General features: G+C 46.9%; 1 protein-coding gene across 17 annotated transcripts; it reads right to left on the bottom strand.

The window, feature by feature from the left end:
* Positions 1-2,404: 2,404 nt before the first annotated feature.
* On the bottom strand, positions 2,405-105,674 carry DYNC2I1 (dynein 2 intermediate chain 1). Of its 17 annotated transcripts, XR_010159094.1 has the most exons (28): positions 105,461-105,656; positions 90,495-90,548; positions 88,849-89,269; positions 83,720-83,802; positions 80,965-81,270; positions 75,676-75,731; positions 73,212-73,266; positions 68,924-68,992; positions 58,216-58,293; positions 57,437-57,656; positions 56,441-56,518; positions 53,981-54,083; positions 47,085-47,214; positions 44,967-45,078; positions 43,744-43,832; positions 38,572-38,701; positions 31,466-31,638; positions 30,281-30,443; positions 27,719-27,832; positions 27,559-27,620; positions 26,979-27,030; positions 23,559-23,619; positions 19,960-20,059; positions 19,638-19,769; positions 10,949-11,172; positions 7,262-7,516; positions 3,526-6,652; positions 2,405-2,637 (listed from the first exon to the last, which is right to left on the bottom strand). XR_010159094.1 is itself a non-coding variant. In XM_054655440.2 (27 exons), the coding sequence occupies exons 1-27, from the start codon at positions 105,473-105,475 to the stop codon at positions 7,318-7,320; spliced, it is 3,384 nt and encodes a 1,127-aa protein (XP_054511415.2). In that variant the 5' UTR covers positions 105,476-105,674; the 3' UTR covers positions 6,908-7,317. The 17 variants fall into 17 exon arrangements, 13 of the variants coding, with proteins under 13 accessions (XP_054511415.2, XP_054511416.2, XP_024213928.3 ...); XR_010159095.1 differs by lacking the exon at positions 56,441-56,518 and having other exon boundaries at positions 5,734-6,652; XM_054655440.2 differs by lacking the exons at positions 2,405-2,637; positions 3,526-6,652 and adding an exon at positions 104,547-104,651 and having other exon boundaries at positions 6,908-7,516; positions 105,461-105,674.
* Positions 105,675-121,896: the final 16,222 nt, after the last annotated feature.

Genomic DNA, 121,896 nt, shown 5'->3' with positions numbered 1-121,896 from the left:
TGTAGAGATAGGGTCTTGCCATGTTGCCCAGACTGGTCTCAAACTCTGGGCTCAAGCAACCCTCTGTCTTGGCCTCCCAAACTGCTGGGATTATGATAGGTTATATTTGTATCAAAGTACCATGTGAGCAGGAACCTTGTACTATGATCTCACTTTATAGTTTTTAAATAATACCATCATATTTAAGAGAATTACTTTATTCTAACCTGCATAAGTAAAATAAGCCAAGTGACTTTAGACTTTAGAATTCAGTGTCACTCAATTCAGGAGAGGAGGGCGAGGAGGGTAGGAGCAGCCACATGTGGGTCAGCTCAGTGTCACTTCAGGAGAGGAGGGTGAGGAGGGTAGGAGCAGCCACATGTGGGTCAGCTCAGTGTCACTCAATTTAGGAGAGGAGGGCGAGGAGGGTAGGAGCAGCCACATGTGGGTCAGCTCAGTGTCACTCACTTCAGGAGAGGAGGGCGAGGAGGGTAGGAACAGCTACAGGTGCTGAGAATTCCCACCAGGGTCTGTCTGGCCACAGGGCGCCCTGTCCTGTTAGCCCATGGGTGCGGATGCCACCTGGGCTGGCATTGCACAGGTGGGAAGGATGGGGGAGCATGATGCTGGCAGAGGTTGGGCAGGAGCCCGAGGCAGTGGGCTCTGGACTCGCCACCGTGCACAGCAGGTGCTGAGGCTCACGGAGTTTCAAGGGGGCGCAGCCTGGGAGGTGGAAGGTGCGGTGGGTCCTGAAGGGTGCTGAGGAGAGTCCCCTCAGGCTGAGCCCACGCTGTGCAACATGAAGGTACGGATTCTGTCTTACGATGCGGCTGGGGGTTCACCCTCCTTTTCTCCCTGTCCACACAATATGAAGGTGCGGATTCTGTCTTATGATGCGGCTGGGGGTTCATCCTCCTTTTCTCCCTGTCCACAGTTCAAGGCTCCTTCTTATTCCCTTAGGATATTTTTTTTAAGTATCTAGTTTACTTTTCTGCTTTTACTGTCAGGCTGTAAAGAGCCCACCAAAACCACCTCCTTAAAGAGCAAAAAATCCAACTGGCATTGGAGACCCCATCTCAGCCACGGAAGAGGCCTTCTCTAACCCAGACCTAGGAAGCTTCTTGCACCCCCTTAGCCATGGAGAAGAAAAGCTAAAAATACCAATTCAGGTAGGCGGGATGTCCACTTTTTCCCTGGAACCCTTAGCTTGCGTGGGACACACTGGGATGGGAGCTGCTCCTCCCGTGCTCACTGGGGAACCTCCTCAGAAACTGCTCTGGACAGAAGGTGGGAGGAACCTGCCCACTTTGAGGATTCCCATCCCCCACAACATGTGACTCTAGTGCATCCCACAGGTGCCAGCGTGCGTGTTTACCGCGCCCTCCTCGGAAGCCCCTCTGGGCTCTTCTTCTGCTGGTGGATTCTTCTGCTCCTCTTCCCACGTGGATTTCCACCGCGACCTTGCCACGTACCATGGCTTCGGGCCCCATGAGTTTCACACTCACCATGGGTGATGCACGCCCGTGAGGTTTGGTGGTGGTGAGAGCTTTGCAGCAGGAAAGGCAGGTCTGGAGGATGCCTCAACCCAGGGCGATTCTATTCCCAGGGGGTGTCAACACGGAGGCTCCAGAACACATCCCTCTAAAACTCCCTGGAAGCCCTCACGTCCCCCGAGGCACAGCACCCAGGGCAAAGGCCAGGCCTTGGATGCAGGGAGGTAGGAGGAGCTTCCCATGGACACACTGGAGAATAACATGCTCCTTCAGCTCCTCAGAACCGGTGCCAGCTCAGCCTCAGGCAGCCCCAATGTCAGGTGAGCCCCAGAGGGAGTTAGAGGGGTGAAGACTCAGAGGAGCCTGGGAAGAACCACCAGTTCACTTCTCTGCTCCCTGCCCTCTCACTTGACACCTCTCAGTACCCAAGCACTCCCCAAACTGTGTACCTCCCACACAGGTGCCAGGACAGAGGCCAGCATGCCCTGGGGCTCCAGCACCTTCCTGTGGCTGGTAGGAACACGCCCAGTCTCTCCTTGTGGCCCTGGGCCTCCAGCTCACGCTCCCGGCACCTGCACCTCCAGGCCTGGCTGGGGACCCCGTCTCCCTGTGCCTCTCGCAGACTCCCTGCCCGTCTTTGCTTCACTCCCACTTGTCCTTTGAGACCTGGCTTGGTGCCATCGCCCAGGGACCTGCCAGGATCCCAGCTGTGCCTGATGATGGGGGCAGGGTCCCTGCCAAGTAGAAGGAAAGGCACAGCCACATCCAGGCCAAAAAATAAAAGACAATGATTTACCTCCCTCTCTACTGTCCATAAAACAGGTCCAGCATTCAACCAAAATGCTTAAGTAACATAGAAAAAAGCAAGAATAAAACCACATTCCCAAGAGACAAAACAACCATCAGAACAAGACACAGATATGACTCAGATGTTGGAACTATTTGAAAGGGGATTTTAAATAACTATGACTGACACATTAAAGGCTGTGATGGAAAACGTGGACAACATGCAAGATCAGATGGGCTGGGCCAGATTCAGTAGCTCACAACTGGAATCATATATAGGCCGGGCACGCTGCTCACACCTGGAATCCTAGAGAGGCCTGGGCATGGTGGCTCACACCTGGAATCATATAGAGGCTGGTCCCCGTGCAGTATATCACACCTGGAATCATATAGAACACCTGGAATCATATAGAGGCTGGTCCCGGTGCAGTGTATCACACCTGGAATCATATAGAGGCTGGGTGTGGTGCTCACACCTGGAATCTTAGGCCAGGCACAGTGGCTCATACCTGGAATCCCAGCACTTCGGGAGGCCAAGGTGGGTGGATCACTTGAGGTCAGGAGTTCAAGAACCAGCCTGCCCAACATGGCAAAACCCCATCTCTATTAAAAATACAAAAATCAGCCAAGTGTGGTGGTGCACACCTGTCATCCCAGGTACTTGGGAGGCTGGAGCACGAGAATCACTTGAACCTGGGAGGCAGAGGCTGCAGTGAGCCAAGATCACACCAGAGTGAGACTCTGTCTCAAAAATAAATAAAATTTTAAAAACGCTCGACTTGGCTGGGCATGGTGGCTCATGCCTGTAATCCCAGCACTTTGGGAGGCCGAGGCAGGCAGATCACCTGAGGTTGGGAGTTCGAGACCAGCCTGATCAACATGGAGAAACCCCATCTCTACTAAAAATACAAAATTAGCCAGGTGTGGTGGCACATGCCTGTAATCCCAGATACTTGGGAGGCTGAGGCAGAAGAATCGCTTGAACCTGGGAGGCAGAGGTTGCGGTGAGGCGAGATTGCGTCATTGCACTCCAGCCTAGACAAGGAGAGCAAAATTCCGTCTCAAAAAAAAAAAAAAGGAAAAATGAAAGGCATTTCCTTGATTCTTAAGCATCCTTACTTGTCTTGCTTTGCCCCATTCTCCCGGCCTTTGATGCTCCTCCCATGCTCTCCTCTAGCTTTCCGCTCCTTTCCCTGAAGCCGTGCCGCCTGCACCTCCTGCTCCGCTGAACTGCGCCATCTGTGCGGCTCGGGCCCCTCCCTCCTACCTTTGCTGCTGTGCGATGATTCGTTCCGCGGCACTGCCTCTGCTGTCATGGGGTCCTCTCCAGACGGGCTGCCAACAAGCAGGGCGGGGTGGACCCTGGCTCTTGTCTACACACTGGATTGGGGACAGGGCCAGGTGCACCCTTCCTCTTGTCTACTCCCTGGAGTGAGTGGGGACTGTCTACAGTCCTGCCCAGGCAGACGCTTTTCCAGGATCAGCTCAGCTAAAGCAGCATCTTCTCTCCCAGGCTTCACTGTCTCTCAGATATTCTAAATCAACTATTTTTAAAAGCCTACTTCCGCATTCAGGACTGTGTGTGACTATGCTAATCTCTGTATCTTCAGAGATTATTTCTGGCGAAATTACATTTTGGCATTTCACCACCTGCGGGGCGTTCCTGGTGTTGAGTCTCCAAGAGGATGGGAGGCCAGAGGTGCTGTTGGACGGTGGTGCTGTCGCCCAGGGCAGCACCCACTGCTTGGAGGAGCTGCTGTCTCGGGGGCAGATGTGGACCTCAGGGTGCAGAGGCTGCCCGGTTCTGTGCCATGTTCTCCAGTCCAGGACCAGCCATCTGTTCATTAGGAGTCAGTCCGAGATTAGCGGAACCTTCCTTAGTAGGAGGGCCATGCCTCCTCTTTGCGTCTTCCTGAGCATTTTAGTGAGATTTGGAAGAGCTGATGATGTTAACCATCTGCCATTTTATTGTGAGGCCCCAAAACTTAAATTTCCTACTTGTGCTTTTACCATACCTGGGACCTTGAACATCTACATGTCACTGGGTAAACCACAGCCACGACTAGACCCCCCTCTTGACTCCAGTTTATGTCAAATGGAATTTTGTAAATAATTGAGGGGGGTGTGGGGTCATTGAGGGACCAGACTGTAGCCTCCAGGAATAAAAGTCTGCATATCCAATTGCGCTTGTACATTCCGATATGACTCTGTCCTGCAGACACAACTGCCACTCAGCCATCCCCCGCGCCACCATTCACTGAGCACCTCCCGTGTCCGAAGCACCCGGGGGCGATGACTGTGAGAAAACAGAAGTGCCTCCGTCCTCAAGAGCTCAGTCCAGCACAGCAAGCGGGGTATCCTCAGCACACAAATAACCACACGTGAGGTAACGAACGTTTTAATTTACTTCTACTGATGTGGCAAATGTTGAAAGAAAAGTGTTTTCTAAATAACAAAAACACGACTGAAAAAGAGAAAATTAAATTACCGCTGTCTGCCTTGGAAGAAAGCGCTCAGCCTGCGTGCAGCGAGGCACCAGGGTGGGCTTGGAGACCCCCGTGTGGAAGCGGCCTTGCTGTAAAGTCAGACGGGAAGCCCACAGTGGGAAGGAACCGCCTCCCGCACTGTCGGCCCACCTCTTGCCACGTCTGTTTTCCTAATCTGCTGTGAAATGTGTTTCTTAGAGGCTGCGATTACTCCATCCTGTTGCCTGTCTCACCTTCCTCTGGAAGATCCCGGAGGCATCGCTAGCGCCAGGGCAGGCTGCACCTGGGAGAGGCCCACAAGCACCGGGCCAGCTCCTCCCTGGGGGTGAGGCTGAGGGGCAGATCATTGGCCTTTTTGGATGTTTCTTTCTTCACGAACTTCACATTTCTATATGGCTCAAAAAACACCCAATGCTTAGGAGCCTGGGAAGGACGCATTCAAGGACATCGTGGAGCAGAAGCTGCACAGGCCAACCAGCCACAGGGCAGAAGCCGCCCAATGGCCACAGGTGCTTCCGAGGCAGCGCATCAGACACGGCAGCTGGGGAGAGCTGGGCCTCCTCTCGCCCCTGGCCTCCGTGAGGCCGCACCTCCTGGGCACTGGCAGAGCATGAGCAAGGGCTTCAGAGGGGGGAAGTGAGCCCCCAGCCAGGCAGGAGGTTCACGTCAGGAGGACGTAACTGAGCTGCAGACGGTCCTCCCTTGGGAGCTCCCCCTAAAGCAGCAGCACTGTGACCGGGCACATAACTCAGGAGCCAGACAGAACTCCCTGGATTCCCTTGAGCTGATTTACTGAGCAGTTTCAGAGGCCTGAGCCCAAGCAGACTGCCTCCCAGGTTACAAAGGAGTCAGGACAGAGAACGAACTGTGAACTGCGGATGACAGCTGAGAATTCGCGGACACCAAAGCCCAGAAGAGGCCCAAAGAAAAGGAGGGACAAATATTCATTCTAACTTTAAATAAGATGGAATCTGAGGCTAAGAACTTACCTCAGTCTCAAAACTTCTAGACCAATCATCAAGCGGGTTGCAAAACAGCAGCAAGGACGGTGAGTGGGTGTGGACTCGAGAGGCCGTGTGTCCACTCCACTTCCTTTCCACGCAACTGTGAACCTGGGTTCCGTGAAGATGCAGAGAGAGGCCGCGTGCCTGTCCACTTCCTTCCCCACGTGACTGTGACCCTGAGTACCACGAAGATGCAGGCGGAAGATGAACAAATTCCAGCCATTTGTTGAATGAGGATTGGCTAAGCCTCTACTGACACAGCAGGCGCTGTAGCAGGCACCTGGAATTCAGCGGCCAACAGTTTCAAATCAACGATTAAAAAGCAAAGAAAGGCTGGCGGTTGCTCGGGTGGCTGGAGAGGCCCACGCGGGACGTGCAGCCCTGCCGTTGGGGAGGGGGCTGTGTCTGCAGCGTCACAGCCGGTCTGGTGGGTCCCTCCCAGACACCTTCCAGGTCTAAGACGAGTAAGCGGAGGCGATCTTGTGCCCCAGTGAGAAGACCTAACTGTGCCCATCCGTTCACCTCACAGACCCATCGATGGCCCACGGTGCTGGGAACATTCTAGGAGGGTGATGGGACAGAGGGACGGGTGTTTGTGACACATTCTGGGATTTTCCTGTCCTCACCCCAGAACTCTCCTGTCTTTGTGCTATGGTTTGAATGTGTGTGTCCCTCCAACATTCAAAGCCTGGAACTTAAGCACAAGGGTGATGCTGTTAAGGGGCGGGGCCCTTTGAGAGGCAGAGCCCTAGTGAATGGATCGGTGCTGTCAGCAGAGAGGCTGAAGGCCCCAGGGCCTTTCTGTCCTCCGCTACTGTGCGAGGGCACAGCCATGAGGTACTGCGGAAAGCAGAGGGCAGCTGACCAGACACGAAACACGGGGCGCCTTGATGCTGAATTCCACCTGCAGGAAACAGGAGGTGCAGATTTCTGTTGCTGATAAACTACCCAGCCTAGGGCATTTTGTTACAGCAGCATGATTCCTAGTCTACCTGAGCTACAAAATTCAAGAGAGTTTATTTACTTGTATGATTTCTACACAAGGACAACTTTTAGTACTAATGGAAAACGTGTCTGACTTGCTCTGCAAATATAACATTCCAATAATCCCAAAAGAAGGTGCTCAAGAATTTTAAGAAAACACTATTGGCAGAGGTCATTTCGGTGGAGTAATTCCTTTTAATTTAGACGTGTGTTCACATACTTTATGCATAAGAAAATAGTTCATTAAGATACATTTTCATGGTAGGCTGTTTAAAATCTAGCAGTAATGTGACAATATTTAAACTGTTCTAAAAATAACTCGAAATACTCTCAGAAAAGAGCACCCTGGACGTGGCTCTACATTCCCCTGGAAGTTTTGTAAATGCTAGAATGTTCTTTGTTTCCATTCAAAAGTAGTCATGTATTTACTGGGAATACCAAAGAAATATTCCTGTAAAATAAATTATATACAGAATATACATAGTCTATATACATAAATATACTTGCACACAAATGTAGAATTATCCACCTTATGTCTTTTAAATCTGGGTCATTACAGAAACGCCGTCCTCTCAGCCACACCCGCTACTTGTGCAGTTTTCCCTCTGGCCATGGGGCTTCCTGCAAAAGCAGACGCAGCCTGTTGCACTCGTCCACCTCCGGGGCCGCCCACCGCCTCTTCAGGTGCTGGATGTCGATGGAGCCAGACGCCCTGGCCAGCACCAGGGCCAGGAAGCTGCCACCAGCCTTCTCGGGCTCACCCACCGCAGCCATGGCCACCAGCCTGCAGGGAGAGGGGCAGAAGCAGAGGGTCAGTGCACACAAAGGGACATTCGGTTCTGTCTGAGTCTTCAAGATGTCTATCTTCCATGGGAAGAGTGAAACGGATGAGAAATTCTAAAAATACCAATAGCCAAAATGAAAGCTAGACCAGAAATAAATGTGTGAAAACGCATTTCCGCATGTCAGAGACCTGCCAGATGGAACTTCGCAGAGGTAAGTGATGAGGACGTGCTGCTGTCTCCTCAGGCCGGGAGTCAGTAGCCCCCAGCAGGTCCCTGGAGAAGGTGGGGGCCATCAGCAGCACAGGCAGGCCCATCTATCAGAGCCTCGTCCTTGGTCTCCAGCCTCCCTGGATCTCACCCACAGCTGAGTGTCAGGACTCACAAGTCTGCGTCTCCAGCCCGGACTCACCCTGGAGCCCCGGACCCCTCCACTCCTGGCCTCCATGGGACCAGCACCTCCATCATCCACCCAGTGCCCAAGCACGAGACCTGTGGCCACCCTGTCTCCCCGATCTCACTCCCAGGGGCCCCTTCCCTCACTCTGATGACCACACGCTCCCTGACCAGGCCCCAGCTCTAATCCTCTCCTGAGGCTGACAGAGACTCTCAAAGACACACCTCTGCTGTCCACCTGGCCCCCATTCAAACCCCCTCCTGTGGCTGGTAGAAACACGCCCAGTCTCCTTGTGGCCCTAGGCCTACGGCTCACACTCCTGGCACCTGCAACTCCAGGCCTGGCTGGGGACCCCGTCTCCCCGTGCCTCTTGCAGACTCCCTGCCCGTCTTTGCTTCACTCCCACTTGTCCTTTGAGATCCAGCTTGGTGCCATCACCTGCCAGGATCCCGGCTGTGCCTGATGATGGGGGTAGGGTCCCTGCCCTTGTCACTACAGGGGTGAAAATCACATCCAACCTGACAGCTACCTGAGTGCACCCCCTCCCTGCTCACTCCACAGGACGTGGGGCGGCAGAGTGTGGGAATGAAGCCTCGTGACACCCCAAAAGGGGCAGACCATGAGGAACTACAAGCCACTCGGATTTTCACCAGTGGACTTTAATACTGCTATTCAATTGCGTGTGTAAAGCATGGGCGATGTTTAGCTGCAGACTTGAAAACATCAGTAACAGACGGTGGACACCAAAGGCTTCCCTGACACTGGGCAAATAAAACAGTCCCTTGGTAAACTATGTCTAGGTGCTTTAAAACCACACCTACGGCAGATGTGCAAACACAGCACTAGCACCCGTCAGCTCTTTTACGCGTCCTTCATATTTGTTAAGGTAGACAGAATCCAAGCAAAGAGGGCAGAGGACAAAAGCAAAAGTTGGGCCCAACACTGAGCCACCACAAGGCTCCTGCCACCTCCCGTGCTGGCCCTGAGGGCCCTGCCTGTTCCCCACAGCCAACCTGCTTCTCAACCACATGCAACGGGTAAGTCATTGTCAGAGATTGTAACGTAACTCTAAAAGTGTTAAATCCTTGCTTGTATCTAAACTCCTTCCTTTCAAACATCCGTTTCTTCTTGTTCTGTTTCTCTGTCTAACCAGAGAAAAGTAACTGGGCACTTTCTGTGTCAGGTCCCTCTGGCTGCTCAACAGGAGGAGAGAGCGCCACCTCCTTCCAGAGCCTTTTCCCGTGTGGGAAGTAGAAGTAGAGGAACGTGGGCTGGGCTGCCGCCTCCTTCCTGACAGATGGACAGGGTTGACCCGGCGTCCGGCACTGCTGAGGGGTTAGGGGAGCTCCAGGGCAGCCGGTCATCGGGGTCTCAGCTGGAGATTGAAGCCGAGGTCCCTAGCACGTTCTCCTTCATGGAAAGCCATGACGCCCCTAAGACAAGGCTCCAGAACCGAAGGGTGCGTAACCTGCTAATGACAACAAACATGCTCTCCACTATGAGCCACGTTTGGAGTCCATCACACACAGAGCTGGGGCTCCTGTGCTCAGACCCTCCGGTCCCCGCCACAGCAGCACAGCCCACCTTGGGGTGTGCTACCCGCCCCTGCCCAGGCCCTGCTGCCTTCACCCAGACCCCATCTCCTAGGTCTCTGCCCAAACGTCCCCACGACAGGACCATCCTTCCTGCCCCCTCGGCCCTGACCCGCGCTCGTGACCTCTTCCTCATCATCTGCCTCCACAGCACGTTTCCCAGCACATTTCGGGACCCCCTCGTTCACTCTGCTCATTGTCTTTCTTGCCCACCAGGGAGGGAGAGATCTCAGGGTGCGGAGCCCCAGCCGCCAGGCACACAGTCGGTGCTGGGTAAATGTGTTTATCCTGTAACGCAGGCACGGACATGCTTTCTGGAATAATAAACTGCAGGTGTGTTGTGTGGTTATCTGCAAATCACAGTCTGGATTTTAATGTATTTTTTAATAATCAGAATAACGTAAGTAAACCTAGGAATCAAACTAAATAAATGCAATTCTTAATTTCATTCAGATCTCACTGGGATACCCCCAACATTCTATTAAACTCTTATCTTTCCTTTACAAAAGGGCTGTGGGATTTCTCTCCCCAGGTCAACATAAACCCTCACAGTAGGAGAATTTATTAAAAAGAAATGTAAAAATCTCAAGAAAAAAAACACAGGTGAACAGACAAGCAGAGCCCAGGCAGAGCACCTCATGACGAAAGCTTTCGTGAACACTTCTGCTGTGAAACAAACAAAGCAACGAAGAACTACCTAACAGTGGTGTCGATGGGAGTGCAGCCGTCTTAATTCCATCAGTGACATCACGTGAACTGACATGCACGCCCCAGCCGTACTGGTCTGCCTGTGAGCTGGGAGCCCCTCGAGGGGCCTGGGCTGGAATGGCTTTAGTGTGGCGTCATGTGGACCATTAATTCCACACACCATCCTTCTTTCCCCCTTTAGACACTAGGGGAACACCAAGTACCTCGTTCAGACATTACAAACTTATAGCTCGTAAGACTGGCAAAGGAACATAACTAAGAAGCTCTCACAAACTATCATTTCTTACTCACAGAACACTAATGATAGGGAAATACTGCATGATGAATCTCTTAATCCAATAGACTAGCTTGGGCTAAATATAAAATAATCACACTTTAAAGTGATTTTAAAATATTATTTAAACGCACAACCCAAGAGTGAACCCTCAGGTAAACCGTCGACTCGGTGGTGGTGGTGTGGGAACAGGCCCGTGATTGCACCTCACGTGCCTCCGGCCGGGATGTGGGACAGGGTGCTAGAAATCTCTGCCTTCCACTCAACTTTCTGTGAACCTAACACTGCTCTCAAAAACAATACTTTTTAATTTTTAACTGAACATATTATTTAAATTTACATATGGCCACATCTTAAAATGTAGCAGCCTCATGCAAAAATTAAAGAAGAAAGACCATAAGTGGCACCTGTGGCCGAAGCCCGCCCCCCCAACCAGCAGCTGGTCCAGAGCTTCCCCACTTGCCTGTTGGGGGAGACCTGCTGTTTGGCGACAGGACCCAGATCGCTCTGGAGGAGGTCCCAGATGTAGATGTTGGATGTGTCGTCCTGCACCAGGAATACAGCAGGCCTGGTTGGGGACCACTGCAGGCCGGTGACCGCATGGCTGTCCGTGCTGCTGTCCCACTGCAGGAGCGGAAACGCGGAGCTCAGCTGGTGCAGCCTGATGCTTCCGTCCGAACAGCCGGCCTATGACCAGGAAGAAAGAACACTGCTGAGCATGGCCTTTTTCTTTCTTTTTTTGAGACAGGGTCTCACTCTGTCACCCAGCCTGGAGTGCAGTGGTGCAATCACAGCTCACGGCAGCCTTGACCTCCCGGGCTCAATCAATCCTCCTGCCTCGGCCTCCTGAGTAGCTGAGACTACACGCAGGCACCACTACACCCACCTTTTATATCGTTCGTAGAGATGAGGTCTCACTATGTTGCCCAAGCTGGTCTCGAACTCCTGGCCTCAAGTGATCCTCCTACCTTGGCCTCCCAAAGTGCTGGGAGTACAGGTGTGAGCCATCATGCCCAGCCTCTTTTTTGCTTTTTTCGTAACTTGATCTCAGCAGCCAGAGAAATTTTTTGGAGGATGAGCTTGCTTTAGTTTGTACTGCAAAAACATTAATTTGTTTTCCTAACATAAAATTGTAACATTGAATCTCTCCTCACAAATTACAAAGGTGAGCACTCACCTGACTCTGATACACTGTTTCTCTTCCAAAATGGCCAATAATCAACAGATTCAGCGTATATATAAACACATATTTAACAAAGTTGAATATCAGTGATTCAAGTATGGGCCATTAAGATTGGCTCCATGAAAATATGGCACTTTTTAAAAAACTACATACATTTGTGTCAATAATATGGTTATATACTTCTCTTGGATTGAAATTTTCATAAAATCAAATTTGTTTTCCAATTTGTTGGCTTATAGATGTTCATAATAGTCTCTAATGATTATTTATATTTCTGAGGGCTCAGTTGTTGTATCTCCTCTTTGGTTTCTGATTTTATTTTATTTGGGTCTTCTTTTTTCTTAGTTATTCTAGCTAAAAGTTTGTCGATTTTGCTTATCTTTCAAAACCCAACTTTTCATTTCATTGATCTTCTGTAATTTCTTTGTCTCAATTTATTTATTTCTGCTCTGAACTTTACTATTTCTTTCCTTCCACTAATTTTGAGTTTGGTTTGTTCTTGCTTTTCTCCTTCCTTGAGGTGCACTGTTACATTGTTTATTTGAAGTCTTTCTACTTTTTTGGATGTAGGCATTTATTACTATCAACTTCTCTCTTAGTATTGCTTTTGCCATATCCCATAGATTTTGATATGCCACATTTCCATTTTCATTTGTTTCAATAAATTTTTAAATGTCCTTCTTAATTTCTTAATTGACCCACTGGACATTCAGGAAGATGTTTAATTTCCATGTGTTTGTGTATTTTCCAAGGTTCCTCCTGTTATTGATCTCTAGTTCTATTCCATGATAATCATAAGATACTCAATATGATTTCTATTCTTCTGAATTTGTACGACTTGTTTGGGGCCTAAGATATGGTGTATTCTGGATGATGTCTCATGTGCTAGTGTAAAGAATGGGTATTCTGCAGCAGTTGAGAGAAATATCCTGTAAATGTTAGGCCTATTTGGTCTAGTGCAGGGGTCCCCAGCCTCTGGTTCTGCAGCAGTTGACAGAAATATCCTGTAAATGTTAGGCCTATTTTTGGTCTAGTGCAGGGGTCCCCAGCCTCTGGTTCTGCAGCAGTTGAGAGAAATATCCTGTAAATGTTAGGCCTATTTGGTCTAGTGCAGGGGTCCCCAGCCTCTGGTTCTGCAGCAGTTGAGAGAAATATCCTGTAAATGTTAGGCCTGTTTGGTCTAGTGCAGGGGTCCCCAGCCTCTGGTTCTGCAGCAGGTGAGAGAAATATCCTGTAAATGTTAGGCCTATTTTTGGTCTAGTGCAGGGGTCCCCAGCCTCTGGTTCTGCAGCAGTTGAGAGAAATATCCTGTAAATGTTAGGCCTATTTTTGGTCTAGTGCAGGGGTCCCCAGCCTCTGGTTCTGCAGCAGTTGAGAGAAATATCCTGTAAATGTTAGGCCTATTTGGTCTAGTGCAGGGGTCCCCAGCCTCTGGTTCTGCAGCAGTTGAGAGAAATATCCTGTAAATGTTAGGCCTGTTTGGTCTAGTGCAGGGGTCCCCAGCCTCTGGTTCTGCAGCAGGTGAGAGAAATATCCTGTAAATGTTAGGCCTATTTTTGGTCTAGTGCAGGGGTCCCCAGCCTCTGGTTCTGCAGCAGTTGAGAGAAATATCCTGTAAATGTTAGGCCTATTTTTGGTCTAGTCCAGGGGTCCCCAGCCTCTGGTTCTGCAGCAGTTGAGAGAAATATCCTGTAAATGTTAGGCCTATTTTTGGTCTAGTGCAGGGGTCCCCAGCCTCTGGTTCTGCAGCAGTTGAGAGAAATATCCTGTAAATGTTAGGCCTGTTTGGTCTAGTGCAGGGGTCCCCAGCCTCTGGTTCTGCAGCAGTTGAGAGAAATATCCTGTAAATGTTAGGCCTATTTGGTCTAGTGCAGGGGTCCCCAGCCTCTGGTTCTGCAGCAGTTGAGAGAAATATCCTGTAAATGTTAGGCCTATTTGGTCTAGTGCAGGGGTCCCCAGCCTCTGGTTCTGCAGCAGTTGAGAGAAATATCCTGTAAATGTTAGGCCTGTTTGGTCTAGTGCAGGGGTCCCCAGCCTCTGGGCCATGGACCAGTACCAGACCACGGCCTATTACGAACTGGGCCACACAGCAAGAGGTGAGCAGCAGGCGAGTGAACATCACCACCTGAACCCCACCTCCTGTCAGATCAGCGGCGGCACTAGATTCTCACAGAAGCATGAACCCTATTGTGAACTGTGTATGCGAGGGATCTAGGCTGCAGTCTCCTTATGAGAATCTAATGCCTGATGATCTGAGGTGGAACAATTTCATCCTGAAACTGTCCCCCAAATCCCCGGTTCTGGGAAAAAATGTCTTCCACAAAAACCAGTCTCTGGTGCCAAAAAGGTTGGGGACCACTGGTCTAGTGTGTAGTTTAACTCTGATGTTTCTTTGTTGACTTTCTGTCTGGGTAATCTGTCCATTACTGAGAGTGGGGTGCTGAAGTACCCTACTATTATTGCATTACAGTCTATTTCTGTTTTAGATCTATTAATCTTTGCTTTCTATACTTGGGAGCTCTGGTGTTGGGTACGTAGATACTTGTAACTGTTATATCCTCTTGCTGAATTGACCCCTGTATCATTATATAGTAAATTCACCCATTATCATTATATATAGACCCCTTTTTGTCATTTTTTACAGTCTTTGATTTGTAGTCTAATTTATCTGCCATGAGTATAGCCACTCTTGCTCTTCTTTGGTTTCTAGTTGTATAGAATATCTTTTTCCACCCTTTCACTTTTAGTATGAGTGTGTCTTTATAGGTGAAGTGAATTTCTTGAAGGCAGCATACAGTTGGGTCTTGTTTCTTTAACCATTCAGCCGTTCTATGCCTTTTAATTGGAGAATTGAGACCATTTACATTCAGTGATATTATGGCTAAGTGAGAACCTTCTACTGCTATTTTGTTGCTTGATTTCTGCTTAAGACTCCTCTCTTCCTTTGTTCCTTTCTGCCTGTCTTCCTTGTCTCTGCTAGTATGTTCTAATTTGTTGCTTTTTGTTTTGAATGAAGCTATTATAGGTTTTTGTATTGTGATTATTTACTTATTTATTGAGACGGGATCTCATTCTGTGACCTAGACTGAAGTGTAGTGGCAAGATCACAGCTCACTGCAGCTTCAACCTCCTAGGCTCAATCAACCTTCCCTCATCAGCCTCCCAAGTAGCTAGCTGGGACTACAGGTGGGCATGGGCACCACTGTACCCAGCTGATTGGTTTTTTGGGGGGTTTTTGGGGGGTTTTTTTTGTAGAGATGAGGTCTATGTTGCCCAAGCTGGTCTCAAACTCCCAGACTCAAGCAATCTTCCCACCTCAGCCTCCCAAAGTGCTGGGATTATAGGCATAAGCCCCAGCACCCAGCCCTAAAACAAGTTATTTTAAAGAGATAACAACTTACCTTAGAATACAAATAAAGAAATAAAAACAAAGGAAAGAAAACACCAAACAAAAAATTCTACACTTTAACCCTCTCACATTTTGACTTGTCTCCATTTATATATTTTTTAATTATTTATATCTTAAGAAGTTGCTATATAGCTATTATTGTTTTTAATAGGTCTTTTTGGCTTCATAGTAGAGTTATGAGCATATTGTACAAATACAGTAACACAGTATTCTGGGTTTGTCCATGTATTTAATTACATGAATGGGTTTTATACCTTGATAAGTTTTTTGTTTTTGCGTGTTAGTATTTTTTTTTCTTTCAGGTTGAAGAACTCCCTTTAGCATTTCTTTTGTTGTTGTTGTTGTTGTTGTTGAGATGGAGTTTCACTCTGTCACCCAGACTGGAGTGCGGTGGTGCAATCTCAGCTCACTGCAACCTTTGCCTCCCATGTTAAAGCGATTCTCCTGTCTTAGCTTCCTGAGTAGCTGGGATTACAGGTGCCCGCCACCACATCTGACTAATTTTTATATTTTTAGTAGAGACATATTTCATCATGTTGGCCAGGCTGATCTCGAACTCCTGACCTCAACTGATCCACCCGCTTCGACCTTCAAAGTGCTGCAATTACAGGCGTGAGCCACCATGCCCAGCCTCCCTTTAGCATTTCTTGCAAGATGGGTCTGAGGATGGTGAATTCTCTCAGCTTTTGTATATCTGGGAAAGACTTTAACCCTCCCTCATATTTGAATGACAGTTTTGCTGGATACGGTATTCTTGGATGGCAATGTTTTTCGTTTAGCACTTTGAAAATGTCACTCTACTCCCTCCTGGCCTGTATGGTTTCCACTGAGATGTCTGTTGCCAGATGAACTGGAACTCCTTTATACGTTATTTGCTTCTTATCTCTCACTGCTTTTAGGATCTTCTCTTTCTCCTTCACCTTTGAGAGTCTGATTATTAAATGCCTTGGGGTAATCTTATTTGGGTTGAATCTGTTTGATGTTCTCTGACCTTCCTATACCTGGATATTGATCTCCTTATGAAGTTTTGGAAAGTTTTCTGTTATCATTTCTTTGAATACATTTTCTAACCCTTGTTAGCTCCCTCTTGAATACCAATAATTCTTAGATTTGGTCTTTTGTGGTTATTTTCTGTCTTGTAGGTAGTCTTTATTCCTTTTTGTTCTTTTTTCTCCTCTGATTATATATTTCCTTTCTTTTTTCTTTTTAGAAACAGTATTCACTCTGTCACCCAGGCTGGAGGACAATGGCACAATCAGGGCTCACTGCAGCCTTGGCCTTCCAGGCTCAAGTGATCCTACTGCCTCAGCCTCCATTTGCCTCCACATGCCACCATTCTTGGCAAATTTTTTAATTTTTTTTGTAGAGATAGGGTCTCCCTATGTTGCTCAAGCTGGCTCAAGAGATCCTCCTGCCTTGGCCTCCCAAATGCTGGGATTACAGGCATGGGCCACTGCACCCAGCCTTGTGTCTTTTCTTTTTTTTTTTTTTTGAGACAGTCTCCCCCTGTCACGCAGGCTGGAGTGCCCACAATCTCGGCTCACTGCAAGTTCTGCCTCCCAGGTTCACACCATTCTCCTGCCTTAGCCTCCCGAGTAGCTGGGACTACAGGCGCCCGCCACCACGCCAGGCTAATTTTTTGTATTTTTAGTACAGATGGGGTTTCACTGTGTCAGCCAGGATGGTCTCGATCTCCTGACCTCGTGATCCACCCGCCTCGGCCTCCCAAAGTGCTGGGATTATAGGCATGAGCCACCGCGCCCAGCGTTGTGTATTTTCTAATAGCCTGTTTTGATCTCACCTGTTCATTCCTCTACTTGATCCACTCTGCTGCTGACAGCCTATAATGAATTTCTGCAGTCCAGCAAATATGTTTCTCAGTTCCAAGATTTGTTTGATTTTTTAAATTATTTCAATCTCTTTGTTAAATTTCTCTGATAAATTTCTGAATTGCTTTTCTGTGTTGTCTTGGAGATCACAGAGTTTCCTTAAAATTGCTCTTCTGAATTCTTGGTCAGAGATCTCACAAATCACTGCCTCATTAGGTCAGTCACTGGATTTTTGCTTTGTCCTTCTGGGGAGGTCATGATTCCCTGTTTGCTGCTGTTTCTTGTGGGTGTATGTCTGTGTCTTTGCATTGCAGGATTAGTTATTTATTCCAGTTTTCTCTGTCCAGCTTGTTTTGGTTTTTATTGAATATATTTACTTAGCAAATCTTCTCTGCTAGGTTGCTGCCTCCTTTTCAGCTATAGGTGTCACCTTAAGATGAGGTTCACTTTGACTGTATTTAGTGATTGAGGGAGGCCTGTCCCAAATGAGGGAAGTCTCAAAGGGAAGTCTCCCTGCCTGTGTCAGGGTTTGTGTTCAGAAGACCTGTGGAACAAACCTCCTGGAGCATGGTGCTATGAGCGGCCACTCTGATTGAGTGCCTCCTTTGGCTGAGGTGCAGAATTTTCAGGGCTGCGGACAGTAGTCCTGCCTCCCAGCTTTGTTTCTGGGTGTCCTCAGGGGTATTTCTTTCTTCAGGCACTCGGGATGCTCCCCATGGGCTGAGGCAGGGACGGGGCACCCAAGAAAGTAGAAAAACTGGTTGTCCACCTCAATTTTACTTTCACAAACCATGAGTTAACGGGAGATTTTCCATGCACTTGGTGCCAGGCCAAATAAGGGGGAAGGGACATTGTGGATATGGAAGCCCAGTTCTCCTCCCATCTGCTTGGAGCTTTTCTACTCTCTGTGGCCCCAGGAACTGTCTTATCTTCACAATTGAGTTCTAAGTTCTTACTGGTGAAGATCTTGGTGCTATGTATTTGGTTTTGGTTTTTTGTGGGGAGAGAAGCCACAAAAAGCTCAAGAGCTCCACACTGGAAATCACCAACAACAAAATTATTAATGAGACTTTTTTTTGTTTTTGTTTTGAGACGGAGTTTTGCTTTTGTTGCCCAGGCTGAGTGCAATGGCACTATCTCGGCTCACCACAACCTCTGACTCCTGGGTTAAAGCGATTCTCTTGCCTCAGCCTCCCAAGTAGCTGGGATTACAGGCATGTGTCACCATGCCAGGCTAATTTTATGTTTTTAGTAGAGATGGAGTTTTGCCATGTTGGCCAGCATGGTTTTGAACCCCTACCTCAGGTGATCCACCTGCCTGGGATGCCCAAAGTGCTAGGATTTGGGCCACCATGCCCAGATAACTTCGTATTTTTAGTAGAGATGGGGCTTCTCCATGTTGGTCAGGCTGGTCTCGAACTCCCGACCTCAGGTGATCTGCCCGCCTCAGCCTCCCAAAGTGCTGGGATTACAGGCGTGAGCCACAGCACCCGGCCTAAAGAGATATTTTACATTCTTTTATTCACACTAATTCTTCAAAATTTGGTGTGTGTTTCACACCTCCAGCACATCCCAGCCTTGCCTGACCACGTTCCAGGCTCTCAACAGCCACAGGGGGACATTACTCAGCAGCTCAAATGCAGTCTTTGGAAATACAAAGATACATGAAATACCATCTCTGCCCTCAGCAACCTTAGTTTATGTGACTGACATATAAACATAATTTATAATGTTTTAAGTACTATAAGAGTAGTGTGAATAAATAACAATCTTTCCCCTCAATCTCAAGTACACGGAAATTTGTAAACACTAGTGAGAGAAGGGGATATCTGAGTTATAATTTAATGCCTTGACTGTCATATAATTCTTGTTAACTATCACATTTAATCACATATAAAGTTGTTTAATATTTTGCCTTCTGTCCTATCTTACCCAAACCAACCCATAAACTGACCTTGGAGTCTACAGGACAACTGTGACTAGGGTGAGCTGGGCTGACACCAGGCCCTGGAGGGGAAGAGAGCAAGCAGCTCGCACCCACACACACATTTCCTGCAGCATGAGTGCAGCGCAGGGACTGCTGCCTGCCCAACGGCCATCCCTGGACTTTCAGGTTCAAGACTCTGGACATCAATTTCTATTGTGTTAAACAGTAAAAGAACACAGGCAAAAATCCTCACACTAAGAATTTCTTCACATTTTTGGCTGTATCATAGGTTTTGGTATTTCATATTCTTCTGTTAAATTCTAACTAGTTTGTAATTGAACCAAGTATTACTTGAGAGTTTAATTTCTACATAGGTTTTGTTTTTAAAATTTGTTATTAATTTCATGTTTCTCCTTTTTAAACCACTGACGCCCCATAAATGATCAATTTGTGCTCTAGTAAATGATTAACTTTTAAAATTTTCCAATGGATCACTGCAAGTGTTATGCTGCTCAAATAGGCAAAGAGTATCACTAAAAAGAACTGGCAAGCCTAGGCAACACAGGGAGACCTCGTCTCTACAAAACAATACATTTTTTCAAATTAGCCAGGCATAGTGGCACGCACCTATACAGGTCCCAGCTACTCGGGAGGCTGAGGTGGGAGGGTCATTTGAGCCCAGGAGTTCAAGGCTGCAGTGAGCTACGACCACATCACTGCACTCCAGCTTGGGTGACAGAGCAAGACCCTGTCTCAAAAAACAAAAAAAGAAGAATTGGAGCTCTGAAAAACAAACTTTCTTACCAAAAATATCGGTTCTCCAAATGGTGAAAAATCAATGACATTAACTTTCACTGGTCTTATACCATGTTGCTGAGGTTTGAATAGTTTGGGAGCCACTCTCAAATCTTGTCTTGTGCCATGGCTTATGAAACCCTGTGAAGAAGAAGCCCAAGAGTGACTGAACGAGTGCATTAGACATGAGATTGGATACAGCTACTGTTCCTCAAACAATTTAAACTTTATAAAAGAAAAGAGTAAGTTAATCCTAAATCAAGATATTTATCAGGTAAGTCAGGAAAACAAGGAGAATGAGTAATAGGATTAAATTTAAAATACTACTCACCATGTCTGTGCCAATAATAAAGTGATTAGGATCTGAAGGCAGAAATTTAACATTCAGTGTTTGTGTAGTGCCCCAAAATTCATTACCTTTATGGGAAAGACTGAAAAAATAAAGTAACAAAGATGAACAGATGGACTGTTTCCAACCTTAAGAATAACGATGGTATTAACACTGATTTGCACTACAATACATCGATGTATAACAGGCCATGTCACATTCCTCTGTGGGTTTAGCCACTCTGTTTCCATTTTCTTCTGCTACTACACTCTTGATAATTTTTTCAGAGTTATCTTTCTGTTCCCTAATTCTTTCTTCAGCTATATCTAATCTGCTATGTAACCATTCACTTGGTTGTAAATTTCAGAGATAACAGTTTCATTTCTAGAAATTTCTTTTAGATTGTACAACTGTCTCAAGTTCTTAGTGTGTGACTCCTACTTTTTGCACCAAGGTAGACTGTTTCTTCATGCTTGTAGTTGTGAGCTCATCTGCAGCAGACTGCTTCTCATAAGAAACCTGTGAGCCCCAATTTGCAAACATATCTTTACCCACCAGGGGGTGTTGCGTCTACTTTAACTATGAACCCACTGAGGCCACTGGTCTAGAACTGTGATGCTAACATCTCAGCTTGTAGGTTCCCACACACCCACTCAGCTTAGGATTTCAAGCTCTTCCAAGCTCCTCTGTCTTCCCTTGGCTGTGGTGAGGCTTTCTGAATTTCCCTATCACTGCAGGAGCAGTGAGTTCCAGAGTCCTGTGCAGGGGTCTCAGTTCTACCTCCTTGCCTCAGGCAAACCCAATGCATCGCCTGGTTCTGCATGGGGCTCAAGCCCCAGAGACAGCTCAGAAGGTCTGAGACAGCCTGGGCTTCACACCCAGCCTCCAAGCCATCACACAGCAGCTCAAAAGCTTATGACACTAACTTTAAGCTCTCTCCTGTTTATGGCATTTAGAGATTTTCCTTTCCTTTTAAAAACTATACTTAATTTTATTTTTTCCTTTATATGGCCTATGTATTTGTAACAGAGAGATGCCCACAGTTGCTCCATCTGCCACACCCACATCATCAAAATCAGCATGTGGCCATGCTATCAGCCTCCTTTCCAATTTTCTCTTTCCGTCCACATTCAGGACTGCAAATGCCACCTCTTGGTTGATGACTCCCAAATCCTTACCTCCATCTGGGGTTTCTGCTATGGAGGGCCCTAGCTCCTGGGCATCTCCACAGGCACCACAAGCTCAGCCTGTCCTCACTGGAACACACTAGGCTGCTCCCAACCCTCCCCGCTCCTATCCTCGCCTGGCAAGTGGTGCCCAGTCACCAACCAGACATGCTGGTGGAGGCAGAGGCCAACCTAGGCTCCTCCCTCCCACTGCTCCTGTAATTGATGAGCTCCTGGGTTTTTTAAGTTCTACCCCTTTAGCCTGTGTCCAGCCCTCTGTACCTGTAATTGCTGCCTTTGTTCAGATCCTGGTCGTTCATGTCAGTCACTCCAGAAGCCTCCTAACTGCTCTCCCTGACTCCAGCCTCCCTTCCTGTGTTCCCAACTTACACCGCTGCCACACTGACCCATCTACATCACAGACAAGATGTGCTGCTCCTCGGCTCAACGGCTGCAATGGCTCGTGACCACCTTTATGCTAATGTCCACACCCTTTAGCACGGCAGACAGACTCGTTAGGGCCTGGCTCACCTGCCTCCCTCAACATCGGACCTACTGACAGCTCCAAATGTGCCTCTGGGCACCCCCAGGTTCTGCTCCCTCTGACCATCTAACTCCACCTCAAAGGCCTGGCTCAGTCTTTGCCTCCTCAAGATGTCCCCACTGCACTCCATCCCCCAAGCTGCCCCCATCCTTTGAGCTCCCACAAGCCTTGTGCACATCCTGACAGCACACTTCGTCCTCTGCACGACGACCCTGAAGGACGGGGCCTCGCTGCAGGGGCGGTGCAGACAGAGCTGCAGGACCTGCTTCCCTGCAGGCAATGTCCTCCTGGGGACACTCATGCTCAGTGACTGATGGGATGGGGGGTACAAAGGCCCAGCCACGTGATTCTGGGAGGCCATTCCAGCTCACAACTCCCGGGCCCTGGGGAGTCGGCCATGGGACCTGCCTCACAGCTCAGCTCCTCCTCTCGGCCCCATTCTGCCTCCTCCCCGCCCTTTCCCAGGCAGTAAGCCCAAGGAACTCCTTAAGAAACATCCTCACTCTGAACTCCACTGCAGAGCCTTCTTCCTGGGAAAGCAGGGAGCGCCCCCTGCAATCACGTAATGTTTACTCATCCGCCTCCTTCTCAGAGCACCTTGACGGAGGATGCTCCCCACTAGTGCTACAAAGCCTGGCACGTAGAATAAGCTCAACATGGTTGGTTGAGCAGAGTCTGAGGGAACATTTATTATGCATGGATCTCAGGAAGACACTGCTAGGAGTTTTTGGGTAATAAAAAACCCAAACGGCGGATACATTAGACACTTTCCTTCAGAGTGTGTGTGCAGTTAAGTACAGGAGAAGCTGATAGTTAAAGATAAATACAATGCACAGTATAAAGCAATAAGGGCCCTAGCAGAGATAAAAAGTCGTAAAGAAACTCAATGGGGGAACTGTAGAGGCTGGAGGGGTCAGGGGCTTGCCCAGGAACCATGTATGTTTGGCTCTGCAATACAGTAAATGACTTTTTAAAATATAATTGATTCTGTTTCATAATTAGTTGTAATTACTAATTACAACTGTAGTTGATTTAAAGTCTCCAAGCATGCATGAATTCATTAACACAACCCACAGGTTTTCTGATTAGGAAGAAACAGGCCCAAAAATTTTGACCCGAGTGCAGTAAATGACAAGAAAAGATACTTTAGGAAATACATTAACATAAAACATATAAATACCACAAACAATATTTGTACATTTGTGAAGAATTTTTATGTCATATTAAGTTCAGCATAAATCTAAATCTCTGAATAAAACTTTTTATCAATGTTTCTGGTTCCTGAAACTTTAAGTTTAACCTCAGGGCTGCATGAGAACTGAAGAATAGTTAAATAAGACCAATTTAAAAGAAAATAACCTCTACTTAATGACAAAATGTTAGCTCTACACCTGGAAGCTGCATTTATTACATTCACTCATTAGTAACAGACTAACAAGGCTGTGCGTGGGGGCTCACACCTGTGTAATCCCAGCACTTTGGGAGGCTGAGGTGGGTGGATCACCTGAGATCAGGTGTTCGAGACCAGCCTGATCAATATGATGAAACCCCATCTCTACTAAAAATACAAAAATTAGCCGGGCACGGTGGCAGGCGCCTGTAATCCCAGCTACTCAGGAGGCTGAACAAGAGAATCGCTTGAACCAGGGAGGCAGAGTTTGCAGCGAGCCAAGATTGCACCACTGCACTCCAGCCGGGGCAACAAGAGTGAAACTCCGTCTCAAAAAAATAAAAAAATAAAAATAATAGACTAACAAAACAGTAAAAAAACAATGTGAGAAAATGGACTTCTTCATCGCAAAAGCTCACCATTTACCATATATGCAATTCCCCAATGTTATTTTCCTTCTAGGTCTTTGTGAGATAGTGAGGCACTTTCCCTCACATCTTACCTGTCACCCAACTGGATCAGAGCACTATGTACCAGCTTGACCCTCCCTCCAGGCATCAGACCTAAAAAGAGATGAACCAAAATCAATGCACCTTTCAACAGAAGCTAAATCAAAATCTAGTTATAGTTGCCTGGAATCATTTTTCATTGCTTAAATATCTGTGTTAGGAAATAACACCAAACGCAAATCAATGCACAGCATCCCTCCCTTCCTCTGGGTGAGGTTCACGTATCCTGCCTTAGGAGAAGAATCGAGAATTCACAGTTCAAAGTCTTATGGGAAGAAAGATTGTAGAACCATGATCTGGGAGCCTTTATATCATTAGATCAGATAAAATAAGGGGGGTAAGCAATCCATACATGAGTACGAGTGTACACACACTAAATAAGCCTTAGATCACAGCAGCAAACGCTGTCCTGTGAATATCCACCGAGGCTCCAACGCCTACAGGAAACTTGCAGGACCTCTCTCTCCACCATCCCAGAGACTCAGAAATCTGCTGGTCTCCGGGCAGAACGCACAGGAGGCAGAGTGGCTCCTCAGCCGAGTGCATCCGGCCTCACTCTCTGTTCCAGCAGCTTCTCCAGCTTCCTTCTCAAACAACACAGAGCCACGGCTCTGAGGCCTGACTGCTCTTCCTTTCCTTCCTGAAAGCGTTCATGGCTACAGCGCTGGCTCCTTGGCCACCCACTGGTTTTGCCTCCTGTGTCTGCTCCCAATATCACTTTCCCTCTAAAACTACTACAAGGGGAAAAACTAGAAATCTATGGATATTAAAACCCAAATTCTGGGCAAGGCATTGCCTAAAACTCTGGGGGCAGGTGAATTAAAAGGAGATAGAAATAAGCCCAACCTGCAGCTGGGCAGGGTCCCTGTAGCTGCTGCGTATCTCCTGCCAGTCACAACCACAGTGAAGAAGGGCCAACGCCACTATTCACAAACGTGAAGCTTCCCGGCATGCCCCCCACCTGGCGTCTCGGCTCCCACGCCACCGCCTGTGGGCAGCTTTTCTGGCCGGGTCCTCCCACTGGCCCCTACACGCCATAGCCCACGGGCAGCCTTTCTGGCTGGGCCTTCCCACTGCGCCTCCGCTCCAGCAAGTCCACCACCACTCGCCCTCTCCCGGGCTGGGGTCTTCGCCCAGGTCTCCTGGCACCTAGGACTGGACCTCGCTTATGCAGAGAACATTTCATAAAAAGATGGTGGCTGACTCCTTCTGAGACTTCAGCTCTCCAACAGCCACTCATCCAATGCCTACACAAAGAGCTGGCAGCCACCCTGAACAACGGGCTGGTCGGAGCATCCTCCCTTCCTAAAGGCAAGGCTGGAACATGCTTGCAATTTGGGTAAGTGGTTCAGTGAAGAAAGGGTGTTTTTATACAACAATATTTTAAAATGAAATACTCACCACCCCAGGATATCCTTTATATGACCATCATGTACTACAAAACATTTGTATGCAAACAGTTTTTATGCAAAATGATTTTGTCTCCATAGCCGGATTATCACCTGACTATGGACAGAAATGATCTCAGTACCATCCGTAATTGCTTGACAAATGCCTTGATCATGTAACAAGTTAATGGCACAACCAGCCGCAAGGCGAACTCTTAAGGTCACAAGAGTTCTGGGCATTTGGGGCGGAACCCTGGGTGTGAAAGGGGGTTGGTGCTGAGACCGACTGTGTGGGTCTCGCCCCATCACTAACCCACCCCGCGACCTGTGTACGTTGAGAAGGAGGCACCAGGACCCCTGCCAGGCTCCCTAGCTCTGACACTCCAGGATTCTAGGGGCAGCCTGCAGCGGACAACACAGAGCAGAACAGCTCCACAAGCAGAGAGGGTGCCGCATAAAGAATACATTGAGAAACATGGTGACTCCACCTCAAAAGCATTTAGCAGTGAAATGAGCACCACGACTGTCTTATTTTTACTGAAGTCAGAATCAACAGTAAACTTGTAAGGGCCACCACAGACGTGTGACTACGGGGCACACAGCACTTGCTCCGAGGGCCAAAGCGGCCTCTTCCCTCATCTCAAGAGGTTAGGAACAAAGCCGGTCTCACTCATATTACTTTTTGCCAGATCTACATGGGAAAACACCCCTGATTCAAGCAAGGTGAAAGGGGGGGTTCGTCATTACAAACTGGGTTGTGGGAGGACAATGAGGTGAGAAAGAAGTTGAGATCAAAACATGGGCTAACCTCAACCACAGAACACAACAGGACTGAATTACTCCGTCACTTCTGAGCCCTTTCTGGAACTGAAAATCGTACTCCATAGCATCAAGAGCAGCCACCTGTGAGAGGTGCTGTTAGCTTTGCTTCAAGTCACTTCTGCTCTGCCCAAACCCGGGGACCTTTGCCACCCTGGGATCCAGTCTAAGGGCCCTCGGGGCAGCATCCAGTGTTCCTGATACACCCTGGGGTTGTAAATCCAAAACTGAGAGGAAGAAGCCCCAAAATGAAGGCGCACTGAAAGACTCGGACACCTGAAATACATAGGAAACAGCTACAGAACACAGCTGTCCTTGACTTGTCTGACAGAACTGAATGGTACTCAGCTGTAAACAGAACTCATTAAACCCTACTAAGATCAAAACATTCACTCAGGCTGGACGCGGTGGCTCATGCCTGTAATCCCAGCACTATGGGAGGCTGAGGTGGGTGGATGACCTGAAGTCAGGAGTTCAAGACCAGCCTGACCAACATGGTGAAACCCTGTCTCTACTAAAAATACAAAAATTAGCCGGGCGTGTTGGCGAGCACCTGTAATCCCAGCTACTTGGGAGGTTGAGGCAGAAGAATTGCTTGAACCCAGGAGGCAGAGGTTGTAGTGAGACAAGATCACACCACTGCTCCAGCCTGGGCAACAGAGCGGGACTCTGTCTCAAAAAAAAAAAAAAAATTCATTCAGAATATCATTTGATTATTCTAGTTAATTGAGATGCCTGTTCAACAGTTTATATGGTTATATGACATATAACTTTAATTTTCATTTTTCAGGTAGTAATTTATATTTTTCAAAGCAGTTATTGGTATCTTTTTTTTTTTTTTAAACAGAGAGACAAGGTCTCATTCCATCACCCAGGCTGGAGTGTAGTGGCATGATCACGGCTCACTGCAGCCTCAAACTCCTAGGCTCAAGCAATCCTGCCACCTTAGCCTCCCAAGCAGTTGGGACTACAGGTGTGTGCCACCATGCCCAGCCAATTTTTGAATTTTTTTGTAGAGACAGGGTCTTGCTATGTTGTCCAGGCTGGTCTGGAACTCCTGGGCTCAAGCAATCCTCCTGCCTCAGCCTCCCAACGTGCTGAGGCTCCCAGCAGGCGTGAGCCACTGCACCTGACCGCAGTTATCAGTACTTTTAATCTCAATTCATTTTAGAAAACACTAAAATTAATTTTTTACTTAATAGTTACCTAAATCACTTATTGAACCTGCGATGTCTGCCTTTGGTAATTCAACAACCACCTAAAAACAGAATATTGAAAATGAATATTGATACATTTTATAATTATGAAACAACCTAAGCAAAGCATAGCTCTAATTAAGATGGAGTTCTATATTAGGTACTAAAACATAACTGCTCCAGAAAAAGAGACTGATCTTTAGCCTCAGAACTAACACTCTACAAGTTGACTCCTTTGCTTTGATCTCCTCGTGTTCTCTTCACTTGGTGACTTAATCAACAGTCTTGGCGCATCCTCCAGGACAAGCCAATCCAGCGTCACCTCGGCCCTAACATTTTGTTCCCTTCTCACTTTCATTCCGCGTTCCCAAAGCCCTGTGTGAGAGTCCTATTTCGCTGTCATGAAAGGGCCCCAAACCTGCCATGTGTGACCTTCTGCATCCCTTCTGCTCAGGACCAATAAGCCCAGTCTTGCTCTCCGTTTCCCACCATAGCTAACTGGGTCCCGCCCCTTGCGCCATTCAGGCGCCACCTCCACCCAGACCACCTCACTCAGGCCCCGCATGTGCCCGGCCTGGGCCACTACTCACCCACACATTGAGAACCCCACTCTCATCCAAGGAAGCGATGTGGAAGGACAAACCTGACATTTCTGATGAAAACAGAAACAAAAAGAAAGAAATGGCTTTAAATAAGGAAACCATATTTCACAACCATTGATGGATTTTAAGAAAGTGAAGAATCACGTACCTTCTTGAGTAGAAAAGGGTGAAAGCACAAAGCTCTGCTTTTTGTGGATGGACGTTGAGATAGGTTCTACTGCTTGAAGAGGGCTTTGGTGGTTTACTGAGGTAAGGATTCCATCTGGAGTTCAAAAGCCCACAGCACCCACGTGTAAGTAGTAAGTTGAAGAAATGCAGTTCGCATCACACAGGGACAAACACGAGGTGCTTCTGGGTCTCACAGATCAAACTCTCTCCACACATCTTCCCAAAACACCCCAAGACCAACATGGACCACACACGACTGACACACACGACTGACACAGGACCATGACTTTCAGATTCCTAGGACACACGGGCCCCAGCCCCTGCTCTCCAGTCTGGAAGGCAGGAAGAAAGCTAAAGCCCACCATCCAAACACAGCATGCCACACAGCCCGAAAGAAAACTCAGACAGAGAAAGTCTCTGCGAGGCCAGATCCTGGGGGCCACTCAAGCAACTGAGGGGAAGGAGCTGAGAGGCAGAGGAGGTCGGAGCAGCACGGCCGATGGGAAGGGGGACGTGAACAGGAAACGGAGGAGACCTCCGCACACACCTCACAACTGCCAGCAAGAGCGAAATCCAGGCGTTTGCAAAACCAAAGGAAAGGCAAACCCACCCCACCTACCACCTCGAGGCACAATGCCCACTGAAAAGATACCTGTCGCCAATCAATAAAGCAAAGCTCACTGACCTAAAATATCCACCTACAGAATGTCTACGAGTAGAAAAACGCCAAACTCCATAGAAAGCTACTATAAGAAGAAAACAGAAAAAATGTAAATCAAAGCATTTCAGCTGATGAAAATTCTCCCTCCTAAAAACAAGCACAAGGCAGAAGACACAAAACTCAACGTTCCAAATGGAATCACATCTCCTCAAAGGGCATCTGGAAACATATCAAAACAACAAGCAAGAAAAAACACCGGGAATCAGAAATCAAGAACAGAACTAGACCCAAAAAAGCAAGAAATGAAATGAGAACTGGGATTGAACTCAGGAAAGAAACTGAAGAAAAAGACAAAACCATCTCAGAAATTAAGAATAAATTACAGGGTGTCTAAGTGAGAGGACCCAGATGAAGCACTGATGGCTTGACTGAGGAAAGGGCTGGTCTCCGGGGTGAGAATTTGGTTCCTCTGACTCATGGTCTGAATCTGAAGTTCCACAGCTCCTCACTACTGGGAGTTTATTTAAAACTTTGTAGGTTTTGTTGATAATATTTCAAAGACAAGGCCGGGTGCGGTGGCTTATGCCTGTAATCCCAGCACTTTGGGAGGCCAAGGCGGGCGGATCACCTGAAGTCAGGAGTTCAAGACCAGCCTGACCAACATGGAGAAACCCTGTCTTTACTAAAAATACAGAAATTAGCCGAGCACTGGTGGTGGGCACCTATAATCCCAGATACTCAGGAGTCTGAAGCAGGAGAATCACTTGAATCCAGGAGGCAGAAATTCCAGTGAGCTAAGATCATGCCACTGTACTCCAGCCTGGGCTACAGAGCCACACCACATCTCAAAAAAAAAAAGAAGGATGTATTTTAATGGAATAATTTATTTGTATGTACAGTCTAGAGGTTTACTGTTTTTGAAAATGGTGCTGAATTCAAAAAATTTTTAGTAATAGCAGCAGCAGTTAGAAAAGGCAAAGATTATTTATTTAAAAGATATCTTTTAAAATAGCATCGCAACCCATAAGTTGCGATAAATTCAAACAGCCTTAACAGTAGTAGTATTGCCCCACACAGAGGGGCACAATTCACGGTTGGGGAATTTTAAAAGTGGCTCTCTTATGTACAATGTACAGATACACATGTCAAACACAGACAGACACGCAACATATCTATGATAATAAAGCCACACAGAGGGGTGAGTGATGACCTCGGCCTGCACCTTCAGTCCACAGCGCCCCAGCCCCCACGGGAAGGGGCGGTGCAGGGCGTGGCGTGGGGTCCGAGTGCAGGCCCCACCATGTCGTCAGCGTGACCTTGGATAAACACTGCATCTTCCTGTGGAGCTAGGATACAGGGCTACCAGGGAATTAAATGAGACAACGTACACTACGCACTAGGGCGAGTCCCAGAACACAGGGAACACTTATGCCAGGTGCCTACTGTGGTGGCTGGGCCCGGCGTAGTATGAATGTCCACCTGAGTCAAGCCGAGGCTCAGGGAGGCCCAATTGTGCTGGTTCCTGGCAGCCCTCAGGGTGACTGGCTTTGCTCGCGTGAGTGTGAGCTATCTTTGCCCTGAAGAACACCCATGCCAAGATGCCTCAAGCTACTTTAAAACTAAAGGTAATTTCATTGAGGATTTTTTAGAATCCACAAATTTAATAAGAAAGGAAATTCAAGTCATTCTTGGTCACTGGATAATCATGATTGGAACTGATTTCTGTTTTTTGTATTTATCAAATGCCTCTTTTGCCCATGGGTCAGACCCCGTCCTCTGGGATAATGTGAATAAATAAATGCAAATCCATGTAAAGCTTTGTTCCTCAAATCTGTGTGGCTTTTCTAGCAGACACACAATTGGCAGGCAGATGACACTGACCGGTGGAAAACGTGGCGGTCCGGAACGTCCAGAAGCCATCGCTCAGCGTCACAGAGTAATGCAGCCTTGAGTCTTCTCTCAAATCCCAGACGACAACCGAGCCGTGCGCTGTTCCGGCAAACAGTAAAAATGCTTTCAAAGGGCTCAAGCAGCAACACGTGACCTAAAAGACAAAGGCACAGAGAGCCGATGACAGAAGCATATGAGAAGCATGCTCACACAAGCTGCATTTACTGAGTGGGGTGTCTGACCATGTTTCACTTCGCACGGGAGTCACCTGCAGGGCCCAGTAAGCAGAACGTAGACTCCTGCACAGAAATAAAAGGTGGCTTGTCAGGTTCCTGAAATGGAGAATAGGGATGAGAAACCCACCCCGTAGGCTTGTTATGATCACAAACGCAAGGTGCTGACACTCATCTGGTCACACAAAGCCTGCCGGGAGCCTGTCCACTCAGCTCAATCGGCTGAACCTCAGAAGTAGCAGTTCCATCCTGCGCCATTTTATTTACATCTTGTATTACAAAAGTTACAATTTCAAGTTATTCTTCTCTACAGCTTTTGTGGAAATCAATGGGTTTGAGGCCAGGGAATACATAACTAGGAAAATACAAATGCACATTTTCCCAAACATAAGAGAGGCAGCCCCGACCCCTCACCGCACAGTCCTCAAGCCTCGGTGCCAGCCTCCTGGGCGGTGAATGGGAGGCCTCCAGAAGGGCTCTGAGCGACAGCACACTTCAACACAGTCTAAGAAACCTCAGTGCAGTCGAAGAAACCTCCACGCAGTCTAAGAAACCTCCAGGCAGTCTAAGAAACCTCTAAAACACTCAGGAATGAAAACAGTGCAAGGCAAAAAAACAGGTATCTAGGGCCCCAGAGCTACACCCAGCATGGTGAGTATTTTCATTCAGCCTACAACTACCTCCATTTCCTAATTCTCAGCTGACCTAAAGGGCTGCTCTGTGAAAATTCTCGTTTGCTCATTCTGAACTACAAGCACACCCATGTGTCTCGCTGCACCCACAGCACAGCTGAGGCCAGCTGTGAGAGACAGAGAATGGCCCATAAGTCCCTACCCACCTCCTGTCCCTGCACCTCTCTCCGTGCCTCTCCCCACCTGCACCTTCACGCTCTGTCCACTGCCCATCCTCCCATCAAATGCGCGACTCTCATCCTGAGCTGTACCTGGGACTCACATATCAGAACCTTCTGTGGCCCTGAAGGCTGCCAAATATCCCACACACAGAGGACGTATTTGCTGTCCAGCAGGGGCACAAAGCTCTTCTCGGGTAAGTCGTGAACGGAGACCACCATCTGCCTCTGAACTCGGGAGGTGTGCAAGGAGGATACTTTTCGATCTAGGGAGAAGAAAAATATGTTCACATTTTAACGACCTGCCAGAATCCAAGTTAAATTTAACACACTTCTGAATACTCAAAAAAAAATTCAGGGAACCATCTCTACTAAAAATACAAAAAAAAGGGACACGGAGACCGGGCTGGAGCCAGACGAGCTGTCGGGTGGCGGCGCCGCAGCCATGGAGGGAGGCGGCGGCGGCGGCTCGGGTGGCTGCGCTGGGAGGCGGCGATGAGAGGCTCGCACGCCTCCAGCCCGGCCCCGGCCCCCCGGGACGGAGAGCCGAGCAGCCCCGGCTCTGGGCTACGGACTATGGGCGAATAGCTCTGACCACCCGGCGAAGCATGCCGCCTGCCTTGGCCTCCCAAAGTGCCGAGATTGCAGCCTCTGCCCGGCCGCCACCCCATCTGGGAAGTGAGGAGCGTCTCTGCCTGGCCGCCCATCATCTGGGACGTGAGGAGCCCCTCTGCCTGGCTACCCAGTCTGGAAAGTGAGGAGCGTCTCTGCCCGGCCGCCATCCCATCTAGGAAGTGAGGAGCGCCTCTTCCCGGCCACCATCCCATCTAGGAAGTGAGGAGCGTCTCTGCCCAGCCGCCCATCGTCTGAGATGTGGGGAGCGCCTCTGCCCCGCCGCCCCGTCTGGGAAGTGAGGAGCGCCTCTACCTGGCCGCGACCCCGTCTGGGAGGTGAGGAGCGTCTCTGCCCAGCCGCCCCGTCTGAGAAGTGAGGAGACCCTCCGCCTGGCAACCACCCCATATGAGAAGTGAGGAGCCCCTCCGCCCGGCAGCCACCCCGTCTGGGAAGTGAGGAGTGTCTCTGCCCGGCAGCCACCCCATCCAGGAGGGAGGTGGGGGTCAGCCCCCACCAGGCCAGCCGCCCCGTCCGGGAGGGAGGTGGGGGGGTCAGCCCCCCGCCCGGCCAGCCGCCCCGTCCGGGAGGGAGGTGGGGGGGTCAGCCCCCCGCCCGGCCAGCCGCCCCGTCCGGGAGGGAGGTGGGGGGGTCAGCCCCCCGCCCGGCCAGCCGCCCCGTCCGGGAGGGAGGTGGGGGGGTCAGCCCCCAGCCTGGCCAGCCACCCCGTCCGGGAGGGAGGTGGGGGGGTCAGCCCCCTGCCCGGCCAGCTGCCCCGTCTGGGAGGTGAGGGGCGCCTCTGCCTGGCTGCCCCTACTGGGAAGTGAGGAGCCCCTCTGCCCAGCCAGCCGCCCCGTCCGGGAAGGAGGTGGGGGGGGTCAGCCCCCCGCCCGGCCAGCCACCCCGTCCGGGAGGGAGGTGGGGGGGTCAGCCCCCCGCCTGGCCAGCCGCCCCATCCGGGAGGGAGGTGGGGGAGTCAGCCCCCCGCCCGGCCAGTCGCCCCATCCAGGAGGGAGGTGGGGGGGTCAGCCCCCCGCCAGGCCAGCCGCCCCGACCGGGAGGTGAGGGGCGCCTCTGCCCGGCCGCCCCTACTGGGAAGTGAGGAGCCCCTCTGCCCGGCCAGCCGCCCGGTCCGGGAAGGAGGTGGGGGGGGGTCAGCCCCCCGCCCGGCCAGCCGCCCCATCCGGGAGGGAGGTGGGGGGGTCAGCCCCCCGCCTGGCCCGCCGCCCTGTCCGGGAGGGAGGTGGGGGGGTCAGCCCCCCGCCCGGCCGGCCGCCCCGTCCGGGAGGTGAGGGGCGCCTCTGCCCGGCCGCCCCTACTGGGAAGTGAGGAGCCCCTCTGCCCGGCCAGCCGCCCCGTCCGGGAGGGAGGTGGGGGGGTCAGCCCCCCTGCCCGGCCAGCCGCCCCGTCCGGGAGGTGAGGGGCGCCTCTGCCCGGCCGCCCCTACTGGGAAGTGAGGAGCCCCTCTGCCCAGCCAGCCGCCCGGTCCGGGAAGGAGGTGGGGGGTCAGCCCCCCGCCCGGCCAGCCGCCCCATCCGGGAGGGAGGTGGGGGGGTCAGCCCCCCGCCTGGCCAGCCGCCCTGTCTGGGAGGGAGGTGGGGGGGTCAGCCCCCCGCCCGGCCAGCCGCCCCGTCCGGGAGGTGAGGGGCGCCTCTGCCTGGCCGCCCCTACTGGGAAGTGAGGAGCCCCTCTGCCTGGCCAGCCGCCCCGTCTGGGAGGGAGGTGGGGGGGTCAGCCCCCCGCCCAGCCAGCCGCCCAGTCCGGGAGATGAGGGGCGCCTCTGCCCGGCCGCCCCTACTGGGAAGTGAGGAGCCCCTCTGCCCGGCCACCGCCCCGTCTGGGAGGTGTACCCGGCAGCTCATTGGGAATGGGCCATGATGACAATGGCGGTTTTGTGGAATAGAAGCGGGGGAAAGGCGGGGAAGGGATTGAGAGATCGGATGGTTGCCATGTCTGTGTAGAGGGAGGTAGACACGGGAGACTTTTCATTTTGTTCTGTACTAGGAAAAATTCTTCTGCCTTGTGATCCTGTTGATCGGTGACCTTACCCCCAACTCTGTGCTCTCTGAAACATGTGCTGTGTCCACTCAGGGTTAAATGGATTAAGGGTGGTGCAAGTTGTGCTTTGTTAAACAGATGCTTGAAGGCAGCATGCTCGTTAAGAGTCATCACCACTCCCTAATCTCAAGTACCCAGGGACACAAACACTGCGGAAGGCCGCAGGGTCCTCTGCATAGGAAAACCAGAGACCTTTGTTCACTTGTTTATCTGCTGACCCTCCCTCCACTATTGTCCTATGACCCTGCCAAATCCCCCTCTGTGAGAAACACCCAAGAATGATCAATAAAATAAATAAATTTAAAAAAAAAAAAAAAAAAATTCAGCTTCATGAAGAAACAAACATGGTCCTTTCGAAACCAACATACATGAAACGTAGGTTTTGATCAACGGCCACAGCCTATGCCCCAACACTCTGTCCAAGCTGACCTCACAGTCTGGCTAAAATGTGGCAGCATGCAGCCCAAGACACCTGTGGCTCCACGAGCGACTCCCACAGAAACCAGCTGCCCACCAGAAGCCGGGAGTCGGGATCTCAGAGCTGGGAGGTAATGCAGTGCGCCTGGCTGCCCCTCTGCTTCAGAACATTGCTAATACACCAGCGGCAGGGGCTTCAGCACTGTAACACCACGTGGCACACTGCTCTCCTCAAAGGCTGCGAGCGGCTGAGCGCCGTTCCAGACGCTGCTCCACCCGGCGAGGGACTGCACTCCAAGGCGTTACTGTTGCCACTGCTGGCCGTGCCGGCAGCTCTCACACATCAGCAGAAGATGGAGATGGAGCTCGTGAAACAGAAGGATAGGAAGTCCATGACTGGCGAGAACTTCAGTCAAAGAACTGGACCGCACCGCTGGCAGGCACCAAGTCAATGTGGAAAGCAGTACCCAGCCAACCCCAGCCACACACACGCCACAAACACCTATCAGCCCCTCAGTTCACATCCTGCTACCCACACCATCCATGCTTGGGTCACAACGTCCCCTCCAATTCCAGGGAACCCTCCTTCCACCTCGTCACAATCGCTCATAGCTGCAGCCTTCTGGGGCCACTTCCACCAGCAAGCGTCAGGTCTTCTTCCAGCTGCCGTATTTAATAGTTGTTTTTAGTGGGATGAGGTTCTCGAGTGCTGTGACCTGACCCCGTTTTCTCCTAAGCCCTGTGGTTTTTATTGGCAGTCTTCCACGGTGTAGCGATTTTTAGGAACGTGTACCTCCTGTTACAGCGGAACTATGATATGGCAACCAATGCCTGACCCATCGCTGCCCCGACCTCACCTCCCACTGGCCACCGTGGTCTCCTCGCTTCTCCCCAAGACACAGGTGTGCCCACCCCTCAGGCCTGTGTGCCTGCAGTGCCTCCTCCAGAAGCTCCCATCTCCCTGTGGCCCGTCTCTCATCTCCGTCCGGTTTTCACTCACAGTGAGGCCTCCTCTATCAGAACTGTCTTTATTTTTCTCCTTAGAACTTACCCCTCTCTGATAGACTGTGTTGACCTGTTTAGCCAGTGCAGAGCCTACTTGACCCAGAGAAACACAAGTTCAGGAGGGCAGAGTTGCTGTCGTCCTACTCATTGCTGAACTGCAGCTCCCGGACAGTGCCCAGGGCATAGCACCCGCTACAGAACATTTGTCAGATGAACGACCTGCTGGCTGCGTCATTCTGCTGCGTGTTTTAATAGTGATGAGGGTACTGGGTGGACCCTAGGAAGGCTGAAGTATCTCTACATCTGATCACAGAACAGAATCTAATGTGAGTCAAATTCTGGATTCGCAGGGTGAGACAACCCACACACTCCGTCTCATGCCTCTCTTGCAGTCTCATATTCCTTCTGCTATCTCAATATTCATTTTACCAGAACACAAAACTAAGCAAACAAGACCCTCCACTCCTTGAACATGTGGGAAGTGCAACACACACACTTCACGAGTTCCCCAACGGAGGCCACACACTTCAGTACACACACGCACTTCACGTGTTCCCCGATGGAGGCCCGGTGCTGCAGTACACACATGCACTTTACGTGTTCCCTGACAGAGGCCACACACTTCAGTACACACACACACTTCACGTGTTCCCCGACGGAGGCCACACGCTGTGGTACACACACATGCACTTTACGTGTTCCCCGACGGAGGCCACACGCTGTGGTACACACACACACTTCACGTGTTCTCCGACGGAGGCCACACGCTGTGGTACACACACATGCACTTTACATGTTCCCTGACAGAAGCCACACGCTGTGGTACACACACACACTTCACGTGTTCCCCGACGGAGGCCACACGCTGTGGTACACACACACACTTCACGTGTTCTCTGACGGAGGCCACACGCTGTGGTACACACACATGCACTTTACGTGTTCCCTGACGGAGGCCACACGCTGCGGTACACACACATACTTCACGTGTTCTCCGACGGAGGCCACACGCTGTGGTACACACACACACTTCACGTGTTCCCCGACGGAGGCCACACGCTGTGGTACACACACATGCACTTTACGTGTTCCCTGATGGAGGCCACACACTGCGGTACACACACATGCACTTTACGTGTTCCCTGACAGAAGCCACACGCTGTGGTACACACACACACTTCACATGTTCCCCGACGGAGGCCACACGCTGTGGTACACACACACACTTCACATGTTCCCCGACGGAAGCCACACGCTGTGGTACACACACACACTTCACGTGTTCTCTGACGGAGGCCACACGCTGTGGTGCACACACATGCACTTTACGTGTTCCCTGATGGAGGCCACACGCTGTGGTACACACACACACTTCACGTGTTCTCTGATGGAGGCCACACGCTGTGGTACACACACACACTTCACATGTTCTCTGATGGAGGCCACACGCTGTGGTACACACACATGCACTTTACGTGTTCCCTGACGGAGGCCACACGCTGCGGTACACACACATACTTCACGTGTTCTCCGACGGAGGCCACACGCTGTGGTACACACACACACTTCACGTGTTCCCCGACGGAGGCCACATGCTGTGGTACACACACATGCACTTTACGTGTTCCCTGACGGAGGCCACACACTGCGGTACACACACACACTTCACGTGTTCCCTGACAGAGGCCACACGCTGTGGTACACACACACACTTCACGTGTTCCCCGACGGAAGCCACACGCTGTGGTACACACACACACTTCACGTGTTCCCCGACGGAGGCCACACGCTGTGGTACACACACATGCACTTTACGTGTTCCCTGACGGAGGCCACACGCTGTGGTACACACACATGCACTTTACGTGTTCCCTGATGGAGGCCACACACTGCGGTACACACACACACTTCACGTGTTCCCTGACGCAGGCAGGCCGTGTGCTGCAGTACACACACGCGTATCACGTGTTCTCCAACGGAGGCCACAGCGCTGCAGTACACACACACACTTCACGTGTTCTCCGACGGAGGCCATGGCACCGCTGCCACTCTCATGCATCTGCTGTCACTGCTCAGTGTCGGCTCCCTGGGGGCCGCGCACACTCGGTTCCCTTCTTGGTGTCTGCTGGGTGTGGGAGTGTGGATGCCAATGTGTTGAATGATACAGGTACAGAGATTTATTATTTTTCTAACAGGAAAAGACAAAACCCTCTCAAAGAATGTGAAGACTTGTTAAATTAATGCCATTTTTGTTAACGTTAAAAGACAGAGAAATGTAAATAAACTGAAATCTCTAAATAGCAGGCAGGACGGAAGAAATGCCTGGAACGGTGGCACCAACTGCTCTGGTCTCACACGTGCCCTGAAGCACGTTTACCCTGCAGCACACCCGCACCTGCTACCAAGCAGACGGCCACACGGACCACCTCTGCCGGTTCTCCACAAAAACCGGGACCATGGCTGCCCTCCGGTACCCGACAGCCACTTTTTCAGAGACAAAGAGGTTACTAGCTCAAGAAATTTCAGTTTGGTCTTGCAAATGCAGTTTGTCTGAACTGATTAAACAGTTACACGCAACTGCACTTTCTGTTTGAGATCCTGGGCTTTGCTTCCCGTTTTATGTTCCATAACCACGGATCGACCTAAAAATCTAAGTCTATCTACACTAAATGTTAAGCGTCTTACTTGTAACTATATCTAAACTATTAACACAACTTTGACCTGAACACTCTCTCATGCTCGTCCAACTATTTCTACTACTCTATCTCAAGAAAAGAAAAGAAGCTGAATAACTGGAAGAGAAAAGAAAATAGGATTTCAAACACATAGAAAATCTCAGTTCCCATTCATTTAAACAATCTCACTTGTTTAAATTACTGTGGATCCCTCTTCTATTCATCTTACTAAAATCCTTAATCACAAATTTAACATACACACTTAAGAGGGAGAAACCACTCACTTTTGAATTCTGCAGAAACTCAGTCTTTCTCAGTTTTATGTACATTAAACCCCATCACATTAAAATAAAATATAATACTACAGAGTATTATTTCAACATGAATGTTTAGTCACTGGATTTAAAACCGTATTTGAGAACAGCCTCTTACTTTGAAGGAATGGCAGACTGGTGTTCAGCTGAGATGAGCTGTCACTAAAATACAGGGCCCTGTCTTGAGCCCTAAGATTCCAGCTGGGTTCAGCTGCCAAGCGATCCTCTTCCAGCAAAACGGCCATCACCTGTCAGACATAAGTGAGTAGTCTTTAATAAAAACTTCACAATGGATTATCTTTTCCCAAAAAAAATTACCTTTTCATCTTATCCATATCTGCAAATAACTGCTTAGATCCATGACGCTATCATAACTACAAGAAAAACGATACGGTCCTTTCTGCTCAATACTGAAAACTAATACAGTAAGATTAACTAAAATAAACTCCACAGGAGAATCATCATTTGCCCTGAATGTTGTTCTTCACACCACATACACTGCTAAAAATCACAGTGGGAGAAAGGGGGCTGGATATCCAGCATTCATAAATGAACAAAGCAGTGTAAAGAGCAGTCATGAACCCACCGAGTCTCTCTCACTGGGTTTTGGTAAAAAGCCAGAGTGAGTGGTAAAACACTGTCATTGTTCCAGGAGGGTCATCCTTAGGATTTGACGGGGCACAAAGAGAAGATTGGGAGACAAAACAGGATTGATGGAAAAAGAACTGGAAATGTTCCTGAGAACTAACACAAGGAAAGTGAGGAAGGCAGAGAGTGTTGAGTGAGAAGCGACAGGATTTGTGTGAGGAAGAGGGGGCTGTGTAGTGAGAACTGAGGCCAGGAAGTGTTCATTGGGAACTGACATGACCCGGGAACACTCAGGGTCAGGACGGCCGGGAATACTGAGTGAGAAGTGACAGAATATGGGAGGGCAGGAGGCAGGAAATGTTGAGTGAGAGCTGACTGTGTGAGAGTGAGGAAGGCAGAAACAGACAGTGAAAGCCAACTGTATGGGAGTGAGGAAGGCAGAGAATGTTTCATGTGAACTGACAGAACGGGAGAGTGAGAGGCAGGAAATGTTGAGTGAGAATTGATAGGATTCGTGTGAGAAAGGGAATGTGTAGTGAGGACTGACAGGATGGGTGTGAAGAAGGAAGACAATGTTAATGAGAACTGACAGGAAGAGAGTGTGGAAGGCAGGAGATCTGAAGTGAGAAATGACAGGATGGGAACGGGCAAGAAAAGGAGTGTTTAGTGAGAGGCGGAGGGTGGAGTGTGGAGGACAGGGGGTGTTTAGTGACGTCTCACACTCATCCTTAATTTAAACCAGCGTGTCGAGGTTTCACAATCATCCTTAATGTCAACCAGCGTGTCGAGGTTTCACAATCACCCTTAATCTCAACCAGCGTGTCGAGGTTTCACAATCACCCTTAATCTCAACCAGCGTGTCGAGGTTTCACAATCATCCTTAATCTCAACCAGCGTGTCGAGGTTTCACAATCATCCTTAATCTCAACCAGCGTGTCGAGGTTTCACAATCATCCTTAATGTCAACCAGCGTGTCGAGGTTTCACAATCATCCTTAATGTCAACCAGCGTGTCGAGGTTTCACAATCATCCTTAATGTCAACCAGCGTGTCGAGGTTTCACAATCATCCTTAATGTCAACCAGCGTGTCGAGGTTTCACAATCATCCTTAATCTCAACCAGCGTGTCGACGTTTCACAATCATCCTTAATGTCAACCAGCGTGTCGACGTTTCACAATCACCCTTAATGTCAACCAGCGTGTCCATGTTTCACAATCCTCCTTAATCTCAACCAGCGTGTCGAGGTTTCACAATCATCCTTAATGTCAACCAGCGTGTCGACGTTTCACAATCACCCTTAATGTCAACCAGCGTGTCCATGTTTCACAATCCTCCTTAATCTCAACCAGCGTGTCGACGTTTCACAATCCTCAATGTCAACCAGCGTGTCGACGTTTCACAATCACCCTTAATGTCAACCAGCGTGTCCATGTTTCACAATCCTCCTTAATCTCAACCAGCGTGTCGAGGTTTCACAATCCTCCTTAATCTCAACCAGCGTGTCGACGTTTCACAATCATCCTTAATGTCAACCAGCGTGTCGATGTTTCACAGTCATCCTTAATGTCAACCAGCGTGTCGACGTTTCACAATCACCCTTAATGTCAACCAGCGTGTCCATGTTTCACAATCCTCCTTAATCTCAACCAGCGTGTCGAGGTTTCACAATCCTCCTTAATCTCAACCAGCGTGTCGACGTTTCACAATCCTCCTTAATGTCAACCAGCGTGTCGACGTTTCACAATCACCCTTAATGTCAACCAGCGTGTCGAGGTTTCACAATCACCCTTAATGTCAACCAGCGTGTCGAGGTTTCACAATCACCCTTAATGTCAACCAGCGTGTCGAGGTTTCACAATCACCCTTAATGTCAACCAGCGTGTCGAGGTTTCACAATCACCCTTAATGTCAACCAGCGTGTCGAGGTTTCACAATCACCCTTAATGTCAACCAGCGTGTCGAGGTTTCACAATCACCCTCAATGTCAACCAGCGTGTCAACGTTTCACAATCATCCTTAATGTCAACCAGCGTGTCGAGGTTTCACAATCATCCTTAATGTCAACCAGCGTGTCGAGGTTTCACAATCATCCTTAATGTCAACCAGCGTGTCGAGGTTTCACAATCATCCTTAATGTCAACCAGCGTGTCGAGGTTTCACAATCATCCTTAATGTCAACCAGCGTGTCGAGGTTTCACAATCCTCCTTAATCTCAACCAGCGTGTCGAGGTTTCACAATCACCCTTAATCTCAACCAGCGTGTCGAGGTTTCACAATCACCCTTAATCTCAACCAGCGTGTCGAGGTTTCACAATCACCCTTAATGTCAACCAGCGTGTCGAGGTTTCACAATCACCCTTAATGTCAACCAGCGTGTCGAGGTTTCACAATCATCCTTAATGTCAACCAGCGTGTCGACGTTTCACAATCATCCTTAATGTCAACCAGCGTGTCGACGTTTCACAATCATCCTTAATGTCAACCAGCGTGTCGACGTTTCACAATCATCCTTAATGTCAACCAGCGTGTCAATGTTTCACAATCATTCTTAATGTCAACCAGCGTGTCGACGTTTCACAATCCTCCTTAATGTCAACCAGCGTGTCGACGTTTCACAATCACCCTTAATGTCAACCAGCGTGTCGACGTTTCACAATCACCCTTAATGTCAACCAGCGTGTCGACGTTTCACAATCACCCTTAATGTCAACCAGCGTGTCGAGGTTTCACAATCACCCTTAATGTCAACCAGCGTGTCGAGGTTTCACAATCACCCTTAATGTCAACCAGCGTGTCGAGGTTTCACAATCACCCTTAATGTCAACCAGCGTGTCGAGGTTTCACAATCACCCTCAATGTCAACCAGCGTGTCAACGTTTCACAATCATCCTTAATGTCAACCAGCGTGTCGAGGTTTCACAATCATCCTTAATGTCAACCAGCGTGTCGAGGTTTCACAATCATCCTTAATGTCAACCAGCGTGTCGAGGTTTCACAATCATCCTTAATGTCAACCAGCGTGTCGAGGTTTCACAATCATCCTTAATGTCAACCAGCGTGTCGAGGTTTCACAATCATCCTTAATGTCAACCAGCGTGTCGAGGTTTCACAATCATCCTTAATGTCAACCAGCGTGTCGAGGTTTCACAATCATCCTTAATCTCAACCAGCGTGTCGAGGTTTCACAATCCTCCTTAATCTCAACCAGCGTGTCGAGGTTTCACAATCACCCTTAATCTCAACCAGCGTGTCGAGGTTTCACAATCACCCTTAATCTCAACCAGCGTGTCGAGGTTTCACAATCACCCTTAATGTCAACCAGCGTGTCGAGGTTTCACAATCACCCTTAATGTCAACCAGCGTGTCGAGGTTTCACAATCATCCTTAATGTCAACCAGCGTGTCGACGTTTCACAATCATCCTTAATGTCAACCAGCGTGTCGACGTTTCACAATCATCCTTAATGTCAACCAGCGTGTCGACGTTTCACAATCATCCTTAATGTCAACCAGCGTGTCAATGTTTCACAATCATTCTTAATGTCAACCAGTGTGTCCAGGTTTCACAATCATCCTTAATGTCAACCAGCGTGTCGACGTTTCACAATCATCCTTAATGTCAACCAGCGTGTCGACGTTTCACAATCATCCTTAATGTCAACCAGCGTGTCAATGTTTCACAATCATTCTTAATGTCAACCAGTGTGTCCAGGTTTCACAATCATCCTTAATCTCAACCAGCGTGTCAACGTTTCACAATCATCCTTAATGTCAACCAGCGTGTCGATGTTTCACAGTCATCCTTAATGTCAACCAGCGTGTTGAGGTTTCACAATCATCCTTACTGTCAACCAGCGTGTCATTTCACAATCATCCTTAATCTCAACCAGCGTGTCAAGGTTTCACAATCATCCTTAATGTCAACCAGCATGTCGAGGTTTCACAATCATCCTTAATCTCAACCAGCGTGTTGAGGTTTCACAACGTTCCACTCTTCAGTGCTGCAGTAGATTCAAGTGCTGAGCTTACGTACAAGAAAGTGATGAGACAGCTGGGGAAATGTGAATGCCAACTTCATATCTGACTGCATTATAAGTTATTACTAATTACTCTTTTAGACATTCTCTGCTTTTTGAGATTCATACTGAACTCTATTTGGAGGCAAAATTAGATGATTGGGATTTGTTTCAAAATAACTGATGGGGTGGGTGGTGGAGTGGGCAGGGGGGTCAGACGAGACCCACGGCCATGAGGTGATAACCACTAAAGTACCTGTAGCTTCACAGGACTGTTCCATGTCTCTTTGTATGGATTTTAAAAATTTTTCAGTTTATAAATCAGCTTGTAAAATCAGAAGTTTAATATTTTCAAATATCCTAGATTTATGCTTGCCTTGCCAACTTCGTGTCTGCTATTTAGTCTATAGTTGTTTTAAAATGTAAGAAATTAATAATAAAATTCACAATCCAAATACACACATAATACTTCAGTGATATACATTTACCCAGTGTCATTCTGCCCACAAGGGCTTAATGAATGTACCACTGATAACTTGTAAGAAAATAATACTTGAAAATGAATAACTGATTCTGATTTATCCAAGCTACAAAGACTTTAAGATCTTAAAAGCTCCTATGTTTCTATGTAGAATGAAACTTTAAGCACTTACACAGAGAACACAACATATATAGGTTGAGTATACCTGACAAGCCACCCGCAGAAAGCTACATAACCTTGGAGTATCAATCTTTGGCATAACTACAGCATCAGAGGTATCTCTTTGTTCACTGCCTAAAAAAAAAACAGGTTATATAAAATCAATGAAGTTGATTCTAAAATAATCATGCATTACACATCTTAAGAGTTCAAACAGGCCTAACAAATCAACATTAAGAGTCCCAGAAGGAAAAGGCAGAAAACTTCACGCTATACTCTCTAGATTTACTACTGTTAACTCCCAAAAACAATTGCATATTGTCTTATAGAATTCTGTAAATGCATTTAGAAAAACATTCAGGCCAGGCATGGTGGCTCACGCCTGTAATGCCAGCACTTTGGGTGGCCGAGGCAGGTGGATCATCTGAGGTCAGGAGTTCAAGACCAGCCTGGCCAACATGGCGAAACCCCATCTCTACTAAAAAATACAAAAATTAGCCAGGCATGATAGCAGGCGCCTGTAGTCCCACCTACTCGGGAGGCTGAGGCAGGAGAATCACTTGAACCCGAGAGGCAGAGGTTACAGTGAGCTGAGATCATGCCACTGCACTCCAGCCTGGGTGACAGAGCAAGACTCCATCTCAAAAAAAAAAAAATTTTTTTCAAAGGAATCAATTTAACTATCATGTAAGTCTTAAGTTTAGGTATATTACTTTCTTAAGGTGAGGCTTACCTGAGAAAAGGGAGTAATACACATCCCTGCCATACAGAGGCAATTCCTTGAGAAAAACCAGTGAAGTATTCAACATGTAAATCGCTCCAGAGTACTTAGCAGAAACCATATATTCTAGGGACCTTCGATATAAATTGATGGAACATTTTTGCAAACTGCACTTAAAACATAAAAATTTTATATTCATGAGAATAGGCTTCCCCTAAGTTAAAAACACAGTGTGCTTCAAAGGTCCAGCAACACAGTTTGGAATGTGGAATCTCTCCCTCTACACAGGAATAAAATCTGTCATAAATCCTGGCAATGGCGCAGACTGGGCCTCGAGAGCAGGTTTCCTCCCCCTTGTAGTTCAGCAGCTCTGTGGCTGCTGGTTAGTGTTTCTTTAAAAGAAAATTGGGTACTGCTATTGTCACATGCTAACAACCATACAGAAGAGACAGACAAAATGAGAGTGAACCAGAAAGGGAATAAGTAAAAATAAAACAAAAAAGAATGTAAAGAGAGTCAACGGTCAACACTCAAGAGCAAGATGTTACCTCCAGACACAACAGTACTTTCTCCTGGGTGCTGGGTCCACACTTCCCTGGTCTCTATTTCCTCCGTTTGAATGTCTCTTTCAACATTATCTTCGTTACACTGAACATATGCCTTAAAAACAAAAATATGCCAAAATTAACATTGGTTTCAATTTCGGAGCAATCTGTCATTACTGAAATAAGTTAATAATGAGAGTCACTGTGTCAAAAGTAAGTATCAAAGCGTAAAGAACAATCATGCAAAGACAACCTGTGCTTAAACATTCGATATAGATATATACAGGTCTAATTTTCAAAAGTGTGTTCAAAAAGTCTCACCAAACGATTTCCCTTTAGCCTGAAAATACTGCCACCTCACCTGCCCACATCCTATTTTCTTAGGACATGCTGGTTTTGCAAAACTACATATATATTTCAAAAGGTACATGCTTCAGTGAAATCAGTTTTGTTACTAATAGCTTTATGATGAGGAAAACCACCAAAGATAAATAATCTACTTAAGGTCAGAGTGAATCAGCTGCAAAACCAGGATTAATATTGTCAGTGTCCGAGGAGTTCAAGGTTACAGTGAGATATGATCTTGCTACTGCATGCACTCCATCCAGCCTGGGTGGCAGAGCAAGACCCTGTCTCTTAAAAAAAAATTTAAAAATTTAAAAATTGTAAAAGCCATCAGCTTCTTCAGCTTCATCCCGTGACCTTCCTCCTTTTAAAAGGATTTTATTGAGTGTACCAACTAGACAATGTTAAGATTGGTGGTACCAGTAACAGGAATGTAAGAAAAAATGTTAGATACGACGTCTGACTTCAAAATCTTTAGAACCTTGTTGTGAAGTGAGACCATCACATAATGAATTAATGATTGGAAATACTACAGGGAAGTACAAAATTGCATTAAATAGTAAATTGTAGGAACTCTGGAATAGGAGAAAGAATTCATTGTAAGTCACTAGGAAGGGTTCACCCAGAAAACAGGCTTTGGACACTGAGGAACAGACAGGCAGGTAAGGCAGACAGGGAGCAGGAACGCCATATACCAGCGCACCTTGAGGGACCCATGAGAGACGGGAGTCCCAGAATCAAACAGGTATAATCTGAATTAGAGAGAGTCCAAAGCCAGGCATGGTGGCGCAGGCCTGCGGTCCCAGCTATGGGGGAAGCTGAGGCTGCAGTGTCTTATGATCATGCCTGTGAACATCCACTACACTCCAGCCTGGGGGTGTCTCTAATAAATAAATTAGTACCTTGTCTCTAATAAATAAATTAAATTTTAAAAAATTTTAAGTGAGTCCAGATTATAAAAACCTTGAGAAGTACTGCGTACATTGAAATTCCTCAATTATAAGAATTTTAAACTGACAAGTAGGACTGCTATACACTCACCTGGAACACAAGAAACAAATCCAAACCTGACACTTTGTTGGACTTTAAATAAAACGTTTGCCTTCGCCACTATGCAACAGATCCACGTAACAAATCTGCACTTGTACCACCTCAATTTATAAAAATAAAAATAAAAATATAGATTGGGCGCAGTGGCTCACACCTGTAATTCCAGAACTTTGGGAGGCCGAGGCACGCAGATCACTTGAGGCCAGGGTTCGAGACCAGCCTGGCCAACATGGTGAAACCCCGTCTCTACTAAAAATATAAAAATTACCTGGGCGTGATGGTTCACACCTGTAATCCCAACTACTTGGGAGGCTGAGGCACGAGAATCACGTGAACCCAGGAGGTGGAGTTTGCAGTGAGCCAAGATCACTCCACTGCACTCCGGCCTGGGCGACAGAGTGAGACTATCTCTAAATAAATAAATAAAACATTTGCACAGCATAAAGCTTCACTCCAAGGTCAGGACAGCAGCCATTCTGTCCCCATTCCGAGCAGATCACCCACCAGAGCTCCTGAAGGCTCTGGAGTGCCTCCGGCTTTGCCTGTGCCCGGCCTCTCGGGTGAATGGGCCCCATATGAAGATGGGTCCCCATTTTCCCTAAGCTTGTATCCTTCACAGACCATCCCCAAGTTCTAATATTGCAGAACATTATTCAGGAAGACACAAAGTTATCCTACTAGACTTTACTTGCATTTTATCACTTAGTTAACACATCTCATACTTACCTGCTTGGTATTTTTTTTCCCAAAGTTTCTGATATACATGTCATATTCATTTACTGGTGGTAGATCCAAGAGAGAGAAAGTAAATGAAAAATCTAAGTCAATGAGCCGAAGCAGTTTTGTACTTCGCATCCTTTGAAATAAATTGGAAACAAGACAAAAATTAACTTGAATAATATACGTGGGGAAGTGTAGGGAGAACAGAAGTAAACTTAGAGTTAAATGCATGTTATTGTCAGAAACCTAGCTTCAGGCTGGGGTGAGTCTGAGATATTTAACAGCTGTTAAAAATAACTGAGTAGTAGACAGTCGTGGGAACCTGGTGTGTGACCTTGGCATTTGGTGATTCTGCTCCCCGACTGCCTCGTGTGTGTGTCACGAACCTGATGTGTGACCGTTCTAATGCGTATGCCTGAGCTAACACAAAATCAAGTCACACAACATATATGCCTGGGATGTTCCTAAGGACTAATTCATTTGACTTCAGGAGCTGACATACTGACTATGCAATCACCTGCACCATGGTCGGACCACGCAGCCAGTAAGTGTTTTGGGCCACGCGCTTTTCCAGGCCACAGCCAACCTCTGTGCTTCCCCCAGGACTTGACCTGCCTTTCACGCTCCAATCGCCCTCCGCCCACAGGCCTGACACAGCCAATCGCCCTCGGCCCACAGGCCTGAAACAGCCATTCGCGCTCCTCCCACAGGCCTGAAACAGCCAATTGCCCTTGGCCCACAAGCCTGACACAGCCAATCGCGCTCCTCCCACAGGCCTGACACAGCCAATCGCGCTCCTCCCACAGGCCTGACACAGCCAATCGCGCTCCTCCCACAGGCCTGACACAGCCAATCGCCCTCCGCCCACAGGCCTGACACAGCCAATCACCCTTGGCCCACAGGCCTAACACAGCCAATCGCCGTCAGCCCACAGGCTGACACAGCCAATCGCCCTGCGCACACAGGCCTGACACAGCCAATGGCCCTCCACCCACAGGTCTGACACAGCCAACCGCCCTCTAATCGTCCTCCGCCCACAGGTCTGACACAGCAAATCGTGACTGGCCCACGGGCCTGACACAGCCAATTGCCCTCCAATTGCCCTCGGCCCACAGGCCTGACACAGCCCATAGCCTTCCACCCACAGGCCTGACACAGTCAATCGCCCTCCACCCACAGGCCTGACACAGTCAATCGCCCTCCACCCACAGGCCTGACACAGCCAATGGCCCTCCACCCACAGGCATGACACAGCCCATCGCGCTCGGCCCACAGGCCTGACACAGCCAATCGCCCTCGGCCCACAGGCCTGACACAGCCAATCGCCCTCGGCCCACAGGCCTGACACAGCCAATCGCCCTCGGCCCACAGGCCTGACACAGCCAATCGTGCTCCCACAGGCCTGACACAGGCAATTGCCTTCCAATCGCCCTCGGCCCACAGGCCTGACACAGCCAATGGCCCTCCGCCTACAGGCCTGACACAGCCAATCGTGCTCGGCCCACAGGCCTGACACAGTGAACGGCCCTCCGCCCACAGGCCTGACACAGCCAATGGCCCTCTGCCCACAGTCCTGATACAGCCAATCGTGCTCAGCCCACAGGCCTGACACAGCCAATCGCCCTCGGCCCACAGGCCTGACACAGCCAATCGCCCTCGGCCCACAGGCCTGACACAGCCAATCGCCCTCGGCCCACAGGCCTGACACAGCCAATCGTGCTCCCACAGGCCTGACACAGGCAATTGCCTTCCAATCGCCCTCGGCCCACAGGCCTGACACAGCCAATGGCCCTCCGCCTACAGGCCTGACACAGCCAATCGTGCTCGGCCCACAGGCCTGACACAGTGAACGGCCCTCCGCCCACAGGCCTGACACAGCCAATGGCCCTCTGCCCACAGTCCTGATACAGCCAATTGTGCTCAGCCCACAGGCCTGACACAGCCAATCGCCCTCGGCCCACAGGCCTGACACAGCCAATCGCCCTCGGCCCACAGGCCTGACACAGCCAATCGCGCTCCCACAGGCCTGACACAGCCAATTGCCTTCCAATCACCCTCGGCCCACAGGCCTGACACAGCTAATGGCCCTCCGCCTACAGGCCTGACACAGCCAATCGTGCTCGGCCCACAGGCCTGACACAGTGAACGGCCCTCCGCCCACAGGCCTGACACAGCCAATGGCCCTCCGCCCACAGGCCCGACACAGCCAATCGTGCTCGGCCCACAGGCCTGACACAGCCAATCGCCCTCCACCCACCAGCCTGACATAGCCAATTGCCCTCCAATCGTCCTCTGCCCACAGGCCTGACACAGCCAAGTGCCCTCGGCCCACAGGCCTGACACAGCCAATCGTGCTCCGCCCACAAGCCTGACACAGCCAATGGCCCTCCACCCACAGGCCTGACACAGCCAATGGCCCTCCGCCCACAGGCCTGACACAGCCAATCGTGCTCGGCCCACAGGCCTGACACAGCCAATCGCACTCGGCCCACAGGCCTGACATAGCCAATTGCCCTCGGCCCACAGGCCTGACACAGCCAATCGCGCTCCCACAGGTCTGACACAGCTGATCGCCCTCCAATCGCCCTCAGCCCACAGGCCTGACACAGTCAATCATGCTCCGCCCACAGGCCTGACACAGCCAATGGCCCTGCACCCACAGGCCTGACACAGCCGATCGCCCTCCGCCCACAGGCCCCGAAACGCCGCACCCACGTGGCTTCCTCTTGCTTCACAAACAGTTCCTTTTCCATCGCCTGTGCTGGGTTTTCCTTTCCTAAGTTTCACCTTAACATTAGTGTGCCCGGGGTCAAATCCTTAAGATATTTGTTTGTTACTCCTCACTGGGATATAAACTCGCAAGGGCAGAGATTTTTGTTTCTTTACTGTTATCGCCACACAGCCGGTGCTCAATGAATGCACAGTGAATGACCGAGTGAACGACCCGCCCAACGTCCAGGTGCCTCGGCCACCGGGTCTGCTCTCTGCTCCTCCTCCTCCCCCGATCCTTCTCCTCGCACTCCTCCAGGTCTGCCCTGCTTCCTAGAGCACAGGCCTGCAGGAGGCTCGACCAAAACCTAGGATGTTTTATCAGAAATTCTCCCACCGGAAGGCTCTCAACTTCCATTTTCATCCCCTCGACCCTGTGCGAACGTCAAATGCCCTAGGCCATCAGATCTTTCTGTTTCACTCTACTGTCTTGAGAAATCAAGATGCAAACCTGAATGGAAACAGGGATCGCCTCCATGTTTCCCTTCTTTCCAGGACCTCGGCTCTTCAGGGCCCAGCGGCCTTGGTTGCTCCGGTATATTCAATCAGCTGGAGTGTTTTTGTTGTTTTAAATCCAACTTTTACCCTTGTTTTAGCTGGAGGATTTCTCTGATACAAGCCATTCCATCAAGAAAGTAGGACTCTGTACATATTCTTTTGTAAGATGCTTTTCTCGTATCACTGGAGCGTTTTTCATGACATTATATCCTCAGAGTATCCATCATTTTGATACCTATATTTCATACCTGATAGAATACTGCCTATGCAGACGTTGTACCAATTTGTTTCAAGCAAGCTTTTTCTCTACATTCTCATCAGTACTGAAGTATTATCTTTTTTTTTTTTTTTTTTTTTTTTTGAGACAGTCTTGCTCTGTCGCCCAGGCTGTAGTGCAGTGGTGCGATCTCAGCTTGCTGCAACCTCCACCTCCCAGGTTCAAGCAATTCTCCTGCCTCAGCCTCCCGAGTGGCTGGGATTACAGGCCATGTGCCACCACGCCTGGCTAATTTTTGTATTTTTGGTAGAGACGGGGTTTCACCATGTTGGCCAGGCTGGTCTCGAACTCCTGACCTCAGGTGATCCGCCCGCCTCAGCCTTCCAAAGTGCTGGGATTACAGGCTATGCCTGGCCTAAGTATTATCATTTTTTAATACCTTGCCTATTCCATAAAAGAAAATTTCATCCCATTGTTTCAATATACACTTCTCTGACAGGACATATTTTCATACATTTACTGACAGCCTAATTTTTTTCTGTTGTGAATTCTCTCTGTGTCCTTTACCACCCTGGGGCCATCTGGTGAGAGACTGGGGAATAATGTAAGAGAAAATAAGCAAACACATTACTTTTCTACCTCTCTACCTTGAGCCACTGACAGGTATTTCCTGTGGCCCCAGCAGGCCGGCCATGGCTCCAGCTCCCGACTGGCCAGCCTCTCCGGCTCAGGGGAAGGGGTGGCTCCTGCTGCCGCGAATCTCTGAGCTGCTCCTGGGCCCTGCTGAAGCTCAGCTCTTCCAACACCTAAGGAATTCACTCCCTGTGTCACATCCTTCTGTTTAATACCCAAATTAGTTTTTGTTTTCCTGACTGGATCTCAAGTCTTGTATGATCTATGCCCATTTTTAACTAGGGTTATTTAACTTTGCTTATTAAATTATAAAAACATTTTATGCATTAGGGATAATAAGTCTCTATCATATATTTTACAAATATATTTTCCCAATTGGACAATTACCTTTAAATTTTGTCAGATTTATGGACAATTGTACCTTGCAGAAATTTAATTTTTGAGGTACATTCCAGTAATTTTTGTTTTTTAATTTTTATTCTTTTTATTCTTAGAAAGTCCTTTCTTATCACTGAAATAACTAACCACTTACACTATCTATGCTCTCTTTTTCATTTTTTTTTAAATCCATTTGGAATTTATCTTGGGTATACTGTGAAGCAGGTATCTATTTTCCCTCAAATTTCAAGTTGATTTACTAAATGTATATCTAGTAGTAAAAGTGCCTCTATACTACTTTTCTTCTCTGTATTTCCTTACAACACACAAATGCCAGAACTCACCCACACTCGTATAAAGTGTGGACTCCTACATTTTTCTCAAAAACTTTTTTACTTTTATTTATCATCAATCCCTTTATGTTTCAGCATTTCATTTCTTAAATTTTTCTTTTAAAATATTTAATATAATTTTTGATCCAAAATAATCCATATAGTCTACTTATACATTATATATCAATCTAGTTAACATCCTAGGACCTAACTAGAAAACTACCAATTACTAGATTACCAGCCGGGCACGGTGGCTCACACCTGTAATCCCAATACTTTGGGAGGCTGAGGTGGGTGGATTGCTTGAGCCCAGAAGCTCAAGACCAGCCTGGGCAACATGGCAAGACCCTGCCACTACATAAAAATAAAAATAAAAATTAGCTGGGTGTGATGGTGCACACCTGTAATCCCAGCTACTCAGGAGGCTGAGGTGGAGGGTCACCTGAGCCCAGAAGGTTAGCGCTGCAGCAAACCAAGATCATGCCACTGCATTCCAGCCTGGGTGCCAGAGTGAGATCCTGTCTCAAAAGCAGAAGACGTAAAAGAAAGAAAAGGGAAGGGAAAGGGAAAGGGAAGGGAAAGGGAAAGGGAAGGGAAAGGGAAAGGGAAAGGGAAAGGGAAAGGGAAAGGGAAAGGGAGGGAAGGCAACCAATGACCCGCATCTACTTAGTGGCTCCTCCCTGAAACATTCCAAGATCCCCCACTGCCCACAACAATCACTAGACTGAATTTTGTGGTTATCATTTTCTTGTTTTTCAAAATATAATTTTATGTCATATTTATACGAGTCTAAACAACATACTGTGTAGCTTTATTTCTGAGTTTATAAAAATTGCATTAAACCATATGTAGTTTTCTGAGAACTTGAATCAGGTCTAAAAAAAAAAAAAAAAAAAAGGCCACGGGGGCCAGAAACCAGTTTTGCTACCTCCACAGGAGAACCAAAATATAAGGGCAGCAAAACTGCTGTGAAAACTGTCACCTTTATTAGTATTTTTTTTTCTTTTTTGAGACAGGGTCTCGCTCTGCCACCCAGGCTGGAGTGCAGTGGTGCAGCCACGGCTCAGTGCAGCCTCAAGGCTGGAGTGCAATGGTGCAGTCACGGCTCAGTGCAGCCTCGACCTCTCAGGCTCAAGCCATCTCCCACCTAAGCACTCCCCAGGAGCTGGGACCACAGGTGCGTCTCACTATGCTGCTCAGGCCCTTGAACTCCTCCTTGCTCAGGCTCTTGAACTCCTGTGCTCAAAGTGCTGGGATTATAGGCATATACCACCATGCCCAACCACTTTTATTATTAACGATTGATTTTTTCATTTAGTAAATATTTATTGAGTACTGACTAAGGAAGGCCATGTACTGAGCTAGGTGATAAGAGATTTTAAATCCACTTTTAAAAATCTTTATTTTTTGGCCAGGCATGGTGGCTCATGCCTGTAATCCCAGCACTTTGGGAGACCAAGGCAGGTGGATCACCTGAGGTCAGGAGTTCGAGACCAGCCTGACTAACATGGAGAAACCCTGTCTCTACTAAAAATACAAAATTAGCCAGGCGTGGTGGCGGCCACCTGTAATCCCAGCTACTCAAGAGACTGAGGCAGAAGAATCACTTGAAACCGGGAGGCAGAGGTTGCAGTGAGCCAAGATCGTGCCATTGCACTCCAGCCTGGGCAACAAGAGTGAAACTCTGTCTCAAATAAATAAATAAATAAAAATATTTATTTTTTTCATTTACTCCTCAGTCATATTTGGGGTTAGTATAATAGACCCTTGACTTGAAAATATATCTTTTATAGATTTCTAAATTTTACAAATTTCTCGATTTACTCCCAGGGTAGCTCCAACTGTCCGCCACAAATCTAAGAACAAACATCCAACATCAGCACATGGTACGTAGCGGCTCACACACCTGCTCTACTAACATAAGATCTCAACACAAAAGTGTAGTACAAATTAAGTCATATACCCCAAAAAAACAGTAGTAAAAATGCAATTTAAAACTCGATTTTTTAAAAGTATGTGAAAGAAAAGTAAGCTAAAACCCTGAACACCTTTGGCTGCTTTCCCAATACACCTACTTTTGCTTAAGGGCCTGAGTCCGACTCTTTTGACGGTGTGAAGCTGAGGCAAAATCCACAAAAATTCCACAAACGGAGGCTCTGGAAGGGGAACTGTTTGTATCTGTATGAGGGAGAAAAACACTATTTTTGCAACACTGAAATATGTCTTCCAAGCAAAAAAATATCTGGAGTAAAACAATTATAGGCATATATAACAATTATAGTCAACAAACCCTTCAACTAATGACAAACATCTTCCATAAGCATTTGAGAGACCTCTCTTGCTTATTTCATCTAAAACTTTCAGGCAACAAAGCAAAATTTACTGATCATCTATTGTATGTGCCACTCACACTATTAAAGAGTTTTAGAAATACTTAAGAATGCACAAAAGATGCAGTTCTAAGCCCCCATCCCGCCCATTCTGCAAAAAAAACCAAAGATTATCTTTCAGTAAGGGAAATGGAACAAGGACATACAAAATTGCTAAAAAACAGAAACAAGTGCAAATTAATATTGAATCAATTACTTAATATGTCAAAGGGCACGAAACAAAAGAGAATGAAGGCATAAGCTTCCTCAGAAGAATTTCTAAAATTTCTGAAGATGTGATTAGATTATCAAATTGTCAGGCTGATGGAAAAGGTTCATATTATATAAGAATGAACAACTTGGCCAGATACGATGGCTCATGCCTGTAATCCCAGCCCTCTGGGAGGCCGAGGCAGGCGGATCACTTGAGGGCTAGAGCTCCAGACCAGCCTGGCCAACATGGCAAAACCCCGTCTCTACTAAAAATACAAAAATTAGCCAGGCATGGTGACGGGCACCTGTAGTCCCAGCTACTCGGGAGGCTGAAGCAGAAGAATCGCTTGAATCCAGGAAATGGAGGTTGCAGTGAGCCGAGATCATGCCACTCTACTCCAGCACGGGAGACATAGTGACTCTGTCTCAAAAAAAAAAAGAAAGACAAGAACAAACAACTCCATCCCCAATCCTTTGTAATGGACACAAGTCATCCCTCAATCCACCTCTTCCCCCTGAGGACTTCGGTGGCTTCCTGTACATACTTACCCGTGTGTTTATTTGTTTGTATATTTATTTCTACCGCATCTTATCGTCTTTTCATTCCTTTTGGATATCGGTTTGCACTTGCCCTCCCGTCTTAGGGTTTTATGAAACTCAGAGCCCTTTCCCACACATTATCTCATCTGATCTTCACAACAAAGCTTTAAGGCCAGCAATGCAGAGGGTGTGGCTCTGGAGGATGCCTGTCTGGGTCAGGGGCCTGAGCTCAAGTCCCAGCACTGTCCGCTACTTGCTTCATGACCATGGGAGGTTACCTCATCTCTGCATCTCAGTTCCCTTATTGCTGGACATCTGCCGTACAGGACTGTGATAAGGACCAGACCACAGGAGGCCACGTTTATGAGCAATTAGAAAGCACCACACAGACATTATAAGATGTGACTGTTTTTAAAAATGAGAAAACCTTTAAAGTTACAGAATTAAGACTTGAATAAAGACATCCCTGGAGCAGAGTGCATACCTCTGTGCAAGTCATTGGCGCTCAGCAAAGACTCCTTCACTGACCAAGTGGACCATTTACCTTTTGGAAGTGTACAAAGGCTTTCAAACGCCATGGTGTAACTTTAGTGCACAGGAAAAAGTTATTTACCAAACGGTTTCTTACTGCCCTAAAAAAGGATAAGGTGTGCAGTTTATAACCAAGTAGTCCAAGCACCACAGGGTGTGGCAGAGTACAGCCAAGGAGGACACAGAAAACAAACCGGTGCTTAGCACTCAGAACGTGCCTGGCACTCCTTTAAGCACCTTCCATGTTTAGCTTGCTTAATTAATCTTCACAACAACCCTAAAGAAAGTCTGACACTCATTTCACAGTTAAGGACAATGAGGCACAGAGAGGTTAAGTAACTGCCCAAGATCACACAGCTAGTCAGTTATCTGAAACCCCGGAGTCAGCACGGCTCCGTGATTCCTGCTTCAGCACAGACCGTGATGTCAACACTGTGCTAGTCTTTACGACCGTCCACCTGTGCCAGCTCAACATTAAACAGGGCCAAGAAAGCAGCTCCAGCTTTACCTGGAGCAATGTGTATGACAGTGAATAACTCCTTCAAATAAGAAATATGCCAAAAATAATCTCATATTGAGAGTTTTAAATTCTAATCTTGTAAATCAGGCTAATAAAGATATAACACTAAGCATAAATGTTGAAAATGAGTAACAAAAAAAGGTTATTCAAAGATCTGCTAAGAAAACCAGTAACGTTAAGAATAAAATCCTGCTCGCGTCTCAGCAACTCCAGAGCAGACGAGCTTTAATGCTGTCAGGAAATCCTGTGTGCTGGTGGCACAAAGACCCTCCCTGTGTGCAGCGCTACCCCACGGGGAACTGAGGGAAACAGTCCCTGAGCCTCAGCCAGGCGACAGGGCTGAAGAAGGGGCAGATCCTTACCTCTACCAGGACAGGTGCCCTTTAGCTGTAAGTTTAAAGAACGCTCTATCAGCACTGCCCAGCTGAGTTCTGCCACCTCTGTAGCAGGCACAAAATGTGAGACAAAGAATCATTCTGCAAAACCTTCATTTGTATTAGTGCATCATATTAATTACTAACTATAATTAACTGCATCAATTACTGAATATTTTACTAGATAATTTAAAGTAGTATGTCATCAAATAGTATTTTAATATTATCCTATTTTATCCTCAGTGCCCATGTTTTATCAGAATGTCACAGTTTTCCTTTAAAGCAATTTGAAACATTAATTCCTACTCTCACAAGTAACATTATATCCTGATGCCAAGAATTTGGAGAAAAAATATATTTCTAAATTTAATTTAAAAAGGTCCTTGTAGGAAAAAAAGAATGGATCAAGAGCATGCTTCGTGTCAGGCTCAGTCCAGCTGTGTCCCAAGACTTGACAGGCACCTCGACCCCTCAGTCCCCACGTGCCTCATGAAGGCACTCATCAGTGGACACTGCCACGCCTCCAGGGAAAACCATGATGATTCCTCTGTGGAAACTCAACGAGCACATCATCAGGAAAAATAAGAGCATGTGCTCACAGACGGATAAAACGCTGGTTGCAAAGAAAACACGAGCCAGGCTTCCCACTGAGGAGGGCCACAGCATCCTCCGCTCCCTCTGGAGAACAGGAGCATCAGTGCTCACTGAGTGGGGCCACGGCGCCCTCGGCTAACCTAAGGCCTGGGTGCTGAGCAGAAAGTGACGTGCAACTTCTCTGTGTAAGAGAATTCTGGATGGGCTCGTGCTCAAGTCTTCAGGGGCCTCCTATGTGGTAGCTGCAAGGGCATGGCACCACCAGCATGTGGAAGATGTTACTGCTCCGCCCACCTTATTAGAGTAGGCCTGTGTGTGACAGCATCTGTGAGGGCTCAGTACACAGAGCCCTAAGAGCACGGACACCATTAGTAGCATTGATTTGTTTACCTGTCCTGGGCTCCTTTTCAAATTCTGTTCTACCTCGCTTCTGAAACAGTTTCAAAGATAACTCCCCAATCCTTTCATTTTCTGCATTAATAGCTCTTTGAATTTCTTGTATTTCCTTTTTTTGAGCTAGAGGAAGTTCTTTCAGTTTTTCTCTTGACTCAGGTTCATTACTGCTTTCATCATCATCGCCATCACAAACCTCAAAGTCATCTTCATAGTCCTGCAAACAATAATAATCTTTTGGAACCCTTTAAGACAAACTGACTTTCAATTATCCCTCATACTGAACAAAACATGACACTTTATAACTTAAAACAGACAATGTCCTTATTACAGCTAAGAAAGATATTTATAGTTCCCTGATTTTAATGTTTTTGAAGGTAAATTTATATAAACTGCTACCTTTATTTCTCTAAAAATAAATCACACAATACAGAACCATATACAGAAGACCTATCAACTATCATCACATGCAAACATTTGTGCTGAGAATGTGAAAGTGTATGTATTTTTATAGATACCTATGTACACATCTTTTTATGCATTGCACTTAAATATGAGTTAAATTATAAAATCATTTAATTACATCATATTGGTAAGTATTGGTAGAAGTATAGCAAGCATTTTACAGGTAACAGCTTGACCTAAATCAACCTAGCCAGATATTGAGTATTAGGATTAATAAAAAGAATAAAAAGGACATCAAATTACTATATATAAGCTGATTTTTAAGAATAAATGATTTTTAAGCTAAGGAAAGTTTTAACTTTTATACATACTTCAAAATCATCTTCACAACTGGCTGTATATGCATCAGCTCTAGCATTTTCTAAATCAGTTTCTTCCTTTTCAATTTCCTAGAGGTAAAAATCAAACACAAAACCAAAAAATTCAATCATAAACTTGAATATTGCAAATAGGTTGGGAAAACACATATGTTTTCTGACATTCCTTTGATGTTGCTAATTTTAAACTCTAGGTATTTGTAAAACTAATATAATGTTAAATTCCTTTAAGGAATACCCTTGCTAACTTACAGGTAGGACCAAAAAGAGAAAACAGTAAACATCCTTTTTGGAAAACCTCTATAATTCTGGTGGCTAAAAATTTTTTAAGTGTTTTACAAATAAACTTCAAATGTGCAGCAATCCATTTCTTATCCATGAATATATTCCCCGCTGAATGGTGCTCAGCTTATCTACACCATTAAAGACAGATAAACGGGCCAGGCACTGTGGCTCACACCTTTAATCCCAGCACTTTGGGAGGTGAAGGCAGGCAGATTACTTGAACTCAGGAGCTGAAGACCAGCGTGGGCAACATGGCAAAACCGCATCTCTACCAAAAATACAAAAAATTAGCTGGGCATGGTGGTGTGCACCTGTGTTCCCAGCTACTCCAGAGGCTGAGGTGAGAGGACTGCTTGAGCCTGGGAGGCAGAGGTTGCAGTGAGCCAAGATCGCGCCACTGCACAATCAAGAAGATATTACAAGGCATACTAGAAAGCAGAAAATACAGTTTGAAGAGACAGAGCAAGCACCAGTTCCAGACATGGCAGGGATGTTGGAATTATCACAACAGGAACTTAAAACAACTATGAGGACATCCTAAGAGCTCTAATAGACAAAGTTGATAGCAGGCAAGCAGAGAGATGGAAAGTCTAAGAAAGAACCAGAAAGGAAAGTTCAAGGTCAAAAACAACAAAACAACAGAAACAGAAGTGAAGAACAACTTTGATGGGCTCATTAGTAAACTGGACAGAGCTGAAGAAAAAAGTCTCTGTGCTTGATGATACCTCAATAGAAACCCCCAAAACTGAAAAGCAAAGAGAACAAAAAGCGGGAAGGAAAAAAAAAAAAAAAAAAACAGAACAAAATATCCAAGAACTGTGGGATAACTGCAAAAGGTATTCACATGTGTAATGGGGATGGCAGAAGAAGAGAGAAAGGAACAGAATACTTGATACAATAATGACTGAGAATTTCTCCAAACTGATGTCAGACACCAAACCACGCATCCAGGAAGCTCATGGAACACCAAGATCAATATCAAAACATCTACACCTAGGCATCTTATATTCAAACTACAGAAAATCACAGATAATGACAAAATCCTGAAAGAAGCCAGATGGGGGAAAAAACACTTTATCTACTGAGGAACATAGATAAGAATTACAGGCTGGGCACAGTGGCTCACACCTATAATCCCAGCACTTTGGGAGGCCGAGGCAGGTGGATCATCTGAGGTCAGGAGTTCAAGACCAGCCTGACTAACATGGTGAAACCCCATCTCTACTAAAAACATAAAAATTAGCTGGGCGTGGTGGCACTTGCCTGTAACCCCAGCTACTTGGGAGGCTGAAGCAGGAGAATCACTTGAACCTGGGAGGCAGAGGTTGCAGTGAGCTGAGATCGCACCATTGCACTCCAGCCTGGGCAATGACAGCGAAACTCTGTCTCAAAAAGAAAGAGAAAAAAAGAAAAGAATTACATTCAGTTTCTCAGATACCATGCAAGCAAGAAGACAGCATAATGTTTAAAGTACTGAGAGAAAAATATTCAGCAGCCCAAAATTACACATATACTCTATAAAATTATCCTTCCAAAGTGAAGGAGAAATAAAGACTTTCAAACAAAATTGAGGGAATTTGTTGCCAGTAGACCTGTCTTGCAAGCAACATAAAAAGAAGTTCTTCAGAAAGAAGGTGTATTAGTCCGTTTTCACACTGCTGATAAAGACATAACCGAGACTGGGAAGAAAAAGAGGTTTCATTGGACTTACAGTTCCACATGGCTGGGGAGGCCTCAGAATCATGGCAGGAGGCAAAAGGCACTTCTTGAAGTGGTGGCAGGAAGAGAAAATGAGGAAGAGGCAAAAGCAGAAACCCCTGATAAACCCATCAGATCTCATGAGATGTATTCACTATCACGAGAATAGCATGGGAAAGACCAGGCCCCATGATTCAATTACCTCCCCCTGGGTCCCTCCCACAACATGTGGGAATTCTGGGAGATAAACTCAAGTTGAGATTTGGGTGGGGACACAGCCAAACCGTATCAGAAGGAAAATAATATAGGTCAGAAACTTGGGTCTATATAAAAAAAAGAAAAGATGGAAGAAGAAATAAGTGAAGGGAAATAACTCTTCCTTTTCTTTTCCTTAATTGATCTAACAGATAACAGTTTGTTCAGAATAATAGTAGCAAAAATGTATTCAATTACGTATGCTTAGGTATTTATCCGTGTGTGTGTATGTGTGTTTGTGTACATATATGCATAGTTAGCCCTCCTTATCAAGTGGGTTCCACATCCATGGATTCAACCAACCACAGACCAAAAATATTTGGAAAAATAAAAATAAAAAATAATACAAATTTTAAAATACAGTATAACAACTATTTACATGGCATTTACATTGTATTAGGTTTTATAAGCAGTCTAGAGATGACTTAAAATACATGGGAGAACATGCATAGGTTATATGCAAATCCTATGCCATTTTATTTAAGGAACTTGAGCGTTTGCAGATTTTAGTATCCACAGGGGGTCCAGGAACCAATCCTGTGCCAATACCAAGGGATAACATGCTTATGTCTGCTTATACACAAGTAAAATGAATGACAGCAAGGATACAAGGAATGGGAGTGATACAGTCTTATTCAAAAGTGGACTTGTATTGGTTGTAAATGAATTTAAACCACTTTAAAAAGTTAAAAAAAAAAACCTTTAACTGATATGCTAAGAAAGGAGAGAAAATAGAATCATAAGATGTTCTATTAAAACCACAGAAGGCAAAAAAAGAATGAAAGACAAAAACAGGAACAAATAACAAGGGCAACAAATAAAAAATAGTAACAAATATGGTAGATACTAATCCAATATATCAATAATTACTTTGAACATCAATGATCTAAATGTACCAATCACAAGACAGAGATTGTCAGAGAGGATCAAAAACCAAGATCCATCTACTTATTGTCTTCAGGAAACCCAAATGAAGAAAAATATACCATGCTCACACTAATCAAAAGAAAGCAAAAGTCATTATATTAATTTCTGCCACAGCAGACCTTCAAAGTAAAGAGAGTCAACATGAATAAAGAAGGGCATTACACAATGATAAAGATGCCAATTTTATGTCTTTAATGAAAGACATAACAATCCTTAATATGTGTGAGGGTCAAATTATTTAAGTCAAAAACTAATATAAGTGCAAGAAGAAATAGATGAATCCACTATTACAGCTGGAGACTTCAATATCCCTCTATCAGAAATGGACAAATCCAACAGGCAGAACACGAGTAAGGATATAGCTGAACTCCATGGCACCATCAGTGAACCGGGTATAATGGGCAGCGTTAGACTGCTTCACCCAACAACAGCAGAATACACATTCTTATCAAGCTGGCATATAATTCACCATGATAGCCCATATTCTGGGCCATAAAACATACCTTAACAAATATTAAAGAATGGAAATTATACATCTGCTCTCAGGTCACAATGGAATCACACTAGAAATCAGTAACAGAAAAATAACTGGAAAATCCCACAATATATGAAGATTAAACAACATATTTCTAAATAACACAGAGGCTAAAAAACAAATCTCAAGAGAAATGTAAAAGCATTTTGAACTAAATAGAAATGAAAACTTATCAGAATTTGTGGAATGCAAACAAAAGCAGTGCTTAGAGGGCAATTTATAATGTTGAATGCATATATTAGAAAAGAAGAAAGATCTAAAATCAATCATCTAAGTTTCTAGCTTGGATTAACTAGAAAAGAGCAAATTAAATCTGAAGTAAGCAGAAAAAAGAAATAATAATAATTAGAGCAGAAATCAATAAAATTAAAAATAGGAAATCAACAGAGAAAAATCAATGAAATCAAAAGCTGGCTTTTTTGAAAATACCAATAAATCAGTACACTTCTAGGCCAAGCTAACTAAGGAAAAAAAAGAAAGCGGATCCAAATTACTAGCGTCAGAAAGGTAAAAGAGGACATCACTGCAGATCCCATGACATTAAAAGGATAATCAAGTAATACCATGAACAGCTCTATGCCCATAAATTTGATAACCTAGTAAAATGGGCCAATTTCATCAAAGACACAGTTGCTAAAACTCACACTAGAAGAAACAGACAATTTGAATAGGCCTATACCTATTAAGACATCAAGTCAATAATTAATAACCTTCTAAAAAAGAAAACACAAGGCCCAGCTAGTGCTAGAAAGCACTAATACTGGTGAATGCTACCAAACATTTAATAAAGAAATTATATAATTCTTACCTGGGCAAGGTAGCTCACACCTGTAATACCAGCACTTTGGGAGGCCAAGGCAGTAAGATCTGAGATGGGTGAATTACCTGAGGTCAAGAGTTTGAGACTAGCCTGGCCAACATGCTGAAACTCCACCTCTACTAAAAATACAAAAATTAGCTGGGCGTGGCGGCAGGCACCTGTAATCCCAGCTACTCAGGAGGCTGAGGCAGGAGAATTGCTTGAACCCGGGAGGTGGAGGCTGCAGCGATCTGAGACCGTGCCACTGCACTTTAGCCTGGGAGACAGAGAGAGACTGTCTCAAAAAAAAAAAAAAGAAATTATACAATTTTTTACACTCTCTTCCAGGGCACCGAGGCAGATAGAATACTTCCTAAATCATTCTATGAGGCCAGCATGATCCAGACAAAGATATTACAAGAAAAAAAAAAACTACAGACCAATATCATTCACGAATACAGATGCAAAAATCTGCAACACAATTGTACCAAATCAAAGCCAACAATGTATACAAAGAATCACATAGGGCCAGGCACAGTGGCTCACACCTGTAATCCCAGCACGCTGGGAGGCCAAGGCAGTAAGATCACTTGAGCCCAGGAGTTCAAGACCAGCCTAGGTGAGATCTTAAGACCCTGTCTCTACAAAAAATTTAAAAACTAGCTGGGCATGGTGGCACATGCCTGTAGTCCCAGCTACTCAGGAGGCTAAGGTGGTTAAGATTGCTTGAGCATGAGAGGTTAAGGCTACAATGAGCCATGATCACCCCACTGCACTCAAGTCTGAGCGACAGAATAACACCCTGCCTCAAAAAAACAAAAGATAAAAAATAAAAAGAATCATACACCACAACCAACTGGCATTTATCCCAGGTATGCAAGCCTGGTTCAACATTCAAGGATGAATTAATGTAATCCATCAAATCAACAGGCTAAAAGAGAAAAATCATAAGATCATATCAGTAAATGGAGAAAAAACATTTGACAAAATCCAACAACCATTAATGATAAAACTCTTAGTAAACTAGCAATAGAGAGAAATTTCCTCCACTTGATAAAGAACATCTACAAAAAAACATACAGCTAACATCATACCTAAGTGAGAAACTCAGTTTTCCCACTAAGATTGAAAACAAAGACTATATCATCTCACCACTCCGTGTCGGCATCATGCTGGAAGTTCTAACTAATGAAATAAGAAAAGGAAATAAAAAGTATACTGATTGGGAAGGAAGAAATTAAACTGTCTTCGCAGAAAATCTGAAAGAATTGAACCAAAAAAACCTGACTGGAAATAATAAGCAATTACAGCAAGGTCACAGAACACAGAGTGAGTATACAAAAGTCAGTCGCTTTCCTATATACCAGCAAGGAACGAGTATAATCTGAAATTAAAAACAGATTATTACTTATATTAGCACCCTCAAAAATCAAACAGGTATTAATCTAACAAAATATGTACAAGATCTCTATGAGAAAAATTATAAAGCTCTGCTAAGCAAAAACAAAGAACTAAATAAATGGACAGATATTCCATGTTCACAAATGAGACTCAAATCTGTCAAGATGTCAGTTTTTCCCAACTTGACCTATAGATTCCATGCAATCGCAATAGAAATTTCAGAATTGTATGAATATTGGCAAACCGACTCTAAAGTCAGATGTAGAGGCAGAAGATCCAGAATAGTCAACACAACATTGAAGGAGAACAAAGTTGGAGAACTGACATGACCTGATGTCAAGACCCACTACAAAGCTATAGCAATCAAGACAGTGTGTACTGGCGAAAAGAGTGGACAAATAGATGAATGCAACAGAACAAAGAGCCCAGAAATAGACCCACATAAATACATCAACTGATCTTTGAAAAGGGAGCAACGGCAATACGGTACAATGAATGAATGATAGTCTCCACAAAAAATGGTGCTGGAACAAATAAACATTCACACGATGATCTAGACAGACCTTACACCCCTCAAGAACACGCACTCGCAACAGATCACAGACCTAAGTGTAAAATGCGAAACCATAAACTCTTAGGAAATAGCACAGGACAAATCTAGATGACTTTAGGTATGGAGATGACTTTTTAGATACAACACCAAGGCCGGGCGCGGTGGCTCACGCCTGTAATCCCAGCACTTTGGGAGGCCGAGGCGGGCGGATCACGAGGTCAGGAGATCGAGACCATCCTGGCTAACACGGTGAAACCCCGTCTCTAATAAAAATACAAAAAATTAGCCGGGCGTGGTGGCGGGCGCCTGTAGTCCCAGCTACTCGGGAGGCTGAGGCAGGAGAATGGCGTGAACCCGGGAGGCGGAGCTTGCAGTGAGCCGAGATCGCGCCACTGCACTCCAGCCTGGGCGACAGAGCGAGACTCCGTCTCAAAAAAAAAAAAAAAAAAAAAAAAGATACAACACCAAAAGCATAATCCATGAAAGAAAAAATTGATAAGCTGGACTTCATAAAAATTAAAAACTTCTGTTCTGTAAGAGACAATGTCAACAGGAAGACAAGACAAGTCACAGACTGAGAGAAAATATTTGCAAAAGACAACTGATAAAGGAGTGTTATCCAAAACACACAGAGAACTCTTAAAACTCAACAATAAAAAAATGGGCCAAAGATCTTAACAGACATCCCACTCCACTAAACAAGATATACAGATGGCAAACAAACATACGAAAAGATGCTCCACATCACATGTCACCAGGAAAATGCAAATTAAAAGGACGGTGATCCTTTTATATCCAGAACACCAACACCACCAAATGCAGGTGAGGATGTGGAGGCACAGGAACTCACATTCATTGCTGGGGAAGGCAAAACCCTATGGCCACTGTGGAAGATGGCTTCGCAATTTATCAACAAAACTAAACATACTCTTATCATATGATCCAGCAATCACACTCCTTGGTAGTTACCCAGTAGAGCTGGAAACTTGTTCACACAAAAACCTGCACACAGATGTTTACAGCAGATTTATTCATACTTGCCAAAACTTGGAAGCAACCAAGATGTCCTTCAGTTAGTGAGTGGATAGACTACAGTACATCCCTACAATGGATATTATTCAGCACTAGAAGAAATGAGTTATTAAAAGCCTTGAAGAGACACAGGGAGCCCTTAAAATGCATATCACTAAATGAAAGAAGCCAATCTGGAAAAGGCTACAAACAGTATGATTCTAACTACAGACAATCTGCAACTTACAATGATTCAATGTATTATTTTTTTTTTTACTTTACAATGCCGAGAAAGCAAAACGCACTGAGTGGAAACTACTTTGGATTTTGTTTTTTTCCTGGACTAGTGACATGCAGTATGATATGCAGTAGGACATGTGGTAGGATATGCGCCATGATATATGGTGTGACATGCAGTACGATATGTGGTAGGATATGCACCATGATATACGGTATGATATGTAGTATGATACGTAGTGTGACATGCATTATGATGTACGATATGTGGTAGGATATGCGGTAGGATATGCAGTAGGATATGCACTTTGCTATACGGTATAATATGTGGTATGATATGTGGTGTGACATGTGTTACAATATGTGGTATGATATGTGGTAGGATATGCACTATGATATACGGTATGATATGTGGTGTGACATGCATTACAATATGCAGTACGATATGCAGTAGGATGTGCAGTAGAATATGCACTATGATAGATGGTATAATATGCGGTATGATATGTAGTGTGACATGTGTTATGATATGATATGTGGTACAATATGTGGTAGGATATGCACTATGACATACGGTATGATATACGGTATGATATGTGGTGTGACATGCATTACGATATGTGGTACGATATGCAGTAGGATATGCACTATGATATATGGTATGATATGCGGTGTGACATGCAGTACGATATGTGGTACAATACTGTTATGATGCTGGCAACAGCAGCAGCCACACCTCCCAGGCAGCCACGTGACCAAGAGGCTGAACAACCAATACTCTACAGTGTGCTGCAGTCAATAAATTATATGAGATACTAAACGCCTTATTACAAAATAGGTTTTGTGTCAAATGATTTTGCCAACTGTAGGATAACGTAACTGTTTGGGGCACATTTAAGGTAGGCTGGGCTAAGCTTCAGTAGTTAGGCATATTAAATGCATTTTCAAATCACGATACTTTCAACTCACTATGGGTTTACTGGGATGTAACCCTGTCACAAGTTGAGGAGCAGCTGTATAAGACACTCTGGAAAGGGCAAAGCTATACAGACACAGACAAGATCAGTGATTACCACGAATAAGGGGGAAGGGAGGGATGAACAGCCGGAGCACAGGGGTTTTAGGGCAGTGAAACCACTCTGCATGATGCCCTGTGGTGGATCCACGTCATGACCCATTTGTCCAAACCCACAGAATGTTTAAGACCAAGAGTGAACCCTAACATAAATCTTGGACTTCGGATGATAATGACACATCAACGTAGGCTCATCAACTGTAACAAATGCACCACTCTGGTAGGGTACGTTGATAATAGGGGAGGCTATTCATGTGTGGGGGCGAGGGGGTATATGGGAAATCTTTGTATCTTCCTCTCAATTTTTTTTTTTTTTTTTTGAGATGGAGTTTTGCTCTTGTTGCCCAGGCCAGAGTACAATGGCTCAATCTCAGCTCACTGCAACCTCCACCTCCTGGGTTCAAGCAATTCTGCCTCAGCCTCCTGAGCAGCTGGGATTACAGGCACGCGCCACCACACCCAGCTAATTTTTGTATTTTTAGTAGCGATGGGGTTTCACCATGTTGGCCAGGCTGGTCTCGAACTCCTGGGGTGATCCACCCACCTCAGCCTCCCAAGGTGCTGGGATTACAGGGGTGAGCCATCACACCTGGCCCCTTCCTCTCAATTTTGATGGAAACTTAAAACTGCTCTAAAAAAAAAATAAAGTCTTAGCCAGGAGTAGTGTCTCATGCCTATGATCCCAACTACTCGAAAGGCTGAGGCAGGAGAATCGCTTGATCCCAACAGTCTAAGGCTGCATTGAGCTATGATCGTGCCACTGCACTCCAGCCTGGGCAACAGAGCAAGCCCCTGTCTCAAAATAAATATAAAATAAAAAATAATAAAGTCTTATAAAAAATAAATAAGGTCCTCTTGGCACATTATCATATAAAGTCATTGCACATTATCATATAAAGTCATGGTACATTATATTAAATAACATATACTACATTTATTGTATCAGTAAATACAACGCCTGCTGACTGACAAGAAGAAAACAGGAATTTTAAACGAAAACTAACACCATCACATTTCTTATTCTCGCACAACTCAGCAGACCCAGTGGCTTTTAGTCAAGTCCTATGTCTGGCCAGGATTTTGAAACTACAGTTCATTTACTCTGCAAACACACCTAGTGTGGGCCAGGCACTCAGCCAGGTGAGGAGACAGTGGAGTACGGAGCAGACACCCTCGCTTCTGTGCAGAGCTAGAACCACACTGGGGGACGCACCCCTGAGAAGGAACAAGAAACCCCCATCACCAGGAGTTCACCTGCCCCGAGGACAGCCCCAAGTACTCTCCATCAAGCTCCGCTCCAGGTCCTTCAGAGGCCCCGTCCGCAATTCTTCCCTCACACGAGGCCGTGCTCTCCATCAGGCTCCGCGCTACGTCCTTCAGAGGCCCCGTCCGCAATTCTTCCCTCATATGAGGATACCTGCATTTCCTTGATCTATCCAGTTTTGCATATATATTCTGAAAATTATTTATAACCTTGTGTAATTCTCAGCAACCACAGCCTAGATCGTGTCTTTTGTGATTTCTCTATTAGGTGTCTTCAAATCTCCTCACTTTCTTCAACTTACACACAGAGCAACAATGGGAAGGCTGTCTGTTCATTCACCCTAAACCTCTTCCCTCCAATTTCTTTGCAAAATCCTCTCCTCTTCCAGGAAGAAAGAGGCTCAAGTACCTGATGGTGTGCACACAACCCAGTTACATTCCTTGACCCCCACAACCCAGACGGCTTTCAACATGACCGAGGACTTCAAACAAGGGCAAGTATGAATTTCATATGAAAATCTCATCTGTCCCTTCATGCTCATGTTCTGCTGTCTGAAAGGGACAATAATTACACTAGCAAAATGCTGACAGGAAAGCAAGCAAATGTGAGTGGGTCTGTGCTGGGACAGGATTGCAAACTATAAGAAGACGTACTCTCCTTACCACAGTTTCCTCGCCTCCCGGCCTCTGGTCCAGCTTCCACCACACGGAAGAGCCTTCCTCGTGGCCATGCTAATGGAGAGAGAACAGCCCCATCAGCCAGGACACAGGTGGGACTCCAGGGCACACGCCACGCAGCTCCCCCCCACCCCACCACTGCGGAGCCCGCCAGCCCTCAGCAGACAGGTGCACAGACTACGAAGCTAACGCTCTGGGATGCGGGTCCCAGCCTGGTGGCTGACAAACTGTGTGACTTAGAACAAGTATTTTCAACCCTCTGTGCCTCGGCTTTCCCTTCTGAAAAATCAGAATTATGGCACCTGCTTCACAGTAGCAGTGAGAGGAGTGGATAAAAGGATACACATGAAGTCCAGATCCCTGCATCTGATGAAGAAAAAGCCTTGCAAATGTCACCTTTGTCAATGACACTAGGAAGATCTATGTACTTAGAAGTCACTACCCAGGCTGGGCACAGTGGTTCACGCCTGTAGGACTAGCACTCTGGGAGGCTGAGGTGGGCGGATCACCTGAGGTCAGGAGTTCAAGACCAGCCTAGCCAACATGGTGAAATCCCGTCTCTACTAAAAATAAAAAAGTTAGCCAGGCATGGTGGCGGGCGCCTATAATCCCAGTTACTTGGGAGGCTGAGGCAGGAAAATCTCTTGAACCCAGGAGGCAGAGGTTGCACTCCAGCCTGTGCGACAAGAGCGAAACTCAGTCTCAAAGAAAAAAAAAAAAAATAGTCACTACCCAAAACTAGGCAGTGTCTAAAACTGGTGACAGTATAAAGTATTATTCATGAAGAAAATAGAAAAAGAACTTCCCATGTGTCCAGAAAACTATTCTGGCACATAGCAGGCACTCCATAAATGCTGAAGAATTGAACCAAGATAAATTCAGTGTTGCTGCTGTAAAATCAGGATCTAATCAGAGCCAAAACAAGCTGTTAGATACATTCACAATCAACTGAAATTTTTCTAGAAAAAAACACATCATATATTTTACTCCTCTGGAAAAGAAAAAAAAAAGAATGTAAAATATCCCATTGGTTATCTCACTGATAATTTTTATACTGATTACAGGTTGCACGGATACTATTTTAGATTTATTGGATTATATAAGATGTTATGAAATTAATTTCATGTTTCTTCTGTATGTTTTTAATGTGACTATAAGAAAACTTAAAATTACAGGCCAACTGTGGTGGCTTGTACCTGTAATCCCAGTACTTTAGGAGGCTGAGGCAAGAGGATCACTTGAGCCCAGAAGTTCGAGACCAGCCTGGGCAACAGAGCAAGACCCCACCTCTAGATATATATATATATTTTTTTTTTTTTTTGAGAAGGAGTCTCACTCCGTGGCCCAGGTTGGAGTGCAGTGACACGATCTCAGCTCACTGCAACCTCCACCTCCCGGGTTCAAGCGATTTTCCTGCCTCAGCCTCCCAAGTAGCTTGGGATTACAGGAGGCCACCACCACACCCGGCTAATTTTTGTATTTTGAGTAGAGACGGAGTTTCACCATGTTGGTCAGGCTGATCTCAAACTCCTGACCTCAGATGATCCCCCCTGCCTCGGCCTCCCAAAGTGCTGGGGTTACAGGCCTGAGCTACCATGCCTGGCCTTTTTGTTAATTTTGTTGTTGTTGTTGTTTTTATACAGATGAGGACTTCCTATGTTGCCCAGGCTGGTCTCGAACATCTGGCCTATTTTTTTTAATAAAAATACAAAATAAAATTTAAAATTATAAATGTGGCTCACATTATACTTCTAGTTAACAATGCCAACCTGGAGCTTAGAGACAAAATTGGGAAACATGAAGAAAATAGGAAAAGAAATCCATATGTTTTCATCCAGTATTTCCACAATTCCACTTCAAGAAATGTATCCACAAAAAAAATGCGGTAGATCTATATCGTCCAAGCTGGAGGGATTTCCACCATGAACTAGGAAAAACAGGAGGGGTGGCCGGACGCGGTGGCTCACACCTGTAATCCCAGCACTTTGGGAAGCCGAGACAGGCGGATCATGAGGTCAGGAGATCGAGACCACCCTGGCTAACATGGGGAATCCCTGTCTCCACTAAAAATACAAAAAATTAGCCAGGTGTGGTGACAGGCGCCTGTAGTCCCAGCTACTCAGGAGGCTGAGGCAGGAGAATGGCGTGAACCCGGGAGGCGGAGCTTGCAGTGAGCCAAGATCGCGCCACTGCGCTCCAGCCTGGGTGACAAAGCGAGACCCCAAGTCAAAAAAAAAAAAGAAAAACAGGAGGGGTGTGTGTGTGTGTGTGTGTGTGTGTGTGTGCGTGTGTGTGTAAATGTTTAAAACTGGCTTCCAAACTCCTAAATATGCATACCAATATATGATTATAAAAGATTATATGAGAAGAAATATTTGTAGGTATTTTTTTCGTGGTAAATGTGTGGCTATAGCCAGATAATAAGCAATCCAACCACCACCACCAAAATTAAAGAAATAAAACATCCACGTCAAAACAACAGGTGCTGTATGACCTAATTTATGTAAAATTATGTTTGTGTACGGACATAGAATAAAGCAATTCATAAAAATACGGCACAAAGGCCGAGCACAGTGGCTCATGCCTGTAATCCCAGCACTTTGGGAGGCCAAAGCAGGTGGATCACCTGAGGTCAGGAGTTCAAGATCAGCCTGGCCAACATGGTGAAACCCTGTCTCTACTAAAAATACAAAAATTAGCTGGGTGTGGTGGTGCATGCCTGTGATCCCAGCTACTCAGGAGGCTGAGGCACGAATCACTTGAACCCAGGAGGCAGAGGTTGAGGTGAGCTGAGATCGCGCCACTGCACTCCAGCCTGGGCAACAGAGTGAGACTCCATCTCAACATATATATATATATATATATATATATATATATATGTATGTATGGCACAAAATTGTTAAATATGATTACCTCAGAATCATGGGTTTCAGATAATGATCAAAGAAGAAAAAATTATTCTCCAGAAATAATTCATAGAATCCAAAATATGCTTGCCACATTATCTGTAATAACAAAACAAAAAGGCTGGGTGCGGTGGCTCACGCCTGTAATCCCAGCACTTTGGGAGGCCGAGGTGGGCAGATCATGTGGTCAGGAGTTCGAGACCAGACTGGCCAATATGGTGAAACCCCATCTCTACTATAAATACAAAAATTAGCCAGGCATGGTGGCACGTGCCTATAGTCCCAGCTACTCAGGAGGCTGAGGCAGGAGAATCGCTTGAACCCGGGAGGCGGAGGTTGCAGTGAGCTGAGATCGTGCCACTGCACTCCAGCCTGGGCAACAGAGTGAGACCTGTCTCAAAAAAAAAAAAAAAAAAAAAAAGAGGACAATGGTTTGCTAATAACCCTAACTCCACAGTGTGCTATTTTAGAGTTACTAAGTAATCATTACGAAGCCTACTCTTATGATCCTAATGGAGACAGTGAAGATAATGAAGACTGTGGAGAAACGCTGATGTACTAATTGACAAGCTCAGCACAGGGTACAATTCTCCCTGTGCATAAATACATGTCACAAGGTAGCTTAAGACATGGAAACAATTATGCAAGGAGAGGGATGACGATTGTGTGTTAGTAACAAGTGTCTATTAATAACATGTGCTTGGTAGAATTTGCCAGAGAAGCCATCAGAGCCTGAGCGACTTTGTGGGGAGATCTGTAACACAAACGCAATGTCTTGACTCACTATAGGTCTATTCAGGCTACTGCTTCCAGCAGTTTTCGTAACTGATAGTCTCTAGGAATTTGTCCTTTCATCTAAATTACCTAATTTGTTACCATAAAATATTGTCCTACCTGTTACTGAAAGTGGGGTGCTAAAGTTACTATTATTATTAATTGTCTCTTTCTCCCTTCAATTCTGTCAGTTTTTGCTGCTTGTGTTTTGGGACCCTCTTGTTAGGTAAATATCCATTTACAATTGTTTTATCTCTTTCTGCTGAACCAATTATTTGCTCATTCTGAATTGTCTCTCTCTAGTAACACTTTCTGTCTCAAAATCTGTTTTATCTGATACTAGTGTAGCCAATCCAGCCCTCTCATAGCTGCTGTCTGATAGATTCTCTTTGTCCACCTTTTTACTTTCAATCAATTTGCATCTTCTAACCTAAAGTGAGTCTCCAGTGTGCCTTCTGGGATCACCACTCGAATAAACCATCTGCAAATGAGCCCTGTCTCGGCCTCTGCTTTCAAGGGGAAGCCCAAACTAAGATTATGGTTAATCTCAATGTACCGTAAAATCAGTGTATTCTCAGTGGAGACTGCCTTACCTTCTGTCTTGAATCTTTATCTTTTCCGTGATTCCTTACTAAATTCTCAGCATGTCTGGAAAGCAAACATAATCAAAATCAAAACTTACTTTAAATGAGAGCTTTTAAAAAATAAAACATTTTCCATATCAGTGAAAGCTCTTAACAATATTTTGATATGATTAAGAACTACTACAACCAGGAGCGATGACTTGCACCTGTAATCCCAGCTATCTGGGAGATTGAGGCAGGAGGACCACTTGAGGCCAGGAGTTCGGGACCAGCCTGGGCAACAGAGTAGACCCCATCTCTACAAAAATAAAAAATTAGCCTGGCATGGTGGCACATGCCTGTAGTCTCAGCTACTTGGGAGGCTGAGGCAGGAGGTTTGCTTGAGCCCAGGAGTTTGAAGCTGCAGTGAGCCATGATTGTGCCACTGCACTCCAGCCTGGGCAACAGAGAAAGACCCTTTCTCAAAAAATAATTTTTTTAAAAAACTGTTTCAGGTTAGCAAAGCATGTTTTATTAGAGCAATAAATGTTAAAGTCTTCCTAGCATTCTTACTATTTTAGCAATAATTCAAGACAGAAAATATCTTCCAGAGAAGAAATTATGTGTTTTAACAAACTTGTGAGTGCAAATCTACATCCTTTACGAGTTCTCGGCCAGGCGCAGTGGCTCACACCTGTAATCCCAGCACTTTGGGAGGCCGAGGTGGGCAGACTGCCTGAGGTCAGGAGTTCGAGACCAGTCTGGCCAACATGGAGAAACCCCATCTCTACTAAAAATACAAAAAAATTAGCCAGGCGTGGTGGCGTGTGCCTGTAATCCCAGCTACTCAGGAGGCTGAGGCAGGGGAATTTGCTTGAACCAGGGAGGTGGAGGTTGCAGTGGGCCGAGATCATGCCACTGCACTTCAGCCTGGCGACAGAGCAAGACTCCATCACAAAACAAAAAATAAAAAGAGTTGTAGAAATTTTCTATAATTTTATTGGTCTATCTGAAATACTATTTTATATTAAATATAAAAGATATATATAAAATATAAGTATGTTATATAATATGTAATATAAAATAAAAATATAAAATCTTTCTAAAAGAAAGATTTATCTTGAAATGTTTTATATTTTAATCACATTTCGTGTTAGGACCTAAAATAAAGATTTGCAAAATATCAAACTGATTCTCAATTTTTTAACTTTCATTCATATCAATATACCATGTGGTTTAACAAAAATACAGAATTGAGCAAAAAAAGTCTTATTGTGCCTTCTAGTGGACATGCAGTATAAAATCCAGGAATGGACACCCTAGGTTTAAGTGTTAGCTTTGCCCAAACTTGTAAAAATTTGGGTAAGATATTTAACCTGGGTTTTCTAATCTTTGAAAAACGATTACAAAATATGATTGTCAGAAAGAACAAATTAAAGTCTAGGGCTTATATATGAGAGTTTAGGCCAGGCGCAGTGGCTCACGCCTGTAATCCCAGCACTTTGGGAGGCCAAGGCAGGTGGATGACTTGAGGCCAGGAGTTCGAGACCAGCCTGGCCAACATGGTGAAACTCCATCTCTACCAAAAATACAAAAATTAGCTGGGTGTGGTGGTATGTGCCTGTAGTTCCAGCTACTTGGGAGGCTGAGGCAGAAGAATAGCTTGAACCTGGGAGGCGGAGGCTGCAGTGAGCCGAGATTGCGCCACTGCACTCCAGGCTTGGCGACAAAGTGAGACTCTGTCTCAAAAAAAAAAAAAAAAAAAAGAGTTTATACATAAACTCCAATTATCTATTGCAAAACCCACACGAGACAGGAATTATCATCACTGCTTTAGCGAAAAGCCACCCAACACTGCAACTAAGAGGTAGACAGGAAATTCCAACCAAGGCTGACCCCCACCCCCAGCTCTGGGGGTCTCTGCCAAGGCCTGAGGGCGGAATGTTATCTCCTGTGTGTTCACAAGCGATAAACAGTGGGCAGAGGGGGACTCGCCCGCACGTCCTGTTTTTAGTGGCTGTGAACCAGAATGGTTTGCTCAGGCGCGTAAAGGTGCAAAACTGCCCACCTGCAGATATGCTTTAGCTTCAGGCAGGGAGGACTCCCTCTTGCACATTAAGAGACTCCCAAGTGAATTATTCTCCCCAAAGTGAGTACCAATTTTCTAATTTTGCATGAGCAAATGTTAAAAAGGACAAAAGTAGATCCTGAGGCAATAAATACAAACAATAATATTAAAATGAAAAAATTAAAATATAATTAATTTAAAAGGCCAAAGAAAGCTAATAATATATTAAGTTTCCAAGCTCCTCCAGTATTCCAAAAACCTACCAACCCATTTGGAGGGGCTAAGGGGTAAAATCTAGAGAAAATGAAATATATCTATAACTGATTGCCATGGACTGGCCGTCATCGGAGCCAATAAGAAAATTCCCTGAAGCATTCCATGAGAGTAGCACATGTAAACGTCGACCACAGGGCACGCAATCCTTACTGGCTGCTGGTCCCATCTCTTTTTGAGCTTGCACCTCGATTTCTGTGTTCACCGTCCTATCAAACAAAAATATAATCCCATAACCATTTATTAGCATATCGGAATGAAGTAAGCATAATTAGTAAACCCCATAAAACAAGCACAGATTCAAAATTTAACAACAGCATCTACACCGCAAGTATCTTTTAAAATAACTATTTTTACCAGCTATTTTTAGTAAATTAGATAATTAAATGTAAAGAAAATGGATAAAAGTATATATAAAAGGGTGATTATGCTGGGCACGGTGGCTCACGCCTGTGATCCCAGCACTTTGGGAGGCCAAGGCGGGCGCATCACCTGAGGTCAGGAGTTATAGACCAGCCTGACCAACACGGAGAAACCCCGTCTCTACTAAAAATACAAAATTAGCTGGGCATGGTGGTGCACACCTGTAGTCCCAGCTACTCAGGAGGCTGAGGCAGGAGAATTACTTGAACCCAGGAGGCAGAGGTTGCAGTGAGCCGAGATCATGCCACTGCACCCCAGCCTGGGCAACAGAGCGAGACTCCATCTCAAAAAAAAAAAGAAATCTTTACAAAATTAATTAGAAAAAAGTATAATGTTTAACAGAACAATGTGTTATGGTCCATAAAATGAATTGGAATGGGAAAAAAATAAAATCACTAGTGCTGGGTAGGAAAAAATTATGATTTACTGACCAACTAGATATAAAGAGGGAAAAGAAAAAAAAAGTCATCAAGTTAATGATAAGAATTAGACCTGGGTGGTGGGCAAGCAGTGCACAGCACTGGGGGGCCCTGGCTGTGGTGACGGCAGCCAGTCAGACTGCACGTGGGGCCAGGAGAAGCATCCTGTGATTATCTCAGCACCTACCACACAGGGAGGCAAGTAACGCTGTTCACCCAGATGGCCTGCAAATGGCAGAGCTGAGACAAAGCTCAGCACATTGTCGTCAAACTCCTATGGCCTCATCACACAGTCCCTGAGGACTAACATTCTGGATAGGAGAGTCCTGGGCTGGAAACAGGTATTTACAAGTGATCATTTGAAGCCACTACTTCCAGGAGCAGAAAGGAGATGATCCAATCTTCAAAAGGATAAAAGTATGGCAGGCACGGTGGGTCACATCCTAATCCCATCCGTTTGGTAGGCTGAGGTAGGAGGATCACTTGAGGCCACGAGTTCAAGATCAGCCTAGGCAACACAGCAAGAACCCATCTCTAAAAAAAATTTTTTTTTGCCGGGCGCGGTGGCTCACACCTGTAATCCCAGCACTTTGGGAGGCCGAGGCAGGCGGATCATGAGGTCAGGAGATCGAGACCATCCTGGCTAACACGGTGAAACCCCATCTCTACTAAAAATACAAAAATTAGCCAGGCGTGGTGGCAGGCATCTGTAGTCCCAGCTACTCGGGAGGCTGAGGCAGGAGAATGGCGTGAACCCGGGAGGTGGAGCTTGCAATGAGCAGAGATTGCGCCACTGCCCTCCAGCCTGGGCGATAGAGCAAGACTCCATCTCAAAAAAAAAAAAAAAATTGTTTTTTAAAAGGATAAAGGTGTGGCAGATAGGATAACAATGAGATGAGGCCACTGGATTCTTCTATTAAAGAAGTCACTGGTCAGGAAGCTTAGAACATTTTGTATATTTATTGTACTTACTCATACTCTTTCTATCTCGAATTGATAACTGGAGGAAGCTTACAATAAAAGTTATATCATTCTAATTAAAATCATGGATCAAAAATCATATAGAGGCCAGGCACCATGACTCACACCTGTAATCCCAGCACTTTGGTAGGCCAAGGCAGGCAGATCACCTGAGGTCAGGAGCTCGAGGCCAGCCTGGCCAACACGGCGAAACTCTACTAAAAATACAAAAAAAAAAAAAAAAAAATCAGCCAGATGCACACCTGTAATCCCAGCCACTCGGGAGGCTGAGGCAGGAGAATCACTTGAACCCGGGAGGCGGAGGCTACAGTGAGCCAAGATCACACCAGTGCACTCTGGCCTGGGCGATACAGTGAGACTCAATCTCAAAAAAAAAGAAGAAGAAGAAGAAAAAATATCATATAGAGAAAGTGAGAGAGAATCACAGAGAACATCCATACCCGGGAACAGTCCCAGTTTCTATCTGTTGTCCTGGCGTAATTATTAGCAGTGCACCTTGCACTTTACGGTAACCACAGGATAATTACACCAAGCAGTAGGTTCAGAGTACTCAGTTGAAGAATATCTAAAAGTTGATACTAATTTTGAGTATCAAAAGTACTCAAAAGTTTTGAATTTCTGAAAGTCAACGCAAAGGAAAAAATCTTTAATTATACAATGCTCGATCCCCATTCCTGACATTGTATCGTGTATCTGTTCATTTCTTTTCCTTTTTCTTTTTTTTTGAGACGAAGGCTCACTCTGTCCTCCAGTCTGGAGTGCAGTGGCGCGATCTCACTTCACTGTAACCTCTTCCTCCCAGGTTCAAGCAATTCTCCTGCCTCAGCCTCCCAAGTAGCTGGGATTACAGGCACGCGCCACCATACCTGGCTAATTTTTGTATATTTTTTAGTAGAGACAGGGTTTCACTATGTTGGCCAGGCTGGTCTTGAACTCCTGACCTCAAGTGATCCACCTGTCTCGGCCTCCCAAAGTGCTAGGATTATAGGTGTGAGCCACCATGCCCGGTCTCTTTTTTCTTTTAAGACAAGGTCTTACTGTACCACCCAGGTTGGACTGCAGTGATATGATCACAGCTCACTGCAGGCTTGACCTCCTCGGCTCAAGTGATCCTCCCACCTCAGCTTCTGTAGTAGCTGGGACTACAGGTGTGTGCCACCATGCCTGGCTAATTTTTTTTATTTTGGTAGAGATGGGGTCTCACTATATTTCTCAGGCTGGTCTGGAACTCCTGGGCTCAACAGATCCTCCCACCTCAGCCTCCTGAGTAGCTAGGACTCCAGGTGTAAGCCACCACACCTATCTGAGATTTAGGTTTTTGTTTTTTTGGTAGTTCTTTATCCTATGGCTTCTCCAACACAACATAAGCACCATAAGAACAGTAATTTTTGTTTTGTTCACAGCTGTATCCTCAGCACCTAGAACAGTGCCCAGCACACAAGCCACTCAGATAGGAACAGCTTGTCTTAAAAAGAAAATGTCAGTCGTCTGAATAATCTTTCTTCTGGGACTAATTGGAAGGCAGTGGTTTTACAAAGATACAGGATAATGTTCTTCATCGACCATTTTTCACATTCACCTTTAATAAAAGCCAAATCTATGTCCAGAAAGGCATTTCTGGGTGGAACTAAGCACATGTAACCTAAGTCACTTCCAGTAATTAAACGTGATCTAGGGAATGGAACATAGCCAAGTTCAATAAAAGGCAAGTAGTGGAGTCTAAGTTATGGGTACAAGAGGGTTCTTTGGAAAATTACGTCGACTTTGCTGTATGTTTGAAAATGTTCGTAACACAACGTTGGGAGAAAATGATGAAGTTTTGATTTAGGGAAAGAGATTTAGAAACAAAAAAAATGGCCGGGCGCGGCGGCTCATGCCTGTAATCCCAGCACTTTGGGAGGCCGAGGCGGGCGGATCGTGAGGTCAGGAGATTAAGACCATCCTGGCTAACACAGTGAAACCCCGTCTCTACTAAATATACAAAAAATTAGCTGGGAGTGGTGGCACACGCCTGTAGTCCCAGCTACTCGGGAGGCTGAGGCAGGAGAATGGCGTGAACCCGGGAGGCAGAGGTTGCAGTGAGCCGAGATCGCACCACTGCACTCCAGCCTGGGGGACAGAGCGAGACTCTGTCTCAAAATAAATAAATAAATAAAAATAAATAAAAACAGAATAATGAGTATCTGTCCTCAAGGAGCTGCTTCTCAGTGACCGCCTCAACTAACCTTCCGTGTGGCTGACTAGAGGGGAGTCCAGGCTTTCCACACCGTAGACGCGGGTAGCAGAACCGGCACTGCCTCAAACCTGCTAAGAAACACGGCCAACGCCCTGGTACAAACAGAGGGCGTGGGCTGCGGAAGACAGTGGGGTCTCAGTGAGGAAAGGCCCCAGGGCAAAGGCGAGGGAGGTTAAAGGACTCTGACCCCATGCAGGACAGCGCCAAGAGCGGCTGAGATGGCCGGGAGCCAGGCAGCTTCTGCTCCTAACACGACTGCTTCTCGGCCTAAGTGCTCCCAGTTCTAACCCACTGGCTTTCGCGTTTTACAGTAAACACTGCAGTGGCCACCAGCTCTACGCCCATTTCCTCAGCTGTGTCAGTTCAGATCGGGAGATCCGGGTCCTGCGCTTCTGCTGAGGCCTCCAGTCTCATCCCTGAAGGTGTGACTCTCCCCTAGCCTCAGATACCACCTGACCCTTGCAAAGATTTCGCTTCCATCTTAAAGGAAGCATCACCAAGAAATAGGTAAATAAGATCATATTAGCTTCGGATTCTGTAAAAACAGAGCAGCAAAAAGCACACTCATGAGAACAAAAGGTGCTAAAACACCTCTAGGAAAATCCTAAGTACAGGGACGAAACCACAGACCTGGGAGGGAAATTAGACCCTCTGCAATCAATGCTTTTACATTTTTGTTCTGTCTTGTTTTGCTTTTTTTGCAAACTTATACCAATTCTGGTTGAAACGTTTGCTAATTATTCACTTAATTTCCACTTTAAAACGTACCAGCTTCCTTTTCAATGTTAAATTTCAAAAAAAATTTTTTTTTGAGAGACAGAGTCTCACTCCGTCACCCAGGTTGGAGTGCAGTGGTGCGATCTCAGCTCACTGCAACCTATGCCTCCCGGGTTCCAGCAATTCTCCTTCCCAGATTCCAGCGATTCTCCTACCTCAGCCTCCCGGGTAGCTGGGACTATAGGCACCTACCACCATGCCCCACTAATTTTTGTATTTTTAGTAGAGACGGGGTTTCACCATGTTGGCCAGGCTGGTCTCGAACTCCTGACCTCAGGTGATCCACCCACCTCGGCCTCCCAAAGTGCTGGGATGACAGGCATGAGCCACCGCGCCTGGCCAAATTTCAAAGTTTTATGATAGATTTCCAAATATCTGTTAAAAGTACATTCACGATATAATCAAAATATGTGACAGCACATTCCTTAGGAGATCAGTAATCTGTCTATACTAACCACATAATCAAGACTTGAGTTGCGTTTTTCCTAAATTACTACTACTAGGCCACAAATCTCAACCTTGTCTGGCGACACCGCCCGGTAAGACTCCTCTGAAAGCGCTGGCCTTGGGGCGGCTGCTAAGGCAACGAAGCATCAGAAGGGGTACCTTGGATTCCCTTTTCCTGTGCTCATCTTTTGCTGATTTCTCTTTTCTATCCACGTTGCTTCGGTGCCTCTCATCATCAAAATGAAAACCTTCTTTGTGTCGCTTTTCTTTATGTCTTTCTTCCCCTTTGTCAGAGAATGAATTACTTTTCTCTTTGGAATATTTCTCTCTTTTTTCCCTTGTGCTGCTTTTTTCTCGGTGTTTCTTGTCTCGATCTGGCTCTCTGGGCTTCCTGTGTCTCCTCTCGCCTTCTTCTTTATAAAGCCAGTACTTGAGAGGGTTGTCCTTGCTGTCTCCGTACCGCAGCTGTAAAACACGACAAGCTGAGAAACACAGGAGCACATCAAATGGGGGTGCAGCCGGCCCTCCCTCTCTGTGGGTCCTGCAACGACGGATCCAACCAACCACGGATCAAACACATTCGAAGAAAATCGTGTCTGTAGTAAACATGTACAGACTTTTTCCTTGTCATCACACCCTAAACAATAACAACTATTTACATCTCATTTATATTGCATTAGGGATTTTAAGTAATCTAGAGATGATTTAAAGCATCCAGGTGGAAGGGCGTAGGTTATATGCAGACACTACACCACTTTATATGGGGGACTTGAGTATTCATGGATTTTGGTATCTGAGAGGGTCCTGGAGCCCTTCTCCCATGGATGCCAAGGGACGACTGTGCTGTCTTTATAAATATTACAATTAAAGGAGGAAAACTTACAGAACTACCACTGCCCCCTTCACTCCTCAATTCCACTGTCAGATATATTCCCGAAAACTTAATCTGTTACCCTTGTGTAAGGAAAAACCCTATTCATGTCATGGTCCACGGTCAGACACTGCTGTCACCCCAACGCCACACAGTAACTCTGCAGCTCAGCCACCTCGCTCCCACAGAGAAAGCAATGCCTCCCCACATGGCGCCCGACACTCACGGTCGGCCCTCCTGGCCTCCCCACATGGCGCCCGACACTCACGGTCGGCCCTCCTGGCCTCCCCACATGGCACCCGGCACTCACAGTCGGCCCTCCTGGCCTCCCCACATGGCGCCCGACACTCACAGTCAGCCCTCCTGGCCTCCCCTCCTCGCCTCCCCACATGGCACCCGGCACTCACAGTCGGCCCTCCTGGCATCCCCTCCTCGCCTCCCCACATGGCACCCGGCACTCACAGTCGGCCCTCCTGGCCACCCCACATGGCACCCAGCACTCACAGTCGGCCCTCCTGGCCCCTCCACATGGCACCCGGCACTCACAGTCGGCCCTCCTGGCCCCTCCACATGGCACCCGGCACTCACAGTCGGCCCTCCTGGCCCATCCACACGGTGCCCGGCACTCACAGTCGGCCCTCCTGGCCTCCCCACACGGCACCCGGCACTCACAGTCAGCCCTCCTGGCCTCCACAGCCTCATCCCTCACACTGGTGGCCCTCAGCCTAAGCTCCGCCAGCCCTGGGGTCCCTCCTGAGCAAGCTGTGACTTCTCTGAGAGATACCTTCTCCAGTGAGTATGACAGCACAAGGCTGCCACATCTCTCATATGGACATGTCACATCACTTTTTCTCTCCTAATTAGTCCCACACAGATGGAGAGTCTTGAAAATGGGACCAGAGTTTAACCATCTCTGTGACTAAAACACTCCAACCTGGGTGACAGAGCAAGACCCTGTCTCTAAAAAATAAAAAAAGGAGAGAAAAAAAATAAGCAAAAGTACACAAGTGGTAAATAACAAAAGACAGTAAAACCTGCTTTTAAAAATGCCCAAAAATGCCATTTTCTTCTGAATCAAATCAGCAAAACTTTTAAACGAAGATGATGCCCAGTTCCTGCTTAGGACATGAGGAATTATGCTCTGATGATATAAATAATTACAACTTTTATGTAAAGCTAATGGGTTAAGTTTACATTTACTTTGATCCAGCAAGTTCATTTTCAGAAATTAATCATAAGGAAATAACTATGAACGAACCAAAAAGCATATCATCTGGATGTCTTTATAATTTAAAGAAAAAACACAAACACACAGAAACAACCTAAGTGTCCAGAACCGCAGGTGCTTGGAGAGCACCAACACACCTGCACCGCGAACACCAATCCAGAACCGCAGGTGCCTGGAGAGCACCCAACACACCCGCACCGCGAAACACCAATCCGGAACCGCAGGTGCCTGGAGAGCACCAACACGCCCGCGCCGCGGAACACCAATCCGGAACCGCAGGTGCCTGGAGAGCACCAACACACCCGCACCGCGAACACCAATCCAGAACCGCAGGTGCCTCGAGAGCACCAACACACCCGCACCATGAAACACCAAGTTGCACGCTCACTGAAACACGGGGAGAGACAGGATCACTCAGGAAAAGGCTCAAAATGTGTTCCGTTTAAACAACTTATAAAACAGTAAAAATCTAAAGAAAACAATGTTATACATACACAAATATATAAACCTGGAAAAATACATACCTAAATGCTATCAATACTTACCTGTGGGTGAGGATTAGACAGTTTTTGTTTTCTTACTACTTATTTGTATCTTCTAAATTTTCTAAAATCATCACATATTACCTTTGGAATCAGAAAAACGCACTTGACTATGAGGAGAAAGAAACTGACTATACACAGTGCTGGAGGCCTTTTCCAGGACTGAAATCCTGGCTTAGGACATTTTCTAAAAATGCTTCCAACAATAATGCTTAAAACATCCTTTCCTTGGCAACATTTGGAAAACTTTTCCCCAGGCCTTGCTTCGTATACCTTTCTTTCTCGGTATCTTCTTTCTCTATCTTCATCTCCTCTTTCAGAGTCTTCATCTTTCTCTTCACTTCTTACTTTACTTACTACAAGAAGTAAAACATATTTTTAATACTCCCAAATGTTAGCACATCAAAAAACTCTTTTAACATCTTGCTATGGATGGTATTGCACATTTTATATTCATTAATATGTATTTGAAAATATTCTTCAACTAAAACACATGCCTCCAACTCAAGAATGAAGAGTTCTAGTATCAAATTTAAAATGAAGAAGGAGATGAACATGGCAATCTAAGTGATATGGTTTGGATCTGTGTCCCCACCTAAATCTCACGCTGAAATGTAGTCCCCAATGCTGAAGGTGGGACCTGGTGGGAGGTGACTGGATCATGGGGGTGAATTTCCCCCTGGGTGCTGTTCTTGTGATACTGAGTGAGTTCTCACAAGATCTGGTGGTTTCAAAGTGTGTGGCACCTCCCCACTCTCTCCCTTCCTCCTGCTCTGGCCCTGTAAGACGTGACTGCTTCCCTTCACCTTCTCCTAAGACTGTAAGTCTCCTGAGGCCTCCCCAGCCATGCTTCCTGTACAGCCCGCACAACGGTGAGTCAATTAAACCTCTTTTCTTTATAAATTCTCCAGCCTCAGGTGTTTCTTTACAGCAGTATGAGGACAGACTCGTACACTAAGGAACAGAGAGACTTCTTGCCTCACTCAGTTTGCTGCTGAAGCAACCAGGCAAATGTCTGAGTAACCCTTGGAAATTCAAGAGGGCACCAGACCAAACTCATACAGCCTTCAGGGTTTCTGCGTATCACGCAGAAGCAGAGCTTAGTCTGAACAGGAGAACCAGCCCAGTCAGCCAAACACTTTAGCCAAATGTGAGCTCCAGGGAAATGCCTGCCCTCCTGGATGCACTGAGGACCCAGAGTAGCCCCCATACCTCCTGGCACCCCCACTGCTGAGGGGACCAAGGAAGCCAGAGGCCCCTGAATCAACAAGGAAGCCGGGTGCAGCTGACTCCCCAGGGCACCAGACTATGGCATCCATCCTGGGCTGGGGAGGCTGAAGCACCAAGGCCCAGTATGACCTGCAAGAGAGACCGGGGGCAAACAGAGCCAGGCAGGTACCGATGACACCAAAGCATCATCCAACAAGGAAAGCTGGACTTTCACTTCTGAATCTGCACACAAAAAAGGCATCAGATGTAAAATTCAGAGAGTGGACACCTTAAAAGATCAGGGCAAAGTTAAACTTTCAAAGATCACTGAGGCAAAGTGCATTCATTCAAAAAGCATTTACCAGGCTGGGCACGGTAGCTCACACTTGTAATCCCAGCACTTTGGGAGGCCGAGGCAGGTGGATCACGAGGTCAGGAGTTCAAGATTAGCCTGGCCAACATGGTGAAACCCCATCTTTACTAAAAATACAAAAATTAGCCGGGCGTGGTGGCGTGCGCCTGTAATCCCAGCTACTCGGGAGGCTAAGGAAGAGAATTGCTTGAACCCAGAAGACAGAGGATGCAGTGAGCCAAGACTGCAACACTGCACTCCAGCCTGGACAACAGAGCGAGACTCCTTCTCAGGAAAAAAAAAAAAAAGGCATTTACCAAGCACTGAGCACTCTTCTAGGAGTCTGGGTTACAGAGGGAGGGCCCCAGAACAGGTAGATTTTCAAGGCTGAAACCCCAGGACTCTCCGAGAGACTGGAAGAGAAAGCAGGGCATCAGGATATGTCCCAGGTCTTCTGATCTCAGGACGCGAGGATGCAGGTGCTATTAACTGAGATGGGTAAGCCTGCAGGACAGCCGGTGTGGAGGGGCTACCGGAAGCTTCATGTGGGGTACACTGCGTTTGTGTTACCCATTAGACATCAAAGCACAGGGTATACACAAGCCTGGAATTCAGGGATGATGCCCAGCTGGGGGTAAAAACTTGGAAATAAGGACACAGACAAACAGTATTTAAAACCATGAGACTAGATCCAGCCAGCAAGGGCAAGGGGTTGCTGGAGAGGAGGCTTGGGGACCCAGCCCTGGATAAAGGCCACACTGCACAGATGGGCGTTGCGGAAAGAAAGGAGATGAGAAGAGATGTACAGAGGAAAGAACTAGAGAGAGTCTAGTCTACGATCAGTTTTCAAAAGTCTTTCCAGTACAATTCCTTTCAACACCACACTGAAAAAATGAGCAGGTAGCCAAAAAAGGGTGATCTGAGAACAAAAGATTTGATTGCAAATAAATACCAAAAACATCAAAAACAATAATTTTGAAAAGAGCATTCAATAGTAGGACAGCTACTGTTAAAATTAATTAGGCCAATAGCAGGGCGTGGTGACACGTGCCTATAACCCCAGCTACTCAGGGGGCTGAGGCACGAAAGGATCACTTGAACCTGGGAAGCGGAGGCTGCAGTGAGCCAAGATCACACCACTGCACTCCAGCCTGGGGAACAGAGTGAGAGTCCATCTCAAAAAAAAAAAAAAAAAAATTAATTAGGCCAAGTGCAGTAGCTCCTACTTATAATCCTAGCACTTTGGGAGGTCAAGATAAATGGACTGCTAGAGACCAGTTCAAGACCAGCCTGGGCAACATGTGGAGCCCCATCTCTACAAACAATTTTTTTTAATTATCCAGGTGCTGGCCGGGCGCTGTGGCTGACGCCTATAATCCTAGTACTCTGGGAGGTCAAGGTGGGTGGATTGTCTGAGCTCAGGAGTTCAAGACGAGCCTGGCCAACATGGTGAAACCCCCGTCGCTGCTAAAAATACAAAAAATTAGCCAGGTGTGGTGGCGTGTGCTTATAGTCCCAGCTACTCGGGAGGCTGAGGCACGGGAATCACTTGAACCAGGGAGGCGGAGGCTGCAGTGGGCCGAGATCGCGCCTCTTCACTCCAGCCTGGGCAACAGAGTGAGACTCTATCTCCAAAAAGAATAATAAATTACCCAGGTGCAGTGGTGCGAGCCTGGAGACTCTGCTACTCAGTTCAAGGCTGTGGTGGGCTGTGATCACATCACTGCACTACAACCTGGGCAACAGACCCTGACTCTACTTTATATCTTTAAGTAATAAATCAACAAATAAAATATATTTTTAAAGAAAACAAAATTAGTGGTAACCCAACTAACCCATCCATTCCACCTCATGTATATTCCACCCCAACAGAAACGCACATATATGAACACCAAAAAATACGCATGATAACATTCTTAGCAGCCTTATTCCTAATAGTCTAAATCTGCAAACGACTCAAATGGCCACCAGCAGTGAAGTGGATAAACAGATCACCGTGTCTATAAGAGACATCTAATGGTGGCAATGAGTAAAGGCCCTTCATTTCCATCCTTTTCACAGCCAGGCCTTCTAACCCTTCTGCTGATTCTAAGAGTAACTACCTATTCTTCTAACAGATTCCTTCTGCATTTATATGCGCTAGTTTACATTTTTGTAAGAAGCATATACTACCTATATAACCAAAAAATACTGAAGAAATTTCCATTTGGGGAGGAAAAAAAGTATGTACCTTTACCTTACAGTTCCTAGGAATTTAGCTAAATAAAATAAAACACACTTTTAGAAAATATTTTTTATCAAAGAGGTTTATTTTTGTTTATTTACGATGAGGATTCAGATTTACGGAGATAATAAGCCTTATTGAGATAATAAGTCTAAAATATGGTTGTGTTTTTTGGGGTTTTTTTTTTTAGACAGAGTCTCGCTCTGTCACCCAGGCTGGAGTGTAGTGGCGTGATCTCAGCTCATTGCAACCTCCTCCTCCCGGGTTCAAGTGATTCTCATGCCTCAGCCTCCCAAGCAGCTGTGCCACCACATCCAGCTAATTTTTGCTTTTCTTTTTTTTTCAGTAGAGATGGGGTTTCGCCATGTTGGCCAGACTGGTCTTGAACTCCTGGCCTCAAGTGATCTGCCCACCTCGGCCTCCCAAAGTGCTAGGATTACAGGCATGAGGCACTGTGCCTGGCCCTAAAATATGTTTTAATAGTAAAATTCTAGCTAATAATGAGAAAATTGTTATTCCTTTCATTGGCTGAATGGTTTTTTTTTTTCTTTTAGAGACAGAGTCTCGCTCTGTCTGGAGTACAGTGGCACAATCTCAGCTCACTATAACCTCCCCCTCCCTGGTTCAAGCAATTCCCCTGCCTCAGCCTCCTGAGTAGCTGGGATTACAGGCGCACGCCACCACGCCTGGCTAAATTTTTTGTATTTTTAGTAGAGACAGGGTCTCACCATGTTGGCCAGACTGGTTTCGAACTCCTGACCTCAGGTGATCCACCCACCTTGGCCTCCCAAAGTGCTGGGATTACAGGCGTGAGCCACTGCGCCCAGCTGGCTAAATGGTTTTTAGAGCTTTTGTTTTTTCTTTTGAGACAGGGTCTCACTCTGTTGCCCAGGCTGCAGTGCAGTGGCACAATCATAGCTTATTGCAGCCTCGACCTCCTGGGCTCAAGGGATCCTCCCACCTCGGCCTACCAAATAGCTAGAACTACAGGCAAGCGCCACCACACACAGCTAATTTTTTTATTTTTTGTAGTGATGGAGTCTCCCTGTGTTCCCCAAGCTGGTCTCAAAATCCTGGGCTGGAGTGATCCTCCCACCTCAGCCTCCCAAAGTGCTGGGATTACAGGTATGACCCACCACACCTGGCCTGAACAAGTTTTTAAAATACCAAAAGAAAAACAATGATAAAAAGTACACACACACACCCCCCGCAACAGAGAGAACAGGAACCTCTAACTTCAAAGATAAAACATTTGTGAAAACTATGAGAGAAAACAAAAATAACAAATGAACATTTCAAAAGAGGAAAATGTCCCAAACAGCAAGAACTTTTAAAAGAAATAGAGCCAGCTGGGCACGGTGGCACGTCTGTAATGCCAGTGCTTTGGGAGGCTGCGGTGGGAGGATCACTTGAGCCCAGGAAGTTGAGGCTGCCGTGAGCTGTGATGGCACCACTGCTCTCTAGCCTGGGGGCAGAGCAAGACCCTGTCCAGAAAAAAAAGGAAAGGGGAAGGAGGGAAGCGGGGGAGAGAGGGAGGGGAGGCAGCGAGCTATCAATCTGTCACCAGCAGCCACGCGGCACCTCGGGTGGAACCACAGAAGGCAAGCGGGGACCCACCTGAGCGGCCTTTCCTCTCTGCCCGCTCCAGGAGCTGCCGGTCGCGTGTCTCCTGGCCCAGCAGGTTGTGGTGGGCCACGGTCTGCCGGAGTTCTTCCTTCCGGGCCCTTCTGTCTTTTTCTTTTTCCCTGTCCTTTCCTCTGCTGTGAGACTTCTCTGCCTCTCGATGTTTCTCCTTCAGCTTTTCTTTCTCCCGGTCTTTTGCGTCTCTTCTCCTCTCCCTCTGTCTGTCTCTGTCCCTCTCCCCACGAGGACTCTCCTTAGCGGTGTGGACTTCGGCCACCCTGTCTCTGCTCCTGGCATCCTGGTCGGGATCCCTGCACCTCGGCTCCTTATGTTCAGGAAGGTCCATCTCAGACTCCTTACGCAGCTTCTTCTCTCTGTGCTTTCTTTCTTCCTTGGGACCACCTGACTGTATGGCCTGAAACAAGAGAACAAAGGGTCCTCCGTGACCAGGAAGGCAGATTTCCATCAGACTTTTAATACCTGAATGTGAGAAGCACACACAGCTGAAGGGCCTTAAAACATATTTGCATTCAGCTGCTTTCCAATCCCAGTTTCCAATCCCAGACGGGCCAAGGCCTGCATGGATGTTCTTAGAACACTAAAGGACATGGAGTCAAGCTTAGATTTCTACAACTGCCCACCAGCGCCCCAATATCATGGACATTCACACTGATCGGCAAATCAAATCTAAAATACTACGTGTATTAGAGGGTGAAAAATTACCCATTGGGTACAATGTTCACTATTCGGGTGACAGGTACTATTCGGGTGTCAGGAGCACTAACGGCCCAGACTTCACCACTCCACAAGATATGCATGTAAGAAACCTGCACCTGTACCCCCTAAATATGAAAAATAAAGTAAAATTAAAAAAAAATAAGTAGGACCAGGCATGGTATCTCACACCTATTATCCCAGCACTTTGGGAGGCTAAGGCAGGAGGATTGCCTGAGGCCAGGAGTTCAAGACTAGCCCAAGCAACATAGCAAGATCCCCATCTCTACCCCAAAAAATTAAAAAATTAAAAAATTAGCAAGCCTGGTGGTTCATGCCTGTAGTCCTAGCTACTCAAGAGACTGAGGTGGGAGGACAGCTCAGGCCCAGAAGGTCAAGGCTGCAGTGGGCTATGACTTCACCACTGCACTCCGGCCTGGGCAAAACAGTGAGACCCTGTCTCTAAAAAAAAGAGTAAAATTAATTAACTAAAAATAAATAAATAAAATACTACATGTGTTAAAAGAGAGATACTGAAGCTGTGTTTTAAAGTCGCTAAGACACAAACCGCCTGGGCCCCATACAAACAAGGACCCTCGTTCTAAAACTCTCAGGACTCTCTCTCAATCCCAAAGCCCCTCTCCCCACCCACCGCTGCGGCCCCTGAAGTGAGCACTCCCTGCCCCAAAGCAGTGCGGAGGCCCCTGAGCCATGGCAGGGCCCCACGAGCAGTGGGAGTGTTCAGCTGGCTTAACCAACGTTCCAGAGGGATTGTTAGCTGTACACCTTCACCTCTGAGTTCAAAGTACTTCTGAAATGAGGCACACGTAACCAAAGTTATACAGTGTCGTGTACCAGGTAAAGCAGGTCCAAGAAAACCACACGAGTCCTGCACAGATCCCAATCCAAATCTTTACAATAATTACCCAGAGATGTTTTCTGAGGTCATTTGCTTTCCAGGTATCATCTTTGGTTCTTCTCTAAATAGAAAAGTATAAAGTTAGAATGTTTAAAGTTTAAAATAATTAATTTTCTGTGTTGTAGTGAGCTGCTTTTTCATTATGCCATTTAAATCAATGGCAGTTAATTCTTGACATGCCAGAAAATACTTCTCTACCTCCTGGAATAAAAGGTAACAGAAATACAGATTTTTAAAAATTATTCGCTAGTCTAAAATGACACATTATTATAAAATGTGTGCCCTTGGCTACTTCAAAACTTAAATATTATAAAATAAAAGTGAAAACAAGTTATAACAGCAGTTGAACAACAGAGGAAGGACAAATATTCTGTGGGTTTAAAATATCTTGCGTCAGACTGTATTTTCCAAAAACAGCCACAACAGACTCACGTCCCAAATGCTGCGCACACAGAGGGAGTCTGTGCTCCTTCTGCGGCCGCTGGTCTCAACCCAGGACAGAAGGTATCGTGGGCCTCCCAGGACAATGGGTTTCTGCCTGGTCCTCCTGGGCTGCAGCTCCAGATACTTCCCTGTGAGGAAGAGAAGCAGCCCCGGGGAGAGGCCCCTGCAGATGCCACAGCCCAGAGGGTCCCTCACAGCAGATGCCACAGCCACGGGCCCAGAGGGGTCCCTCACAGCCAGCACCAGGGCAGATGCGTGAGAGGCACGGGCCCAGAGGGGTCCCTCACAGCCAGCACCAGGGCAGGTGTGTGAGAGGCACGGCTCCCGCGGCCCCTCATGAGTCACCACCTCCTGAACCTCAAGTCTCCCCAGCCGAGGCCCCAGGTATCAGCAACAGAACTAAGCCTGCTGCTGTGAGCTCTCCTGATCCACAGAGTATGTGAGAAAATTAGAAGGCTGCTGTTGTCTCACACCACGGCCTCTTACACAGCAACAGCAGCTGGGATGTATGACAGACAGAAATAAGTTTAGCATCTGGTGCATACCAGATGCTATCCTGTTCAAGCACCAATATTTAAATCTCATAACCCTACTAAGAAGACTATCGGCTCAGTTTTTCTAATGAGGACAGTGAGGCATCACAAGGCTCAGCAGCTTTCGGCTCTAGAGTCCTGCCAAGGAACAAATCAGGAACAGAAACGACACCTGTGGACTGAATGCTCAAGGGTCGCCAGAGAAAGCCTGCCTGTCCCTGAGGACACCCTATCACACCCGTCTGCTACACTGGGCAACCGGTGGGCCCACAAGCTCACCCGTGTCTCTGGCCCTCCTGGGCCCTGTACTTGTATTCAGCAAATACACACCAAGCTCCTCGCACACACCGAGCCCTGCTGCAGAGCTGGGGCTGCGCAGATAAAACCCAAGAAAGGCCCCAGGCCCAAAAACACCGTCCAGCTCCTCTGATGTTTGTTGTTTCTACTGCGAAAGTGTTTGCTCCTCGTTGGATAATCCACCTTTCAAGTGTGATGACATCGCTCCAGCTAAGCCCTCACCTTCCGGAAAGGAAGGCCTATCTTAGTCCTCTGTGTCACCCAGCACTGCTTAGCATGTCGCAGCGCCTCACGACCACCAGCCATTAGAGAATCCACACTGTGCGTGCCGGGAAAGGAGGCATCCGGACAGCCGGCTCACCAGGTATCCAACTGTTCTAAGCATCTGAGGGGAATATTAAAATAACAAGGTGCCGTGGTCTTAAACCATTTCCACTGACTCTTCAACAACCCTTCCTTTACAAGTCAAGCCGATTCCCCTTCCTCGAACGTGGGCCAGATTCTGTGTCACACTCTTCTTCATCGTCGTCTTTTTGTTTTTTTGACAGGGTCTGGTTCTGTCACCCAGGCTGGAGTGCAGTGGCGCAACCTCGGCTCAAGTCATCCTCCCGCCTCAGCCTCCTGAGTAGCTGGGATGACACCCGGCTAATATCTGTATTTTGTAGAGACGGAGTTCCGCCATGTTGCCCAAACTCCTGAGCTCAAGCCGCCCGCCCTGCCACACTTCTGATGAGGAGGACGGGGTGGAGGCCCAGCTGTGCGCCTTCCTGCTCAGGGTCCCTTCCAGAGCTTCCACCTGGCTGTGGCGCCCGCTTGCTCTCACCGCGCACCCTGGGAGACGCCATAGCACAAGGATGCCCAAGCACTCCCGGGGAGGCCCAGGAGAGGCCGGCACCAGCCCACACCTCAGAAGGGCCCCTCAGCCCAACGCAACCTTCAGGGAGCGTGACGACTGCACCCTAACGTCCCCCAACGCCACCCCCAAACCCTAACCTACAGGAACCATGAGGACAGTAAAGGTTGACTGTGCTCTAAGGCAAGGTTGGGACTCCCCTTCTGCACCCTCGCTGCCACCTGGGGCGCCTCCTGTCACACTGCACCACTGCCTCCTGGCAACCCTCGCGATAGCGATTCCTACAAGATCCGCGCTGGTCTCCCCGAGGGGAGCATGAGCTTTGCCAGTGCAGCCACAGCTCCTTCTTCTGTGCCGCTCCTGCTCCACAGCTGCACTGAGGCCTCAGCAGAACCTCAGTGCAGAACACGCAGGTGCTTATCACCACGCCACAGTAACACACTCCAACAACACAGGGTACAACCCCACAACCCCGGTACAACAGAGCTTCATGCTAAACCTAACCGCATATCACCACGCCATAGTAACACACTCCAACAACACAGGGTACAACCCCACAACCCCACAACCCTGGTACAACAGAGCTTAATGATAAACCTAACCTCAGCTAAGCAAACTCAATCAAGGAGGATTTCCTGCAGAGAATATACCATAATTATTCAATTTTTCCCTTTGAGAAACACTTCCTTAAAGGTATAAATAAAGGAAGCATTTGGGGGTTTGTTTCAAAAAAAAAAAAAAAAACAGATTTAGTCCAAATGAAAAATGGAAACTTTTCATGGACAAGCCACTAAAACTCTTCCTGGAATGTGAAAATTAGGGCAAACAAAAAAAGCTGTAATACCTCATAAATATATTAAACAATTATTTTTTTTTTTTGAGACGGAGTCTTGCTCTGTCGCCCAGGCTGGAGTGCAGTGGTGCGATCTCAGCTCACTGCAACCTCCACTTTCTAGGTTCAAGCAATTCTCGTGGCTCAGCCTCCTGAGTAGCTGGGATTACAGGCGCCTGCCACCACTAAGTTTCGTAATTTTAGTAGAGATGGGGTTACCCCATGTTGGTCAGGCTGGTCTCGAACTCCCAACCTCAGGTGAGCCCCCCACCTCGGCCTCCCAAAGTGCTGGGATTGCAGTTGTGAGCCACCACGCCTGGCCAACTCTTTGTTTAAAGTTAACTCCTACAGAGAGGTTTAATATAGGACCTGCTATAAACAAAAGGGCTGAATGGAACCCAGGACACGAGTGACCAGAGAGGGGACGCCCAGGATACTCGGGGACAGTCCAACCAGGAGACCCAGGAGACCAGGGTACCACAGAGAGGGGACGCCCAGGACACCAAGGGGCAGTCCAACCAGGAAACGTGGGCACCACAGAGAGGGGACACCCAGGACACTCAGGGACAGTCCAACCAGGAGATATGGGCACCACAGAGAAGGGATGCCCAGGACACCAATGGACAGTCCAACCAGGAGACATGGGCACCACAGAGAGGGGACACCTAGAACATTAGGGGACAGTTCAACCAGGAGACATGGGCGCTGCACACAGGGGACGCTGAGGACATTCAGGGGACACTGGGAAGGCACAAGGCCACTAGCTCAGAATGTGAAAAGTAAGTATGTCACAAAACCCATCCAGTGGGGTTTCTTAATGGTTGTTAACATTACTGATACTGACAAAGTTAAAAACCCTGAAGACAAGAGGTCTCTGACAGAGATCACAGGATTCTTCTTCGGCCTCTCTAGTTTTCAGTAAGAAAAATAACAGCCATTTTCTTCAGTGCACAGAATACTGACTACTTTGGAGCACTTAAAACTCAGCTAATATGGACTGTTTACCCTCAAGTTTTCTATCCATGCTGTCTCCCTCTAGAGTTTCAAACTGTTCAACAGTGATTTACAGCTTCCCTGCCCCGGTGCTGTCGGTCCCCACTTGCCACATGTAAACCACATGCTTCTGCCAAGGCCTTTTAAAGACCAACTTGACCTGCCCTCAGACTCTGCCCTATGGAGCAGCCCAGCAATCCACGCTTAAAATCAACTCTCCAAGTACGGAACCAAAGGGCAAAGTTCCCCAGCACTCCCAGGAGTGGAACAAACCCCAACCTGGGGACTGGGGTGAGGAGACTCAGGAGAGCTAAGCAGCAAAACCATCAGCATGATTCTGCCCACGCACTAGTGGATGAGAACTGGAGCCTGCGGTCTTCAGCATCTGCAAGCACCTGTCCTGGGCCAGCATCCTTCATGGACATGGCAAGCAAACAGGAGATGAGCGGCTGCCCAGCACCAGCTCCCCAGGGCCTCTGTCCCTCGATTTATGCTCGATTAACATCAACTAAATCATCTAGAACCTTTTCATAACAAAATTCTATGGAGAACTGTACAGTAAGAACCCTGAACAATGTTTACATCCCTTTGATTTGCCTCCCGAATAAAACAGATGAAACTGATTTAACTCCCCTTCCCCTCAATGCAGGGCTTCAAGGGAATTCTTTTCCCCACTCTCATCTCATCCTGAAATCCAAGGAGAAGTAAACCTGGGCTGAAATCACTTCCAAGGTGGTATCACCTCCAAGGTGCACCATCAGAGGTGGTGAAGCCAAAACCTCACTTCAGGGAGGACACTCACAGCCCAGATGGAAAGCAAACCCCACCCCTGTGCCATCTTGTCCGACCCCCACTCCGAGTGGGTGTGAGGGCTTCCGCGCTCTGTAAGCCAAACAGCAGAAACCCCTGGACCTGACGCTCATTGTTCCTGCCACATAACCTCCGACAGCTGGGCAGACTCCAGCGAGAAGGTGCCACTGGCATCTGCAGCCACCTGTGGGCAGTGGGCTTCTCCCCTTGCTTTCCAACCCAGCCTCCTCTTTTAGAAAACACTCATCAGAGGTTAAATACTGATTTGAACTAGTTAATTGAACATTAAGAAATGTTTAAAAGAAGTTATTTTGAGCCAGGCACGGTGGCTCACACCTGTAATCCTAACACTTTGCTAGGCTGAGGTAGGAAGATTACTTGAGCCCAGGAGTTCAAGACCAGCCAGGGCAACACAGCAAGACCCCATCTCCATCAAAAAATAAATCAGCCAAGCATGGTGATTCAACCGCAGTCCCAGCTACTCAGGAGGCTAAGACAGGAGGCTCACTTGAGCCCAGGAGGTCGAGGCTGCAGTGAGCTGTGGTAACTGCCACTGCACTCCAGCCCAGGCAACACAGCGAGACCCCATCTCTATTAAAAAATAAACAGAGGAAAGCATCACCAGATACTACTATTTCTGCTTCTAACATGTTTCTAAATCCACTCTTCCTTCCAGGGACACTGCCATAAATCCATTCTGGACCTTCAGGATGACCACTAGCTCTGTGCAAAGCAGCAAAGGCACTCTTCAGCCTGAGTCCCCACATGACAGAGACACCGCGGCCCAACCCTGTGACATTCATCTACATGGACCCAGTGGTATAGCGCTGACGTCCACATCGTCATCCTGTTCCCTGCATGACACTGAGAAAGAAAAGAAACTAATCTGAGGAATGTGAGCTCCTTTAAATGTTTAGGCCCAGAGCCACTGAAATGTGACAGTGGTCACGTCTCATTCCCCGCCACACCCAGAGCTAAGAACGTCTGCTCCCCCCCCACACCCGGAGCTAAGGACGTCCCGCTCTCCCCCACATCCGCAGCTAAGGACGTCCTGCTCCCCCGCCACCACACACACACACCGGGAGCTAAGGACTTCCCGCTCCCACCCAACACACCCGGAGCTAAGGACGTCTGCTCCCCCCGCCACACCCGGAGCTAAGGACGTCCCGCTCTCCCCCACATCCGCAGCTAAGGACGTCCTGCTCCCCCCAACACCAGGAGCTAAGGACGTCCCGCTCCCCCCTCCAACACCCGGAGCTAAGGACGTCCCGCTCCCCCCTCCAACACCCGGAGCTAAGGACGTCCCGCTCCCCCCTCCAACACCCGGAGCTAAGGACGTCCCGCTCCCCCCGCCAACACCCGGAGCTAAGGACGTCCCGCTCCCCGACACCCAGAGCTAAGGACGTCCTGCTCCCTACCAAACACCAGGAGCTAAGGACATCCTGCTCCCCACCAAACACCCAGAGCTAAGGACGTCCCGCTCCCCCCTCCAACACCCGGAGCTAAGGACGTCCCGCTCCCCGACACCCAGAGCTAAGGACGTCTCGCTCTCTGTCCCACACCCGGAGCTAAGGACGTCCCGCTCCCCCGCCCCCGCACCGGGAGCTAAGGACGTCCCCCTTCCCCCCACACACCCGGAGCTAAGGACGTCCCGCTCTCCCCCACATCCGCAGCTAAGGACGTCCTGCTCCCCCCAACACCAGGAGCTAAGGACGTCCCGCTCCCCCCTCCAACACCCGGAGCTAAGGACGTCCCGCTCCCCCCTCCAACACCCGGAGCTAAGGACGTCCCGCTCCCCCCGCCAACACCCGGAGCTAAGGACGTCCCGCTCCCCGACACCCAGAGCTAAGGACGTCCTGCTCCCTACCAAACACCAGGAGCTAAGGACATCCTGCTCCCCACCAAACACCCAGAGCTAAGGACGTCCCGCTCCCCCCTCCAACACCCGGAGCTAAGGACGTCCCGCTCCCCGACACCCAGAGCTAAGGACGTCTCGCTCTCTGTCCCACACCCGGAGCTAAGGACGTCCCGCTCCCCCGCCCCCGCACCGGGAGCTAAGGACGTCCCCCTTCCCCCCACACACCCGGAGCTAAGGACGTCCCGCTCTCCCCCACATCCGCAGCTAAGGACGTCCTGCTCCCCCCAACACCAGGAGCTAAGGACGTCCCGCTCCCCCCTCCAACACCCGGAGCTAAGGACGTCCCGCTCCCCCCTCCAACACCCGGAGCTAAGGACGTCCCGCTCCCCGACACCCAGAGCTAAGGACGTCCTCCTCCCTACCAAACACCAGGAGCTAAGGACATCCTGCTCCCCACCAAACACCCAGAGCTAAGGACGTCCCGCTCCCCCCTCCAACACCCGGAGCTAAGGACGTCCCGCTCCCCGACACCCAGAGCTAAGGACGTCCTGCTCCCCGACACCCAGAGCTAAGGACGTCCTGCTCCCTACCAAACACCAGGAGCTAAGGACATCCTGCTCCCCACCAAACACCCAGAGCTAAGGACGTCCCGCTCCCCCCTCCAACACCGGGAGCTAAGGACGTCCCGCTCCCCCCTCCAACACCCGGAGCTAAGGACGTCCTGCTCCCCCCGCCAACACCCGGAGCTAAGGACGTCCCGCTCCCCCCTCCAACACCAGGAGCTAAGGACGTCCCGCTCCCCCCTCCAACACCCGGAGCTAAGGACGTCCGGCTCTCCCACACACACCCGGAGCTAAGGACATCCCGCACCCCCTCCACCCAGAGCTAAGGACGTCTCGCTCTCTGTCCCACACCCGGAGCTAAGGACGTCCCGCTCCCCCGCCCCCGCACCGGGAGCTAAGGACGTCCCCCTTCCCCCCACACACCCGGAGCTAAGGAGTCCCGCTCACCGCCCCCCCGACACACACCAGGAGCTAAGGACGTCCCCCTTCCCCCCACACACACCAGGAGCTAAGGACGTCCCGCTCCCCACCGCCCCGCACCGGGAGCTAAGGACGTCCCCCTTCCCCCCACACACCCGGAGCTAAGGAGTCCCGCTCACCGCCCACCCGACACACACCAGGAGCTAAGGACGTCCCCCTTCCCCCCACACACACCAGGAGCTAAGGACGTCCCGCTCCCCACCGCCCCGCACCCGGAGCTAAGGACGTCCCGCTCACCCCCACCACACACACACCAGGAGCTAAGGACGTCCCGCTCCCCCCCACCCCCGCACCGGGAGCTAAGGACGTCCCGCTCTCCCCACACCCCCCTCCCAGCTAAGGACATCCCACTCCCCCCACACACACCTGGAGCTAAGGAAGTCCCGCTCCCCCCACACCCAGAGCTAAGTAAACAGCCTGCTTTATGACCTCTTGACTCAGCACCACCACCAACAGCCATATTATTATTATTATTTAAAGAGTCTCATTCTGTCACCCAGGCTGGAGTTCAGTGGTGCCGACAGGTGAAGCCTCCTGGGCTTCTGGGTGGGTGGGGACTTGGAGAACTTTTCTGTCCAGCTACAGGACTGTCAACACACCAATCAGGACTCTGTCTCGCTGAAGGTTTGTAAACGCACCAATCAGCACTCTGTAAAAACGCACCAATCAGCGCTCTGTATCTAGCCAAAGGTTTGTAAACGCACCAATTGGCACTCTGTAAAAACACACCAATCAGCACTCTGTGTCTAGCTAAAGGTTTGTAAACGCACCACGATGTGGGCAGGGCCAAATAAGGAAATAAAAGCTGGCCCCCCCCCTCCGCCCACCCCCAGCCAGCAGTGGCAACCTGCTTGGGTCCCCTTCCACACTGTGGAAGCTCTGTGCTTTGTTCTTCACAATAAATCTTGCTGCTGCTCACTCTTTGAGTCCATGCTACCTTTATGAGCTGTAACACTCACTGCAAAGGTCTGGGGCTTCACTCCTGAAGTCAGCGAGACCACGAACCCACCAGGAGAAACAAACAACTCCGGATGCGCCATCTTTAAGAGCTGTAACGCTCACTGCGAAGGTCTGTCGCTTCACTCCTGAAGTCAGCAAGACCACGAACCCACCAGAAGGATGAAACTCCAGACACATCTGAACATCTGAAGGAACAAACTCCGGACACACCATCTTTAAGAATTGTAACACTCGCCGCGAGGGTCTGTGGCTTCATTCTTGAAGTCAGCGAGACCAAGAACCCACCAGAAGGAACCAACTCCGGACACAGTGCTATCATAGCTCACTACATACCTTGACCTCCTGTGCTCAAGAAATCCTCCCACCTCAGCCTCCTGAGTAGCTGGGGCTACAGAAATGCACCACCATGCCCAGGCTTTTTTTTTTTTTTTAAGAGATAGGGTCTTGCTATGTTGCCCAGGCTGGCCTCGAACTCCCATCCTCAAACGATCCTCCCACCTCAGCCTCCCAAAGTGCCAGGATTACAAGCATGAGCCACCACACCTGGCCAATAGCCATAAATTAACCTACCAATGTCATACACTGGACACCAGAATTCGTAACCTGCAGTTCAGTGATGTATAACCAATCAATAATCAATGTTATTTCTGTAAACCAGTACTTGACAAAGTATTTTGTAATCGTCCCCTCTCCTGATTCGTCCTTTTCTCTTTAAACACTCAAGCCTCTCCTTTGTTCTCTGGAGCGCCTCCCAGTGTTTCCCAGGCTGTGGCCCTGATAGTCTCTATAATTAATTTTGCCTGGATTTTCTTTAGGTTGACGACACCAACATTAATTCTCAGAATTACAGAGTGGAATGAGCAGGAGCACTAACGGCCAGAGTGGTGTGCTTCACTAACCCTGCATGGCAACACACCAAACTAGGGCGCACGCTAAAAGACCCAGTGGGCAAGTCTGGCTCCCGCCTTTAGGACTGGGACATAATTTATCTTTTGCTGTCCTCATTTTTTTTTCAAAATTCCTTACACTAGAATTTTTAAGTTATCAAATTACTTAGGGCCAAATTATGAAATGCAGCCTATCCAGGTCTTCATTCTACTACTTGACTGTGTAACTGACGCTCCCTGGTAGGAAAAGTGCTCTGAAGAAAACGTTAACTAAGAAAACTAGGATGATCAGTTTCCATCACTGAATCCAAGGTTATTCCCTATAGTCACCGTAATTCACTCACCTAGGCCCTGGCTGGTGACCACACAGGCTGCTTCTAACACTCTGTACTCCGTGTGACAAACGTGGCTGCAGGGAGCACCCGTGTTTTCGGTATGCATGTATTTGCAGATGAGAGTCCTATCTGTGAGCTGCTACGTCAAAGCGGCAGATGCCTAAAATGCTGCTGCGCTGAGTCTATTTTGTAGACAGAGCTGACCTCAGGCTGATTCCTTTCTAGACTCGGCTGACAGATGAGAAGTGTGGGGAGGGGGATGCATTCAGTAACTGCAGGCAGGACGGGAAACAGCTGAGCTCCATTTCTGTTTGCACTGAGGTGAGGGAGTGTTTTAGGGGAGAACCCGGGCTAGGGGAGCTCAAGTGAAAAATTACAAAGGCTAGTCAGTATAACTGAGATTAAGCTCGCTGTGTCTGCTAGCTGATAATTACAGTAGTTAGGATTCTACCTTCTCAGAGAGACCAGAACAGAGGCCGTCCTGTCCTTTCCGATATCTTTTCAAAGACACTCCTGAATTGCAGATTTAGAGACATCTCAAAACGACAGAGAAGGATTCATAATTTAAGCCCTTTTAAACTCTCTTCAGAAAGGATGTCTGGGACCTATCCCCAGGTGTTGGCTAAAACAAACAGTAAATTATTCTGACAGCCCTGAGCTCTTTCAGACAACACTGAGCTGGGTTGTCCCAGAGGTGGCCTTACGCTGCGAGGAGCAGTGTTAAACTTTCGTCAAGAATCAGCACAGGGCTTTGAATGGAGAGTTCATGCCAGAGTTTCTGCAGTTCTCTGGAGGAACCCCACAAGCGGATTAGTGAGGACCAACCTTGGAGACCCCACTGTAGCTACTCTAAAACATTCAGCCTTTCTAAAAACGGAATGAAACGGCATTGCACTGTACCTAAACAGTTCACATCACTAGTACATATCTCACATGAAAATAAAAAGGGTAGAAATTTATTTTAAACTAAGAATAACCTAAAAAACATATGTTTACATTTTTCAAGCTATGAGTAATAAATTTCATAACAATAAACTCACACATTACCTATCAATTGTTTGGTAACAAAAAAACTTAGAAATTTCTAAAATTTTCATTGACCATAAAAATTAATAGTCATACACATTGTCAACAAGATAAAGAGTTTTGAAAGAGCTAATATTAAAGAAAATTGTCACCATGCAGGCAGGTGTAAAGCCTGCAAAGGTACCATTAAGTTTTTTCCAATAGCTACAACATACTGAAACTTGGTATGATCTCAGTACAAATAAAGAACATAAAACTATTTATATTCATCATATTAATTATGTGAGCAACTAAGTACAATGAAACAAACTGAAAGAAACGCTTGGTGTATACTAAAAGCTATAATACCAGCGGGGTGAGATGGCTCACGCCTGTAATCCCAGCACTTTGGGAGACTGAGGCTGGTGAATCACCTGAGGTCAGGAGTTCCAGACCAGCCTGGCCAACATGGTGAAACCCTGTCTCTACTAAAAATATTTAAAAAATTAGCCCAGCATAGTGGCGCATGCCTGTAATCTCAGCTACTTGCAAGGCTGAGGCAGGAGAACTGCTTGAACCCAGGAGGCAGAGAATGGAGTGAGCTGAGATCACACCACTGCACTCCAGCCTAGGGGACAAGAGTGAGACTTCGTCTCCAAAAAAAAAAAAAAACTCTAATACCAAAATAATCCAATACAATTTTATTCCAGTAATCTCATGAAAACTTTATCCTTCCCCTTACCTTATGAAATAGACTATACTAATTAATTCTATATCGCAGCATAATAGTTACATAATTAGATTCTAATGACCCATGGGTTAACTTCCTAAAAAGTTAAAGACCGACTTGCAATTGAGAACCTGTTACAGGAATTCATTAGTTGCCAGGAAATATCCAGCTCTGAGGTCTGTTGCTTTTGCTACTTTAAAAATGTTTATTTACTGGCCTGGCACAGTGGCTCATGCCTATAATCCCAGCACTTTGGGAGGCCGAGGTGGGCGGATCAAGACCAGCCTGGACAACACGATGAAATCCCGTCTCTGCTAAAAATACAAAAATTAGCTGGGTGTGATGACACACATCTGTAATCCCAGCTACTCAGGAGACTGAGACAGGAGGACCGCTTTAACCTGGGAGGTGGAGGTTGCAGTGAGCTGAGATCACGCCATTGCACTCCAGCCTGGGCGACGGAGCAAGACTCTGTCTCAAAAAAAATGAATTTTATGTATTAAATATGTATCAGAATAAAACCCCAAGGGACAGTCAAATGTCAAAAATAACGAATGAAAAAAGATCTATAACAAACTACATCCATATTCAGAACATCACAGATAAAGATCCTAAATCTTCTGGAGAGAAAGAAAATGTTACTCACAAAGATATCTCATCAGCCAAACACACTGCTAGAAGACAAAAGTAAACCATCTTCGAAGTTCTGGGAAATTATTTTGCTCCTAGAATTATATGCTAAGCCAAACTCTTAAACAATCTATCAGTATAATAAGGATATTCTTAGGGCATACAGTTTTCTTCCCACATATACTCTTGTCTAAAAAGGTATGCGATAGGCCAGGCATGGTAGCTTGCACCTGTAGTCCCAGCACTTTGGGAAGCCAAGGCAAGAGCCTTGCTTGAGCCTGGGAGGTTGAGGCTGCAGTGAGCTGTGAGCGTGTCACTGCACTCCAACCTGGGTGAATGAGCAAGACTCTGAAGAAAGGAAAGGAGAGGAAAGGAAAGGGGGGGAGGGGAGGAAAGGAAAGGGGAGGGGAGGGGAGGAAAGGAAAGGGGAGGGGGGAGGGGAAAGGGGAGGGGAGAGGAGGAGAAGGGAGGGGAAAGGGGAGGGGAGGGGAAGGGAGCGGAAAGGGGAGGGCAGGGGAAAGGGGAGGGCAGGGGAAGGGAGGGGAAAGGGGAGGGCAGGGGAAGGGAGGGGAAAGGGGAGGGGAGGGGAAAGAGGAGGGGAGGGGAAGGGAGGGGAAAGGGGAGGGCAGGGGAAAGGGGAGGGGAGGGGAAAGGGGAGGGGAGGAGAAGGGAGGGGAAAGGGGAGGGGAGAGGAAACGGGAGGGGAGGGGATACTCCACTGGAAAAAGCAGGGAGATTTCAAAAAAGAGGGAGACACTTGATCCAAGAAACAGTAGGCCTAACCCAGAAGCACAATGAGAAAGAATTCCCAGATCATAGCTCTGTGCATGTCTAGAAAATAATTTGTCCTGATGAGAACATAAAGTCAGTGAGCTCTGGGAAGAATTTAAGAGAATTTCATTAAACAGGTAATATGACACTAATAAGCTAGAAGACATCATAAGGTTTAAAAATTTAAAACAGCATATGTTCTTTTTTGCCAAAACTAAAAAAAAAGGGCAAATAGGGCCATTTACGAAAGACATGGTCCAAATAATAAGCAAACTACATTGTGGTACATTAACTGAATGTAAGAAAAGATGACCCCTTTTACCCTGACACCAGAAACATTGTTCTCTGAGCAGAGTGAGCTTAGAATACAGGACTCCATTGTATCTATTGGTCCAATCTGACTATTTGGTTCTGCAATGAAAACGTATATAACCATGATGTTATAGTGTTTATTGGTTTTCATTTTTAAAATCAACCTATAAACAAATCACGGACAATGTAAGTTACAGAGTAACTTAAAGAAATGTAAAGAGAATAGCATAGAAGATGACAGGGTCAGGAAATTAGTGGGTTTAGTGAGAAATGGGGAGTGCAGGGCAGTAGCTTCCTAATCTTAACTAGGGGAAAGTTAAAAAAAATACTATCTAAGGTTGGCCTAGCGCGGTGGCTCACGCCTGTAATCCCAGCACTTTGGGAGGCCAAGGCGGGCGGATCACCTGAGGTCAGGCGTTCGAGACTAGCCTGACCAACATGCAGAAACCCCATCCCTACTAAAAATACAAAAATTAGCCAGGCATAGTGGCGCTTGCCTGTAATCCCAGCTACTCGGGAGGCTGAGGCAGGAGAATCGCTGGAACCCGGGAGTTGGAGGTTGCGGTGAGCAGAGATCGTGCCACTGTACTCCAGCCTGGGCGACAAGCGGAATTATCTTTTTTTTAAAAAAAAAAAAAAGGCCGGGTGCAGTGGCTCACGAAGTCAGGAGATCAAGACCATCTTGGCCAACACGGTGAAACCTCATCTCTACTAAAAATACAAAAATCAGCTGGGCATGGTGGCGGACATCTGTAATCCCACCTACTCGGGAGACTGAGGCAGGAGAATCTCTTGAACCCTGGAGTCGGAGGTTGCAGTAAGCCAAGTTCGTGCCATTGCACTCCAGCCTGGTGACAGAGTAAGACTCCATCTCAAAAAAAAAAAAAAAAAACGTAAGGTTTTATATAACATAAAATACAAATTAAGGAGTATTATTCAACACATAAAGGTAAGTGACGGGGAAAAAATAATAGGAGTGAAGGTAGAAGAAAATGTATGCAAATTAAATTCCTCATCTTTTAGTGGGGAATCAATAGACAACAAGAATAATACAGTAATATCTAACATTTATTGAGTGTTAATGAAAGCAGGCACTGGTCTATGCACTTTTACACATAATATCTCACTTAATCTTCTTAAACACCCTATAATGTTGCTATTATTATTGTGCCCACTGAATGAATTAGAAAACAAGACATGTTAAGTGAGTTTGCCAAGGTCATACAAGTAAATACAAAAGCCCGAATTCAAACTCAAGCACCCAGGCTGCACTCTCTCAACCTCTTAAACTGTGACAAGTCATATTTAAACTTAAATCAGCTAAAATTTAATAAAATTTTAAACATGGCTCCTCAGCCACCCCGGCCCCGCAGCAGGGGCCGAGGCCGCCTCCAGGCCGGGCGCGAGGAGACCGGCCGCGGCGGCGACCCCAGGCCTGAGGCTGCACAGACCGCCTCTCCCGACCGCCGGGAGCCCGGCGTCCTGCCATCCCTCACGCCGACGGCCAGCCGCGCCTCCGTTTCCCTTCCTGCCTCGGAGGCACCGCGGCTCCTCCGGGAAGCCCCGGCCCGGCCGAGAGAACCGCTGCGCAAAGGGAGGGCGGCGGCGGCGCGGCTAGCGGCGCCCGAAGGAGTCCGCGAAGCTCGACCACCCCTCGCCCAGACCCAGCGCCGCACCGACCTTCCCGGGCTCCATCGCTTCCCGCAGGCCCGGGCGGCCGCGGTGTCCTCGGCCCCGGCCAGGCGCGGCCCACCCCGAAGAGGCCACCTGTGCCCCGCACCCTTCGGGAGGCGCGTCCCAGCGCCTAGCAACCGACAGGCAGGAGCAGCAGAGGACCCAGAGGCGCTGCCCAGCGTGCCCTGCGGCCTCTCCCAGTGCGCCTGCGCATCCCCGGCATTTTTAGCTCCTGGCAGGCAGGAGCAGGGGAAGGCCGAGTGGTCGCTGCTCGGCGTGCCCGCGGCCCCTCCCAATGCGCCTGCGCTTCCCCGGCTCCTAGCAACCGCCAGGCAGGAGCAGCAGAGGACCGAGCGGTCGTTGGTCTCCCCAAGGGGTAGGTGCAGTACCCTGACTTGGGGTGCAGGGGCTCTTGACTCGCCCTAACCCGCCCCGGGTTCCCGCGGGACCGGACTGACAGTCGGGGAAGATAGAAAGGGAGAGCAGATATTGAAAAGAGCTTTACGTTTGAGGCCGAGCGCGGTGGCTCACGACTGTAATCCCAGCACTTTGGGAGGCCGAGGCGGGTGGATCATGAGGTCACAAGATCGAGACCATCCTGGCTAACACGGTGAAACCCCGTCTCTACTAAAAATACAAAAAAAAAAAAAAATAGCTGGGCGCAGTGGCAGGCGCCTGTAGTCCCAGCTACTCGGGAGGCGGAGCTTGCAGTGAGCCGAGATCACGCCACTGCACTCCAACCTGGGCGACAGAGCGAGACTCTGTCTCAAAAAAAAAAAAAAGAAAAGAGCTTTACATTTGAATAAGGCTTTGCACTTAACAAATTATATTCCCATATGTCGTCTTTTGATAAAAACAAGCAGTAAGGTAGGCAGGAATCAACGTTGAGGGACTGTTTTTATCCAACACGGAAAATCAAAAACTCTCAGGACCTCCGAACTCCTTCAGCCAAAGGGAAAGTTAGGGCTGAAAGCCTGAAACCGCCTTTTCAAAATTATAACTGAGGCAGTAAAAGAGGTGTAACTTAACCCACAGCATCTTGCTTCTGACCTCCAAGCTGTCCTTGTTCCTTCCTGGCAGTAGGCTGAACTAACTTTGGGAGAAACTTAGTTTATATTTTATAGTTTAAACACAGACAGTAACAGCCCTTTCCCAAAGCAGGCCTTCTTCTTGCCTGGGGACTTGATTGCCTTTGTAGGACTGATGTTAGCCACAAGATTAGAAATTACGTTTTAGGAGTCATGCAGCTGGAGGCTACAATATTCTGACCCTCCCTAAACTGCTCCTAAGATCAGTGCTTGAGATATTTTGCAGCACCTGCACTTGATGGATCAGCTGGCACCACCCAGATCAATAAACTGGCTCATCTGATCTTGTGGCCCCTCACCCAGGAACTGATAAGGGCAAGAAGACCGCTTTGACTCCCTATGATTTCATCTCTGACCAATCAGCACTCCTGGCTCACTGGCTTCCCCCCACCCAAGTTATCCTTGAAAACTCTGATCCCTGAATGCTTCAATGCTCAAGGAGACGGATTTGAGTAATAATAAAACTCTAGTCTCCTGCACAGCCAGCTCTGTGTAAATTACTCTTTCTCTATTGCAGTTCCCCCATCTCAATCAGCTCTGTCTAGGCAGCGGGCAAGGTGAACCCCTTGGGTGGTTACAAGCCGAGTCGCCCAACACCCTCTTCCAAATGCACAGCTGTTGCTTTGCAGGCTGCAAGGCTCCTGCCAGCCAGGTCCCCCTGAAGGCAGGGCCGGGCACCTTGGCCCCCACCAGTCTCCCAGGTGTAAATGTTTTGCCAGCCTGGAGACCTTTCAAGATGTGTGTCCTCACTTAAACAAAGACACGCCAATTGTAACTTTAGATCTGCAACTTAAGTCTGAAACTACCTCTGCAAGAATTAGAACTGAGAAAATTATGACAGTGAAAGAGATCTAACCTGACTCCATCTTGCTTCTAACCTCCAAGCTGTCCTTGTCCATTCCTGGTCGTAGAATAGTTTAACTTTGAAAGAAAGATAACAGCCCTTTCCCAAAACAAACCCCCTTCTCTTTTTTTATTATTATTATACTTTAAGTTCTGGGGTACATGTGCAGAACGTGCAGGTTTGTTACATAGGTATACACATGCCACGGTGGTTTGCGACACCCATCAACCCGTCATCTACATTAGGTATTTCTCCTAATGCTATCCCCCAGCCCCGCCCCCAACAGACCCCCATGTGTGATGTTCCTCTCCCTGTGTCCATGTGTTCTCATTGTTCAACTCCCACTTGTGAGTGAGAACATGCGGTGTTTGGTTTTCTGTTCTTGTGATAGTTTGCTGAGAATGATGCAAACCCTCTTCTTGCTGGGGACTAGATGGCCTTTGGAGGAGTAACAAATTAGCCATGAGATTAGAAATTATGGTTTAGGAGTCATGCAGCTAAAGGCCACAAGATTCTAAACCTCCTCAATTACTCCTAGGGATAATATCACTATTGTAAAACCTAAGATTGGTGCTTGAGACATTTTTCAGTCCCTTCACTCAATGGGTCGGCTGGTGCAACCCAGATGGATAAACTGGCTCATCTGGTCTTGTGGCCCCCACTCAGGAACTGACTCAGTGCAAGAAGACAGCTTGGATTCCCTGATTTCATCTCCAGTCCTACCAATCAGCACTCCCCACTTCTCAAACCCCCCCCCACCCACTAAATTATCCTTCAAACTCCAATCCTCAAATTTTGGGGGACACTGATTTGAGCAATAATAAAACTCCACTGGGCATGGTGGCTCATGCCTGTAATCCCAGCACTTTGGGAGGCTGAGGCAGGCAGATCACCTGAGGTCGGGAGTTCGAGACCAGCCTGACCAACATGGAGAAAGCCCGTCTCTACTAAAAATGCAAAATTAGCTGGGTGTGGTGGTACATGCCTGTAATCCCAGCTACTCGGGGGCTGAGGCAGGAGACTCTCTTGAACCCGGGAATGGGAGGTTGCAGTGAGCCAAGATCGCGCCACTGCACTCCAGCCTGGGCAACAAGAGCAAAACTCCATCAAAAAAAAAAAAAAAAAAAACTCTGGTCTCCCATACAGCCGGCTCTGCGTGAATTAAATTCTTTCTCTATTGCAATTTCCTATCTAGATAAATCAGCTCTGTCTGAGCAGCCGGCAAGGAGAACCTGTTGGGCGGTTACAAGTGCAGCTCATAAAAACTAAGGTCTAAAACGAAAGACTGTTCAACTTCACACTGATAATGACCAAGAAAACCTTGGTCACCCCATGCAGATGAGGCCTCCAGGTAGCAGGCTTCAGAGAGAATCGACTGTAAATGCTTCTTACCAGACTTAGAGAAGCCTGTTCCATCCGTGATTCCAAAAGGGAGGAGGGTATCATGAGGCATGTCCATCTCCCTCTTCCCATCATGTCCTGAGCTAGTTCTTCAGGTTAAGTTTGGAATGCCCTTGGCCAGGGAGGAGTGGTCCACTCAGATGCTTGGGGGTCTCACAATCTTATTTTTGGTTTACATCCTCCCCTTGTGGCCAACATTTGTCAGAGGCAACACCAGTGGCCACCAAGCTTTTGTTTTGTTCCATAGCATTGCCAGGGTGACATGGCTGCCTGCCCTGGATCTGTCCTGTCTCTCGGTGGGACACCCTATGGCCAAGAGACTTAGAGTCAAAAGACTTGTAGCCAATTAAAATGTTCTAGGCCAAATGGGAATGGACACAGACAAGCATTCATTAACCCTTAAAAATTTAAGTAAAAAGCCAACAAACAAAAAGCCAAGGGCGAGGTTACAAACCTGACTGAGCTACTGTAATCTTGGTTTTAGTTACAGACTTATAGCAATTAGCTATACAGAACATAAGCATTGTTAAAACCTTTTAAGCTAAGGATTTTTAGAGACGTTTGTTGTGCTGCAATGCTTTTTATTGTCCTTTAGTAATTTGTCCAAAAATGGCTAATAAAATTTTTTATTTTTATTTTTTTGAGACGAAGTCTCGCTCTTGTCCCCCAGGCTAGAGTGCAATGGCGCGATCTGAGCTCACTGCAACCTCTGCCTCCAGGGTTCAAGCAATTCTCCTGCCTCAGCCTCCTGACTAGCTGGGACTGCAGGCACCTCCGACCACGCCTGGCTAATTTTTGTATTTTTGGTAGACACGGGGTTTCACCATGTTGGCCAGGCTAGTCTCGAACTCCTGACCTTGTGATCTGCCCACCTCGGCCTCCCAAAGTGCTAGGATTACAGGCATAAGCCACCATGGCCAACCAGTCTGAACTAATTCTCTCCCTCAAAACCAGCCCTTACAGGCCGGGCGCGGTGGCTCATGCCTGTAATCCCAACACTTTGAGAGGCCGAGGCGGGCGGATCACAGGGTCAGGAATTCAAGACTAGCCTGGCCAACATGGTAAAACCCCGTCTCTACCAAAAATACAAACATTAGCCAGGCATGGTGGCAGGCACCTGCAATCCCAGCTACTCGGGAGGCTGAGGCAGGAGAATCGCTTGAAACCAGGAGGCAGAGGTTGCAGTGAGCCAAAATCACACCACTGCACTCCAGACAACAAGAGCAAAACTCCATCTAAGAAAAAAAAAAAAAAAAACAGCCCTTACAATCTCAGGCGCCCAGCTCTTCTGCTATGGTCCCTGGCCCTAGAGGGAGGGTGCCTGTATAGGGTTAGCAGGGCATTGGCTGTGAAAAACAGATCAGGCACAGTGGAATGCCCGAGTGCCAATGCCACATCTCTTTAGAATTCCGTGATTCTGGTTTCCTTGGAAGTAAAACAAGAAGAGATAAATAACATTAATAATTTGATAATCAGAAGAGTATTTGTGTGTCAGAACAGAAGAAAGAACCTATTCTGCTGGGGCACCAACTATAAATATGAATAAAAATTGTAGCCTGGTGCTCTTTAGAGGATTCTTGCAGCCCAGAGATGATTCATGATTCAATCTGCACTCAAAAACAGAAGTCAGGACAGTCATCAGTAACAAGTGTTACACTTTTCCTTTGACTCAGTTTCTCTCTAGCCCTCCTTTTCTAATAAAGAGACATTATAATAAGATCAACTTGTGTGGAAAATACGTTTTAGTCTTATTATAGTTGGCCTGATGATTTGCATAAAGTGCAGCAAGAACCGATTGACTATATACGCTCTTCTTAAGTTGGCTTTGCTAGAACTTTACCTAAATATATGTTATTCTTTTTTTTTTGAGACAGAGTTTTGCTCTTGTCACCCAGGCTGGACTACAATGGTGCGATCTCAGCTCACTGCAACCTCCGCCTCCTAGGTTCAAGCAATTCTCCTGCCTCAGCCTCCTGAGTAGCTGGGATTACAGGCACCAGCCACCACCACACCCAGCTAATTTTTGTACTTTTTGTAGAGATGGGGTTTCGTCATGCTGTCCAGGCTGGTCTTGAACTCCTGAGCTCAAGCAGTTCATCTGCCTGGGCCTCCCAAAGTGCTGGGATTACAGGCGTGAACCACTGCGCCCAGCCAAAAATATGTTATTCTAATCAAAGCCCTGATAAAATAACCAGTGTCTCCAATTATCCTGTTTCAAAAGAAAAGACTCTTACTAAATGTATGTGAATAACTATATTATCATAAAATCACAAATAATTTGCAAATTTAGTCAAACTCAGAAAGGTAAATTTGCTCACAAAACCCAATTGCTCTAAACTATAAATAACTCAAAAGAAAAAGATTTCCTTGACTCTTCTTTAACTAGAGCAGCAGACTGCCAAACTAGATGTCATTTGTTCCTCTTGAAACTGTCATTCACGACCAAGCAGCTCGTTAGATGAGAGCTATTTCTCAGGCTCCGTAGACTCCAGCAGCTCCTCATAGAGTTAGAGTCCTGGGGAAAAAGAGGTTCCCTACTTAAAAGCATCTCCTCCTTGTTGCCCCAGGCAACAAGATCCTATGTAAACTATTTTTATTTTATTATGGAACTCTTTTTTTGGCACCATATTCCTATTAGCTTCAGTTAACATTCCAAAGCAAGCGGAAATTCTCTGGTCCAAAGTCCCAGTAGTCGTCATTGGGAAGGCCCACAGGTTTCTGCCATAAGCCCCAGTAAATGCTCCACAGAGGGCTATGAAGTGGAGGATTTGTCCCGAGCAACATTCCAGCTTCTACCCTACATTCTGTGGGCTCAGGCAGTCTTACTAGTTCCCATTTAACATTTACAATTGATAGCACTGGCTAATGCCATCACACCAGCTGCAGCAGGGAGGCCTGGCTGGGGCTGCACACTGCATGGAGCTGGTTGGAGCCACATCCCTTCTGAGTTGGGACGGGAGCTCCCTGGGTGTTCCTGCAGCCTCCCAAACTGTGGCTGTGGATCTTTGCCTCTCTGTGCTTTTGCCTGGGAGTGGCCAGGAACAGGCAGGATCTGCCCTCCTAGGTGCAGCTGCAGCAGCTGGACCTGCGACTGTAGACCTGGGCCTCCCACTTCCTGGAGCAGGCAGGAGCTGGGAACAAGCAAGAGCCCTGGGCCCTTCCTAGTTGGTGGGGCGGGAGCTCCCAGGTGCAGCTGTGGCCACTCTCCCAGGTGCAGGACCCAGGTGTCTCTGTAGCCTGCACCTTCAGGAGCCCCAGAAAGGATCTCCCCTCCCCACTCCCCAGCTCTGCAGGCTCAGGGGTGTCTACTCCCACTGCCTGGCCTCTCTCTGCTCCTGGCGCCTGCTCCAATCTCTGAGCAGGGGTTGGGGCCATGAATGGCAGTGGGAGGCAGATTGATTCCTGGGCAAAAGGGCCAGGCCCCCAGTAAGGCCCCACCTCTAGGCCAGGGAGGGCCTGAAGGCTGGAGGCCAGGCTGCAGTCCTACAGACCAGAGTGGGGGCTCATGATGCCTCTTTGGGGCTGCCCTTGGCCACCCATGGACCAATCAGGATGCACTTCCTCCCCTCTGAGGTCCATAAAAGCCCTGGGCTCAGCCAGAGCAGGGCAGAGGACAGCCAGAGGAGGAAGAGGAGTACCCTCTCTGTTAAGAGCTGCAGAGAGACAACCTGACAGCAGAAAGGAGCCACCCTCTCCAGAGCCTCCTCGCCGCTGAGAGCTGCAGACATCAGGACGACCAGCTGCAGAGCGAAGCTGCCTTCTCCAGGGCCTCCTCGCTGTGAGAACTAAAGACTCCACAAATGACCTGCCTACAGAGAGGAGCTATCCACTGTGGGTCTCCTCCAAGCTGTTGTAACACTCAATAACGCTCATGTTAGTGTTGTTCACCCTTCACTTGTCTGTGTACCTCATTCTTCCCAGATGCAGGAAAAGATCTTGAGCAAAGGCACAGCAACCACAGAGGTTTCCAGCCAGAAAATGAAACCCCCAAAGATCCTGTAACACAATTAACATTTCTCAAAGGGCAGACTGACATGCCTTCAGTTTGATAGTTCTAGATAGGGAAAACATTCCTCAGTCAGATACAATATCTATTTTCATATGACATTTAGGTAAGAGTCACAACTACATTTCATAAAACTTATTTAAACATCTCAAATTTCATAGTCCTATCAATCTGTGCATGTTTATGTTCCCATCCCAGGAACTTTTCTTCTCTACCCACAGACCATTTTACCTTTTCTAGTAAAAAGGGATTTGGGTTCCCAACAGAGAGCTGAGCCAAGGGACTCAGGCCTTTTGTCAATCTTTATCTTAATGTGCCTCAATATAAGCTTTCTCATTATAACCTTTGCCTTTTTATTTCTCTTAAAATTTCTCCAAACTGGGGCAAATACAGAAAACTTGTGTGGGCCCCTTTAATGCTGGGGGAACAGCAGGGGTTCCCTTTGGTCCACCCAGTTTTTTTTTTTTTGAGACGGAGTCTCACTCTGTTGCCCAGGCTGGAGTGCAGTGGTGTGAGCTCGGCTCACTGCAAGCTCTGCCTCGCGGATTCACGCCATTCTCCTGCCTCAGCCTCCCAAGTAGCTGGAACTACAGGCGCCTGCCACCATGCCTGGCTAATTTTTTGTATTTTTAGTAGAGATGGGGTTTCACCGTGTTAGCCAGAATGGTCTCGCTCTCCTGACCTCATGATCCGCCCGCCTCGGCCTCCCAAAGTGCTGGGATTACAGGCGTGAGCCACCACGCCCAGCCTGGTCCACCCAATTTTTGATGGTGTTGTAAAGACCTTTGTTTAACCCCATCAGTTTTCATTTTATTTTATTTCATTTCTTAAAAACCATCTAAAGATTCCCACCACCCTTCTGGGGCGAGTCCTTTAACTCCCTTTTGCCTTTGCCATTTTGCTTTTTTGGTAATTGCCCTAATGTTTAATTAAGCATCAGTAAGACTCATGGGGGACAGAAAATTTGATGAGGCTTCTCAAACAGTAATATCACCCAAGGTGCCCATGTAAAATGGGCCCTTTTACCCTCAATATTTACCATGACCTGGATAATAGACATATTCAGGGGGAGAATATCCCAGTCATCATAAATCCAGTCCCACATGGTTTACATATAAAGCATATCAGCTGCTTCATCTGGGGTGCTCCACTCAGCATTTTATAGGGAGAGTTGAGCAGTTCCCTTCTCAGGGCAAACAGACCTTATAGTGGCAATCATCCAGTCCACTAGGCTGCTCATTCTCTTGGGAATAACCTCTTGTGCAATTGGATCACATATATCCCTCAGGGATTGTTTAATAGTGAGCTGTGGGTCCTACATCAACCCAATCATGCTGTTTCATTCTGTAGCATTTGAAGATACTGTCCATATCTGTCTTTAAAACTAAAGATACTGTCCATTGGATACTGTCCAATAAAGTAGTTATTTTTACAATCTATTATAATAAAGGTTTCTCAAGAAGCTGATGATACCAATCTAAAAATGGAACAATTCCTTTACATCATACCCTCTAGTTTTAATAGTTACTTGATTTTGCCCTTCCCCCACACTGACTGTCTTCTTAGTAACCACAGGTCTCAGAAGTCACTTTTTTGCCTTGGCTTAATTTTTCCTTTTGTGGGTAGCTCTGAGGCTAGTGACTGAGCCGAGACAGATCCACATCGGAGCATGGCCCAGTGTTAAGGCCCAATCCAGCACTCTTTTACTTTCATTTTAGCTATTACAGAAAACAATAACCAAGGGATGAATATTTTGCTTTTTAGTGTTTTAAATTTCCCTTACGCATTCAGTGAGCTAACTGCCTGGGAGTATGAGTATGATCTGTCTCTGAATCCCACTGGTAGCTTTTACCTTCAGGAACAGAATGTAGCCCAGCTGCAGCTCCTTAAGAAGGGTGACAACATGGCCACCGAGGAGGCAAAGATTTCTCATTCCGTGCCTTTTTTTTCCTGTATCCATTTAGTTTCATCTATATAATTTTTTCTTTATCTTAAAGGAAATGCTAAGGAGTTTAAGGTTTAAGAGTCACTATTTAAAGTGACTTTTAAATAGTCTCTAAACTAGAAAAAAATACATTTTCTTTAGCAAAAACCACATCCTTGTGTTTGTATAAACCACCAGAAACACCATTTACTCTCCTACTTTTTTAATTCTTAGTAACCCAAATTCCAAGTGAAAAAAACTGAGGTTACTTAATTTAACATTACATGACTTTAAGATTTAAGACAGAATTTTGAGATTAAATTTACCAAATTAATCTTACCAAATATTACTAAAGTGATGTGAACCAAAAGGCATCAGAGCTAGCTTTTATGAGTCTGATAAGCACTTACTTTTCTTTAAGTCAATTAATAAGAACTCTTTCACATAGTTTGGTAGTGAACTATCACTTCCACATGACACATAGAAACATACAGATATTACAGACATACAGACAAAGGAAGATCCAAAAGATTTTTTCATTTTCCTGTTTTCAAATATTCTCTCCTTTACCTTAGATTATTAATTTTTAAAAAGCCAACAAAAGGTAAAGTAGCCAACAAAAGGAGAAGGAGAGAGTTACCATCCCAGGCCTTCTCAAAAGAGCTGAAGCAGCAGGGTACAGTAGAAGTTGTACTTCTGAGCTATCAATCTGAAGAATATTTCAAAGAGAAACAGATTATAGAATTTAAAAATTAAGGACTTCTTGCATTAAGAGTAATTCAATATTTTCAAAAAATCTTGTTCTAACCAATTCTTTAGTTTTGTATTATGTATTTTAGTGAGTCCAATTTCTGTAAAGACTATTATAATTTATTTTTAATTACAGCCAATTTAATTAACTTTAAAAAATTCCTTTTTTTACTAACAGTATTACTACTTACATAGACAATTCCCAACATGCTTGAACTTTATGGTTTGTCTTAAATATCCCTCTTTCTTGAACAACCATTTTATTTTAGGACAAAAATTCACCATATAAGATTATTTTTCATAAAAAATTTCTTTTATCTTCTTACCAAAAAAAAATCATCTTTATATCTATAACTTTCTTTACAACTCTCTTATTTCTTGGATCCTTTTACCTTGTTTTATTTTATTTATTTATTTGTTTTTGAAATGGAGTTTTGCTCTGCTGCCCAGGCTGGAGTGCAGTGGTGCAATCTCAGCTCACTACAACTTCTGCTTCCCAGGTTCAAGCGATTCTCCTGCCTCAGCCTCCCAAGTAGCTGGGACTACAGGTGCGCACCACCATGCCCAGCTAATTTTTGTATTTTTGTACAGATGGGGTTTTACTATGTTGCCCAGGCTAGTCTTGAACTCCTAGTCTCAAGTGATCTGCCTGCCGTGGCCTCCCAGAGTGCTGGAAATACAGGCATAAGCCACCATGCCCAGCCTACGTGGTTTTATATGTAACCTTTAAATAACCTTTGAAGTAGACAAAAAATATTCACCATTTAATAAGAACACATTTTTTAATGTTTTTCTATAATTTTTAAATTGGAAATCCTAGGCATTTAATTAATATTTATTATTTAATATAACTTTAGATTCTAAATTATATGACAAGTTTGTTTACAAGCATTTGTTCCGTTACATTTACCTGATTAATTTATTTAATAGTTTATCTAGATTGCTTATGAAAACTGTGATAGTCATCATTTAAAGTTATTTCCCTGTCAACCATCTTTATAGTCTATGAATTGCAGGCATTTACCTAAGTAATAAAGTTAAGGTTAAGTATACGCGCATTTTACCAGTAACTTGAGATTTAGCTGTTTTCATTGAACCAACAATATTAAATGTCTTATTTATCAAAAATTATGCAAGCAACAATTATTCTATTTTAGGCCTGATTTAGAGTTTTATAACCCTTACGGCAAATTTTGACACCTTATAGTATTCTGCAGGGTTAAGTATGAAACCACTTGATCAATAAATGCAAACAAAAATGTTGCCAGTTCCTCCATTTCTAACATTACTTTACCAATAATTTTAAAGCCAACTTATTGATTACAGATTTTACTTAAGTCATGTGAACTTGAGAAGCATTTGGGCTTACTATTTAATTTATGAGTACTCTTTACCTTTAAACCAATTTGGTATCTTGTGGCCAAAAATACACAACACACTCACCATACAAAAAAAATCCTATAGCTTTTACTTCAGAACTCTAGCCATGAGATATTAATACAAACTTACTGGTTTGTAAAACAACAACAACAATAAACCAGTTGGATCCAAACAGTGATTTTTATCTCAGAAGAAAAGTAACAGCAGATTTAAAGCAAGCAGAAAAGAAAATAGAGAAAGAGAGAATTATTCATGTTAACTTTGGAATGCCCTTGGCCAAGAGGAGAGGTCCATCTAGATGGTTGGGGGGCCTTAGAATTTTATTTTTGGTTTACACAAGCTGATCTTCCCAGGTGCAGAACAAAGATAGAACGAGAGCAATTAGACTGGGCACAGTGGCTCACGCCTGCAATCCCAACACTTTGAGAGACTGAGGCAGGTGGATCACCTGAGGTCGGGAGTTCGAGACCAGCCTGACCAACATGGAGAAACCCCATCTCCACTAAAAATACAAAATTAGCTGGGTGTGGTGGTGCATGCCTGTAATCCCAGCTACTCGAGAGGCTGAGGCAGGAGAATCGCTTGAACCTGGAGGTGGAGGTTGTGGTGAGCCAAGATTGCACCATTGCACTCCAGCCTGGGCAACAAGAGCGAAACTCCATCTCAAAAAAAAAGAAAATGAGAGCAATTTTTCCTCCACCTCCCCAGAGAGGATCGCATAATTGATTCTTCCTTTACTCCATTTTTTCTTAAAACTTCCACCTTATCTTGTGTAAAATGTAGATTTACTAGCACTAAATGAAGTCTCACAAGAACGTGACCATTTTCCTTATCACCCACCCACCCCAATTCCCACGCGCTCTCCCCCTTTAAGGAAATGAGTAAACATGAGACCTCCTGAAAACCTCCTCAGGGTCAGTAGTGACATCTGCACCTATGACCCACGTTTTTCCCAAAGGTGCCCTCCAGGTCTGGCTTAGTAAACCAGACTGAGATTCTTGCATTTTGGTTAACGAACACAAGAGAGGAGAGGAAAGAAACGTTAAGACAAGTATTCCATCTCTCAAATGTATTTCCCTTTGTGAAAGGAAAATCTCAGGACCCCAAACTCACCTGGGAACTGAGTCAGGCGAAAACTTCCTGCAAGGTGAAAGAAAAACGAGAGAGAGAGGAGAGAGACTGCCTTCCTTTTGTTCCCAAACCGATGGCTGTAATTCACATGCTTACTTTATTTCATGCAAAATATAGATCCATTGAGCTGAAGAAGAATGCATGATTGACTTTCCTGCAATTCCTTTCTTTCCACATGTAAAGGAGATTCACACTCACCGGTGCCTCACAGGAATGTAACCACTGCCTCACTGCCTACCCTCTCTCCTTTTTCCTTCCTTTTTTCTTCCCCTCCTGCTTGCACATTCCCCTTTAAATATTAAAGTTCCCAAAACCCTCTTTGGAAAAAGCACAGGCCACAGATCCTACTGTAACTTGTGTCTCTTTTTCCCTGGCTTGTCTTCAACCTCAGCAAAATAACCCCCTAAATCTACTGAGATATGCCTCTGTCATATTTTAGTTTGTAATTTACAGCTTAAACATAAAAGCCAATCTTGGCCAGGCACGGTGGCTCAGCCTATAATCCCAGTACTTTGGGAGGCCGAGGTGGGCAGATCACTTGAGGTCAGGAGTTTGTGACCAGCCTGACCAACATAGCAAAACCTCATCTCTACAAAAAATACAAAAATGAGGCTGGGTGCGGTGGCTCACACCTGTAATCCTAGCACTTCAGGAGGCCAAGGTGGGCAGATCACTTGAGGTCAGGAGTTCGTGACCAGCCTGGCCAACATGGCAAAACCCCGTCTCTACTAAAAATACAAAAAAAAATTAGGCATTGTGGTGGGTGTCTGTAATCCCTGCTACTCAGGTGGCTGAGGCAGAAGAATTGCTTGAACCTGAGAGGTGGAGGTTGCAGTGAGCTGATATGCCACTGAACTCCAACCTGGGCAACAAGAGCGAAACTCCATCTCGAAAAAAAAAAAAAAAAACTGGCCGGGCATGGTGGCACACACCACTAGTCCCAGCTACCCAGGAGTTTGAGGTGGGAGAATCACTTGAACCCGGGAGGTGGACGCTGCAGTGAGCTGAGATCGTGTGACTGCACTCCAGCCTGGGCAACAGAGCAAGACTCCATCTCAAAAACAAACAAACAAAAAAAGCCAATCTTCAGCAAGGTGGAGCGGAGGCCCTGTTGATACTTAGCTGTTTATGTAATCTGCATTTGCTCCAGTATGTGGATGTTACTTAGAGAAGATTCCACTTACTGTCCTCACAGAGAGTAGAATCTCAAATCCTGTGTTAAGGAGCATCTGAGTGGACATCTACTAATACTCTGTGCTTTGATTTCATGGTCTTTCTGTAGACAGAAAATACAGATACACAACATGGTGTCTGCTTTGCAGACACTATTCTAACTCACATACTATTATGAATCAGCTTACAGTTTTCTATCTTTCTACTTGCTTCAGACACAAAGGCCAATAACTCAGCTCTTTGCCTTACAGAAATTAAGAGCAGAATCAATATGCCTTTCTCATTTCCTGCACTCTGGTGTCAGACACGTCACTATGACCTTCTTCACTTCCACTCATCAGCACTTGACATGAGTGAAAAGGAAGGCAGGAAAGGTGATGTCTGTGACAGCTATCATTTATTTAGTGACTGCTCCAAGCAAGGCACCAAACTCAGTGCTGGCCATTGGTAATTCATTTAATTCTCATGCCATAAGTGTATGAGGAGACTGCAGGCTAGAAAGGCTAATTAGCTTGCCCAAGGTCACTCAGAGAAGCAGGTGGACGGGCTGAGGCTAAAGCCCACCTTCCTAACCAGGAGGTCACACTATGTCAGCTGAGGAAACGGTGACACTAGAAGAGCTGCCTACTCTTTGTTGAATGTAAGGTTGAATGTGAGGAATAAAACTGCCAGCCCCGGCTGGGCGTGGTGGCTCACGCCTGTAATGCCAGCACTTTGGGAGGCTGAGGCAGGTGGATCACAAGGTCAGGAGTTTGAAACCAGCCTGACCAATATGGTGAAACCCCATCTCTACTAAAAATACAAAAATTAGCCGGGCATGGTGGCGGGTGCCTGCAGTCCCAGCTACTCAGGAGGCTGAGGCAGGAGAATCGCTTGAACCCTGGAGGCGGAGCTTGCAGTGAGCTGGGATGGTGCCACTGCGCTCCAGCCTGGGCAAGACAGCAAGGCTCCGTCTCAAAACAAACAAACAAAGAAAATACCCTGCCAGCCACAGGATCTGGAAATGTCACACACGACGTGGATGCCCCAGGCCTAGCTCTTAAGATCTGCATCCTGAGCTTCCACCGGCAGTCACAAGCTCCTATCAGAGGACTTCTGAATTATACCTTAAATCTGCCCATTCTTCCCCACTCCAGCAGGCAGAACCATCTAAAATGTGAACCTCACGTCAACCTCACTTCTGCGGCACTCCCTCATTGCCAAATAGAGCCACCTAGAGTTTCCCAAAGGCGCCACATCCACAGAGCTTTGCGATGCTGTCTTCTTTTTCACTGTGCTCCACCATGTTTGCTGAATAAATGGATTTATGACTAGAAAAGGACCTAAAACAATTATTTTCTGAATAGCTCATTTCCCAATCAGTTACATTCTATCTTATAATATTTCTTCCACCATTTTTATTTATTCACTAGGTGACATACGGAGTTCATTTGATACCCTAGGAAGTGATAGAATGCTAGAAATAGAAAACTAAATAAAATACTGTCTGGGGCCGGGCGTGGTGGCTCACGCCTGTAATCCCAGTGCTTTGGAAGGCTGAGGCAGGCGAATCACCTGAGGTCAGGAGTTTGAGACTAGCCTGACCAACACGGTGAAACCTCGTCTCTACCAAAAACAGAAGAATTATCTGGGCATGGTAGCACACACCCTGTAATCCCAGCTACTCAGGAGGCTGAGTGAGGTAGGGGAGAATTGCTTGAACCCGGGAGGTGGAGGTTGCAGTGAGCTGAGATCTCACCACTGCACTCCAGCCTGGGTTGACAGTGCAAGACTCTGTCTAAAAATATATATATATATATTTGCAGACCTACAATCTACGGTACACGGCATGTGTTTTGTGACTGGGAGTTGGGGGACAGTTGGAGACGAGGCTGAAAAGTAGGCACGATCCCATTTGTAAAGGGCCTTGAATGTTGTGATACAAAGATTAAAATTTAAAGTGTAAGTCACTGAAATGGGAAAGCACGCTGTAATTGCATGTTGCAGGATGGGCTGGTGGAGAGGGAGTGGAACCCAGGGACAGTCAGGAGGCTTGTGGCCTCCGTGGGCATTGCTCTCTGCTCCAGCCAGTGGGCTGGCCGTGGTTCCCGATGAAGCACGGAGCTCTCTCTGGCCACACGGCCCCAGCACAGGCTCTTGTCATCCTGGAGCAGGCTTCCCTGCAGTTCACAACAGGCCGAGGCCCACTAGTCTCTGGAGGGTCAGCCCAGCACCACTCCACCGAAAACCTCCCCCACTGGGGCCCATATCTGATTCGTGTGTAAATATTCTCCCAGATCCTCTTTTGTATAATGTTAAACATTAATTTCCATCTCCCTAACTAGACTATAAACTAGTTTATAATTGCATGATTTATAATTTATGATAGAAACAATCAAAACCATTTTTTTAGACGGAGCCTTGCTCTGTCACCCAGGGTGAAGTGCAGTGGCATGATCTCAGCTCACTGCAACCTCCGCCTCCTGGGTTCAAGCAGTTCTCCTGCCTCAGCCTCCCGAGTAGCTGGGATTACAGGTGCCCACCACGATGCCCGGCTAAGTTTTGTATTTTTCCTAGAGACAGGGTTTCTGCCATGTTGGCCAGGCTGGTCTTGGACTCCCAACTTCGACGGATCCACCTGCCTTGGCCTCCCAAAGTGCTGGGATTATAGGCATGAGCACCAAGCCCGGCCAAAACCATTTTTTCTTAATTTCTGATTTTTTTTGTAGACAATGTCTCACTTTGTTGCCCAGGCTGGTCTCGATC

Source organism: Pan troglodytes, chromosome 6, assembly GCF_028858775.2.
Source record: "Pan troglodytes isolate AG18354 chromosome 6, NHGRI_mPanTro3-v2.0_pri, whole genome shotgun sequence".
Lineage (NCBI taxonomy): Eukaryota > Metazoa > Chordata > Mammalia > Primates > Hominidae > Pan > Pan troglodytes.
Note: the sequence above shows the minus strand (reverse complement) of the source record. Positions and strands in the feature narration are given on the sequence as shown.

Bases quoted from the DNA above. Each gene is read 5' to 3' on its own strand.
- DYNC2I1 (XM_054655440.2), bottom strand. The intron at 81,271-83,719 runs GTATACGAAGCA...CGTGTTTTACAG, and splicing joins GAAGATACCGAGAAAGAAAG to CTGCGGTACGGAGACAGCAA. The intron at 54,084-56,440 runs GTAAGGATCTGC...TCCCTCATACAG, and splicing joins GGGCACCTGTCCTGGTAGAG to ATACAAACAGTTCCCCTTCC.